Here is a 107,299-nt window from a genome sequence, read left to right as displayed (position 1 = left end):
ATCCGTGTGCTAAGAAAGTGTGTGTGGGGGGTGGGGGGAGAGACAGAGAAAGGGAGACACAGAGAACATAGGACAGAGAGACAGAGAGAGAAAGAAAAAGGAAGAGAGAGGGGTGGGTAATGTACAAATAAAGGACTGGATACAAGCCTGACAGCACATCAGTGAAGATGGTTTCCTTTGAAATACATAGATGAGTCACACTAAAAACAGTCAAGAAGCACTGCTTAATCGATACACTGCTGGACTAGATATAGGATAATTTGCGTTTCCTGACACCAATAGATAAGGTGTCCTGATCAATTAAAAATATACTCAGAAGGAAACGCTATAACCCAGAGGTTCCCAAACTTCCCAGGTTCAAGGGAATCTTTAGAGTGTGAGTAATTTTTTCTCGGGGCCTCCAAGCTGTAGTCCCTCTTATTAAGTAGTCAGGTCCAAACAACTTACGTATTTCTGTTCTCTGTATTTGTATTTTTGCTCTTTTTCAAATAACCTTGTAGTTGTTTGAAAAAATAATACACAAATTGAAAGGAAAATAGTATTTTTATTTCATTCTTGAATAACCACAATTACTTAATAATGAGGTGTATATGCCCGCCATGCACTGCACTGCTCAACTCTTAGAATCAGATCGCACATCGTCACTTCATTTCCTGTTCTACCTCAACCAATTTTTGTGCACTACTCGCTTTTTAACATTGAAATGGTCAAAAACCCAGCTTTGCAAACATGTAGCATCATCAAATAGAACACAGCCTTATCTGATATAAAAATTGTGAACTACGTCCAGTGAATGCTTTGTTTGGTGTTCAACAGACATGGAGTATTACTGTGCTTTCCTCAAATTTTTAAAATAACTCAGTTCCTCTACACACAATTTTGGGAATGACAGCCCTAGCCTCATGTTCTAACCCCCTGTATTATCCTAATAAACCAAAGTGGGCACTCAGTCTGACTTCAGTACAGTATATATTTGCATCTTACTTCTTTGAAGTAGAGGCAGCAATATAAAATGCCCAGGAAAAGAACAGTAGTTTGTAACCCCATGGTTAAAAATCGGTAACGTGATGCAACTGACAGTGATTTCTCAACTCATTTAGTAATTCTGTGTTGCTTAAGTTATTTTGCTTGATGTTTTTTATAAACTCACTTTCATCCAGTGACACTTTACCAATTTAGTCATAGTTTTTATTTTTATTACTTATTTCTTTCATATTTAGTCAGCTTTGAGGAGGCTTTCTTCATTGAAATAATGATGATGATGGTGATGATGATGATGTTACACTGCTTTTAAAACCTCCAACAAAGGAATGGCCAAATTTTTTTTGAATATTCACATAAGGAGCAATAGCATTTTTAATATTAGTTTTGCATCAGCATGTGAAATAGCACTCCAATAATCAGTGGCATTAGTGTACTTTTCACCCTAATAAAAGTTCCTACTATGTTTTCAATCACTCTGTCTGAAGTACAGCAGTCACTGACTGGAAATGATTTTTAGTTAAAGGAAATAATAAAAGCAGACAATACTTTTTCTAAAAAGCACTTATTAATTTTTTAATCATTTTGGTTTCATATAATTATCAATACTTGAATGAGTGATTGGAAGCATTAATTTTTATCAGCATTGAAGGCAGTATTTGAGTGTATATGTGCTCATGTATTCTAATGTTTGCTTTTCCAAACATGGGAACAATTCAAATGAGACTGTGGTGACACACAAAATAGATCTGAAGCAAAAACTTAAAGAAATAAAGAAAAAGTCCTTAAGCGTGACTTTGAAACGTATTTTTCTCCTTTTTTCTTTTTCTCTCTTTCCCTTTCACCATCATTCTTACATTTCCCTACTCATTTCCTTCACTTGCTAGAAGACAACCTTTAGCTATACATGTCTAGTTGCCCCGATGACTCTGAGTCCAAGTAAATAAACCCAAAATTGTCAAGGCAGATAGCCACAAAAATATCAGATTAAAGAAAAATCTCATGAAGATGTAAAAATAACATAGCAACATCTATTTGGAGATGAGAATGTCCCAAGCACTGCATTAAATGCTTTTTATACATTAGTTGATTCTTACAACAGGTTCTACTGCTAGCTTCATTTTAGAGAGAAGAAAACTGAGACACAGAAACAAATTACTTGTGTAACATCATACTTCTGGCAATTAGCCAACACTGAACTTCAAACTCAGGTCTCTGACTCGCAGCCACCCCACTGTCCCATGAAAAGCCTCAGGGATGTTTACTTCTCAGAGAAGGCTGGCTGCATCCGGCCCACACTGAGTAACAGTGGTGACCTGGGGAGAGAATTTCTATTTGTTGTACATTTGATAGAAAGTCATTTTGAGGAAGGACTCTCTGACCCAGGATATTAGCTCCCAGAAGATATTTGCTCAATTATCTTTTTAATTAAAAAGACATAAGGTGATTAATTAATTCATTTTACCTAACAGGAAATCGATCCTCTGCCAAATATTTATGCAAGTGCTAGTACAGTCCAAGCATGAAGCTAGGAGCTATGAGAAAATGAGAGACAAGTCAAAGAAAATGACCTATTGTGGGGAAACACGTAGGTCATACGATCCAGTGAATCAACACTGTAATGCAGTCCCCTCGTGTGGGGAACATGCTATTTTCTGTAGGAGGCAAAAGAATAGCAAGCCCTCTGTGGAGTAAAGCTGTCATGATGCCTCTACGGACCATCTCTGGCCCTTATAAGGGCCCTCTCAGTTTCCTCCCTTTCCAGTGCACTTCCACTGCTCCTCTGCCCACTGGAGTTCTTTACATCCTTCAAAACCTGGAGCAAAGGACTTCCCTGGTGGTGCAGTGGTTAAGAATCTGCCTGGCCAGAACACTCTATGACATAAATCACAGCAGGATCCTTTTTGACCCACCTCCTAGAGAAATGGAAATAAAAAAATAAACAAACAAATGGGACCTAATGAAACTTACAAGCTTTCACACAGCAAAGGAAACCATAAACAAGATGAAAGACAACCTCAGAATGGGAGAAAATATTTGCAAATGAAGCAACTGACAAAGGATTAATCTCCAAAATTTACAAGCAGCGCATGCAGCTCAATATCATAAAAACAAACAACCCAATCCAAAAATGGGCAGAAGACCTAAATAGACATTTCTCCAAAGAAGATATACAGATTGCCAACAAACACATGAAAGAATGCTCAACATCATTAATCATTAGAGAAATGCAAATCAAAACTACAATGAGGTATCACCTCACACCAGTCAGAATGGCCATCATCAAAAAATCTAGAAACAATAAATGCTAGAGAGGGTGTGGAGAAAAGGGAACCCTCTTGCACTGTTGGTGGGAATGTAAATTGATACAGCCACTATGGAGAACAGTATGGAGGTACCTTAAAAAACTAAAAATAGAACTACCATATGACCCAGCAATCCCACTACTGGGCATATACCCTGAGAAAACCATAATTCACAAAGAGTCATGTACCACAGTGTTCACTGCACCTCTATTTACAATACCCAGGACATGGAAGCAACCTAAGTGTCCATCGACAGACGAATGGATAAAGAAGATGTGGCACATGCATACAATGGAATATTACTCAGCCACAAAAAGGAGCAAAATTGAGTTATTTGTAGTGAGATGGATGGACCTAGAGTCTGTCATACAGAGTGAAGTAAGTCAGAAAGAGAAAAACAAATATCATATGCTAACACATATATATGGAATCTAAAAAAAAAACAAAAAATATAGTCATGAAGAACCTAGGGGCAAGACAGGAATAAAGATGCAGACCTACTAGAGAATGGACTTGAGGATATGGGGAGGGGGAAGGGTACGCTGTGACAAAGTGAGAGAGTGGCATGGACATACATACAATGCCAAACGTAAGGTAGATAGCTAGTGGGAAGCAGCCGCATAGCACAGGGAGATCAGCTCGGTGCTTTGTGACCACCTAGAGGGGTGGGATAGGGAGGGTGGGAGGGAGGGAGACGCAAGAGGGAAGAGATATGGGAACATATGTATAACTGATTCACTTTGTTATAAAGCAGAAACTAACACACCATTGTAAAGCAATTATACTCCAATAAAGATGTTTAAAAAAAAAAAAAAAGAGTAGGCACCTCTCGCCGCAACTAGAGAAAGCCCACACGCAGCAACAAAGACCCAATGCAGCCAAAAATAAAATAATTAATTAATTAATTTAAAATAAATAAATAAATAGTGATTTAAAAAAAAAAAAAACCTGGAGCAAATAGTATACCTCTGTGTTACATTCCTACCATCCCAATGTCAGAATTAGCACCTCTTTCTTCATGCTCTTACTACAAAGTGTACTTGAGACATATCTCTACGTTAGCACCTGACACAGAATATTGTTCCTATTTTCAAATCTTACTTCCCCACTCGAATGATAGCTACCATAAAGAAGGCATCATGCCTAATTCATCTTTTGTTCCCTTGATACCTTGCCTAGGGCTTAGCAACATAGAAGCCCCTCATTAGGTGTTTGAAGGCTAATTAACCAGAAGATGAATCATTGAATATGGCTTGATAAGACCCTATAGGGCATTTGATTCCCCTTTCTATATAACCTGTTAATTTCCTACTTACAAAATCTCCCAAAAAATCATTATACAGACTCTGCCTGTAAATATCAGAGCTTGAAATGCTGGAAAGTGCTTAAATTGACCTAAAATTTGCCTGAATATAACATCTTCGATTCCATGATTGGCCATAATTCTAATCTTTCTGTCCATGATGATTCTTCAAATGTTTAAAGGCAAATATATACGGTACTGCATCAGGCCTTTGCAGTAAGAGTCAGTACAGATATCCTCTTTTACAAAGGAGCCCAAGGCAATTCTACCAGGATCCAGAGCATGACTTCTCGCAAAGGGAGGCTACTAGCTTTTCCCTAGTAAGATCCAGTTGCCACAGGGAAGCACCTGACTCTGTAACACCTTTACATGACACCTGAAAAAAATGAACCTTTTCATTTCATTCAAGAAATATTTATGGGTGTTGAGCATCAGTTACATTATGTTCCAAGTGCAGCCCTAGACACTGGGGCCACAGCAGAGAACAAAGCAGATGAAGGCTCTATAGTCGAACTACTTCTCGTTTCCCAATCCTGAAAATCAAAAGATGTATATCAGTTTTGCGGAGACAGCTCATCTGTGAAACAAGAAAATGCAAATGTTCAGGAAAAAAATGTCTTTGGGGTAGCTTTTGCATCTACTCTGTGACCCATGTGGTTTAAAAACTTACTAACTTGGGGAGAGAAAATTTTTCACAAAAAAATATTTGAGAACACCACCTAAAATCACATGGTATAGTGTTAAAGGTGTACATGTTGACCTAAGTGCTACAGGAATTAAAAGATCAGAGGCTCATTGATGGGAAAGGCAGAAGAGGAAGCCAATTTGGGGAAATGTTTTTATAGTTAACAATAGCTTCTATTTATTGAGCATTTTCTAAGTGCCAGGAACACTGCTAAGCCAACTGCCATGTGTTGATTCACTTGATTCTCACAAAACACCGCACGGAAACTCCTACCATTTTCTCCATTTTTATAATGCACAGAGGAGTTAAATAACTTGCCCAAGATCACAGAGAGGTAACTGACAGGACTGAGCTTTAACCTAGGGAATCTGGTCCAGAGTCTGGTCACTTAACCAATACACTCTATTGCCTCTCAGCATTCTCACAAATTCATGTTAACTCATGGCCAGGAGCAGACAATCCTCCACGTGTGCCACTGATGACACAATGGCTTCCTAGAAATGAATCAGGATCCGATGGAGAGAGGAGGGATGATTCTCCATGCCTACGTTTCCACCACACACCCTCTCTTCCACTGGTGACCAAGCACTGGCAGCAGGTAGAAGGATGGACAGCACAGCCGGAGCCCTGGCAGGATGCCAGGGGCTGGGACTGGCCCGGGCAGTGCTGCAGCAGCACCTGTGGTGGTCGTGGTGTCTTCGTTCCTCATCCCAGCTCTGCTCCACCAGCTGCTGTGCGGCCTTGTGTCACAACACTACACCAATCTGAGCTTCAGCTTCATATGTTTATGAAACACCATGTTTGACAAGGTGATCATTTCCTGGTCTGCTGCTCTGTTCCACTCTACGGGGAGTGGAGGGAGGCTAGAGGTAGCAGCACAGTCCCGAATGCAAAACTCCATCCACTAAAGGATCCGATTTCAGCCACTCTGCCAAAAGCTAGTCTTGACAACAGTCGTACTATAATTTAGAACCAGCTCCGAGTGAGGGGGTGGGAACATACCAAGCACAGGGTTAAACCAGTGACCTGAACACTTCTCTTCTCACATTCACAACACCAGAAACCAGCTACAGAGGATTCGAATGGAGCAAATCTCTTAATCTTTCAAATTCTTTTTCCTGATTTGCTAGAGCAGCCAAGGATGGGGTGGGGCTTTCACTTGTGAATAAAAGGTTCTGCTTCATTGTCCCCACGCGGGAGAGCATGGCCAAGCGAGTTGCAACTGTGGGAGCTGGGGTCAGTGGCCTGGCCTCCATCAAGCGCTGTCCGGAGAAGGACTAGAGCCCACCTGCTTCGAGAGGAGCGACGACCTTGGGGGGCTGTGGAGATTCACCGTAAGTGGGGCTTTGACAGCTTTGTTGTGTGTCCGTTGGAAAAGGGCTGGACTGGCGCAAAAAGAGATTGAATTTCTTCCACAAGGGCTGGTGCCCATAGACGCCAGAAACATCTGCTGAACGGGGGGACAGAAAGGGCCATTGAAAATGATTTAAAAACAGAAGCAGGGAATAGCCTGAATTTGGGTGGGAGGTGCATCAGCCACCTTGCAAACTTCATATGGGGCCAAGAGGAATAAAGATGCCTACGAAGGGTAGAAGAGGATGGGGTGGCTGGGACAAGCCAGGAAAACTCAGGACAAGCAGGGCAGGAGCAGAACCTGGGGGTCAGAAGCAAGAGACTCGAGTGTTGGGCAATGGTATAAACACAGCACAGGAATTTCTGCCTCTGCCTGAAAGACTGAGCTGCTTATACATGCTTCTTTTTCCAGCTCTGCTCTATCTGAAGTAAAGCGACACAAGACTCAATGCAGGATGAGTCCTATGCTCAAGGTCTTGTTGTCCAGGCAATTCCAATCCATGTCAAGAACAATCAGAAGTGAAGGATGTGAGGAGTCTGGAGATATTTTTGTGGCCTGAGCAAAAAAAATAATAATATTCTCAGGACTACAGTATGCACTGGAGAGGGAAAAGGGGTGAGGTAGGAGGAAAGGCAACTATAAAGACCACCCTTGACTGGCCTGGGGTCCAGGGAAACCACAGGGGCCCTGCTGGAGGCCACTGAAACCCTGTGAGCTCCACGGCTCAGCCAGGGAGTCATTTGCATCAGATCTCCCCAAACCTCCTATTTTCCCTTCTTCTCAGGAGAGCAGGAACATATCCCGTGAGCTTTAAATGTGCTAAGGAGAAAGCAGGCAGGAAGAATGAAAAGGAGCAAGGTGTCAGATATCCTGGCCTCAGAGTCCTAAGAGACTGAGAGAAAGCAACACTTAGCATTCCCTTATTATAGAAGGGTAGAACTTGGAACAGGAATAAAGTAATTATTTTCTAATTCAGTGAGCAAAGCTCCAGAGAGGCCAAGGTTCCTAGTTTAGTCCCAGCATAGACCAGCTTGGCTCACATAAAGAAGAACTGCGTATCTTGAAATGTGTCCAACCACCAAATGTGACCGTCAATGCACAGAGACCTCCCCAAGGGGCCTAGGGAAAAGAGAACATCTGTTCCCATGATTCAAACCACATACATTCCGAAAGGGGAGCAGAAACCTGACACAAATGCCATAACTCTAGCCTCTCATGCCCATTGAAAACATTGCTAATCAAACACTATACCCTTCCCCTAATGAGCCTCAGACTCCTTCTTATCACAGTATTCCAGATAAGTACTACTACTCCATTGAGGTTGAGGGTTAGCTTCCAGGATAAAACTGCCAGAGTAGAGTTATTTGGTTAAAGTAATCTCAACCAAAGCAAAAAGTAAGCCCAGAGACCTTGGCATACCAGACAAAAATGCTCCTAATATAAATCACAGATACCCAATTATTAACACACACACACACACACACACACACACACACACACAAAACTATTAATGTAAGAATCAAGAGAAATGAGTTCTAGATACAGCTGTGCCCAACTGGCTGTGTGATTGGGCAGGTCAAACACCTATGCACAAAGTGCTGTGAGGGACACAAAAATAAGAAACAGTCATCCTGCCTCAGGGAGCTGTCAGTCTGATGGGAAAAGGGCAGGATCTTGTAAGTCAGAAACGGTGCTATGGGTATTTAAGTGAGGTCAGGATTACATTCACTTGAGGGAAGCCAAGAATGGCTTCATGGAGGAGATAGTGTGTGGTGGACTTCGAAGGATTTCAACAGGCAAATGAGATTGAGTGGGAGATGCCAGGTAGGAAACCGTAAAGAAAAAGTACTAGGCATGCTTGGAAAATAAAAAGAGCTTATTGGTGTGTGTGGTACTTGTAAGAGATATAATGAAAGGGGAGGACAGTGGCTGAATGTTTGGGCAATTTAGAAAGCAATGGATGATGAGCAGAGTTAAGATGTCTTGCTGTTGTTGTTGTGTTTGTTTTGTTTGCATGATAGGAAGACCCATATATGTTTACAGGTAAAGAGAAAATATCTGGATGATAGGAAATGATTGAATATGTAAGCCCAAATTGAGACAAGATCCTGGCAGAAAAAGGAAGAAGTGGAATTGCAGGCCCAAGAGGAAGGATTTGCCTCGGAAAAGTGGAGAGGCACACTTTTCTCAGAGACAGAAGGGGAAGGAAAAAGAAAAATAGAGGCCCTTGTGAGGCACGTGATAGGACATCAAAAGGATGAGAAAGGGTGACCCAGCAGTAGCCTAAGTAAAATGGTACCCAGTTAACAACTTGTTTCAGTCCCCATTACCTCATCTGTAAAGTAAGAATGCAGAGTCAGTTTAAAAATTAGATAAAAGCTAAATTACTAGGTCCTGGGAGGCAGGAAAAACCATCCCCACCTTCATTCAGCAGCGGCCCTCTCTTGACACAGCAGCCTCTTTAAGGCACCTCTGTACTACCTTGAGATTCCTCTAAAGCCTGATTGAAAATCTCTAAACTAAGTGACCTTAAAGGGGACTTCCAGCTCTAAAATGCTATGACTCTCCCGGGTCTTTCTAGAGACATCCCTTCCCCCTTCTACCCCAGCAGATACACACACACAAACACACACACATGCACGCATGCACACACACACCATGAAAGACTGTTAGAGGTGTCTTTGCAATCAAAGCAAGTGGCCCATTCAAAACCTGCAGAATTACAGAGTCTGCTCGGGCAAGGGCTGTGCTTACCAGAAAATGTACAAGGGGGATCCTTAGTGCCTGTTCTGGGTGAAAGGGGCCATAATACAAAAATAGACAGGCAAACTGCAGAAACCCAATAAAACACATACGGAGAAGGTTTCCATTTACAAATAGAGAGGTTCCCCCAACATTACAGAGATTATAAACTACTGCACTTAATTCGATACTCACACGGGCATAACTCTGGCCTCTTCCAGACCACAGTCTTAAAATGAGAGGAAGCAGACAAAGGTTGCAATGGAAAAGAAAGTCCATCCTTCATTGGGGCGGGGGAGGGGTTGGCATCGTTTAAAAAGAAAAGGGATACATTGATAAAGAACCCACCTGTGACCACCAACTCAAGTGGCAGCAGGAGGTTAAGTGTGGAACATCTGTTCCACAACCAACTCTCTCAGACTCTTGAGAGGAAAGGGAGGCTTAGAACAAACGTAATGATATTGGCTGATTATCTCGATTGTAGAGGAATACTTGAAGAAATAAAATGTCAGGAATTGTTCGGTCACTCATAACTAATATTACTCTCAGAGAATTTTAGTATAGGAAGGAGCCTTGAGAAATAGCCTTAATGTAGAACCACACTGACATCCTCTAGAAGAAATTATACTACGCTGATAGAAACACATTCTGCTTCACCCATCACACCTCTGTAACAATAATCCTCCCTGGAATGACGTGCTTCCTTACGCGCATCAAGGTCTTTTCTTCTGCACATGTAACCTTTCACTTATTCCACATTTATTGAGCACCTACTATGCGCCTCATACACCACATATTTTTAGATTCAGTGAGGGCAATGATGAAGTGTAATACTTCACCCCCTTAAATCACTAAGGAATTCTTCAGCTATTTCTTCTTTAGGCACGTTAAGCCTGATTCTTACAGGGGCTGAAATGATTTGTTAATTGGGTACCATTTTACTTCTTCTTAAAAGTCTTATTTCTAAAAGTTCAGTAATCTTAGTAGGTTTCTTTTTATTCATATATTAAACAAACATTTATTGAATTCATATTATCTTGGAGGGGATACACCTGACAGGTCCCTAACCTCTTGGGGGTTCCTCAAATCTCCTCTGAGGTTCCCACAGCTCCCCTGTGCTGTAGATCTGAAAACAGATCTACAGACTCTGGACAGATTGTAGACAGTCTGACTCTCCATAGGGAGAGGAAGTGACAAAGTAAAATGTGTTCCGGCTGTTCAAAGGAGAAGAAAAGAAGGAAGTAATTGTTCTTAAGAACAAGAGCTGAACTTCCCTGGTGGCACAGTGGTTAAGAATCCACCTGCCAATGCAGGGGACATGGGTTCGAGCCCTGGTCCAGGAAGATCCCACATGCCACGGAGCAACAAAGCCCATGCGCCACAACTACTAAGCCCTGCGTGCTGCAACTACTGAAGCCCACGTGCCTAGAGCCCGGGCTCCACAACAAGGGAAGCCACCACAACGAGAAGCCCGTGAACCACGATGAAAAGTAGCCCCCACTCGCCACAACTAGAGAAAGCCTGCACACAGCAACGAAGACCCAACACAGCCAAAAAAAAAAAGAACAAGAGCTGTGAATGTCGTGCATTGAGAGAATGTCTCTATGTATCTATATAGGAGTGACTTTTATTATCATTTTATATCTATTTTTTAAATGAGAAAGGAGAAACCTCTGACCTGACAAAGGTTTCTTCCCGTTGCCTATAATCCTCTCTAGAGGACACAAAGCTTGAGAAAGTAGATTTCCACAGTAATTTTAGAAGAAGAATATTACAAATAACAGTTAACATTTTTTGAGAGCTTACCAGGCACTATTCTAAATGCATTAGAACTATCATTTCATTTTATCCTAGGGGTTATGTAGTATTGTTATTCCTATTTATAGAAGAGGGAACTGAGACACAGAGAGGTTAAGAAAATTCCCAAGGTCACCCAGCTAAAAATGTAGAGCTTGAATATGAACCCAGGCTGTCTGACTCCGTGGTCTGTGCTGACAAGAACTATACTCCATGCATTTCCAGAGTCTGTGCCACAGCTCAGGAATAAGGGCAGGCAAATCCTGGACTGTCCATGGAATCCCATGAAGTATTCTAGTGAATATGACGTCTTTCCCATGGTATTGCAGGACCAAGTGGACCAGGAAGCCAGAAACCCCTCCATTCTTGCCTTTATTATTTTTCCCCTCTGTACAATCCATCTCCCTTCCCCTCTCATTCAGTTTTACCTTCAAGACAAAAATCCTTCCCCTAAGTGCCCCCATCAATTCTCAGGAAAAATGTGCTTCTACATGCAGAGTGCCACACAGAGGGTAACTGGCACACACACAGAGACAATGCCAACAGTGCCTGCAGCCGGGGGTCCCAGCAGGGCCTGAGAATCACTGGGGCAGTTTGTTCACTGAGGCAAACACTGGAGGGGAGGGCTTAGGACCTGCAAACCCCATTCAGAAGTGGCACAGACTCGTACTCTCTGTATATATCTGAAACACTCCAGACCTTGTATTTTACCAGGAGAAACAATCAGTGGGAGGAAAGAGAGACAGAGCAAAGTGGTGTTGGATTCCATCCTAAAGGCCAGGTTTCCATACTAAGCTACAGTTTCTCCTCAGCTGGCATCTGTGATACATTACTTCACATGCTTCAGTGTTTCCTGGAAGGTTTTCTTCTTCCTGCCTTTACAATTATTTTCCAAACTTTTGCGCAGCAGAGTTGTTGTTTTTTTTCTTTTCTATTTTTGTTTGTGGGTTCATTTGTTTTAAGGTCCCCATGGTTCCCTGACTTGTCCAATTCCAATGAGCCTCTACTACTCTTTGATTTTTAAACATGCCATTATAAAATGTTTTAAATGTTTTTGAACTACTTTTATGGAAATCTTTACAAAATTATATTATGCACATCTCTACCCCCCTTTTAACAGTATGTATTCCAAATTTAGCCTTTTATTGTTGTTAACTAGAAATTGGCGATTTTAACATAGTATTATTTACAATGTGAGGCTCTCAGATGCCAGAGAAAAGTGAGGGAGCTTTGGTCATACACAAACTGACCCCAGAATGTTTATAACTGATGTTTTTCTGCTTTTACTATAGTTTCTTCCCCTTCTGTTTGCTCTCAACTTCTCAATATTACAGCTCTTTAGAGCTATTCCCATTCTCTTTTTCCTATAACCCAGAGGAAACTTGATCGCTTTTAACTACACCAAACCAGCACTAAATTTAGTTCTAATACCTGGCTTCAAGTTTAAGGATGTTCTAAATCTGTGTTGTCCAATAAGGTAGCCACCAGCCACATGTAACTGTGGAATGCAGTTGATACGACTAAGGAACTGAATTTTTTATTTAATTTAGTTTTAATTCATTTTAATTTTAAAACCAATACTCAGTTCAGTTATTGGAGAATTTTTAAGTGTATTTGTTAACAATTTGGGTATGTAAATCCACTTTTTCAAGAGAAAATTTAGCATTTGGATTCAGATGTGTAAAGTATATACTAGATTCAGAAGACTTAATATGAGAAAAAAGTTTTAATACTTCATTAATAATTTTTATATTGATTACACATTGAAATTATAAAATTTTGGATATATTGAGTAAAATAAAATATACCATTAAAATTAATTCCATCTGTTCCTTTTTACCTTCTTTAACGTGGCTATTGGAAATTTTTAAAGAGCATGTGTGGCCTGCATCACATTCCTATTGGGCAAGACAGCTCTAAAGTCTTGTTATTCAAAGTGTGGTCCGTGACCCAGCAGCATCTGCATGGGTGCTTGTGAGAAATACAGAAACTCAGGCTCACCCAGACCTACTAAGTCAGCACCTACATGTTAATAAGATTCCCCGAGCAATTCTTAACAAGATTTAGAAGCACAAATCTAGAGAGCTGTGCTTCTCAAACTGTGGAGAAGAATCGGGTTTATTTTAATTTCCAAGAAATTATAGACAATCATATTTGTAAAATATAATAAAATGAACTATTAGAAAGGTGAAAATGAAACAGAAAAATTTCAAAACATAAATTCAAACTTCTTTGAAAGTGTGCACAAGGCAACTACTATAGAGAATCACTATTACACTTGTAACTTTTTGCTAAACAAAACCATATGTGTGAAATATCAGTTCTCCATATTAAACACCTGTAGGCACACTTTCACTACACATTGTACATATTAATACTTAAGGTTTATAATGTGATAATTAAGCTTGCTTCTTGTTTGGCATTTTACCTAATCTGGACTGGATGGATGAGAGCACTCCTCCCAAGAGATAACATATATCTAAACTGTTTCTAAATTTTGCTTAACAACACACATAGTAGAGAAATGAATATGAGAATATTCATATGAGTGAATATGAGAATGAACTGGAAGAAAAGATTTTAAAGAAACCTCAGCAAGCTCAGGATATTCATTTTTTTAACTGCTATCCAAAATGAAGCAAGTAGTGCTGTATTTTTAAAATTTAACTTCAGTCCTTTACCAATAGTCTGTTCTGATCATTTATTCTGTAAAATTATAAGTGAATATCAATTATCTTTCAATGAAATAAAATAATTATAGCTTTTATGCACTTTTGGAAAACAGTTTTCAAACTAACCTTAAAATGTTACACATTGGGGACTTCCCTGGTGGCGCAGTGGTTAAGAATCCACCTGCCAATGCAGGGGACACGGGTTCGAGCCCTGGTCCGGGAAGATCCCACATGCCACGGAGCAACTAAGCCCGTGCATCACAACTGCTGACCCTGTGCTCTAGAGCCCACGAGCCACAACTACTGAGCCCGTGTGCCACAACTACTGAAGCCCACGCACCTAGAGCCCATGCTCCGCAACAAGAGAAACCACCACAATGAGAAGCCCGCTTACCACAAATGGAGAAAGGCCACACACAGCAACGAAGACCCACACAGCCAAAAATAAATAAATAAATAAAATTTGTTTAATTAATTTTTTTAAAATGTCGTACACTGTAATGTAGTCTTATCCGCATTACTAGTACTCAGTTCAAATCCCACACAACTCATCACGTGACTTAGACAAAACCAAGACTGATCTACGTCCCGTTCATCATGAAGGAATCCACATGCCTGGATACTGAGCAATGTCAAATTATAGCTATAAAAGTTTCTAGATGCTTACTCTCACCTTCTGTATTTATATTGTCATAGACTGGTAGTAAAAAGATCATATTGGTCTGGCTCTGCTGACTACATCTTTGCTTCTTTTATTTTTTAATTTTTTTTTTTTAATTTGGTTGTGTCGGGTCTTAGTTGAGACATGCGAACTCTTAGTTGTAGTTGTGGCATGCATGTGGGATCTAGTTCCCTGACCAGGGATCAAACAGAGGCCCCCTGCATGGGGAGCTCAGAGTCTTAACCACTGTGCTACCAGGGAAGTCCCTACATCTTTGAGTAGCACTGCTTTAGATCTTCCTACAGAATGAAAGATCAGGATTTAAATAGTCATCTTTCTCAGAAGCCATTTAGATTCCAGTTTTCTAGATTTATTCTGGATAAATGGGACTGTCAGATGTGGAGTCACAAATAAGCAAGATAAGGTGAACTCATCAGTTGATGAGATCGGTATCAACTCAAACTACAAAGGTATGTTTATAATTTTATTTTCTGTTATCACTACATATTTCATGCAGATCTAGACTCAAACCTTCTGAGGGAACAAAGTAAGTCCTCTCCATATGTGAGGTTTAAGTTCACATTTCTACTTGTTCACATAAATAAAATAATTTTTGTTTCACAGGAAAAAAGAACTATACATATACAAGATGGTAAACAATATTAAAATACTAAGGACTTTCCCACTGAAATTAGAACAATTCTTTATGATACATCTAAAAGACAGAGGCAATGTACATACCTAAATGAATAATTAAAACTGCCCACTATTCAACCTTGTAGTAGTTGTCTGAGATGTTGCTACTTGCTAGTTACCCAAGTCAAAACTGGAGTGGGAAATTGTTTAGTGTTTTGCCATGCTCACAGTTGTCCAATCTGGAAACATTTGACCTGCTTCCTCTCCCAAACCTTAAATCCAAACAATTTCACAATCCTATGCATTCTACCTTTCTGCCACCTAACAAATCCCATCTCTCTCAGTTTCAACTGCCACTGCCTTTGCTCAGGCCCTCATTGGCAATCGCATGGATTTGTGTTTCAGGTTCTTAACTAGCCTCATTTCCTTCCTTTCCAGATCCCTCTAAGTTATCTCTTGTAGAACCAGAATTATCTTTTCAAAATTTAATATGAATCACTTCCATGAATTTCTATGAAATTCAAATTCCTTAACTTCAGATACAAAATCCTTCATAATCTGAACCCCCTTTCTCCATAATCCTTTCAACAATACCTCATGAAACCAAAGCAATCGTTCATCATCTAGATACTACTTCCTGACTCTGGTGTATTTCCATATTCTCCTGTATTTTGCAGTGATGCTGTGTGAACCTGGACAGGTGAGTTTATCCCAGGTTTGTTAGCATGTAATAAATGAAACTGTAATTCTGATTATGATATTCATAGTGGGGTCCAATATTCATCATCTTTCAAGTAAGGATAGCAAATTCCATTAGAAAGTAGCAGGTAGCATACGTAAATTGTATGGTTCAATGTCTAAAAATTAACATCCATTTCATGTGTGTGCATGCACATGCACACATGCATACACACTCATGTGCATGCACTGTTTGTACAGGAACATGTTGAAGAAGGCAGAGCCAGCCTCTACAAGTCTGTGGTTTCCAACAGCTGCAAGGAGATGTCTTGTTACCCAGACTTTCCATTCCCAGAAGATTATCCAAACTATGTGCCAAATTCTGTATTCCTGCGATATCTCAAAATGTATGCAAACCAGTTCAACCTTCTGAAATGCATTCAATTCAAGGTAAGAAAGGCACAAAACGTCAGTTAGTAGTCAGGAAGTGTTTGCTACCTATTTTCTATTATCTCTCTCTACCCTAGGTTCTGTAGATCAGATAATGAACTGGCAAGATTGCTGACACCAGGCTGGATTCCTTTTCCCCTTTTACTTACAATCACCCTAAGTAAATCTGGAGATACTTTGTCTAAGGATTCGTATGTATAAACTTTTAGTTTGCAATGCTTACAACCAAGTATCCAAATGGACCTTAAAATTGTCAAACCAGATTTTCAGTTTGGGCCAAATGCCTATACACAGGGACATTGAGAACTTCCTGTCAGCTCCTGGGTACTCTCTTTTTACTATCCCTTTATATGAATGGATGGGTGCACTGGCCTATACACAAGAGAATGTCACTATTTGAAGGAAATCTTTTCTAGGTATCTTAGGGAATAGAAAAATCTTTGATATTTTCTCATTGGCCATACCCACCTCCCTTCCCATTTCAGAGGACAGAGACAGGAGGTAGGTAGAAGGACAAAGGCAAAAAAATATATCCTCTTTCTCCTCTTTCTTTCTTCCTTTTTTCCTTCCTCTGCAAGAAACACATGGAAATCCATGTGTTTCCCTTCTACTACCCTCCCTATCAGAGATGGGGATAGTAAGGAATTCTTGGAGAATTACACAGAGAAAGTAACATGAATGGAAAGATTGACCAAAACAAGTACCATATAAGATTCACATTCACAACCTTAAAAGTACTCCTGATCAAAATGAAGTCACTATCTCGAAGAGATATCTGCACCTCCATGTTTATTACAGCATTATTTACAATGGCCAAGCCATGGAAACAACTGATGGATAAATGGATAAAGAAAATGTGACAGATGATGGATAGATAGATAGGATGATGGAATATTATTCAGCCATGGTAAATAAAGAAGAAAATCCTGTCTCTTGCAAACACATGGATGAACCTTGAGGGCATTATGCTAAGTGGAATAAGTCAGACAGAGAAAGACAAATTCTGTATGATCTCACTTATATGTAGAATCAAAAAAAACCAAACAAACAAACTCATAGAAACAGAGAACAGATTGATGGCTGCCCGAAGTAGATGGGGGATGGGGAAGGGAAATGGGTGAAGGTAGTCAAAAGTAATAGACTTCCAGTTATAAGATAAATGAATTCTGGGGATGTAATATACACTATAGTAACTATAGCTAACAGTACTGTATTGTATATTTGAAAGTTGCTAAGAGAGTAGATCTTAAACGTTCTTATCACAAAAAATAAAATGATAACTATGTGGGGTGATGAATGCTAACTAAACTTATTGTGGTAATCATTTACAATATACACATATGTCAAATCATTAGGTTGTACACTTTAAACGTATATGGTGTTATATGTCAGTTATATCTCAATAAAACTGGAGAAAAATAAAAGTACTCCAGTTGTCCAAAGAATATTTCACCCCACTTCCTTATTTTCCAAGGGACAGAATAAAAATAAAACACTACCATAGTCAATGGATATAGTCCACAAAAAATATATTTAATGCATCAGAATTTCTGAATCTGAAGCATTTCCTTTACTACCTGTTTCCCAAGCCTGTTTTAAAATAACTTTAAAAAACTAGATGTTCACCAAAGTCTTAAGAAAGTACACACAAGCAGCTGTCTGTAAGAGGTTTTGTTCTTCCTTCCTCTCTATACATTCCAAATTTTCAATGATGAACACATTATTTTCAAGATAAAAATAAATTTATTTTGAAAGTTTTTTTAATTAACTGAAAGTTTATATTTTAAAAAGACAATTGCTAATACAAATGTAGAAGCCAAGAAGCACTTCAAATATTATAAACCAGACAGTGAACCATTAGGAGGGACTTGAGAAGTCTGTCTTCTTCGAAAACTGAAGAGGAAAGCAAGGCAGCAAAGTCTCTTGGTCAGTGGCTCATTTATGCTTTTAAACTTGACTTGTAAATTTCTTTTATGTATTTTCTGAATCAGAATCTAGTACCCATGGATATACATGTACTCCATGAGAACAAAAATAGACCACAGTTGACCCTGGAGCAACATGGGGGTTTAGAGGCGCCAACTCTGTACAGTGGAAAATTCCCATTTCCTCCATTTCCCAGGTGCCTCTGTATCCACAGTTCCACATCCATAGATTCAACCAATTACAAATCCTGTTGTATTGTAATATTTACTATTTTTAAAAATCCACATATAAGTGGACCTCCGCAGTTCAAACCCATATTGTTCAAGAATCAACTGTATTTGAAATTTAGACAACTCCCAACAAATTCAGCCACAAAGTTAGCACTTTTCAGTAGTTGCCTAGATCTGGGAAAACTTCAACATCATAGTCTATAAGACCTTTCATAAACTAAGGTACTTGGGACCAAATTTATATTTTCAATTATATATTCAATATTATCCGTGTTTCTATTAAAGGAGCTGTTGTAAAGGAACTGTTGTGTATGAGAACTATACATAACAGAAAAATAATTTTTAAAACATAGAAAGACCTAAGTCATAATCTTGGTTCTATCACTCACTGTGAGAATTTGAGGAAATCACTTAAAAATTCTGGACCACACCACCTCTCTTAAATACCCCTCTACAACTCGAAGCTTAGAATACTTCCATCCGGGAAATTATGATCAATCTGATAGTCCAATTTGATTTCTAGGGTTATGCTTATTAATTATGTTTCATCTGTTCTCTAGAACACTCGAAATGTCAATTGGCACGTCAGCCAGCAGGCCCTTACTGGAAACTTGAAAACTATTAACCATGTCTATGATTCTTTTTTCAGACTAAAGTCTTCAGTGTAACAAAACGTCCAGATTTTTCTGTTACCGGCCAATGGGAGGTAGTCACTCTGCATGAAGGGAAGCAAGAGTCAGCCATCTTTGACGCTGTCATGGTCTGCACTAGTTTTCTTACTAACCCATATTTGCCACTGGACTCCTTTCCAGGTATAGACTTTTCTGCAACTGACCTTAGTTTGTCTCATGGGAGCCATCCTTACACTGGATTGGTCTGGAAATAAATTCCTATTGATTCCTCCATTAAACAGTTAAGCTGTGAGGTAAGAGGGTTTTTTCCCTAACCAGCACTATCTGGCCAGTTTTTGGCTTTCATCTGTTTCAAACAACTTATGAGTACCAAAGAGCAGAATGAATAACTACTAAGCAGTTTTATGCTTCACTAAAGTTCAATGTCCCTCCCTAAGTGACTGGCAGCACTCAGAAAGTCTTCTAAGACTTGGGAGGCCTAGACAAGTTGTGAGCCTCAGCAGTGGTGCACTGACAAAGATGAGTGTAGAGGCCGCAGAGATCAATCAGTGAATAAAGGAAAAAGTAACTTGATTTTTGTCTGTTTCTATGAGTCATAGCAATTACCTAGATCAGAGGTTTATGGCACTGGATTAATAGTCAGTAGGGGCATGAGCCTTAGAAGGCAAGTTAAGACATCTTTATGTCTCAGTTTCTTTATCTGGCTTTTGTAACATGATTCATGGTAATCTGTGTCAAATTTCAATTGGATTACAACTCAGAGGGAATAGAAAATTCAATGGTTTGGTTTATTTCATCTGCCGTAAAGGATTCAAAAAGTTAAAACTTTAGGAAATTTTTCTCTGAATCATCTAAATATGACTTGTAGTGACCCCAAGGCTTGGTTCACAGTTAACCCACATACCTCTGATGATCCTTTGTCTGCCCCCAGAGGTTACTCAAGTCAGGTCAAGTTAAGATAAAGCATGTCCTGAAAACTGCCATAGACTATAATCATTGAATTGGAATGTAGTTCAGTCTTCTTCCTGGTGCAGAAAACTCTTCACCGTCCCTGAGAAAGACTCAACAGCCTCGGCCTGAACACATTCAACAATGAACTCTTACCACCCGACCCTTTTCTTGCCTACAGAGAAAAATCCCTGAGCAGGCAAGGTACTCCAGACTCCCAGGAAGGAGTACCTGGTACAGGATCACTCCAAGAATCCGGAAAATTTCATGACATAGAGAGTACACTGCATTCATTCGGCACCTACGATATATTGCACAAGATGCTAAGAATACAGAGGTGGATAAGACAACACATAGCCTGCATGAAAAGAATGAAAAGAGTTTTATAGGAGTCCAGTGAAGGAATCACATCTACATATGACCTGGAGTGATAGCAATACTCATTTTACAACAAACTCATGTATCTCCAATGATCCTGGATCTGTCCCCCAGATGTTACTCAAGTCAGGTCAGATTAGGATAAAACATACCTTGAAAGCAATGAGGTCAATGTACTCAGTTTAAATAGGATGAGCTTGGGACCCTGGAGGTATACATTCTAGGCTATACAATTAACAAGCTATATAATCTTGGGCTTTCCACTTAACCTTTCTAAGCCTCGGTTTTCTTTCCTAGAAACTGAGGGGTTTGGACCACCTTACCCAATAGCATACATCACAAATCAAGCAAAAAGAACTCTACAGTACTTGCCGTCCTTCTCGATATCCATCTTACCAGCCACTACCAATTGCTCACTTAAAATCCGTGGCTAAATTATTGTTAAGGAGCCTTTGAGCACTAAAATTTCATGACTTTAGACTTGAAATGGAGTCCTCCAAATCTCACCATCTCCCTCTCTGCCCCACAGCAGACTTGCTTGGTCTGTACATACTCCCTAGGGTAGTTGTTAACCATTACAAAAATTAAATTCATTGAAGTTATTCAAAAGTACATGTCATGAGTTCTGGAGGCAATTCCATAAAAGGTGTTCCCAGATGTCTTAGTAAAAATAATAGGTATTACAGCTGGAATAAATATATAACTTCCCAAGGTAACTCATTTTATTAATTCAGATACCATAAACATTCAGCTGTGTTTACTAACACAACCACTTCACCTAATAAAAGTTCTTGCTCTCTTCTCCTGTAATATAAGTGGAGAAAGTATTAGCCTGGTAGAAGACTCAGCCACAGAGTCTCATTTTTGTCCATTTGTGGTCCAAAACAGCCTGATCCAGTGAGAATCTAAGATAATCTAACATTCAGGAATAATTCTATTATTCTCATTAAACTTGTCCGGCTCTCCCTTCCGGGCAGTTCTTGGATCCAGATTGGGTCCCTGTGCTGAGTTAATATTTAAACTTGGTTGCGTCATTGTTAAATTCTAAATGATCTAGATTGTGGTTGGGTTATAACTGAGATTCATGTTAGATTTCTAATGATTTAAGAGGAAGTAAAGAGCTACTGGGCCTTGGTAAGGCTATGTGCACAGCATCCATACTCATCCCCTGAGAATCTAGATGTCTTATCACGTTTTCTTAAAAAAAAAAAAAAAAAGTTTCTTTGTTCAAGACGTATTACTTTTGATTGTGTTACACAACCTTGAGTATTTTCCAAAACTCGCCAAACATCTGATGTTTCAAAGAGATTTGGCGTCAACTGTTTGAGATATCTAGCTGGAACAGCAGCTCTAATCCCAGTGTAACTAACAGAATCCCTTTTTCTCTGAGCCAACTCTGGCTGACTCAGCAAACCCAGCTTGAGTTACTGTCAGTCACCAAGATGAACCCACAAGGATCTTTTCGAATAGGGACCATATTTTTATTTATTTCCCATGTCATCTAGCACAGTGACAGGTATCCAAGAAAGCTTGCTGAATAGAGTGGAAGCACTGACTCACAGTTCCCTCTAACTTCTCTGCTCTTGTTCCTTGCTTGTGAAAAGTTCTATATAGATCAAATATTAGTAAATAGAATATTTCTGTCCCATTGATTTCTGTCAAACTTTGAAAGGTAATGACTTCTTACACTTTAGCTTAATAAGTCTTTATGCCATGATTTTTTTTTTTTTAATTAGAGAAAGGTTTATTGCAGGGCAAAGCAAGGATAATGGGTGGCTTATGCTCCAAAACCTTGAACTCCACAATGGTTTGGGGGGAAAATTTTCTATAGTGCCATGATATTTTAACTTAGTAATCATCTAGTAAGTAAAACTAGAGGCCTATCTAGTGAGATGGAGTAAGTACTTCCATTAAATAAATAATCACCCATTAATTTCTGTACCTTGTATAATTATGTATTCATGTTTCAGATTTTCTTAAAATTGAGTATGCTATGAAAACAACCTAACTCATCTGTCAAAAGGATGTTATTAACTGAATAACATGTATGTTTCATTCACTAGTCTTATAAATTTTCTATTTGACTTCTTTCTTTTCTATAGGTATAAATACTGTTAAAGGCCAGTATTTTCATAGCTGAGAGTATAAACATCCAGATATATTTAGAGACAAGAGAGTTCTTGTGATTGGAATGGGGAATTCTGGCACACACATTGCTATGGAGGCCAGCCACGTGGCAAAGAAGGTATCATTCTTGATGTTACCTAATGAGGAGCTTTATCTTAAGACACATGCCTCAGGCAAACAGTATTTGACACCATGATAACTGATGAAAGGAAAAAAAATTCCTAAAACACACACACATACACTGAACAGATTTTTTTAGGTATTTTTTTCTTGAATGTTCATAAATGTTATTGTGAATTCCAGGTGTCATTTTTCTTCCAAATCCAACTTCTCTGACTTCCTATTTTTGTCATTTTCCCAGTCAAAAAGAGCTACAGGGGACATCTGTTTCTTACTCAGTCCCATAGGTCAGAAAATTCTAGCAATTTTTCTTGCTAAGATCTCCCATTTGCTCCTTCCTTTCCTTATTGATTGCCACCACCCTCATCAGGTCCATACCACCTCCCACTGAGTCTATTGCGTTGTCCTCCTAATAATAATTATGGAAATAGTCAATATTTATTGGGCTTGCTTACTCTGTGCCAAAAATGGCACTAAATGCTTCACTGCATTACCTCAACCAATTATCAAAACAAGCCACAAAGTAGGTACTAGTATCCTTGACTACAGATGAAGAAACTGAGACTGAGAGAAGTTAAATAACCCGCCTAAAGGCATACCACCAGCAGGTGGTAGAGCCAGTCCTCAAATCCTAGTCTCTTCCATTCAAAGCCCCAGCTCCTAATTCTACCCTGAGTCCCCGCACTCCTACCCCAGTCCATCCCCCCACACATGACAATCCATCCAGACCCCCAAGCACCAACAAGCAAATCCTCTGAAAAGACTGCTCTCATTATGACACTCATGTTAAAAAAAACTAACTCCCCCTTACCTAAAAAAATAAAAATTACAGTTTGCAGATGTATCAGCCCTGCATTATAGGGGTCTCCATAATCTGGCCCAAATCTTCCATTTTAACTTTATCCCACACTATTTTCCCACATGATCATCAACTGCACGCTGACAGGTCTACTCTGTGCCCTTTCCAGTTCCCAAGTCTCTAATTTCCTCTTTGTTCACACCACACCCCTCCCTTCTGCAGTGCCCTTTTCTCTTTTATTACAATTTAATTTACATTCCCAGATACCTCAACCCAAGACAAAATGATCTCTCGCTAGTATGAATTTATGTAATAATTGTAATTTACACTCCTCGGTCGGCACTTTTAATTCTTAGTATTGCTAATTACCTTTTATGGTATGTATTTTCTTTCCAACTATGCTATAAACTCATTGAGAGCCATTCAGCCAACAAATCAATATTAGTTGTTGAATTCCACTATACCGAATGTTATGCCAGGCATGGGGGATACACTGGAAAACAGAACAATCAAACAAGATTCCCTCTATCACAGAGCATATACTCATGGGGAAAACAGATGTCAAATAAATAAATATAAATCATTAGATCAATAATTGCAAGAGTAGAAATAGCTCTGAAGAAAAAGAATTGGGAGTGTGTTCCCTTCTGGAATTTTCAAAAAGGAACTCGATTGATTGATTGACTAATTGATTGACTTGGAAAGACAGCAATTTGGTGGAGTTATCCTAAAGGAAGGGAAAGGAGGTTCTGAAGCAAAAATTAACACAGGCCTATCCATGATGACCACCACATGTGGGTAACATATTACTATTTCTATTTCTCTAACCACTGGAAATTTCTTCAATCTGAAAACATGCTTCGGCACACATCATTTCTATATCGACAAAGAAACTCCCCTTGCTTCAGGATATAATTCATATCTACCGAAATGCCATATCCGATTCTGCATCATGACAAAGAGAGGCAGGTGCAAATATGTCTAATGTCAGAATCACTGATGTGTTCATAGTTCTTGCCACCATACTGCTCCATCATGTTATAAGGTCAAACAGATGTATAATAAAAACACTAACAATGGGGCTTCCCTGGTGGCGCAGTGGTTGAGAATCCGCCTGCCGATGCAGGGGACACGGGTTCGTGCCCCGGTCCGGGAAGATCCCACATGCCTCGGAGCGGCTAGGCCTGTGAGCCACGGCCGCTGAGCCTGCGCGTCCGGAGCCTGTGCTCTGCAACGGGAGAAGCCACAACAGTGAGAGGCCCGCGTACCACAAAAAAAAAAAAAAAAAAAACCACTAACACTGCAGCTGTGGTCACCCCACAGCTGTGGATGCCCCAGTTTGTTGGGAGAAAACCCACGTATTAAATCAGTTGTTTTGTATCTGCAAAGCAACAGATTTTTGACTAATTTTTTTTTATTTTTAAACAGTTATACAGACAACTCCTTATTGTATAGGTACCAGAACAACTGTTAGCTTAGTGAACTAAGTCAGCAGGTAAACTCAAGTAGCCAGATAATCTGTCAAAAGAACAAAAACAAACAAACCCACCGAAACTAGTTGTATTACTGAATTTTACTGTAAGTTCTAACAATGGTTTGTGTCAAAACCCTTTGCAGACAACTTTCAATTGCATCCATGCCCTGTTCTCGTTTACAATTATTAGCATACAAAGTTGTTATCACCTGTTCACTTACTTCTCACATGAGATTCTAAGCTCACTACAGCCAGCCTCAATACATAATTCACCATGGTGTCTAGCACTGAGCCTGACAGATAAAAAGTGCTCAATAATATGTTCTAAGGCATTTGAATACTCTAGATATTCAAACCATTATCTCAAAAGAATAACTTTAAAGTGGGGGTTAGAGGAGCAAAAAGTGTCTTGTCAGGGATGTATTTTGAGGGTGGCCGACTTTTTGGTGCCTTTCAATTCACAAAACTTCTCGAATCTCTGACAGAGCCAGCCCTGTTCACTGTGTCAAACCGGGTGACCTGTTTGATTGCTTCCAGGTGTTCCTCAGCACCAGGGACCAGTCAGCCAGCCCTCCCTCCTCCTTCCCTTCTTTTCATTCTGGGACTCTCCCCTCCATTAGGCAGGAGGTGCCAGTCTTGGGAGAAGTTACCTCTGTGGGATCATGAATGACCAAGAAGGATGATGGGATATGCTTACCATTTACTAGAGTTACTGAACACCCCTGGGCGTGGGTCATCAGCCAGGTCTTTGACTCAGGCTACCCATGGGACATGGTGCTCGTGATGCGATTTCAGACCGTGTTCAGAAATTCTCTCCCAACTCCAGTTGTGAATTGGTTGATAGCAAGAAGGATGAACAGCTGGTTCAATCGTGAAAATTATGGCTTAATACCAGAAGACAGGTAAATATGGAGTGTCTGCTGAGAGCTATTAGGGAGAAAGGGGCCTCGATCTTTCCAGTGGCGTATCCAAACCAGGCAATAATGTGACAACATGACTGAAGGTGAAGGAAAATTTCATACAAATTACTTAATCATAATAGCTAACTGTTTTTCACTGCTTGGTAAGTGAAATTATGTAACACATAATTGTCAACAGCCCTTTAAAGTAAGTAGTATAATCTCCCTTTCATGGTGGGTGTGCTAAGGCTTAGGGAAGTTCAGTCACTTGCCGGAGCTCATCTAGTACTAAGTGGGCTCTGTGACCTTGGCAAGTTACATAAACCTCAGCGGCAGCAATCAAAAGGGAACAATTTGTCTATGACTCTTCTGACAAAAGCAACACACTTGCCCGTGTCACTGTGTTGGAAAAATTGAATCCTTCCCCATGTCTCTCTAAGGGCAGTGCCTTCTCCTTGTCAAGATGACCTTGGTTTCAGTCTTGTCCTTTCAGTTACAACCCATGACTTATCCCATTAACAAGAACCAACGGTTTTACTTTCTCATTCATTGCGTCTGTACAATGACATTCCATTACCAGAGTGGCACCACAGCCTGGAGATCCTATCTGATCTTCCTCCAGATTCCACTCTGCACCAGCAGGGATCAGGTGGTACCCAAGCCACAAGTGATATGCAGGCAGCCCCCTTCCTACTACATGTACTTCATTCCTCTGGTTCTCTTCATCCTTCTCTCGTATACCTTGCTCTCTCCCTGCATTTTTTCCTTCCTTTTTTATTCCTACCCTCTTCTATTTCTTAACTCCAGGCCTCTTAGGGGTTTAACTCTTTTCACCAGAGCTTTCTCTACCATAAGTTTTAGAATGACAGCCTGAATGGCAGCTATAAAGAATTTTATTTAATCCCATAAACCCCAGAATATATAAAAGGAGCCTGAGGAATTGTAATCTCTTCTCTCTCAGATTTAGCTAATCCTTTATCATTTCCAAAGTTCTTAAATATATACTATTTCATATGTTCTTCGTCCTACCCAATGAACTAAGGATGGCAAATGTTAGTGTCCCTATCTTACAGTTGCATAAAAGAAAGCCTACAGGGACCCAATGACTTTCCCAAGCTCTAAGTATAAACATTTGGACACAAGGCCACCCTTACTACCTCCTGCTCCAAAGCTCCTTCCATTTTATCATATTGTCTCTTTCTGTGCATTCACCATAAGCCAAAAATGGCTCACTTACTTAAAATCATCTTGCTAAGTGTTTGTTTTGTGATTCCAAAGGCATAGGCAGAAAAAGATAATCCTGCCCTTATTCCTTTTAAACACATGCATGTTTCCCTTGTATAGCTGCTTCCTATGGAGGAGAGAGTTTCCGGCAGTTCTCAGCAGATATAGAAGTCCCCAGTCTCCCTTGTGGTCCTTCAGCATTCAGCTCTCTCTAAAGTGACAGTGATAGCTTAATGCTGAAATTCAACAAGAGAAGCAGGAGCTAGAGAAAGCTCTGGTCGCTTTCTCCTCAGGCTTCTAAACTGTAGTAAATGGTAAGCATATCCCATCATCCTTCTTGGTCATTCATGATCCCACAGAGGTAACTTCTCCCAAGACTGGCACCTCCTGCCTAATGGGGGGGAGAGTCCCAGAATGAGAAGAAGGGAAGGAGGAGAGAGGGCTGGCTGACTGGTCCCTGGCAGGTCTCTTCCCCATCCGTGTTTATGTCTAGGACACAACTAAGAGAGCCTGTGCTAAGTAATGAGCTCCCAGGCCGTATCATCACTGGGAAAGTGCTCATCAAGCCAAGCGTAAAGGAGGTGAAGGAAAACTCTGTTGTATTTAACAACACCCCAAAGGAAGAGCCCATTGATATCACTGTCTTTGCCACTGGATACACCTTTGCTTTCCCCTTCCTCCATGAGACTGTGGTGAAAGTTGAAGATGGCCAAGCATCACTGTACAAGTACATCTTCCCTGCACATCTGCAAAAGCCAACCCTGGCTGTTACTGGCCTCATCAAACCCTTGGGTTCCATGATAACCACAGGGGAAATGCAAGCTCGATGGACTGTTCAGGTCCTGAAAGGCAAGTGCATGAGCAATAGCAGGATGTATACGTTCAGTTTGCCATATTATTTTGGATACTGGAAATTTCGAGGCCTTCCCCAGGTTCTATCTAAAACAACGCAAAGTCATCTATTGTTCACCAAATTACACTATCACAGTGAATTTGTGTCATGACCAGCACAAAAGATAAATCATGGATCAAAAAATATCAGCTGTGTCTACCTGTTATTTTGCCTGAATCAACTAGTTCAATTAAAACTTAAAAGTTCAATCAATTGAATGACAAAATCCAGTCAAGCCAGTTGTGAGGGTCCGTCACATCAAATGAGTAGTGAGATGTTCTGACACTTATCTCTTCAGCTGATGGCTTTATCACCACAGCCATCCACTTAGGCTGCTAGTATTTCTGCCAGAAGAACAGATGACTAGCTGGGTACTAAAAATAAAATATGATCCGTGGTAAAGTATCTTTACCTGCTAAGTAACCACTGAAACCTAAAGTTAAATTGCACTTTTTACTTGTTTTGCTTTACAGGTGTTAATAAATTACCACCATCGAGCGTCATGATAGAGGAAGTTAATGCAAGAAAAAAAACCAAGCCCAGTGGGTAAGTTAAGTACTATGCATTCTTTTTGAATCATAACTAAAACTGGTAAAGCAATAGCAAAGAAAGGTGAGAGTTACATTGGAGAAAAGAGAAGCACCTGAGATTTAGAGAAGAAAAAAAAAAAAAAAAAACTAGGCCTGTTTAAGGAGGGAGAAGAGAAAGGGAAATTGAGGTTTTAATGTCCCAGACTATCACTTTAGACCATAGTCATCTAGCAGCACATGGAGTTTAGATTCTAAACCAAAATATAATTAATCCTCATCTACCAGATACTATTCTATACCTTCATCCATAATCAGCAGGCAACCTGTTGTGTTTATCCGCTCTGACACCAGAAAGTTCTGCTCATTCATTCATTTCAAAAAATCTGTGTTCAGCTCTATTGTTTTTATTCAGATGACTACTCTAGTGCAGGAGTCAAAATAGGGCTATAGGCCAAATCTACCGACCATCTATTTTTCTCATTTACAATTTTAAATCATTGGAAAGAAGATTTTTTGATATGTGGAAATTATATGAAATTCAAATCACGGTGACATAAGTAAAGTATTATTAGAACACAGCCACACTCATTAATTTACAAATTGTCTAAGGCTGCTTTTGCATTACAACAGCAGAGTTGAATAGTTGAGGTAGAGACCCTAATATGGCCCTCAAAGCCTTAAGTATTTACCATCTAGAACCTTCTGCATAATAAGCTTGTTGACACCTTCTCTAGAGGAGAGGTCTCCACTTGTGCTCTGCTCTTTGGCTACCACCAAGGGCCAGGGATAATGGAAGGGAGATGGCCAGCGGAGAGGGAGACTTGCCCCTTCCAGACTCCTAATCCTAAAACATCTCTGGTTTTATCTGTTTTACCGTTTATCTGTTTCAGACTTTGATATAAATTTTCACTTAAAAAAAAAAGCGTCTCTGCGGCAGAATAAAAAAGTTTTAAAATCACTGCATTTAAGAAACATCACTTTTCTCATTCATAGGTATTTCCAAATTTCAGTGTTGTTCTACCCTTGTCAAAGTGCTAAATACCAAAAGCACTTTAGGGGTCTCTTCTTCATCCTCAACCTGGGATACGACCTGATATCCATTATGGAATTCCAGTATAACATAAATCATTAATTAGAACTATGTGATGTAAAAGCTTCTGTCACGTAGGTCAGTCAATGATATTAGGGATTAATACCAGCATTACAGGGAATTCCACCCTATGATTTTTGTGGGTTCTCACATTATACAAATCAAGCAATAATTGAGTTCTAGAAAGATTTAGGAATAGTAAAATCATATAAAATCTTTTTTTCTAGAAATTGCTAATCATTTGACAACAGAACTAAAGTAATATGAGATCCATTATCAGCATTTGGAGCACCATATGTACAGAGTATATTTTCAAGGAATCCACCTTGTATTTAAATAATACTGTAAGACCATTAGACAGCTATGGGCATGGAGGGAAGAATATAGAAGCCAGTCCAAATTTTGTACCATCATTGTTTACTTCTGGCACTTTTACTTGCTCTAAGGTTATCATTATTTAATCTTTTTGTCTTCCCCTTTATCCCAATCTTCCTTTTATAAAGGTTTGGCTTGTGTTACTGCAAAGCTTTACAATCCCATTATATCCCATGCATAGATGAACTCCTGACCTATATCGATGCAAAGCCCAACCTGTTCTCTCTGCTCCTGACAGATCCACGCCTGGCTTTGACCATCTTCTTCGGCCCATGCACACCATACCAGTCCCGTTTGACCGGCCCAGGGAAATGGGAAGGAGCCAGAAATGCTATCATGACCCTGTGGAACCAAACATTCAAGGTCACAAAAACTAGAGTTGTACAAGAATCCCCTTCTCTCTTTGCAAGCTTACTTAAACTCTTCAGCTTTCTAGCTTTGCTTGTGGCCATTTTCCTGATTTTCCTATAAATAAAAGATTACCTAAATGGATTGTCAAATGCACAGCGTAGATGGACAGTGCTTTGGTTCCCCCATTGCAACAGCATTGCCTTCACGGCTATAAACCATATCTGAGTAGTGAAGGCCACCCCCTGCCCTTCCCTGGCTGGCTGGAGGGCCACCGCTGGTATTCCTGAGTGTCTCCCAACTCCACCTGCTTCTAATGCTAGAGGAAGATAACCAAGGTTTCTGTGCATTTGAAGGCTGCTGGAAGGTTCAAGTTTCATTTTAGAAGACAGAGTTGTCCCAGACAGCACTCTGAGCATTTAGACCTCTTTTCTATTTTCACAGATCTCAACTAAAACTCCCTATTTCACAAAAGATTTGGTTGTACTAAAATGGTGCTCTTATGATATCAGCTGATTAAAAATAAAAAGAAAGAAACAGCCTAGAATTATTTCAAGTGGTCTTTTATTCTCTTTTTAAGAATTGGGGGAAAGAGAGAAGGGGATAAGGAGCCTATTAATAATGGCCATAAAAGGATGGGAGGGTTCGATGACTTCGTTGGAGTGTTTGTAAAGGAATGTACTTGCCTGGGAGTACTCATTCCGCTAGAATGCACTCTGCAACAAAACAGGGCCTCCAGCTGGCGTAATAACAACCACAATCAGATCTACTCCACAGAAAACACCCATCTCCACCTGCTCTTGGAGCCGGCCTCCAGCACCCAAAGGAAAAACACCTCCTGCTCACATACACCTTTACAGCTTTGCTTAAAGAGGCAAACAGCTGCCTCTTCTAAGAGTCAATGAAATCCAACTGGAATTCATTACAGAAAAGACACAGCTAAGAAGTCTTTAATAGAGCGATAATAAGAAAGAAAAGACAGAAAATGAAGAGCAAAAGCAAACATCATGTCAGAAGCAGTTTTTGACCAAACTACACCAACCCTGGATTCTCTCTCACAGTTGCATAAGTGAGGATGTGACTCAGCCAGAAAAGGTTTTGCCTTCACTTCACATCACTGCTGGGCTTTGATGGGAAACTTCACCTCACAGAGAGGTCCATGATTTGCATAATGGAGGGGATTCAAAAACTATGGAATCAGGAGAGAGTGAGCTCTATAGGTAAGTAGAGATGCAGGTAACGACTCATCCACTCAGGTCTGTTGAATCAATCACCAATGGCCAATGATTTAATCAATCATGTCTATGTAATGAAACTTCTGTAAAAACAGAAGGAAAGGATGGGGTTCAGAGAGCTTCCCAGTTGGTGAACACATAAAGGCTCAGGAAGAATGGTGCCCTTGGAAAGGACATGGAAACTCCACTCCCTTCCCACCTACCTTGCCCTGTGCATCTCTTCCATCTGGCTCTTCCTGAGTGATATCATCCTTTTATAATAAACTAGTAATCTAGTAAATAAAATGCTTCTCTGAGTTCTGTGAGCCAAATTAGTTCACAAAGCTACTGATTATTTTAGCAAATTAATTGAACCCAAGGAGGGGGAACATTGGAACTTCTGGTCTATAGCTGGTTCTCAGAAGCACAGGTGACAAACTGGGCTCACAATTGACAACTGAATTGAGAGGGAAGGCAGTCTTGTAGGACCGAGCCCTTAACTTGTGGAATCTGATGCCATCTCTGGGTAGTTAGTATCAGAATTGAGTTCAACTGTAGGACACCCTGCTGGTCTCCAAGAACTGCTCGACAGTGTGGGGGGAAAGCCCACACACACGCTGGAATTGGGAGAACACTTAACGTAGGCACTCATAAGGAAAAACTGCTCCACTGAATATAATCTGAATGACTTCTTGAAATGCTTTTCTCTCCCGTGAAGCAGAGTTGACACTTTAGCGTTCCTCATGAAGCTGGCTAGGGAGGTTCAGTGCCCAGGGTGAAACATGGCAAGGTAAACTACCCAGGCAGCCACAGGGGCAAACCACGAGGACTCAAGCTGGAGCCTGAACCTAATCTCAAGTACTGAATACATTGTGCCAAGAGACTAAATATACAGACTATGGCCAAACCATCTACAACAATAGAACTCTGACCCGTAACTTCTGCAGCAATCAGATTAGAACACTCAGGACCAGCACGTGGTCAATGAGTGCCAGCTTCTCTAACTGTGGTCCCCACTCCAACCCAGGACCAACAAAGAAAATCAAATATACTCCCCAAACCAGTCACATGTGATGACTTGCTTCTCGTTAGCCCGCCTCCACCTTCCCCACGCCAACAACCTCCAATAAGAGTGAATCATTCCCCTTTTTTCACTCTTAAAAAAAACTCCTCTGCCTGCCTTTAAATCTCTGCCAAATGCTAGTGATGGTAGCTGAGTTTCTTGCTATAGCATGCTGTGTCTTCATGGGGAAGGCTGTACTACAAATTTAACAAATAAGAAACAGGCAAGGAAACATCAATTGATTAGTCCAAGGTAAAAGAGCTCATAAGTGGCCGAGTCAGGACATAGATCTGCAGAACATACATCCAGGGCCCTTAACTTCACCATTTAAGCCTGTGGTTTCCAATGTTCAAATAAATGGCTTCAGAAGTCTTAACAGTGATATCGTGAAAGTCATATTGCAAGGATATTGCTCCATGAAAGCATCCGTGTGTCTCCCTTTCTCACCCTATGAGTGTGTATGGGCCTGCCTCTCTACCCACACACATCTTTCCTGCTTTGTCTGGGATTTTGAAACTCTTTTCCATCATGTAGACCACTAGTTTCTGAATCTCCACATGCATCTTTTTTCCGTGTTTATCCCTCCCTCTTCTCTGACCATGACTATTCCAGATGTACCCTGTGGCCATAGTGTAGAACAGATTCAATAGAAAAAAGGGGCTCTCATTCCTCACCTTGGAATTATTCCATAAATCATACTGGGAGACAGTTTTATCCCATTCATAAAGATAAATGAATTTAGTTATGTCCCAGAAACCTAGCAAAAGAGAAAACTTATTACACACTTTGGCCTCTTGCTCATCCTTTAAATCAGAAGGACTTCTAAGGCATTTCAACTTAAGAGTAATTTTACATTTTCAGAAATTCTTTTTAGTGTATACAAATAGTACCACCTACTGGGCCTAACTTTTTTTACAGTCCAACACTCCAGGTCTTTCAACATGCCCCCCTGGGGGGGTTGCATAGAGAACTGAAACCAGTGCAGAAGTTCTGCCACTTACTAGCTGTGTGAACTTCAGCAAGTTATGTACTTTTCCAAAGCTACAGTCTTCTTTTCTACTGCATAGAAATTATAACACATCCTACCTCGTAGGGTGTTATAAGGATTAAATAGTGTAATCCACATAAAGTACTTAGCGTAATTCCTAGTAAGTATTTAATAACTGACAGCTATTATTACTATTATTACCTAAGCAGGATGCACATTTTATTGCTTGCCTTATTTTTTCTGAGCCACAGACCTAGCGCCTCAATGGACATTTCAAACAGAATATGCCATGAGCTTCTCAAATGCAATATGTACAAAGTTAACCTCATTATCTTCCCCCAAAGCTCCCTTACTCCGTCCCTGATATCATCCTCCTTATCCTCTGCAGGGAAAAAATGTGTTTCAATAAGTAATTATGTAAAATTGCACAGTTTAAAAATAAATGGTACTTAATAAATATTTGTTTCCTTCTTTCACAGTCAAATAAATAAATAAACAAGCATTGTTGAGAGCACTCCTTTCGGGGTTATCTTATTTTGATTCTGAGAGCTATTTTGAACCTGTAAATTATAGACAATTAATAGCAATGCAAAATAATTCTTGTCTATAGACATGTAAATTATATCCAATAGAGGTTTAAGTGGCATTCCCCACTGTGAAAAACATTAGTTTTGCCTTCATTCGCATGTTCATTTTAATATTCCTGATCTGTAAATGTGAGCTTCTTTTGAACAAGTGGTAACATCTTACCAATTCCCTCTTTAACAGCAAGTTAAATAAAATCTTTAAACTGTGTTCACTTTATATTTGTATAAGAGGCATGATTTTGCCTCCTTTGAAAATTATCTTTTAATACCTCTCTCAAGGAATAACAATACTATTCATCCACAGTTTTCCACTGAAACACAAAAGTCACCTTGACGCTCTGACCCTCACACCCCACATCTAACAGTCAACAATTCGATCAAGTGTGTCTCTAGTTCAGAGAAGGGATCACGGGGAACTGCCTGTAAAGCATTTAGCCCAGTACCTAGTGTACAGTAAATACTCACCTAAAGGTAACTATTATTAAATCTCACAGACTTGTCTGTCTCTTACCCTCCCCCCTTCCTCACTGGCTAGTTCAGGCCCATTTCATTTCCTGTCTAGGTCACTGATTCCTGTTCCACTTGTCCCCCTGGCCCCATCTCCCCTCACTTCTCCATCCTCCCCCACAGAATAATGTGAGGGTCTTCCCATTCCCTGTAGTGGTCATTGTAAGAGGAGATAAGCTTAAGAGCTTCTATATTCTCCCAGTCCTAGGGCTCACTCCCAATCACTGCTTCCCAGTTTAGAAAGTTTCACATGTAAGCTGTAGACAACCGAGAAAAACAACACCCTTTACGGCTGTCCTGTCCTTGATAAGATACATTATTATTTTCAAACAGTCTCTAACTTCAGAACATTTTGATTTTTTTTAAGTCTCCACTTAGTTTGTTCTCTTAAGAAAAATTTGATTAGTGATTTTATAATAGACCTAAAAACTCTAAGCCAAAAGGAAAAATATAATGAGACAATTAGCTTGTATCAATAGGCTAAGACTATTGAGCACATTTTCCTACAGAGTAAAAGTTATACTATTTAACTATGCAACGTTTTTATTTCTGACATCTGTTTTCATGCAAGTGCCAGCAGCCTTTATAAAGAGTGTGACTGTGATTAGTTATGGCCAGGTTAGTAAACAGAGAAGGAGCAAGGGCAACATGTGGATGGAGAAAGAAACTAAGCCTCAACGTCAGCAGAGGAGAACACATGTCACCAACACGCTATTCTACAAAATCAAGACATAAAAGGAGTCAAAGGGAGACATTCCAGAACATTAGAGAAGGAGGGTGGTGATTGTAGAAGGAAAATGTTACTAAACGCAGATTGGGGCAATTTGGTGGTGTTCACCAAAATGTTAAATGCACATATCCTCTGGCACAGCAGGGATACATCTTAGACTCTATCCTATAGAAATAGTTATGTGTACAAAGTTGTTTATTGCACTGCTTACAACAACAACAAAGGGAAATAGTGTTAGTAGTGGAATGGTTAAATAATTTGTGAAACATCCTAACTTTAAGAAACAGAGACTCAACTAACTGGCGTAACAAGGAAACATTGTGGCTCATGTAATTGGGAGTCCAGTGGTAAGATGGGCTTCGGGGTTGCCTAATCCAGTGGCTTCAGTGCCATTTCTCCACAGTTCCCTTGGATTTGCCCTTCTGCTGGGACCAACATCATCCTCAGCTTGTGAAGAGAATAGTTGTTGCAATTCTAGGCTACAACCTGTAGACAAAGAATCACTTCCAGAATTCTTCCAGAAGCAGATTATGGCAGACAGCAACCTGTATTTAAAAAGTCTGTTTACCCCCTTCTTCCTGGTCACATGGCCACCTAGCTAGGGACAACCTTTCCCAGTCTTTCCTGCAGCTGGTGTGGCCACGTGATCACTTTCTTGCGAATGGAAAGTGAATGGAAATAATATGTGTAATTCCTCCTTCATTTACTTAAAAGGAAATTGCTTACTCTGGATTTCCTCACTTTCTCCTTTCTGCAAGTTGTATCGTGTTCATGGCAGCAACCCAGCTTCAACCATGCAAAGGACAAAGTCCTCAGAGATAACAGAGTAACAAGATAGAAGGAACAAGGTTCTATGAGTGACCCAGGCAAGAAAGCTTCCTTACCAGCCTAGAGTGGTCAAATTGTTGCACGACAGAGAAATAAAATTTTGTCTTATTTATTCCACTGTATTTAGGCGTCTCTGTCACATCAGCTTCCCTTTTACGCTAATAGAAATATCTTAAAATCTCCAGTGAATCTCCCCTCATGTCTCAAGTCCTCATATATAAATTGCATCAAAGCCTGCTTCTAAGGCAATCATGTGCTAGGGGGTTGGGATTCTCCTTTGACCAAAAGACCCACACATAGAGCTGGGGGTGGGGTCAGCTGTCTCTGAGAGGCTCAGAGCTGCATGGAGAAGGCATGAATCGACCTCTAACTCAATTTCTCTCTCTTCCCCATTACTCCTGTCATAATTCTCAGTGGTTTCTTTTTTTTTAAGATAGATTTTATTTACTTTTAAATTTTATTTATTTATTTTTGGCTGCATTGGGTCTTCGTCACTGCACACAGGCTTTCTCTAGTTGAGGCGAGCGGGGGCTACTCTTTGTTGCGGTGCACCGGCTTCTCATTGTGGTGGCTTCTCTTGTTGTGGAGCACAGGCTCTAGGTATGCAGGCTTCAGTAGTTGTGGCTCGCAGGCTCTCAGTAGTGGTGGCGCAGGGCTTAGTTGCTCCACAGCATGTGGGATCTTCCCGGACCAGGGCTCGAACCTGTGTCCGCTGCTTTGGCAGGCAGATTCTTAACCACTGCGTCACCAGGGCAGCCCAATTCTCAGTGATTTCAAAATCAACAATACAATCCTTCCATGCCATGTCCTCTCAGCTCCTTAGCCCTCTCTCTCTAACAATCTTATCCTCCACCTGTCTCATCCACCTACTACTACGTTCATATGCTAGACCAGTGCTGCCCCATAGAACCTTCTGCCATCATGGAAACATCCGATCTTCAGTCTCCAATGCAGTAGTCACTAGCCACGTGTGGCTGTCAAGCACTTGAAATGTGGCTAGTGCCAAAGAAGAAATGAATTTTTAACTTTATTTAACATTAAGTAATTTAAATCTAATTTTAAAAAGCTACATATGGCTAGTGGCTATTGCATTAGACAGTGCAGATCTTGACTGTGTTATTCTCAACAAGTGTAAGTCTCCACAATCTGAATTACAAACATCCTACTCTCCACCAACATCATCATATTCTTCCAGATAACTCTTCCAATGCAATATTCTCTTCAAACTCCTGGGACTTGCAATCCAAACACTCTATCATCTTTCACTGTCCCACCTTCCTTTATTTCTCATCTCCCTCATTGCCCAGCTTAGAGTTCATGATCTTATAACATCACATTTGCATACACTCTCAACTCCATTCATTCACACTTGGAAGGCAGGACTCCAACTCTAGCCAAAATCCAACTCTCCACCTACTTCAAACTCCACCTGAGCACTTAACCTTAAGTAGAGGAAAAATGCTCAGCACCCTAACTGATCACTCTTCAACTCATGCTTACCCTACTGCCCCCCAAATCCTGCTAGATTTTTCTACTTCCTTCACACCTCAATCTCATCTCCAAGATGACTATTCTATATCATCCCTTCTCACTACAAACCTCTACCATTTCCTTCTCACCTCTCTCTCAGATGAGAAAATAGTAGCAATTAGCAGATAACTTTGACAGATTTCCACCAACTTCTCTCCCAAATTGTTGAGTTTTCCCTTTCTACTGGGTCATTCTCCACAGTACATAAAAATGCCTTACTATTCCTGTTTTTTAAAAACCCTCCCAAACCACACATCTCTTTCAGCAAACGCTTTTATACATCAGAGTAACATGATCTGATTTATGATTTAGAAAGATAGTTCTGGAGAACGGATTATAGGGGAGCAAATGCAAGTAAGAAACCTAATTAAAAGGCTATTTCAGGACACTAGTTCCAGCAGTAGTAAACTCAATAATGTTGATCATTCTTAAAACAGGACCCTTTGGAGGCTGGAAAACTATCACAGAATAGGACAAACTAAAGAGACCTAACAGCTAAATGCAATTTATAAACTTTGATTGGCTATTTTTTAATGTTTATTTAGTTAGTTAGTTAGTTAGTTAGTTGCTCTGGGTCTTAGTTGCAGCAGGCGGGCTCCTAGGTTGAGGCTTGCGGGCTCCTTAGTTGTGGTTCACCAGCTCCTTAGTTGCAGCATGAGGGCTCCTTAGTTGTGACATGTGGGCTTCTTAGTTGTGGTCCACTGGCTCCTTAGTTGAGGCATGCGAACTTTTAGTTGCAGCATTCATGTGGGATCTAGTTCCCTGACCAGGGATCGAACTCAGACCCCCTGCATTGGAAGCGCAGAGTCTTAACCACTGCACCACCAGGGAAGTCCCTCAATTGGCTCTTTAATCAGGAGAAATACAACCATAAAAAGTGGCGTGTGGTTCAATGTATGCAAATCAATTAATGTGATACACCACACTAACAAAATAAAGGATAAAAATCACATGATCATCTCAATAGATGCAGAAAAATCATTTGACAAAATTCAACAGTTTCACGATTAAAACTCAACAAACTAGATGTAGATGGAATTTACTTCAACATAATAAAGGTTATATATGGCAAGCCCACAGCTAACATCATACTCAATTGTGAAAAACTGAAAGTTTTTCCTCTAAGATGAGGAACAAGACAAGAATGTTCACTCTTGCTACTTATATTCAATATAGTACTAAAAGTTCTAGCCAGAGTAATTAGGCTACCAAAAAAAATGAAAGTATTAAAATCAGAAAGGAAGGAGTAAAATTATCTGTTTGCAAATGACATGATTTACATATAGAAAACCTTAAAGATGCCACACACAAAACAAAGTTAGAACGAATAAACAGAGCTATGGTGTTCAGAACAGTATGGTACTGGCATAAAGACATAGAGACCAATGTAACAGAATAGACAGCCCAGAAATAAACCCACACATATACAGTCAGTTGATATTTGACAAAACTGCCAAGATCACACAAGAGGGTAAAGAGAGTCTCTTCAACAAATGGTGTTGGGAAAATCAGATATCCACATGCAAAGTAATAAAACTGGACCCTTCTCTTATACCATGCCAAAAAATCAACTCAAAATATATTAAAGTCTTAAATTTAAGAACTGCAACTATAAAACTCCCAAGAAATAACATATTGGAAAAGCTTTTTGACGTTGTTCTTTTTTTTTTTTCCCACCTGCTTTTAATGCTAACCTTGTTAAATTAGGGAAGAAAATAATGTTTAAAATGTCCTGTTAGGAGAATGCAACTTAAAATCGGTTCCTTAAAATCAGCTTAATTTTTTTAACATGTTTATTAGAGTATAATTGCTTTACAATGGTGTGTTAGTTTCTGCTTTATAACAAAGTGAATCACCTGTACATATACATATATCCCCATATCTCCTCCCTCTTGCATCTCCCTCCCTCCCACCCTCCCTATCCCACCCTTCTAGGTGGTCACAAAGCACCAAGCTGATCTCCCTGTGCTATGCGGCTGCTTCCCACTAGCTATCTATTTTACGTTTGGTAGTGTATATATATGTCCATGCCACTCTCTCACTTCGTCCCACCTTACCCTTCCCCCTCCCTGTGTGCTCAAGTCCATTCTCTATGTCTGTGTCTTTATTCCTGTCCTGCCCCTAGGTTCTTCAGAACCTTTTTTTTTTTTTTTAGATTCCATATATTTGTGTTAGCATAAGGTATTTGTTTTTCTCTTTCTGACTTACTTCTCTCTGTATGACAGACTCTAGGTTCATCCACCTCACTACAAATAACTCAATTTCATTTCTTTCTATGGCTGAGTAATATTCCATTGTATATATGTGCCACATCTTCTTTATCCATTCATCTGTCGAGGGACACTTAGGTTGCTTCCATGTTCTGGCTATTGTAAATAGAGCTGTAATGAATATTGTGGTACATGACTCTTTTTGAATTATGGTTTTCTCAGAGTATATGCCCAGTCGTGGGATTGCTGGCTCGTATGGTAGTTCTATTTTTAGTTTTTTAAGCAGCTCATGCAGCTCAATATCAAAAAACAAACAACCCAATCCAAAAATGGGCAGAAGACCTAAACAGACATTTCTCCAAAGAAGATATACAGATTGCCAACAAACACATGAAAGGATGCTCAACATCACTTATCATTAGAGAAATGCAAATCAAAACTACAATGAGATATCACCTCACACCAGTCTGAATGGTCATCATCAAAAAATCTACAAACAATAAATGCTGGAGAGGGTGTGGAGAAAAGGGAACCCTCTTGCACTGTTGGTGGGAATGTAAATTGATACAGCCACTATGGAGAACAGTATGGAGGTTCCTTGACATTGTTCTTAGCAATGATTTCTTGAATATGACACCAAAGGCACAGGCAACATGAACAAAAATAGACAAGTGGGATTTCATCAAACTAAAAGGCTTCTGCACAGCAAAGGAAACAACAGAATGAAAAGGCAACCTACAGAAAGGGAAAATGTTTGCAAACCATACATCTGATTAGGGGTTAACAACCAAAATACAAAAGGGACTCCTACAACTCAATAGCAAAAAACAAATAACCCAATTTAAAAATGGGCAAAGAACTTGAATGGACATTTCTCTAAAGAAGACATACAAATGGCCAACAGGTATACTAAAATGTACTCAGTTTCACTAATTATGAAGGAAATGTGAATCAAGACCACAATGAGATTATCACCTCACACCTGTTAGGATGGCTATTATCAAAAGCAAAATAAAAGTATTAGAGAGGATATGAAGAAATTCGAATCCTTCTACTCTGTTGGTGGGAATGTAAAATAGTACAGCTGCTGTGGAAAATAGTATGGAGGTTCCTCAAAAAATTAAAACTAATATGATATCGCTTATATGTGGAATCTAAAAAAAGGGTACAAATGAACTTATTTACAAAACAGAAGTAGAGTCACGGATGTAGAAAATAATCCTATGGTTACCAGGGGATGGGGGGGAGTGATAAATTGGGAGATTGGGACTGACATATACACACTACTATATATATAATAAAAACCTGCTGTATATAGCACAGAGAACTCTACTCAATACTCTGTAATGGCCTATATGGGAAAAGAAACTTCTAAAAAAAAGAGTGGATATATGTATATATATAACTGATTCACTTTGCTGTACACCTGAAACTAACACAACATTGTAAATCAACTATACTGCAAATAATTTTTTTTTTCAATTAAAACTAGAACTACCATATCATCCAGCAATCCTAATTCTGGGTATTTGTACAAAAGAATTGAATCAGGATCTCAAGAAGATATGTGCACTACCAGGTTCATCACAGCATTATTGACAATAGCCAAGATATGGAAACAACCTAAATGTCCATGATGAATGAATAAAGAAAATGTGTTATATACATACAATGAAATATCATTCAGCCTTAAAAAAAAAAAGGAAATCCTGCCATGGGTGACAACATTGATGAACCTAGAGACATTACTGTAAGTGAAATAAGACAGTCACAAAAATACACATCTGTATTACTCTATTTATATGAGGTATTCAAAATTGTTAAACTCATAGAAGCAGACAGTAGAATGGTGGTTGCCAGAGACTGGGGGGAGAGGGAAAGGGAGAGTCCTTGTTCAATGGATATAAAGTTTCAGTTATTCAAGATGAATAAATTCTAGAGATCTGCTGTTCAACGTAGTACCAGTAGTTAACAATATCTTTTGCATTTTAAAAATTTATTAAGTGGGTATATCTCATGTCAAGTATTCTTACCAAAAACAAAGGGGCATGAGGAAACTTTTGGAGGTAATGAATGTGTCTATTACCTTGAGGGGTGATGGTTTCACAGATGTATGAATATGTCCTAGCTCATTAGATTATATACATTAAATATATGCAGATTTTTTGTATATCAATTATACCTCAATAAAGCCATTGAACCTAAAATGACTGGTATACAGATAAATGTTTTAAAAATGGGTGGGGAGGGCTTCCCTGGTGGCACAGTGGTTGAGAGTCCGCCCGCCGATGCAGGGGACACGGGTTCGTGCTCCAGTCCGGGAAGATCCCACATGCTGCAGAGCGGCTGGGCCCGTGAGCCGTGGCCGCTGAGCCTGCGCGTCCAGAGCCTGTGCTCTGCAATGGGAGAGGCCACAACAGTGAGAGGCCCGCGTACCGCAAAAAAAAAAAAAGGCTGGGGGTGTGGGGAGATCAGATTTGTAGTGTTTGCCTGTTTCCATGATGTAAATACCCCCACCATGAACAATGTCAAGCTATTGTGTAGAGCATTACTGTGTGTAATGCCAAGCTATCACTGAACTTGGAAGAGATGCATACTCTCACTCTGCAAGCCAGCTCCAGTACACCACTAGATAAGAACATTTTGGGGACAATTGGAGAAATTTGGACTGTATGTTGGATGATGTTATTGAATTTATACTGACTTTCTTAGCATAGAAAGGGAGAATGCCCTTACTCTTGTGAAATATGTGCTGAAATATCCTGATGGCATCCTGATGTTTGAAGACTACTTTCAGATGTGTGTGTACAGGGGTGTGTGTGTGTGTGTGTGTGTGTGTGTGTGTGTGTGTGTTTCTGTACGTGTGGAGAAAGAAAGAGAGGGGGAAGACAATTTCAATGTGTCAAGTGGTTGCTAGTTGATGAAATGGGTGAAGGATACATCAGTGTGCATTAATAAAATTGTTCTTTCAACTTTTCTGTGGGCTTAATATTTTTCAAAAGAAAAATTAATTTGTTGCCAATAGAAGATTTTACATAAAAATCTGAATTTGCAGTTTCTATTGAAAGGAACCTAAAACCTTGCAATTTGGGGCTTATGCTCTCAAATTACACCATTTAGCTGAACCTAATAGGTGGGGGATGTGCTTTCCAGTCAGATCTTATCTCGGCCCTCTTCCCTCATTTGGGTTACCTTCATGACCCCTGTGGGCATCTGCATTTGATCCCCTGGTCTGGAAACTGTTTAATGAGCTTAAGATGGTACTTTATGCTTGTTTCCAAGCACTCAATGGAGAAGAAAAACAAAAAAAAGATGTTGCCTATTATTATTATTCCCAGTGCTTACTTCTGTAATTATTCCTCTTCTGAGATATTAGCCCTAGGCTAATACCTAAAACCAATTTTACGCTTTTTCAAACAGGTTTTCAAACAGGTTTTACTAGCTCCCTCTGCTAACCCTTCCCAAAAGGATGAAACAGCTTAAATTCCTTATAAGTTCTGAATTTTGAAATCACACTTCTGGGGTTAGGAACTCTAGACTTGGGAGAACTTGATGACGTGATAGTCACCTAATTGACTTTCTCCTATGGACAGTTCCTATGATGGTTCAAGGGACTAATTCAAGAGTCAGAATTTAGTACGTAGAACGTCTGTTTCACTGGGGATCGTGGTTTGGAGTGACTTGGCGCCCTCTAAAGGCTACAGTGAGAAGAGCAGTCGCTTACCACGTGCTCCCCTTTAAGTTTAGGGCTCCGTCGGAACTGTGACGTTTAGGAGGGTGGGGAAAGGGGCAGAAGTCGTTTGTGGCCTTCGAATCTGACGGCTTTATTCTAACTCGTCATTTAGCCCTCCTTCGAGAACACGGAAGTATCAAGCTTGTGCCCTACACAACTTTTTTTTCCTCGGTGAGTATACTTTCTGCTGTCACTAGCATGACAGGAAAAACGGATGGTTTTTGTTTTAAACCGAGAGTACTTTGATTAAAGTCAGCATTAGTTTATTTTTTATTTTTCTTTTAGAACAAGGAGTTTGTGTTTGGAATTTTTTTTTTTAAGACAAACACTATCTTTGGCTTTGGGCTGTGAGAAATAATTTGTCAAAATATCTGCTCTATGCCAACAAGGTAAGTGTCCTGGATTTTTTTTTTTTTTAATGGGGAAATGTTTCCAGAAGCTGCTTTCACAGAGGATGAATACTTTCCTTGGTGAGTACACTCCTTAAAAATGAATGTGATCTTCTCCTTCGAGAGCCTCTTGATTAGGGTTAAAGCAGCAGAATTAGAGAAAACCAGGAAGCAAAGGAACGTGCTAAGGAAACAAAGTTATGTTGTAGGGGAAAACCACCCTGAAGGAAGGTGTGGGTGAGAATAACAGAATCATGGGACTGTCTGTGATTCCAGGCTCACTTCTGATTTCATCTTTTGGATGAGATGGAATTGTGAGGCATTGGGAAACACAAAATACTCCACAAGTGTTATGTTAGGAAATACCGTAGCAAAGGAAGAGCACTGGTAGAGTGATAATAAGAAATATAAATAGATCCAAGTCCAAACTAATATAAATCATAATCAGCTACATAATTTGCTAATCATCCAAGTCTCTCCATGTCTCAAAAATGATTCCTGCATTTTCTGGTCTGTCAGGTATGGGATGGGGTTTTCATGTTGTTCAAAAGTCCAGTTCAGGGCTTCCCTGGTGGCGCAGTGGTTGAGAGTCTGCCTGCCGATGCAGGGGACACGGGTTCGTGCCCCGGTCGGGAGGATCCCACATGCCGCGGAGCGGCTGGGCCCGTGAGCCATGGCCGCTGAGCCTGTGCGTCTGGAGCCTGTGCTCCGCAACAGGAGAGGCCACAAGAGTGAGAGGCCCACGTAATGCAAAAAAAAAAAAAAAGTCCAGTTCAGTAGTTTAGAGCTTCTTTCGATTAAGGAACTAAATGTCAGCAACCTTTTGACCTACAATGGACCTTATGTTTATAGCCCACTTTACAGTTTACAAAGAGCTTAACACACCTTATGTCCTCCCGCCCCTTCAAGCCTGCAGTCTTCTCTCCTGCCTTTCAATTCACATCTACTTTGGACACCAATTATTTGGCACTTAAACAGTCTCTAAGTCAGTCTGTAAAGGACAAGGTTTTTTGCCCAGGAAAAATACAGCCTACTATGTGTCTCTAACTGGATCTCCAGGCATAGCTAAGCAGCCCAAGAGTGTCTGCAAGCATTTGTACCCAGAGCACACTGCTATTACAGGACGTACCACATGATATCATGTGTGTCAGCCTCTCTCCATATAGTGGCATCTTCCTGTGGACAGTCACTGGGTCTATATTTATTACTATTATTTAAGTCACTGGCTCTTAATCACCTTGGGGGTCCCCACGCTTGGCTCAGTACCTGCCCTTAGAGGTACACAGGGTGCATCTGTTGAGTGAATTAATTTGCTGCCAGTCTATTCACTGCAGCACATTTTGCATTTTAACCAGATCAATTAACAACTATTTCTTTCATATTATTATTGCAAAAACACAGCACAGAGGGATCTGCCAATTCCAGACCTCTACCTAGTGCCCTGGAAGTTTAAGTGTTCTTATTGGTGGAGGCCATTTATTTCTGATTAAAAGCCACCTAAACCTTTTACTCAATCCAAAGGAAGTCATAGGTATGTTTGCCTATATGTTTCCAAACTTGTTGATAAATTTTATCTGCATGAGCTGTCTTTTCCGGGAAGAGAGGAAAGGAGGGAGTCAGTTAGGGAGGTGGGAAATGAATGCTGAGTAAATATTTGGTGCTAGGCAGTTCTGTGTAATTATTATCACTGTTTAAGACCCAAACAATCCTTCAATATGGCTATTTTTCTTATTTGCAAACAGTAAATCTTAAGGTGTGTTAAGTGGGTTGTTTGGGGTCACATGCCTAGTCAGTGGCAGAGACAGAGTTCAAACCCAGTTCTGCTGCCTCCAAAGTCCATTCTTATTGCAGCCTGCCCAACTCTTCCAAATCAAAAGAGACTTCTAAATAAACAAAAAGTCTCAGGGGGAAAAGTGTAAATTTTGCTATAAATAATGAAGCCAGGCGTGAAGGTCTCAACCTTACAAAGGGGAGGGTGGCAGGTAAGATTTGCAAACAGGCAGCTCTGAGAAATCCCTCTGATCCTTGTTGCAAGTCCCTGCCTAGATCCTCCTCTGGAACCAGGTGAGTCCGAAGGGTCCAAGGGCTCAGCAGTCTTCTTCTGCCCTCTGTAAAGTCAGTAACTTCACTTTGGTTTTGTGCCTGGGGGTTCTGATCTGGCTAGGAGGCAAACTACAAAACCAAAAGGACAAAATCCCCCAAGCCCAACCAGAAGGTGTGGCAGCAAACCTGAGCTCAGGTGAGGGAAGAGGCTTAGTAGCAGGAATCACAGGACACTTCAGGCTCTCAGACCAATGAGATGTGCACATCCAGGCTCATACTCAGATACCCAAAGTCTCTCCAGACTCAACCTCTTATTAGCAGAGTGGCCTTAAGTCGTGTTCAGTGATGATGCTATATGTTTTCCCATTTACTGGTATTCAGGGCTCAATAAATATGTTCTCCCTAGGTTCCTCAAGGCAAACACCACTATGGTAAGTGTCATGGCACTACAAAAGTCACATAAGAGTTATACAGCAAGATCTCTCCTCAAAAAGTACCATGTCTTCATAGGCAAAGTCAAATCAGTTAAGTATATTTTATAAAGCAAATACTTTGAGGTCTCAACTACTCTTTGTGTGTTTCTCAGACTGGCCACGAGGGTTGAGGGAAAGGCAGCACTTGAGAGTGAGGACACCTGACACTTCAAAGTCTTCCGTGTGACATAAACCTGATTTGCTGAAATCAACTCGGTGGTTAGCCCATCTGATCAAAGCAAAAGCTATGTTGATGTTTGCAGAAGCCCAAAACATAAAATCAAGAAAAACTGGTTATAAATCCCCATGACACATTCACACTTCCTCCAATCTTTCCTGACAACATGGCATCCCCATTTCCATATGACCATATGACCACAGTTCTGTATTATGGTGAGTCAACCTTTCTCTGTGCAAAGTTAAGAACCTCCCCTAAATGCATGTAATATCTTTTTTGCTGGCAGGACATGGTCCATGACTAGCTATTCTTTAGAACTTTAGACGCTTTGAATAAAAAGTAACATTTTTGCTTGTTGCAATTCCTAGCATTTCAGAGGGACTAGGTGTTAGCAAAGAGTCCTTTTAATACTGAGAGGATCTAAAGTCTTAAGGGGATCAAGGTCCTGGCTCCACTAGCTAATAATAAGAGCAAAATTTAATTGAGCACTTACTATGTAGCAGACACACTTCTATCACCCTTCCAACATATCTCAGTCATTTAATTTCATAACAAATATTTTAAATTGGTATTATTATTTCCACTCCCATTGTGCTGATGAGAAAACTGAGGCACAGAGAGGATAAACAACTAGCCTAAGGTCATACTGTAAATAAATGAAGCGAGGATTCAAACCAAACCAGTATGATTTCAGAGTCCTCATCTTTAAACAAAATGTGATTCTGCCTCAGCTCAAAGATGAAAGGATCACTGTAAAAGATGACTTCTATGACAAGGGTTCCCTTCTAGCTTTGTCATATAAAAATGCTCTGCTCAACCTATCTCATACAGAACACACCATGGCCAAGCGAGTTGCAGTGATTGGAGCTGGTGTGAGTGGCCTGTCCTCCATCAAATGCTGCTTGGATGAAGACCTGGAGCCTACCTGCTTTGAAAGAAGTAATGACATCGGGGGACTGTGGAAGTTTACCGTGCGTAGTTCATACCCTCCCACTTCCACCAATCATAATCTGGCCGTTTGCTTTGTCCCTGCCGAGGCATGGTCGCTTTAGCCTACCTTGGTGATCATTACGGGAGCAGCTCACTGCAGCAGCACAAGTTTGTTATGGTGTTGTGCTGACCCCAGGCAGGATGCAGTCTGATAGGTGATGAACTTGGACAACTGGCAGGGTAGGGACAAGAGACAGTTGGAGGAGAGAGGAAGAAAGAGTTAAGTCTAATACACAAACATACTATTGGAAGTTACGATGATTTCTGGAGCAGGGACATTGTAAGACAAAGTAGCAGCGTGTCACATTGGGTGGCTGAATGGCATTGGTGAATATGGAGCAGATGACACTTTAGGAAGGACAGAAGTTGGCATCAGGGAGTGCAGCCCCAGCCCCCAGGCATTGTTCAGGTCTTTGGGAAGAGAATTGGCAAGGGTGAGGCAAGAATCCAGACCTTGAAAGGTCTAGGGGGTATTTTTCACATTATCAGAAGAAAAAGAACACAGGCACTAATCCACCCTTCTTAGGAGTGTAATATGCAGCCTAGTGGGGTATGCTCAAGGCTAGGCCAGCTATTAGGTGACTTGAGCATCAGGAAGTGGGGCTGGAAATGACTAAATACCCCCTGCCTCTGGCCAAAATTGGTCCTGGTTACTGGGAATAGCAGGGCCTTCAGAGGGAATAAAGGGCCCTGCCCCAGTGGTAGGGTATAAGGTGTTAGAAGATGGGAGGCCCAAGTACTAAATGCTTTGGTTGGGGAGAGAAGAGCAGCCTTTAGTGGGAGCTCAAGGTTGGGGAGGGTGCTTCAAACTGGTATGAATGAGGGAAGCCTTCTTGGAGTAGGCAGCATTTGCCAGTCTTTGATGGATGGTGAAGAAAACAGAATAAGCAAATACATGTAAATGATCACAACCCTAGGATTATAGCATACTGGGGAAAAATAATTTTTTTCTGGTGTACTATGGGCCTCTTCAAGCCACCAAATGTCAATGTGGAAGAAAGTATTAGGTCTGCTGTTTGACCCCATGGTTCGTTTGGTTTCCTTCTCCTATTGTAAAGTGATACAGATTAATTTTAGAAAACAGTACTGAGTTAAACAAAAGAAAAATGCAAATTAAATATAATATCAATTCTCATGAGTCAGCACTAACAAAATTTTGATGTAATTTTTTCCAGTCATACAAATACTTTTTTTTTTCAAAAATGCAATTGTAGTATTCATTTTCATCCATTCAACAAGTACTCGTGTTGTCCCTCTACCAGGACCTATGGGAAACAAGATGGACAAGGACCCAGCCCTCCTTACTGTCTTGTGGGGAACAGAAACAGTAAACAGATCACTACAATGCAGTGTGATTGGTTCTGTGCTCAAAGTACAGTGTGCTGGGGCAGGGCACAATAGCTGCCTTGTGAAGATCTGTTGGGTCATGGAAGGCTTCTTAGAGAACATGATGGTGAAGGAAGAGACTTGAAGAAGAAAACTTCGGCCACGAGAAGTTCACCAGTGCCTTTAATATAGATCTTTTTGTTTTGTTCTTTTGTTTTTGAGTGACAGAGATCGAGACAAGACAACAAGTTGAGGAGTCCAGGAGAAAACACAGGCTGCCAGTATGTGATGATTCTTTCATGACGACTGAGATAAGACAGAGAGAGACAAGGCTGGAAGGGAATACAGGTTGAAAGGGAGTTTTGTTTTGTTTTGAAAATTTGAGTCTTCAGTATTTTAAGTGTGGATGGGAAGGAGCCAATAAAAAGAGAGCGGTTGAAAATATCCATAGACAATAAATAGAAAAATTAGTGAGGAGTTCCTTAAACAAAGGCAAGAGGAAGAGGTGCAGAGCATGAGTGGATGGAATAATCATGGCAAGGGAAGAAGGAGAAGATAAGCAAGATAGACCGTGGGCCTGTGTTCATGGAATATTTTAAGGGCAGTGTCATTCTTGGAGAGCCCTATTAAATGTTGTTAGCTTCTTTATAGATTGAGAAAGATATCGTATTTAACAATTCCAACCCCACCAATGATTTCTGATAACTATAGCATGGGGACCCAATGCTAACTTTTCCAGGAACTCTTTGGAATTACAAGAGGAACGCTAACTGCTGATGGTCTCTGTTCTCTTCCTCCTATCCCCCCACCACCCCATCAAGCTAACTGTGCTTTCACCACAGGAAACTTCTGAAGATGGGATGACCAGGGTCTACAAGTCATTAGTGACAAACGTCTGCAAAGAAATGTCATGTTACAGCGACTTCCCCTTCCAAGAAGATTATCCCAATTTCATGAAGCAAGAAAAATTTTGGGACTACCTCCAAGAGTTTGCTGAGCACTTTGACCTTCTGAAATACATTCGGTTTAGAGTAAGATACCTTGGGTTATGGAAGGTTAATGAGTAGGGGCTGGCCCATTCACCAATCTGATGGAAATGGGATACTTAAGTAAACTTCTTCTTGACTTTCTCTCTATATGAATAAGGCAGATAATAATCCTGCTGGTCATGTTTTACTCAAATAAGTCACTAAAATACTGAATTTCCTGGTTCTTCCTCTAAATCCAGACTCTCATTCAGGATAAAATTTAGAATGTTTTTGAGAGGAAAGGAAAAATGGATTTTGTTCATGAAACCCATTGGGAAGAAATGACTAGAAGTCTGAACCACAGATATTATAATGGGTCAAAACTCATTTTCCTAAATTTTTTCAACATTCGGTGTTTTAATTCATCTCCTTCTCACCAGGAATGAAAACTGAATGTTTCTTCCTTGCAGTGAAGGCATTCAGATGTTTTGGGTCCTAATCTATATGACCACTTTTGAGACTTTGCACAAGTTATTTAACTTCTCTAGGGAAAAGATAAGCCAATGTTAACAGACCTCCTATCGTGGGACTGACTTGGCCCACTTGAAATAACAGACATGGTTACCATACGGTCATTGTATGAGGTCCCAAGATGACTGATGGAAAGCGAGTGTTTGTCTTTTGCTTTCAGACCACAGTGTGCAGCGTAACAAAGCGTCCTGACTTCTCCGAAACTGGTCAGTGGGATGTTGTCACAGAGACAGAGGGGGAGCTGGACAGAGCTATCTTTGATGCTGTCATGGTTTGCACTGGACACTTCCTGAATCCCCGTTTACCTTTGGAGTCATTTCCTGGTGAGTCATTTCTGCCTAAAACCATGCCTACTCTTCTGGGTTCTTCTAGAAGTTACTGATTTGTAATTGGAAACACTTCCTCGTGATTATAGACAACTTTATGTTTACCCTCAGAAATAATATGTACAAAATAACTTTGAAAGTTATAAAACACTATAGAGGTGTCAGATTTTATTATTTACTTATTAATATAAATGCTGATGTTATCATTTAAGTTTTATCATGCCTGTCTGATTCAAGCTCAGTGATCACAGAAGGCTCAAAACTATCAGATCGGTCATGAAAAAATATAGGCTTTGAATTTCGTTATTAAATTACAGGTCATTTGAATCAGGAGTGACCTGTAATTCAATAACTTAAAGGAAGTGAGAATACAAGGAAACTTGACAGGATTTTTTTTAAGAACTAGACCAGAAATTATACATACAAAGAAATATTGTCACTCTTCAAAATAGTCATCACAATAATAATCCATCCACCTCTTAAAGCAGGGCTATCCACACAAAGGAGTTTTAGAAATTCCCCTTTGGAAATGCTTTGGATCCAATGGCACATTCTTTTTAATATACTCACAATTGGCAAATCTCCATCTTTTGAAGTCAAGTGAGGATTACTAAAATGTAGTGAAGCTACCCTTCTTCCGTTACTCATAAGTGGCCCTAAAGGCAATTGAGTATGAAGTTTTGAAACTTCTTTTAGGAATTAAAAGAACCTTTAAGAAATGAAGATGTGAAGAAGAAAGTTTGCAAACCTTAGACAATAAAAAATGAAATATAAATCTTAAAACATAATCTCAAATTAACAAAATATTCTGTTTTCAAAATGTGTTAGGGACCAAGGGAGAATTCAGTACATAATTTTACAAAGAAGCAATATTGTAAATGGTGGGTCAGCTTCAGGCTTGCCGCTAGTCTATGGGCTAAATACATAATCACATAGTACCAAAGGAATATATAACTGCCTCTATAACAATGTTTCTATGAGGAAATGTGTCACAAGTGTCAAATAAGAGATGCTTTGGGAATTAAGTGTCTTGTCAGGTTTGAGGTGGCTAATCCTTTACTCCTAACTACCTTCAGTCCCACTGCGACTACAACTAAAGAACACTGCTGCAAAAGAGCAATCAGGGGCTGAGAGGTGATGATCTTTGTGGCAGCATGAAGTGTCCAGACTGGCAGAAGTGGGCCCAAGGAAAGAGACTGGCTAAACATAGGGTAGCAACATAGTTTTGGATCATCTTGAGAGCAGACATTTCTACATACTTTAATGACCTCAGGGAGGTGGGGGAGGAATAATTGTAGTAGAAATATTGAGGTGCCCCTTTCTTTTGCCCTAAAACCCAGATACTGGAGAAGGAAGAAACCCACACACGTAGATTTTAGAGGCTCCCCCTGAGGGGGTCTTGGTTTATGACCAGACTTTAGAAGAATCTGTTATGGGGGACAGCAGTACAGATAATCCCAATTTCCTCTGTGTTTCCAGAGTGAGGTATCTTGGTGCGTGGATACGATGTAAACTTTCCAGAAGTTCTGGTCTGCTACAGTTCCCTGCAGGCAATGGCCCTGGATAAGTAGCATTTAGCGTAATGGTTATGAACAAAGCTCTGGATCCAGACCCTGTGCTAGTTGCTTAATCTTGGATGAACATAACCTCTCTAAGCCTCAGCAAAGTGGAAATATAAGTTCCCATCTCAGAGTAGTGATGAGGATTAAATGAGATCATCCATGTAAAATACTTAGTATAGTACAGAGCACACAGTAAGCACTCTATAAACAATAGCTACTACTGTTATGAATCATGACCTTTTGTAAGCTATTATCCAACAGCTGAGAATTGCTTGGAAGAACCTGCTTCCTAAGAAGCAGATGCGTCCCCCAGACGAAGAAGTATTTCTCCCTCTTAGTTAAGTTATAACCCCAGTTATAAGCCTCAGCAGCCATTCCATCTCAGTGCTGGATCCTCCCAGAGCCCATACAGGAATCACGGGATGGGTGGCACAAAGTGCAGTTCTGCAGGTCACCCCTCTTGATTCTTCTCTCTCCCTCACCAAGAAGTTGTGTAAACGTGACTCTCTAAACACACATCAGTTGTAATCATTAGTTACAGATTAGTGGTCGCAAATGCCTAATTATATTTGATCAATTATTAACAAATGTTCTTAAACTCTGTGAGCGTTGTGCATGGACTTCAAGCTTCTGGTCTTCCTTCTCCTAAGGTAGTTGCTAAGCATTTTTCAACACATAACAGTAGGGGAATAAGTATAAGATGAAGAAACCACAATAGCAAACTATTCCAGAGATATTTGCTGACAAGGCAAACTAGGCCCTGTGCCTCCTAGCAGACCGTTTTTTTTTTCTGAATTAGTAGTTTTGATTTACCAAATAGATTCCTTTGGGGCAGGGGAGGGGGCAAGGCATTATTGACGTATCATTGATTCAGAACTACCTGTGCATTCCATACATTTTCCTTGGGTCCTCTGCTCAAATATGCAATTATGGAGAACCTATTATTTGAAAAGCATTGTGTTAGGTACATACAAAATCTATGAACCAAGGTTGAGCCCTCAGGAAGCTTCTCGCCAGCCAAACCTCAGTGAATAGGTTGAAGCCCCACTCTCTAATGCATTCGAGGCACGTGTTCTTCCCCCTTCTTGAAACCCTCTTAGGGCTTCGCTTTTCAAATTCCTAATCATCTTTCTAATGTCATTCTTTGAAAAAAAAAAAAATCACCTCCTCCAGGATGACTTCCCTGACTCAGTCTAGGCTGATGCCCCACTGAAGGCATTGTAACACCTCCTGTTCTGGGGGGCAGCATAGTATCATGCTTGACAGCTGAGCCCAGAGTCAGATGACCTGACTTCCCGTCCGGCTCTGCTACTTACTGTATGGCCTTGGGCAAGTTGCTTAATCTCTCTGTGCCTCCACTCTCAGCATTAGTAAAATTGCATCATAATATTGTTCACCCTATGGGGTTGTTGTGAGGTTTAAATTAATTAATATGTATAAAATCCTTAGAAGAATGTCTAGGACTTGCTAGTAAGGTCTGAATAAGCGTTAGTTAGCTCTTGTCTGTTTACCTATTTCTCACTCGAGGATGAACTCTTTAAGGGTAGAGACTGCCTTTTATTCTCACATCTCCTAAACCTAAAACCTGAAACAGTGCCTTGGGCTATACAATGTTGAAAGTACAGGTCATGTAATATAGAGTTATTAACCAACTGTACTTTTTCTTGTAATGTCCCTGCAGGCCTCATCTGTGGGGCTTATCCTCCTGCCCTTGGTTGCAATTTCAGGCCATTCCCACCGCTTTTCTGCTCACTCTCAAATAATGAAAAGTCCTCCTCTGTCATCTTTTTTTTTGGCCATGCCATGCAGCATGTAGGATCTTAGTTCCCTGACCAGGGATGGAACCCGTGCCCCCTGCAGTGGAAGCAGAGAGTCCTAACCACTGTCCGGACTGCCAGGGAAGTCCCCCAACTTCTCATTTTTATAGCTGAAATGTTCTGTCTCGTGTAATAGTAAAAACTGGCAATTACCTGTAATGATGAAGCTGCTCCCCTCCCCCAGCCAGCTCCTGCTTTGTGCTGACAGCAGCAGTGAGAAGAGATGGTGCGCTTGGCTGCTCTCTTCCTCTGCCAGTTCCTCCTCCAAACCTTTCACTCACCAGCTGCAGTCTCTGGCCCTTCCAGAATTGGAGTCAGGGCAAGGACAAGTAGAAGTAAGGGGGCAGGAAAAGTCTTTCTTCACTGGCACCAACCAGGTGCTAGTTCTCTCAGGCCTTGGGGGTGTTTAAGATCCATGCTTTGTGGGGTGCTTTCCTAGGCTCTGCTCCAGAGAGACGCCCCATGACTAGGGATCGTTCCGTGCAGCCCCTGTTGCTACAGACCAAGCACTCTCAGACTGGCCACTTTACAAGTCCCTAAACCCTAGCTCCTCCCCAGGTCATTTCCATAGACTATCTGTTAAGGTCTCATTGCCAGTCCAGATGGCTACCTTGTGCAAAGTCCCTTTAAATTGGCATCAGACAGGCTCTCTCCTACATGGCTTTCATCTGGTCCACATGAGACATGTATTCCACACTGTCAGCAGTAGTAGATGAAAAACTTGCTACTGGTGCAGCCACCCCTTGCAGGCAGTTCCAGTCACAGCCTTTCAAGCGTGGGTCACACACCAGTCTCTGTGCTCCATAGACTCCAAGGGTCGAGGTCTCGCAGGGGTCTCCCAGAAGCCCCTTGAATATTGCTTCGTGTCAAGGAGACAAAAAATGCAACAGCACTTTAAAATCTTTTCCTGAAAGTCTCCAATTTCCAACCTCTGGCCACTCTGACTTCAATCCCTGAAAGTGAGAGGCAAAGGATCACAAAACCGGTCTGCATACACCTTCTTTGCAAATTCTGCCTAGTGGGTTTAGCACCTCCCTAGGAATGTGGCAACTATTTGTTGCCATATTTAGTGCATTTAGTTTTCAGCTTTGGGGGCCTCAGCAGGCAAAGACTCCTATTAAAACATTGTGTTATATATAGTAGCTCTTCAATAAATGTTATTGAGTAAATGAATGAATCAGTGACTGTCTGGTAGGAGAATGATAGGTTCCAGGAGACAGTTTCATCTTTTCACATTAAAATTGCAAAAGTACTTGAAGTATTGGGGTGAGAGGCTGAGGAACCCTCTGAAGTGCAGCGCCTCCCTTTCCGATTCATTGTCAGTGCTTCATCTCACCGGTCACAGGGTCTGAAGGTGGCTGGCCCCATCGCTGTTTATTTCCTCTGCCACCTCCCACTGCTGAAGCTGTTACCACTGACCCTTTCGAGCTGGTCCCCAACAAGGGTCCTCCTGCCCGGTGCTGTTCGAGCCAAGAGGCCAAATTTGGTTCAGAAGCTGAGGAAAGCTTTATTCTTTGATCAGAGAGTGGACAGGTGCGAGACCTGGCTCTAGAGCAGGTGACCCCCAGGACGTGGTGGGGCTGCTTTGCAGGGTTCTGTCAGCAGGGAGGGGGCAGAGACAGGCACAGGCTCACACTCCAGATCGAAGTTTGGACCCAGAGACTCTGCACACAGCCCATCACCGCCACCACCTTCAACTGAGGGTCACGTACTGCACTTCTGCACACTCCCCTGAGCTGAGGCATCAGCGCAGCCGTTTCACACTAGGAACTCAGGTCTGAAGGGCCAGAAGCGAGGCCTCTGCACGCAGAACCCTGTGAGCAAGTGACACTAGACTAAGCACAAAGGAAAAGACAAAAAGGTTAAACTTTATCTTATTACCCAGACTAGGCTCTGCTGGTGACAAATCCCTCCTCTCTTTTGTCCTTCTCCTCATTCTTGAGGGGCGCTAGGGGGCGCAGGTCCATCTTTTGTACCCCCCGGAAGAGGACCAGACTTCTTCCCAGATGCCTTTTAGATGCGTTTGATGGTCACCAGGCCTCAACACTAACTGTTCGTATTGCTGAGCGACCATCATTTATAGAACCCTTTGGAGACAAAGGACACCAGATAATTTAAGATACATGGTCCAAATATTAGCAAGAGCAAGTTTTTCCTAAAAATGCAGGTATCTAGGTCTTTTGCCTGTAGGCAAACGTGCCCTGATATGGAGGCTCACTGCAGTGGCCTGAGTATCCCTGGTCACACTTTGTTGTTTTTTTGGAAGAAAAGCTTCAGGTCAGAGAGAGGTTCACATGAGTCAGGGGGGGTCCATGGCCCCAGGTTGTCTCTCCGGAGGTAGCGTTTAGGGTCCTCTTCACTCAAGGGTGATGTGCCCACAGAGCAATCCCTGCAACGTCAGGGCAGAGTAGGTGGTTAGGGTCACCAAGTGGGGTCCGTTCCTCTTAGGACTGAGCTGGTCTTGCAGGCTGCTGGTTTTCCAGGTTTTTAGGTGTCCCCAGTCTCCTGGCCAGAATGGGTGGAGGGCCAGGTTGGTGGGTGCAGGCAGCACCTGGTTACCATATTCCATGAAAGCTTTCATAGTTTCTCCTCCCTGGAGGGCACACTTGAGTTGTTCCATTTCAAGTTAAGGCGTCCCTTCTCTCGGGCTCGGGTAGTGGCTGTACCATAGATGAGTTCAAATGCACTTAACTTTCACTTATCCCTTGGGGCTAATCACATGCGGAGCAGGGCAACTGGAAGCAACTTCATCCAGTCTTCTTGAGTTTCCGGACATAGCTTGGCTAAGGCCCATTTCAAAGTCTGATTGGAGCTTTCTACTCTCCCCAACAACTGAGGTCTCTAGGCTGAGTGCAAATTCCACCCACAGTGCCCGTTATCCCCTTCATCACTTCAGACACAAATGCTGGACCATTATTACTTTGTAGGGACCCTGGAAGCCCAAACCTGGGAATTATTTCTTTTAGTAACGTTTCTATACACCCAGAAAAAGAGTCTACTTAGCACCAAGAGATACCTGAAATTGCCAGGTACTCTCGCCATGCCAGTGAAATCAGTCTGCTAATCTTCCCCAGGATATGTCCCTCTGGTCTGAATGGGCCTCACCTGGGGGCCTCTAGGGGGTCTGGTGTTGGAGTTGTTCATTGGGCAGATGGGGCATGTCTCAACTATCCGACTGATTATACTTTTCATGCCAGGAGTTACCATGACCTCAACTAGCCAATTATATACCTGTAGTGAGTTCCTTGATGAGCCTCCCTGATGGCTTGACAAGCTGCAGTTTGGGTGAAGAAGTATTGCCCGTGTTCACTAACTAGCCACCCATGGCCTCCTAGATCTCTGTCAAAGCCCCATTTTCAGGCTCTGTTTAATTCTTCCTCTGTGCAGATTGAGGAACAATTGGATGGATCTGGCCTTTGAGGTATGAGGGGTAGTTGCCAAGTTACTGGTTCTAGGGCTGCCCTTTCAGCAGTTGCATTGGCCTTGTCATTTCCCTTTATTACCTCTGCATCCTTCTCTTGGTGACCCCTACAATGAATCACTCACCTTTTTTGGAAGCTGTACTGCTTCTAAGAGCTTCAGTATTTTTAAGCCATGTTTCACCTGTTTATTCTCCACAGCAGGCATACTTCTTTCCTTCCAGATAGCCCTGTGTGTGAAGGATGGCATATCCTGGGAATCTGTGTAAACATCTGTGTAAAATCTTCCCTGTCTAAGACTCAGGTGAAGACTGTCAACTAGGCCTTTTGGACAGAAGTCCCTGGGGGTAGGCTTCTTGCTTCTATGACTTAGGTCTGGGAGGTCACTGCCTATCCTGCCAGCCTTTTTCCTTCTCTCATAAAACTGCTCCCATCTGTGAATCATTCCTCTTCGGTGTTTAGGAGAGGTCACTTCCTAGGTCAAGGCGACTGGAATAGATCGTGTCTATGGCTTCTATACAATCATGCTCCAAGGGCCCTATTTCTGTGGGTAGCAGGGTAGCAGGATTTAGCCTGTGACAGTTTTTTTATGGTAACAACTGGGTTGTCTAAAGGCATAGCCTGAACTTGAATCGACTTTCTGGGGGTTAGCCATTCTGTTCCCTTAGAACTTAACTGAAGCCTGAACCCGGTGTGGAGTCCGTATAGTGATTGGCTGACCAAATGTTAACTTTTCAGCCTCCTTTAGCAGGGTTGTAGTAACTGCTATTGCTGGTAGACAAGAAGGCCATCCCTTAGTAGTTTGATCTAATTGTTTGGAGAAATAAGCAACCACCTGAGTAAGGGGTCCCATTTTTTGAGCTAATACCCCAAGGGTGATTCCCTTTCTTTTATGAATGTAAAGGTCAAAGGGTTTAGCTAAATTTTGGAGGGCCAGGAGAGGAGTCTGAAGTAACTGCTTTTTCAGTTCTTCAAAGGCCCCTTCACATTCTGAATTCCATTCAAAAGGATCATTATCTTTTCTTTTCAACTTTTCATACAGAGTCCCAGCTATTAAACCATAGTTAGGGATCCAGATGTGGCAAAACCTGGCCATCCCCAGGAAACCCCTAAGCTGTCTTTTAGTTTCAGGAGGGGTGAGGCAGCAAATGACTTCTTTCCTTTCCTGGGGTATGCTTCTCTTGCCTTCTGTGAGAATGAAGCCTAGGTAGGTCACCCTAGTTTGTGGTGTTTGAACCTTTTTCTTGGATACCGTATATCCTTTATCTGCTAGGTTGTTCAGGGTGGTTATAGTATTTTTGTCAGAGGCCTCCTTAGTAAGGCTGGCAATCAGAATTTCGTCTACATACTTGAGGAGGGTTCCCTCCTCCAGATGTAGATCTTTTAGGTCTTTAGCTAAAGTTTCCCCAAAGATGGTGGGAGAATTTTTGCACCCTTGAGGCAGGACTGTCCAGCAGTATTGTTGTTTTTGTTGCATGTTTGGGTCCTGCCACGCAAAAGCAAAACTTTCTTGTGGCTCTGTGGTTAATGGAATACAGAGGAAGACATCTTTTAAATCTGAAACAGAGCCCCAGGTCCTGGGACGGTAGAGCGGCCAGCAGGGTGTAGGATTAGACACTACCGGGTGTATATCTTCAGTGGCTTCATTGACTGCCCTGAGGTCCTGTACCATCTGGTATTTCACATTGGGTTTCTTTACAGGGGGAATGAAGGTATTACAGGCTGACTGACATGGTCTAATAAGGCCCTGGTCAGTTAGGCCCTGTGACACGGGCAGTTCCCAACAAGACCTCCCAGCAGAGTGGGTACTGTTTTCTATTGGGCCATGTATGTACAGATTTTAGATGCACTATCATGGGACTGGCTCCTACAGCTCATCCCATCCATCCCTGGGCCCAGACCTCGGCATTTATTCCAGGGAGATCAACTTGCTCTGTCTGGGGAGGTTTGTCCTCAGCCATTAACATTATCATCTTGTGCCCTTTGTCTAAGGGGACACCAGTCTCCAATTTGTCTCCCATTAGGTGTATAGTAGCTCCCAAGATATCTCTTCCTAGCAGAGGTACGGGGCACTCGGGAACATGCAGGAAGGAATGGGTGAGCCTATGTTTGTCCAGTTTACATTCTGATGGTTCTATGAATGCTCGTTCTTGGACCTTCCCTGAGACCCCCATAATTTTACAACTCTTGTGACTGAGTTTACCTGATCTGGTGTTCAGAACTGAGTAAGTGGCATGAGTGTCAACTAAGAATTCAACAGGCTTTCCCCCCATGTCCAATATTAGCTGGGGCTCCTAGGGGTCAATTGGTGTGCCAGCTTAGCAGCCCCCTGGCCCCATCATTCTTCATCTATCTGGCACTCCCTCCCAATGACTCAGGGTGGGTGGTAGTATAGATTCAGAGGCATTTCCTGAATGCACTTCTGCACATGGTCTGCTGAGCTGAAGTGTCAGGCACAGCCATTTCACACTAGGAACTCTGGTCTGAAATGCTGGGTACAAGGCCTCTTCACATGGTATCCTATGAGCAGGTGAAACTAGACTAAGTACAAAGGAAAAGAAAAAGGTTAGACTTTATTACCCAGTTTCTACTTTTATTTCCAGGGAATTGTTAATGGACTTTGCCAGTGACACAGCCACCACTGTAAATAGCTCTGCCTCCACTGTTACTACCATTCCTAGTTTATATGAATCCATGGTTTATGTCTGTTATATATGCCAAGGAGATAATTACCAAAAAAAAAATCAAGAGGAGAAATATTTGGTAGCCCTTTTCATATATAGTATATCAATATCGTAATAGTGATACTTCCATTGACAGAGTGTTAGGAGCTTGAAAGATCAGTCAGAAATACAAATATAAATAACAAAAGAATAAAGTATAAATAAGCATACAGTATAATAAGACATTAAGCATATAATAAGACACAAAGTAAAATAAGCATGAAGTAACAAGCCTAAATCACAAGAATTATTACTTTATTTACATGAGAACATGCCACACAATTTCTTTTTGTAAAAGAGAAAATTTCTTAATTCAATTTGTAAACCTGTTATATACATAAATCACATTCTGATAGAATATATCTATTGGGTAAAATAACAAGCATCAACAGTCTACTTCTTGTCTAGGATGTTCAGGTCATGCATGAGATGTTTCTTATTATTGTCTGCAGTAAGCTTGATTTCCCTAAGTCATTGCTTTAAAACGGAACACGCATGAAATATAAGTTCTCCTATGTTTTTAACAAGGCATGTTATACTAAATCAGTATCTGAGCTTACAGCATCCAGTGGGACAGGGGATGATATACTGGTTCTACTGCCTGCAATTGGGAGCAAGAACAAAGGGCTGCCATATTTCTGGGACTTGCCTTTTCCCACAGACCCTATGCCTGCCAACGAAGGAGTTACAACTCTAGATATTTCTGATCCCTCTGTCCCTTCAGGAATCCATAAGTTTAAAGGCCAGATCCTGCACAGTCAAGAGTACAAGATCCCAACAGGCTTTCAGGACAAACGCGTCTTAGTGATCGGTCTTGGGAACACTGGAGGGGACATTGCAGTGGAGCTCAGTCGAATCGCAGCTCAGGTACACCATCTCTGAATCTGCACTCCCACCCCCAGCATCATTTCTGGTATCTGGAGAGTGGTATTCAAGATTATAAAACACACCGGCCAATCGCTAAATTATGTGGACACAGGGTAAGTGAAAAAAAAATCTTGAAAATCCCTAAAGCCTCTCATAACGCACGCTTTACAGAACTGAAAAGATGTCCAAGAGATGTCCAAGAAGGGTCTAAGAAAATTGTGTGGATGCCAGACCACTAAGTATTTTTCAGAGGTACCCCTGGAACAAGATCAAATGAGCAAATTGTTCTACCCATGCCAACTGTCTTTCTTTCACACTCTCTCTCTGTAATTCTGGAAAGAAAAACCATGTAAAAAGAGAAAGGGGAGGTTGTTTTCTGAACATCTCCAAGTTTTCAATTAGGAGTCAGATTTGTACTTCGTTTTGAGGTAAAAGCACCCGTTACTTTGCCCAAGAAGTATGCATGATGATTTTAGAAATTCCAAGCATAGATCCACAAATTAGAAATCTATTCCACTTTATCATAAATTATAGGACAATGATTAGATTTAGAAATAATAGATTCTTATTTAATTTAGTTAAAATTGCCTGCTCAAAACCTCACTTTAAATCCTATATTATTTACATGTAAAACATTGCCAGCTCAATAGCACATGTCTGCTAGTACTATAATTCTTTACTTTAAACATGATGAAAATACTTAACCGATACATAGGTCAGGTCAAAGTGATTTATGAAAATAATGACAGCAGGGGGAACACCTAGTCATTTGGAGATCTAGGTACAACTTCACCAGTCCTCTGTTGTTATAAGACCAGAATGTTATAAATCGTTTGAAACATATTGAAGAAAAATACTACAAAAATGATGCACATGTATTTATCCTTCTTGCCTTACTTTTTAGGTTCTTCTCAGTACTAGAACGGGTACCTGGGTCATCAGCCGCTCTTCAAATGGGGGCTACCCATTTAATATGAGGGATACAAGACGCCACAATTTTACTGCACAAGTTCTGCCTTCATGTGTACTAAAGTGGAGTCGAGAGAGGGGCTTGAATAAAAGATTTGATCATACGAATTATGGACTAAATATTACTAAGGGGTACTTATATTTTTATTTAATGGTAAAGTTATTTAATCAATATTTCTCATTCTATTTTATTCAGAACTCAAAATGTTCGATAATTGTGACATTGCCTTTGTTTATCCTGTTCTAAGCTTATTCTTTTAAGACAATGTCTATCAGTACCACAGAAGTTCTTGAAATAGGAGTACTCTCTGTCTGGTAGCAAAATAGTAATTGATGAGGCTAGAAGAAAATGAAGGATGGAAACTTTATTTCCAGTTTGAAAATTACGAAATTTAAATTGGCCTTGAGGGTTCACAGGATGGCTGCCATCCACAAATAGAATATTTGCAGCAACAGTGAGTGCAGATGACCAGCTCTCACTAACCTTTAATAAATGTCTACTCTGCCTGAACGATTAGAGGTATGAATTGCCAACAGGAATTCCTAGAGTTATATATTTTAATACACATCTATATAGAGCTACACATCGGCAAGGAAAAGGAAAACTGAAATGCATGTAAAGTCATTAAATGTGATTTTTATTATATGCATGACCCAAATATTTTTTCTTGGGTAAGATGGCTTTCAACTTACGAAGAAAATTAATAACAACGAATGATTCAATATGTAAATTTTATAGACATTATGTCTGCTGCAATTAGGTAGAATGATGTTCATAATGAAAATATTTATTATGAAAATCTATCAGTAGATTCAATTTTTTTAATCCAAAAATTTTTTTGTAATTTCCTCTTTGCCAAATGCCAATCCTTTGAGGCCTGGGTGATGTGGACCCAAAACTGACTATCAAATGGATTGTTGTGTACTTGATCCTGGCATTGCTCCAGAAATTAGACCCAAGAGATAGAGAATTTTAAACCCCACAGGAAAGAGTAGGTTTAGTCATTTTCTACATGCCTTCTACTGGGAGCAGGAAAACAAAAGACGTTATAGAAACAGTAAGTCAGATAGACAACTTTGAATTAGACATTGGTCAATTTACTCCCTTGACGTGGCAGATATTTTGAATTGACTAAATAAATCATTTGCTGAGTGTCTTATAACCACAGTGAATAATTTTCTCCTCTGTGTCAAAGGAAAAAACCAAAAACAATTGTGAATGATGAGCTGCCAACCTGTATCCTCTGTGGGACAGTCACTATGAAAACCAGCGTGAAGGAGTTTACAGAAACCTCTGCTCTCTTTGAAGATGGGACAGTGGAAGAAAACATCGATGTTGTGATCTTCACTACAGGATACACCTTTTCTTTTCCCTTTCTGGAAGAACCTCTCAAAAGCCTTTGTACAAAGAAGACATTCCTGTATAAGCTGGTCTTTCCCTCAAACCTAGAGAGGACAACACTGGCTATGATTGGCTTCATCAGCCTTACAGGATCCATCTTAGCAGGCACGGAGCTCCAAGCACGATGGGCCACAAGAGTATTCAAAGGTACCTGGACTCTATTTAAAGCCCTATGTGAACAAATGAGTCTTGAAACCAGTCCCCTGAGATTTAGCTAAAATCAAACAAATGTGAGTTAAAGTAACATAAAACATCCAAAAAAATTTTAGTGAAGAATTAATTTTATATATGTGTAATATTATGGTGGGTGTGCTTATGTCATTAATGTGACTGAGTGGAAAAAGAGGCTTTGACTCTGTGGATAGAATAAATTTGGACAACAAACTAAAATCACATTTCTCAGAGTAACTGAAAATATTAGAAACTTCAGGATCCTGTTTTATACTACCCTAGTCAAATCAAGTCTAGTTTAGTCCATTTACGCCTAAGTCTTTCTATTTATGACTATCAGTAGAGTTTTATATTGCTTCCTAAGAAAGACACTGAAATAATATACGCTGTGAATAAAGTTGGGGTCTAAGGAGATAGTGACTTTTAAGCAATGCCCATAAAAACACTGTAGACACTGGACACAGATTGCTATCAGTTATCACTGTAAGAACAGAGGTGATAGAGTCAGGGCTACTGGGGTCCAATCCCAACTCATTAGCTTTGCAAGGACCTCTTTAAATCTCAGTCCTTTTTTCTGTAAAATGAGAATAAAACCTGTTTCACAAAGGTTTTGTAAAATGAATAACGTCTACAAAGCAATTAGCACAGTTCTTGGCACAGAGTAAATGCTCATTAACTTATAGCTGTTGTTCTTACTATTGCTATTATTATCATACCTCTGTAAAGTAGGGCAAGTTTTAGATTCATAAGCATTTTAAAGAATTCCATTTGTAACTGTATTATTGCATTTGTAAAAATATAAACAGCAATCACAGCTGAGCCAACCAGCTGTCCTTTAGCAGAATTATACCCTTAATGAATAGAAACAATCACCAATAATTAATAAATAGCATATAACACAAAATATTAGGTAATATTGATTTCTGTCACACTGTAAAAATGTATTAGATATCAACCATACTTTAAAATGTTCTCCTAAATTGACAAACATGATATTTTAACTGGGAGGGTGAGGAGTGGAGGGGAGGAGAAGGTGATTAGGAAATCTCATTTATTTGTATTACAGAAAAAATTCCATGGCATTTGTGATTAAATTATTACAAATGTTTACTTAAGGCTAATTAAAGTGCTTTCACAGCATTTTCCAATTATATTAAAACAATAGCAAAGATCAATAAAACTAAAAGCTGGTTCTTTGAGAAGATAAACAAAATTGATAAACTATTAGCCAGGCTCATCAAGAAAAAGAGGGAGAGGACTCAAATCAATAAAATTAGAAGTGAAAAAGGAAAAGTTACAACGGACACCGCAGAAATACAAAGCGTCATAAGAGATTACTACAAGCAACACTATACCAATAAAATGGACAACCTGGAAGAAATGGACAAATTCTTAGAAAGGTATAAACTTCCAAGACTGAACCAGGAAGAAATAGAAAATATGAACAGACCAATCCCAAGTAATGAAATTGAAACTGTGATTAAAAATCTTCCAACAAACAAAAGTCCAGGACCCGATGGCTACACAGGTGAATTCTATCAAACATTTAGAGAAGAGTTAACACCCATCCTTCTCAAACTCTTCCCAAAAATTGCAGAGGAAGGAGCACCCCCAAACTCACTCTGCGAGGCCACCATCACCCTGATACCAAAATCAGACAAAGATACTACAAAAAAAGAAAATTACAGGCCAATATCAATGATGAATATAGATGCAAAAATCCTCAACAAAATACTAGCAAACAGAATCCAACAACACATTACAAGGATCATACACCATGATCAAGTGGGATTAATCCCAGGGATGCAAGGATTCTTCAATATACGCCAATCAATCAATGTGATACACCATATTAAAAAATTGAAGAATAAAAACAACATGATCATCTCAATAGATGCAGAAAAAGCTTTTGACAAAATTCAACACCCATTTATGATAAAAACTCTCCAGAAAGTGGGCATAGAGGGAACCTACCTCAACATAATAAAGGCCATGTATGACAAACCCACAGCAAACATCATTCTCAATGGTGAAAAGCTGAAAACATTTCCTCTAAGATCAGGAACAAGACAAGGATGTCCACTCTCACCACTCTTATTCAACATAGTTTTGGAAGTCCTAGCCATGGCAATCAGAGAAGAAAAAGAAATAAATGGAATACAAATTGGAAAAGAAGAAGTAAAACTGTCACTGTTTGCAGATGACATGATACTATACATAGAGAATCCTAAAGATGCCACCAGAAAACTACTAGAGCTAATCAATGAATTTGGTAAAGTTGCAGGATACAAAATTAATGCACAGAAATCTCTTGCATTCCTATACACTAACAACGAAATACCAGAAATAGAAATTAAGGAAACAATCCCATTCACCATTGCAACAAAAAGAATGAACTACCTATGAAAAAACCTACCTAAGGACGTAAAAGCCCTGTACTCAGAAAACTATAAGACACTGATTAAAGAAATCAAAGATGACACAAACAGATGGAGAGATATACCACATTCTTGGATTGGAAGAATCAATATTTTGAAAATGGCTACACTACTCAATGCAATCTACAGATTCAATGCAATCCCTATTAAATTACCAGTGGCATTTTTTAGAGAACTAGAACAAAAAATCTTAAAATTTGTACGGTGACACAAAGGACCCCGAATAGCCAAAGCAGTCTTGAGGGAAAAAAACGGAGCTGGAGGAATCAGACTCCCTGACTTCAGACTGTACTACAAAGCTACAGTAATCAAGACAAAATGGTAGTTGCACAAAAACAGAAATGTAGATCAATGGAACAGGATAGAAAGCCCAGAGATAAAGCCATGCACCTGTGGTCAACTAATCTATGACAAAGGAGGCAAGGATACACAATGGAGAAAAGACAGTCTCTTCAATAAGTGGTGCTGGGAAAACTGGACAGCTGCATGTAAAAGAATGAAATTAGAACACTCCCTAACACCATACACAAAAACAAACTCAAAATGGATTAGAGACCTAAATGTAAGACCAGACACTATACAAATCTTAGAGGAAAACAGGAAGAACACTCTGTGACATAAATCACAGCAAGATCTTTTCTGACCCACCTCCTAGAGTAATGGAAATAAAACCAAAAATAAACAAATGGGACCTAATGAAACTTAAAACTTTTTGCACAGCAAAGGAAACTACAAACAAGATGAAAAGACAACCCTCAGAATGGGAGAAAATATTTGCAAACAAATCAACAAAGGATTAATCTCCAAGATATATAAACAGCTCATGCACCTCAATATTAAAAAAACAAACAACCCAATCAAAAAACGGGCAGAAGACCTAAATAGACATGTCTCCAAAGAAGACATACAGATGGCCAAGAGGTACATGAAAAGCTGCTCAACATCACTAATTATTAGAGAAATGCAAATCAAAATTACAATGAGGTATATCACCTCACACCAGTCAGAATGGGCATCATCAGAAAATCTACAAACAACAAATGCTAGAGAGGGTGTGGAGAAAAGGGAACCCTCTTGCACTGTTGGTGGGAATGTAAATTGATACAGCCTCCATGGAGAACAGTATGGAGGTTCCTTAAAAAACTAAAAATAGAATTACCATATGACCCAGTAATCCCACTACTGGGCATATACCCAGAGAAAACCATATTTCAAAAAGACACATGCACCCCAATGTTCATTGCAGCACTATTTACAATAGCCAGGTCATGGAAGCAACCTAAATACCTGGCGACAGAAGAATAGATAAAGAAGATGTGGTACATATATACAATGGAATATTAGTCATAAAACGGAACGAAATTGGATCATTTGTAGAGACGTGGATGAATCTAGAGACTGTCATACAGAGTGAAGTAAGTCAGAAAGAGAAAAACAAATATTGTATATTAACGCATATATGTGAAACCTAGAAAAATGGTACAGATGAACCAGTTTGCAAGGCAGAAATTGAGACACAGATGTAGAGAACAAACTTATGGACACCAAGGGGAGAAAATGGGGGCAGGGGGTAGGATGAATTGGGAGACTGAGATTGACATATATACATTAATATGTATGAAATAGGTAACTAATTTTTTTAAAAAGCCACAATGAAATATCGCCTCATACCTATAAGAATGGCTATTATCAAAAAAACAAAAGATAACCTGTGTTGACAAGAATGTGGAAAAATTGGAACCCTTCTACACTATTTGTGGGAATGCAATAGTGCAGCCACTATGGAAAATAGTACGGAGGTGGCTAAGAAATTAAAATTAGAAGTACCATATGAACCAGCCGTCTCACTCCTGGGTATATATCCAAAAGAATTGAAGTCAGCATCGCAAGGAGATATCTGCACTGCCATATTCATGGAAGCATTGTTCCCAATAGTCAAGATATGGAAACAACTTAACTGTCCATCAGTGAATAAATGGGTAAAGAATATACAGACAATGAAATATTACTCAACCTTAAAAAAAAAATCCTGCCATCTGTGACAACATAGATGAATCTGGAGAACATTATGCTAAATGAAATAAGTCACAGAAGGACAAATGCTGCATGATCCCACTTATATGAGGAATCTGAAATAGTCAAGCTCATAGAAGCAGAGAGTAGAATGGTGGTTAGCAGGGACTGCGGGAAGGGGAATAGGGAGTTGTTTGATGAGTATAAAGTTTTAGTTATGCTAGATGAATATGCTCTACAGATCTGCTGTACAGCACAGTGACTATACTTAACAATACTGTATTACACACCAGAAATTTTGTTAAGACGGCAGATCTCATGTTATGTTCAATAAAAAAATAAGACAATCCCAAAACAAAAACACAGAAGACTCTTAAGTACCTGGATTTTTTAGGTATTTTATAATGAGCTCAAAAATCCTTATCAGAATGACAGAGCTCAGCCCTGCCCCCTCCCCCGTTCAGAAAAAAAAAAAAAAAGAATGACAGAGCTGAGAAAACAAAACTTGACTAGATCACACCATAGCAGTGATTGCAAGCCTCTCCAGAGAGCCTCCAAGAGGCAGTCTGGGAACCACCAAGTGAAGTCTTTCCAGCTTTATACAGGATAAAATGATCCTAGTGGCAAGTATACTACAGAGCTAAGTCAGACCTTTCTCATGTAGGTTAGTAACCCCACACCCTGGGGTCAGCAACTTGGCAACTGACAAGGGCAGGACTGGCCAGAAAAGAGGGACTGTTCATGTCTAGGTGGATTATTGAGAACAAGCACATCCTCACAACAGCTCAAGCAGACAGAGCCTTTGTGAGATTGAGAGACTGCCTGGCCCCTTCCATGCCTGAGCCTCCCCATGTAACAAAATGAAGACATACCAAAGCAGCGTTATAAGAATGGGGTCATTTTAAGTGTTCACAGTTAACCAGCTAATAGTTTTAATGCACACACACAAATATAATGTGGAGGTATATATACAATATAATATAAATAATATTATATGTCAATATATGTAAAGTGCTAGCAGATGAAGAGGGGCAGGTCCTGATGACCAGTGCAGTGCAGGCTCAGCCACGGGGCATCTGTCCTCACAATTCCAGCAGTACAGTACCCTGCTTAAGTGAATTCAGAGGGGGAATTTACCTCCAAAAAATTACCCTCTGCACTCTAATTCCATTCTAAGCTTTGATGACCACATGTTTTGAGGTTGGAGCAGTGGGGGGCCAGAAATCAGGGGGAGGAGAACTCAACGGAAGAGGCACATGTGACTTTACTGTTGTTTCTGACTTTTCTTACAGGACTCTGTAAGATACCTCCATCTCAAAAACTGATGGCTGAGGCTACGAAAAAGGAGCAGCTCATAGAAAGGTATGAAATATAGCCTGCTACCAATATATTCCATTACAAAAAAAAAAAAAAAGATTTTCAATATAAAAGCCATTCCTAGAGAAGCAATGTGGTAGGATGGAAATAATTGCATTATGAGTCAGAAGAATATGTTTTCAGTCCCTAGTTTTCCACCAACTAGATTTGTGGCCTTAGATGTGTCCAGTGGAGGGACCAGGTCACTCCACTGAGTCTGGCCCAGGACAGATGGCAATCCTTTGTTCACTTGCCCCCAAAGCCCTGTTCTCTTTGTTCTCCTCCTACTTCTCAGGCTGCTCTTTCTAGGCATTTACAGGTGTCTCCTCTTCCTCCCTCCTGAAAAATGGTGAACCCCAGCCCTAATCCTCAGACCTCTTCTCACTTCTATTAACACTCACTCCTAGGTGGCCTCACCAGGCCTGTGGCTTTAAATGCCATCATACACTCATGGCTCCCAAACTTGGATCTCTAGCCCAAATCTCTCCTCGGAACTCCAACTCTTAATCCAACTCCCTCTAGATAGCTCCACTTAGATATGTAATAGGTGTTTGAAATTTAATATGTCTAAAAACTAACCCTCGACCTCCACCTGCACATGGGCTGCTCTGAGACTCTCCCCTTCTCAGTCAATGGCTACTTATTCCAGTTGAACAGTCAAAAACTTTGGAATGACCTTTTTTTCCTCTTTTTCTCTCACATCCTCAGCAAATACTGTCAACTCTTACCTTCAAATAAATTCAGAATCCAGACCCTTCTCACGACCCTGGCTGCTACCACCCCAGAACAGGCCACTATCATCTCTCACCAGGACACTTGCTGTCACCTCTTATCTGGTCTCTGTACCTCCCGTCTGCTATTCTACAGTCTAACCTTGACGTTGCACAAGAGTGACCAATGCTAACATTGCTCTTCTGTTGAAAACCCTCTGACTGCTTCCCATTTCACTCCCAGAAACTTCCCTGCAGCTCTGCACCCCTATAGGCAACCAGCTACCTCTATGCCCTCATTGCCTCCTGTTCTCCCACCTCACCCATACTGCTCCAGTCACTCCAGACAGCTCCCTGCTCTTCCAACATGCCAAGCATAGCCCCCTCAGAACCTTTGCACTTACTGTTCCCTCTGCCTGGAATGTTCTGCCCCCACCCCGTACCTGTAGGTTCACTCTGCTCAAATATCACCTCATAAGAGAGAAGCCTTCTCTGAGAACACTGTATAAAATGGCAAACCACTCAGTCTCATCATTGCCTCTTCCCCTTTACCCTCCTTTATATTTCTTCATAATTCCTATTACCACTTGATATATTCTATATCTATTTGGCTGGGGTTTTTTTTCTACAGCCTGATGATTTTCCCTGTTAGAATGTAAGTTCCTTGATAGCAAGGACTTTTTTTACTCACTGTTGAACTCCCAGCACCTAGGATGGTGCCTGTCATGTGATACACACTTAAGACTGATTGATTAATTGAAGGAAAGAATGAATAATTGAAAGAATGACATTGGCACATCATGAAGGTTTACTAACAACAGAAATAAGTGGGAACAGAGCCTTCATATACACTATACAATTGACCCTTGAACAACACAGGTTTGAACTGCGTGGGTCCACTTACGCGTAGAATTTTTTCAATATATTGGAAAAATTGGGGGAGGTTTGTGACAATTTGAAAAAACTCACAGATGAATCACAAAGCCTAGAAATACTGAAAAAATTAAGAAAATTTAGGTATGTTATGAATGCGCAAAATATATGTAGATACTAGTCTATTTTATTATTTACTACCATCAAATATACAAAAATCTATTTTAAAATTTATCAAAACTTGCACACATAAACACAGACCATGCATGGCACCATTCACAATCAAGAGAAATGTAAATAAATGTAAAGATGCAGTATTAAATCATAACAGCAGAAACTTAACTGTAGTATATACTGTACTACTGCAATAACTTCATAGCCACCTCCTGTTGCTATTGTGATCAGCTCAGGTGTTTGAACTATCAGCTTAATATGTCATGTGATGCTAATCATCTCTGCAAGAGCAGTTCATCTCTCCAGTAAATTTCGTGTTTCAGTAAAAAGTGATCTCTTGCAGTTATCACGTATTTTCCGTCGTGTTTAGTAAACCTTGAATAATACCACAGGACCCATACAAATGTGTCACTAGTGATGCTAGAAATGCTCCCAAGGAGGAGAAAAAAGTCATGACATTACAAGAAAAAGTTGATATGTACAATAGATTGAGGTTTGCTAGCTGCAGTTGCCTGTCTTTTCAAGATAAATGAATCCAGCATAAGGACTGTTATTTTAAAAAAGAAAATTTGTGAAGCCATCGCTGTAGCTATGCCAGCAGGCATGAAAACCTTGCACTTTTCGTTAAATACCTTTTTATCTTGTATTGAAAATGCAGCTTTTATATGTGTGCAGAATTACTATAAGAAAGGCATAGTTATGGACTAACATGACTTGAGAAAAAGTGAAGTCATTACACAACAACTTAAAGCAAAAGAAAAGTGACGAAGATTGTAATGCCAGAGAAGGATGGTTTGATAACTTTAGAAAGAGATTTGTCTTTTAAAATGTCAAGATAGGGACTCCTCTCATGGCGCAGTGGTTAAGAATACACCTGCCAATGCAGGGGACACGGGTTCAAGCCCTGGAAGATCCCACATGCCACGGAGCTACTAAGCCCACGCGCCACAACTACTGAGCCTGTGCTCTAGAGTCCGCGAGCCACAACTACTGAGCCCACGTGCCACAACTACTGAAGCCTGCGCGCCTAGGGCCTGTGCTCTGCAACAAGAGAAACCACTGCAATAAGAAGCCCGCACAGCACAACGAAGAGTAGCCCCCACTCACCGTTAACTAGAGAAAGCCCGTGCGCAGCAACGAAGACCCAATGGAGCCAAAAATTAATTAATTGATTAATTTTTTTTTAAATGTCAAGATAATGGGAGGAGCAGCTTCTGCTGACCAAGAGGCAGCAGACAAAGTTCCAAGACACCATTAAGAGAAGGATACCTGCTTGAACAGGTGTTTAATGCAAACAAAAGTGCCCTATTCTAGAGGGGAAAAAAAGGCCACAAAGGACATTTATTAGTAAAGAAGAGAACTAAGCACCAGAATTTAAGGCAGGAAGGCGTAGGCTAACTCTACTGTTGTGTGTAAATGCAGTCAGGTTTATGATTAGGACTGCCTTATCTATAAAGCTGCTAACCTCAAGCCTTGAAGGGAAAAGATAAATACCAGCTGCCAGTCTTTTGGGTGTACAACAAGAAGGCCTGGACAATGAGAACCCTTTTTCTGGATTGGTTCCTTCCATGCCTTGTCCCTAAAATCAGGAAGTTCCTTGCCAGTAAGGGACTGTCTTTTAAAGTTCTTTTGATATTGGATAATGCCCCTGGCCACCCAGAACCCATGATTTCAACACAAAGCACTGAAGTGCTCTATGGAAGGAATTGTCAGTGCTATGGAAGAAAACAGAATATCGGGAAAGTCTGGAAGGATTACACCATTGAAGATGCCATTGTTGTTATAGGAAAAGCCGTGAAAGCCATCAAGCCTGAAACAATAAATTCCTGCTGGAGAAGACTATGTCCAGATCTTGCGCGTGACTTCACAGGATTTATGACACAGCCAATTAAGAAAATCATGAAAGAGATTGTAGATATGGCAAAAAAAATAAAAAGCAGGGGTGAAGGGTTTCAAGATAAAGATCTTGGAGAAATTCAGGAGCTAAGAGAGAGGGCTTCCCTGGTGGCACAGTGGTTAAGAATCCACCACCAATGCAGGGGACACTGGTTCGAGCCCTGGTCCAGGAAGGTCCCACATGCTGCAGAGCAACTAAACCCGTCTGCTAGAACTACTGAGCCTCCGCTCTAGAGCTCACGAGCCACAACTACTGAGCCCACGTGCCACAACTACTGAAGCCCGCATACCTAGAGCCCGTGCTCCACAACAAGAGAAGCCACCGTAATGAGAAGCCTACACACCGCAATGAAGAGTAGCCCCCGCTTGCCGCAACTAGAGGAAGACCCAACACAGGCAAAAAAAAAAAAAAAAAAAGCTTAACATAGGGAATTCCCTGGCCATCCAATGGTTAGGACTCTGTGCTTCCACTGCAGAGGGCAAGGGTTCGATCCCTGGTCTGGGAACTAAGACCCTGCATGTCACGCACAGCGCGGCCACACACACACACACACACACACACACACACACACACACACACACACACAAAAGAGCTAATAGAAACCACACCAGAGGAATTAACAGAAGACAACTTGATGGAGATGAGTGCTTCTGAACCAGTGCAAGATGATGAGGAAGAAGACATAGAAGAAGCAGTGCCAGAAAACAAAGTGACATCAGACAATCTGGCAGAAGGGCTCCAATTATTTAAGACTGATTTTGACTTATTTTATAACATGGACCCTTCTATGATACAGGCACTGAAACCAAAGCAAATGATGGAAGAAGAATTGGTACCTTATAGAAACATTTTTAGAGAAATGAAAAAGCAAAAAAGTCAGACAGAAATTACAGTGTGTTTCCATAAAGTCACACTACATGTACCTGCCTCTTCAGCCTCCCCTTCATCTCCTCCACCTCTTCTGCCTCTGCCACCCCCAAGACAACAGGACCAAGCTTCCTCTTCCTCTGCCTCCTCAGCCCACTCAATGTGGAGATGACGATGAAGACCTTTATGATGACCCACTTCCCCTTAATGAATAGTAAATAATCATCATGCCCTACTGTCAATAGATTTATCTGTTGTGTTTGTGCGTCTGTCTTCATGTGAAAATCTAAAAACTGCACAGCAAGAACTGTATGAGAAGTTTTTGTGTCATCATCGTCATCGTTGCTTAAGTATCTGTCATGTAGAACATCGTGTGTAAGACTTGTACTGAAAGTGGATAGCCCATCCTTACATAGGTATAAAGTGAGTGATATTTACAGTAATATAAAATTAATAATGTGTTAGTTTTCTTACTATTTTCTAACTTTGCTTTCAAAGAATTACATTACTGTACAGTATGCCTCTTTCTCTCATATTTGGAGAAACTGTCTATCAGCCTATCATCACAGGTAAGTGGGTTTTTTTAATGTAACAATGTTTCCAATACTGTACTATGAATATGACTGTAATGCTGTATACCATAAAAATTTTATAATGATTCATTCATTAGTATATAGGCTAGGGTTCCATGAAATAATCACATTGCTGCTTCTTTTTCATTATCAATGTATGATTCATTATACTTGTAAATAAATATGAATTTCTTTTTCACATTATCTTTTCATTTTTGATGTCTAGTGTTTGGGATACAAACAACATCTACAGTATTTTGTATCATATAAGATAATATTGATATAGTTACCAATAGACAATTCATCTTATAAACAGATGACATAAACTCATGGTATTGACGAGTACAGTACAGTACTGTAAATATATTTTCTCTTCCTTATGATTTTCTTAATAACATTTTCTTTTCTCTAGCTTACTCACTCTTTTATAAGAATACAGTGTAGAATCATACAACATACAAAATATGTGTTAATCTACTGTTTATGCTGTCAGTATGGCCTCCAGGTAACTACTAATAATTTATTAGTAGTTAAGTTTGAGGGGAATCAAAAGTTTCATGTGGATTTTCAACTACATGGTGGGTTGGTGCCCCTAACTCTCTCATTGTTCAAGGGTCAACTGTACTTATATCTGTATCATGTTCAGTACTGCTACGCCAATTACGGTCCTCTCAACTCACAATTAACATCAATAAAAATAATTTAGGTAGCTATATATGTGATGCTTTCTTATCATGTTTATTTACTCAACAAATAAGATATTTGAACTGATCTGATTTTATCCTCCTATCAAATTCAAGAACCTAAAACATTATTTAAATCTCCTTCCAATTGCCTCCTTCTACCATCTCCTTTAACAAAATTAATTATGCTCACAAATACCCTATGCAAATAAGCTCCTCTTATTTTTTTCTCTTCAACACAGAAAAACATTCCTGACATGGTTTGACTCCAATAGAAAGAAACAAAATGGTGGGAGGTGGGGTAACTCATAACTTGAAAATCAAAAGTGATCCATCTTCTTTCCTATCAGGGGTTTGATGAAAGATACCAGTGGAGACAAACTTGACTACATTTCCTACATGGATGAACTTGCTGCCTGCATAGGCACGAAGCCCAATGTCCCACTTCTGTTCCTCAAGGATCCCAGACTAGCTTGGGAAGTTTTCTTTGGACCATGTACTCCTTACCAGTATCGCCTAATGGGCCCTGGAAAATGGGATGGAGCCAGAAATGCCATCCTGACCCAGTGGGACAGGACACTGAAACCCTTAAAAACTCGAATAGTTCCCGATTCCTCCAAGCCTGCCTCCATGTCACGTTATTTGAAAGCTTGGGGGGCACCTATCCTGCTCGCCTCCCTTCTACTGATCTGTAAATCTTCACTTTTTTTTGAAATTGGTGCCAGAAAAACTATGGGACAGAATTTCTCCTTACTTAATAAGTATTTGGCGAGGATAAATCTGCTTGGTTATGAGGGTTGTACCAAGTCATATTAATTCTATTCCCAAATATCTTGTGTTTTTCACTTCTCTTCTCCATCATAACTGTTATCATCCAAGGTTAGGTCTAATCATCTCTTATCTGAATTATTGTACTATCTTTCTCTCTAGTCTCAGTATCCCCTTTTTTTTTGCCTCCTTTACCTAAGCAATTATTCTAAAATAAAAAATATTGTCATTGTTTCTATGAAGATCCTGGCAGGAATAAGATAGAACTCAAATTAGGTAATTTAATATAAAGATTATGTCAAGTGGTTTGGGCAGAGTGTAGGGAAATCATAAGTAGAATGAAATTCTGCCAGACTAGTAACAACGAGGTGCTTCTACCATCCGTAGGCCTAATGAGGAAAGGGGAGAAAACAATTATGAATGAGAGAGAGGGAGAGAGAGAGAGAGATTATGTACAGAGGGCCACCTCTCAAGAACTATGACCTCCAGCTGACCAATGAAGGCAGTCCATGGTGACCCCAAAAGTACTAGGGAAATTAATTGCCGAATCTTAGGCTCTTCCATCCCGCTGCCCGTGCTCCCCAGTGGCCTAACCCAACCCAAATTTAGAGGGCAAGGTTACTGACTATTGTGGATTTAATTGCACCCCCCCACACACCAAAAGATATATTCAAGTCATAACCCGTGGTACCTGTGAATGTGACCTTACTTGGAAGTAGGATCTTTGCAAATGTATATAAGTTAAGATGAGATCATACTGAAGTAGGGTGAGCTAGATCCAATATAAAAAGAGGATCCTTATAAAAAGAGGATAAGACACACAGAAACACAGTCACAGTGGAGAATGCCACGTGAAGACAGGCAGAGATTGGAGTGATGCACCTAAGGATCGCCAAGCAAGCAAACACTGGAAGGTAAGAGAGAGGCACAGATCAGATTCTCCCTCAAAAGCTCCAGAGGGAGCAACCCTGCCAACAATTCCGGACTCCTAGCCTCCAGAACTGTGAAAGAATACGCAACCCACTCTGTGGTACTTTGCTCTGGCAATCCTAGGTTACCAATACACCAACTGATGTGTTAGGAGGTGAGCCTCCTAAGCCACAGAGCAAAGCAAAGATGATGGGGAGTGTATAAGAAAGGGCAACCAGAAAGGATCCAGAGCAGACACGTTGCTTTCCAAGGTAAAAATCCTTCAAAGTTTGTCCCTTGATTAGAGATAATAAATTCCTTAGCCTGGAAGAGGAGACTCTTCATGACCTGAGTCCCTTTGCCTAGGTCACCAGAATCCTGTCCTGCAGCTACCCCTCCACTTCAAACCCTGCCGTCTAGTACTACCAGACTACGGACTGTGCTGTACCTCCTCACTTTGGCACAAGCTGTTGCCTCTTCCAGCCCCTCGAATCCATACCTGACTGTCTTTCTAGAGAGAGCTTGATCTTCACCCTCTGTGAAGCCTTCCCTGATTCCCCAAAGCAGAGTTGACTGCCCCTTCGTAATGATTGTGCCTCATGTACTACTCTGTCATTGTTCTGTTCTTGCTATAGTATAATTTTCTTTTTCTGTCTGTCTCCTAATGAATGGTGAGTTCTTGAGAGGAACCATGTTCAGCTAAAACACTGCCTGATAAAAAGACTGCAAAATAAATATTTGATGACTGAACAGTGACCTCACTGGCTGACGTTCCTTGTCTCTCCTCTTCTACCCACATTCTTTTCTTCTGCCAACTTGATAAATTACCTCAGGTTACCTCAGCTCTGCAAATGAACAATGACAGTCCACCAACACCTATTTCACAGACAGTCTTTGTGGCAATCAGAATAAATACAACTAACTAATCCATAACTGGGAGCACTGGTTCAAAGTGCTAACTCTAGTATTCAACCTGGATTATAATCCCAGCTCTTCCATTAGCTGTAAGGCCTTGGCCAAATTACTTAGCCTCTCTGAGCCTCAAGTGTCCTCAGCTGGAAAATGAGGAGAAAGGAATAGTATCACCTACCTCAAAAGTAAACATTAAGTTTACTTAACAATATAGTGTGTTACTTACACAGTAAATTACCTATTAACAGCTGAGGAGTCTGAGGACATTTTTAATTCTCTGAATTAAAGGATTTGAAAATGATTGCCTGTTGCCTAATCAGAGAGTATGACCTTTGCTCTCTGTGGATTGTCTGGTAGCACTTTCCAACTACGATTACTCTTTTGTCCTTGTGCCCCACCCCCACCCAAACCTTGAGGTGTGCTGCCACCACCATCGCTGCCACTATCACTGCACCACCCTCATGCTTCTCAGATGGACCTTCCAGGATGCAGTAAGCAAATAATAGCAAAGGAAGAATTATTCTCAATCATCAAGAGTGGACCTCCTGTCAGAAGAACCTAGGGGCAAGACAGGAATAAAGACACAGACCTACTAAAGCATGGACTTGAGGACATGGGGAGGGGGAAGGGTAAACTGTGACAAAGTGAGAGAGTGGCATGGACATATATACACTACCAAACATAAAATACCTAGCTAGTGGGGAGCAGCCTCATAGCACAGGGAGATCAGCTCGGTGCTTTGTGACCACCTAGAGGGGCGGGATAGGGAGGGTGGGAGGGAGGGAGACGCAAGAGGGAGGAGATATGGGGATATATGTATATGTATAACTGATTCACTTTGTTAATACAGCAGAAACTGACACACCACTGTAAAGCAAGTATACTCTAATGAAGATGTTAAAAAATAATAATAATAATAAAAAGAGTGGACCTCCTGGTATAACTTGTTGATGTGTATCTAGGTTTTTATTGGCAACAACCCCCAGTCAGAGAAGCACCTAATTCCAAATCTTCAAAACGAGCTAAAGCTGTCCAACAGGAGCAGTGTTGCTGGAGGATGGAGGAAACAGTGCCCACCAAAGTGAGAAGGCATCTTGAGACTGAAAAATACGGCAGGTGGTTCCGTATAATCAATGGATCAGTTTATTATGGGGTAACTTACTCACAGGGTGGGATCTGAATCAGGCAGACAACGATCTGGAAGCATTCACAGCTGCACTCCATACCACCAAGGGGCCTTTGGAACAATTTTATAGTTTACCTAGGGTTTGGGGGGGTACGTGCTTAGATAAGGGACATGCATTCCTAAGCTAAGATTTAGGAACAGGCTAACTAGTCTCATGAGCACCAGAATATGTCAGGGAAGGTTTTCATTATTGTTTGGGGACTAACGGAGCACAGAGGCCACCTGGTCCTAGTGATTATTAAACAATATCTATTAACTACAAAGCCCTTGACAACGGAGAAGTGATTCACTGCACAGTCCAGTCCTGGGTAGGGTCAGTGAAAGGGCAGTAGAAATTGTAAGGGCCCAAGATGACACCAGTTCTGGCTAACAGCCATCCACGTATCATATTTAAGCTCTCTGTACCCAAGTTCTTGAAGGAGAAAACAAAACTTAGATGTCTTTATTACTTCATTATTTTTAGTGTTGCTATCTTTTTCCATGTAGTGATCTTTAGATGAGAAATCAAAGACTCACAGAAGTTAAGTAATTTGCCCTGATTCACACAGCAAGTAGAGGCAGAACAGGGATTTGAACCCACACAGAGGTAACACTAAAGCCCAGGCTGCCTCGCTACTTGCCTTGGGAAGCAACTCCTCTATTTGCCTCTTGCCACCTCAGTTTGCTTGTCGACGAAGCCCAAAGCTGGACACCACCTCCTTCAGGAAGCCTTTGTCTTCCTGCTGTTTTCCTTCCTCTACACCTTGAATATACTTCTAAACATTGTCCCAGTTCTCAAAGAACAAGTGATACCAGGAAAAGGCTACTGCGTAGGAATCATTTTAACTGGGAATCACATTTTCATGGTAAATAGTTGGGGAAATATCAGGTTTTATCAAGATATCAACTTGAGGAGCTTCCCTGGTGGCACAGTGGTTGGGAATCGCCTCCCAATGCAGGGGACACAGGTTCGATCCCTGGTCCGGGAACATCCCACATACCGCAGAGCAACTTAACCTGTGTGCCACAACTACTGAGCCTGCGCTCTAGAGTCCATGAGCCACAACTACTGAGTCCGTGTGCCACAACTACTGAAGCCCGCGTGCCTACAGCCCATGCTCCACAACAAGAGAAGCCACCGCAATGAGAAGCCCGCGCACCGCAACGAAGAGTAGCCCGCTCTTGCCGCAACTAGAGAAAGCCTGCGCGCAGCAACGAAGACCCGACGTAGCCAAAAATAAATAAATAAATTTATAAAAAAGAAAAATATGTTAACTTGAGAAATGAAACAGATTATGAAAGTGTTTGCTTTGTCTCTTATTGAACCAAATTTTAATTATAATTGCAACTCTGTACGAATGGGAATTACCTCATTATCTGAAAATTCACATAACAGCAAATAAAACATCCTCCACCTCATACATTCTCACAACAGTGTACATGGAATTTAATTTCAGGAATCCTCAAATCCTGACAGTGGAGATACTGGGATCTGCTTTAAGAAACTCAGCCCAGCTCTAGTCTGACCATTCCCGATCAAGTATTTCTGATCAGATCTCACACACAGGGAAGGAACGACCAATCAAGTGACTGACCTGTTGTGCTGCAGTTCAATGGGAGAGGTTGGAAAATCCAGCTAGGACTCTGACTTGGGCCTTTAAAATGGTCATGGTTGCAGCTGATGCTGAAACAGTCTCCCTCAGAAGGGGCGGCGAGGAGTCTCTCCTCGGTTGAGAGTGAAACACAGGTCCCAAGGATGATTCATACTCCTATAACATTTAGAAATATTATTATTGGGCTTCCGGGAAGATGGCGGAAGAGGGCTTCCGGGAAGATGGCGGAAGGGTAAGACGCGGAGATCATCTTCATCCCCACAGATACACCAGAAATACATCTACACGTGGAACAACTCCTACAGAACACCTACTGAACGCTGGCAGAAGACCTCAGACCTCCCAAAAGGCAAGAACCACCCCCCCCCCCCACATACCTGGGTAGGGCAAAAGAAAAAAGAAACAACAGAGACAAAAGAATTGGGACGGGACGTGCACCAGTGGGAGGGAGCTGTGAAGGAGGAAAGGTTTACACGCACTAGGAAGCCCCTTCGCGGGCGGAGACTGCGGGTGGCGAAGGGGGAAAGCTTCAGAGCCGTGGAGGAGAGCGCAGCAACAGGGGTGCGGAGGGAAAAGCGGAGAGATTCCCGCACAGAGGATCGGTGCCGACCAGCACTCACCAGTCCGAGAGGCTTGTCTGCTCACCCGCCAGGGCGGGCGGGGCCTGGAGTTGAGGCTCGGGCTTCAGTCGGAGCGCCGGGAGAGGACTGGGCTTGGCAGCGTGAACAGAGCCTGCAGGGGGTTAGTGCGCCACGGCTAGCCGGGAGGGAGTCCGGGAAAAGGTCTGGAGCTGCCGAAGAGGCAAGAGACTTTTTCTTCCCTCTTTGTTTCCTGCTGCGCGAGGAGACGGGATTAAGAGCGCCGCTTAAAGGAGCTCCAGAGACGGGCACGAGCCGCGGCTAAAAGCGCGGACCCCAGAGACGGGCATGAGACGCTAAGGCTGCTGCTGCCGCCACCAAGAAGCCTGTGTGCGAGCACAGGTCACTATCCACACCCCCCTTCCGGGGAGCCTGTGCAGCCCGCCACTGCCAGGGTCCTGTGATCCACGGACAACTCCCCAGGGAGAACGCACGGTGCGCCTCAGGCTGGTGCAACGTCACGCCGGCGCAGGCCCGCCCCGCACTCCGTACCCCTGCCTCCCCGTGGACTGAGTGAGCCAGAGCCCCCGAATCAGTGGCTTCTTTAACCCCGTCCTGTCTGAGCGAAGAACAGACGCCCTCCGGCGACCTACACGCAGAGGCGGGGCCAAATCCAAAGCTGAGCCCCTGGGAGCTGTGAGAACAAAGAAGAGAAAGGGAAATCTCTCCCAGCAGCCTCAGAAGCAGCGGATTAAAGCTCCACAATCAACTTGATGTACACTGCATATGTGGAATACATGAATAGACAAAAAATCATCCCAAATTGAGGTGGTGGACTTTGAGAGCAAGATATATGATTTTTTTCCCCTTTTCCTCTTTTTGTGAGTGTGTATGTGTATGCTTCTGTATGAGATTTTGTCTGTATAGCTTTGCTTCCACCATTTGTCCTAGGGTTCTATCCGTCCATTTTTGTTGTTGTTTTTTTGTTTTCTGTTTTTTTAATTTTTTTCTTTTCTCTTAATAATTATTTTTTTATTTTAATAACTTTATTATATTTTATCTTACTTTATTTTATTTTACTTTATCTTCTTTCTTTCTTTTTTCATTCCTTCCCTCCTTCCTTCCTTCCTTCCTCCCTCCCTCCCTGTTTCCCTTCCTCCCTCCCTCCTTTCTTTCTTTCTTTCTTTCTTTCTTTCTTTCTACTTCTAATAATTCTTTCTTTCTACTTTTTCTCCCTTTTATTCTGAGCCGTGTGCATGAAAGGCTCTTGGTGCTGCAGCCAGGAGTCAGTGCTGTGCCTCTGAGGTGGGAGAGCCAACTTCAGGACACTGGTCCACAAGACACCTCCCAGCTCCACATAATATCAAATGGCGAAAATCTCCCAGAGATCTCCATCTCAACGCCAGCACCCAGCTTCACTCAACAACCAGCAAGCTACAGTGCTGGACACCCTATGCCAAACAACTAGCAAGACAGGAACACAACCCCACCCATTAGCAGAGAGGCTGCCTAAAATCATAATAAGGCCACAGACACACCAAAACACACCACCAGATGTGGACCTGCCCACCGGAAAGACAAGATCCAGCCTCATCCACCAGAACACAGGCACTAGTCCCCTCCACCAGGAAGCCTACACAACCCACTGAACCAACCTTAGCCACTGGGGACAGACACCAAAAACAACGGGAACTACGAACCTGCAGCCTGCAAAAAGCAGACCCCAAACACAGTAAGATAAGCAAAATGAGAAGACAGAAAAACACACAGCAGATGAAGGAGCAAGATAAAAACCCACCAGACCTAACAAATGAAGAGGAAATAGGCAGTCTACCTGAAGTAGAATTCAGAATAATGATGGTAAAGATGATCCAAAATCTTGGAAATAGAGAAACTGCAAGGAACATTTAACAAGGACCTAGAAGAACTAAAGATGAAACAAACAATGATGAACAACACAATAAATGAAATTAAAAATACTCTAGATGGCATCAATAGCAGAATAACTGAGGCAGAAGAACAGATAAGTGACCTGGAAGATAAAATAGTGGAAATAACTACTGCAGTGCAGAATAAAGAAAAAAGAATGAAAAGAACTGAGGACAGTCTCAGAGACCTCTGGGACAACATTAAATGCACCGACATTCGAATTATAGGGGTTCGAGAAAAAGAAAGGGACTGAGAAAATATTTGAAGAGATTATAGTTGAAAACTTCCCTAATATGGGAAAGGAAATAGTTAATCAAGTCCAGGAAGCACAGAGAGTCCCATACAGGATAAATCCAAGGAGAAATACGCCAAGACACATATTAATCAAACTGTCAAAAATTAAATACAAAGAAAACATATTAAAAGCAGCAAAGGAAAAACAACAAATAACACACAAGGGAATCCCCATAACGTTAACAGCTGATCTTTCAGCAGAAACTCTGCAAGGCAGAAGGGACTGGCAGGACATATTTAAAGTGATGAAGGAGAAAAACCTGCCACCAAGATTACTCTACCCAGCAAGGATTTCATTCAGATTTGATGGAGAAATTAAAACCTTTACAGACAAGCAAAAGCTGAGAGAGTTCAGCACCACCAAACCAGCTTTAAAACAAATGCTAAAGGAACTTCTCTAGGCAGGAAACACAAGAGAAGGAAAAGACCTACAATAACTAACCCAAAACAATTAAGAAAATGGGAATAGGAACATACATATCGATAATTACCTTAAATGTAAATGGACTAAATGCTCCCACCAAAAGACACAGATTGGCTGAATGGATACAAAAACAAGACCCATATATTTGCTGTCTACAAGAGACCCACTTCAGAGCTACAGACACATACAGACTGAAAGTAAGGGGGTGGAAAAAGATATTTCATGCAAATGAAAACCAAAAGAAAGCTGGAGTAGCAATTCTCATATCAGACAACATAGACTTTAAAATAAAGACTAATAGAAGAGACAAAGAAGGACACTACATAATGATCAAGGGATCGATCCAAGAAGAAGATATAAAATTGTAAATAATTATGCACCCAACATAGGAGCACCTCAATACATAAGGCAAATACTAACAGCCATAAAAGGGGAAATCGACAGTAACACATTCATAGTAGGGGACTTTAACACCCCACGTTCACCGATGGACAGATCATCCAAAATGAAAATAAATAAGGAAACACAAGCTTTAAATGATACATTAAACAAGATGGACTTAATTGATATTTATAGGACATTCCATCCAAAAACAACAGAATACACATTTTTCTCAAGTGCTCATGGAACAATCTCGAGGATAGATCATATCTTGGGTCACAAATCAAGCCTTGGTAAATTTAAGAAAATTGAAATTGTATCAGGTATCTTTTCTGACCACAACGCTATGAGACTAGATATCAATTACAGGAAAAAATCTGTAAAAAATACAAACACATGGAGGCTAAACAATACGCTACTTAATAACGAAGTGATCACTGAAGAAATCAAAGAGGAAATTTAAAAATACCTAGAAACAAATGACAGTGGAGACAGGACGACCCAAAACCTATGGTATGCAGCAAAAGCAGTTCTAAGAGGGAAGTTTATAGCAATACAATCCTACCTTAAGAAACAGGAAACATCTCGAATAAACAACCTAACCTCTCACCTAAAGCAATTAGAGAAAGAAGAACAAGAAAACCCCAAAGTTAGCAGAAGGAAAGAAATCATAAAAATCAGATCAGAAATAAATGAAAAAGAAATGAATAAAATAATAAAATATCTAGGAATAAAGCTACCTAAGCTATATTCCTAGATAGATAGATATATAGATATATATATATAGATATATAGATATATATATAGTGTCTGAGTCCTAGTAGGTGATTAGTGCATACATTACCTTCCCCTTCTCCCAAGGGGATGCTGGCAAATGTCTAAAGAAAGTGTAGTGTTTGTAGATTCTCACAGTATAAACACCCCCACCATGGTGATTTCAACCCATCAACCTGGACACAGAATTGGAAATATACATCCACTTGCCCCTCATATCCCTGTTCTCCACCTCTATAATTCCTCCTCCTCTTTCATAGCTCAACTGAAACACCTGTTCATCAGGGGAGATGCCCTGTTCCCCAGGTTAGGTCAAGTCTCCTATTATTTTTTCTTATAGTATTGTGTGCCTTTGCTTCAGAACCCTTCTCACAATTTGTAATTACACATTTATAACCATTAGTTAGTTAACCTTTATCACATCCATTAGAGTGTAAGTGCCAGAAAGACAGAGACCATATCTGTTTTGGCCTCCATTATTTCCCCAGCACCTAGCTCAAATCTGGTACAAAATAAGGGTTCAATAAATACATGTTGAATTAATCAAGCAACCAAACAACTGAAGATGGATAGGAGGATGGGTGGATAGATGGATGGATGGAACTGAATTTTTGTCCCTCATCCAAACTGTACATAGTTACTTCCCCTCTAATTGGTGCTCAGCCCTCCTCTGAATGCTTTTGCACAAAGTTGCTCAAATCAGTCCTCTCCAGAAGTAAAGCATTTTCTGATGGTTAGAGAGCCGCAGTACGGTGGCAAACTTCCTGAATGGTAGTCGTCTGACTACCTGACACCTCTGTAATTGAGACAGTTCTCCAGAGTCCACTTTGGAACTTGAGTCCACATCCAATTTCCTTCTCTTCTGCATATGTTTCTGTAAAAAGAAAAAATTAATAGATAGAAACCTCAATTAAGTAGAGTTGGGAAACCAGGAAGGGGAGCTCTCTTGTCCTTAGCAGAGCCCAACAGGAAGAAGAAAGACTCCTCTTCTTTCCTGGTAAGGACTCAGTCAATGAAAAGCCATGGACTCTTTTTTTACTATCACCCTCCCAGCTTCCTTTTCCCCACTATAAAAGTGTTCTCCTTCCCTTGCCATGTGGGAACTTTCATATGGCTCGCCATGGTTGCAGACCCGGAATTGCCATTTTCTGCTGACCCCAATAAACTCATCTTTCCTGGAGAAATATCTAGCAGTCTATTTGCTTTAGGTCAACATTTCTTACCACTACTCATACGTAATGCCTTCTATCCAAGTTCCAGATTAAGATCAACATTTACTCAGCTTGACTCTTCCAGAGAAATAATTTTCATTCATAACTAGAAGTATTTTTCCATATTCAGAATTATCTTCTCCACTATTCAAAGGCAGCTTGGTTAAACTAAGTAGACTATCACTCAAGAAAAGAAATATGCATTCTGAAGTATCTTCTAGTATGTTGTATAAAAAATAAGTCTTATTAAGACTTCTGGTTAAACATAGCAGATAGAACATGTGATTATTTTTATTTCATCTCTTTAAAACAACAGTAAAGGGGGAAAAAAGACAACAACAGATGGGCAATGTCATCACATTTTCAATAGATAAAAAGCATATGGAAGGCAAGTAACTGGCTAACAGTAGAGAAAGTTTACAGCCTAAATTAACATAGACATAAATGTCATAAAAGGCCTCAGAACCTTAGGAAAGCTCAGGATCTAGAGGCATCCAGCATGGCAAAGGGCAGGGATGGGGCAAGTAGATAAAACCAGGAGAGTTAAAGTCTCCATTCTGAAGGATGAGCCCCAGATCCCTTCTCCCTGCCCTGCATCCAGGCATAAGAGTGGCACTTCTCTGGAAAATCTGAATGGCTCTAGAGAAAAATTTCTGGATTCTAACTTTTAGGGGACCCCAGCAAAAAAAGTGGAGAGCCTAAAATCCCAGCCTGATTATATCATGATCAATCCCACTGGCAGAAAAGTCCTGCACAAGCACACAAAGTCACAAATCAACAGTTTGGTACTGTGCTCTGAAATGTGAACAAAAAGACAAGGGTCAACATATGTTTCAGGAAATCGTCTCATACAGAAGGCAGGGACCAAAACAAACACAGAAGAAAAGAAGTTGGAGGAATAAAAATAATGCGTGAATTAACATCCAAAGAATTATAATTCAGGAAATTCAGGGAATTAACGTCAAAAGAATTATAATCCAATGGTTAGGACTTGGTGCTCTCACTGCTGTGGGCGTGGGTTCAATCCCTGGTCAGGGAACTAATATCCCGCAAGCTGCATGGCACAGCCCAAAACAAACAAACAAACAAAAAAAGAATTATAATTCATGTCCTCTGAGAGAAAAAAGATAGTGTTGGGCCCATAAAACAAGAACAGAATATTATTGTAAGAGGAGCAATAGAACAAGAAGGAGCTTGTAGAAATCAAAAAAAAAAAAAAATGAATAGAAGATAAAGTTCAGGAATTCTCACAGAAAATGGAACCAAAAAATAAAATGATGGACAATACCAAAGCAAAGAAAATTTAAGGACCCATCTAGGAAATTTAACATCTGAATAACAGGACTTTCAGAAGAAGAGATTAAGCATGATAAAATTATTGTAGGGAAGCAAAATTTGCCACCCCAAAATGTATCTCTTTGGCATGAGGATTATTTTTAAGAAAGCAGAAGTCTCAGGAAGTCTTTCTTTTTACCTCCCCCTTAGTTGCATAAAGAATAGATAAAGGGTCTGTTCCTGGAATAGTGCTATTACCAGAGATGTCTACAAAAAATATGGGCTAGGTGTGCTGGGGGAGACTTGGCAGGACCTAGAGATCAGAGGTCACTCTGTGTCCCATTGTCTCTGTATGGCCCAGCAAACACCTGTTTTCCAAACATTTTCTTTTCCATCTCCATGTGAACTGCCTTCCTCCCCTTTAAAGTCCCAAACTACTACCCCAACATCCTGTTTGGTCTTCAGCTGAAGATGGTATTTAATGTGAGGGCTTCGGCCATTTTGGTGAGTTACTCAGTTTTCCTGGGTCTCTCCCATGTATATGTTATTAAATTTTTGTTTGATTTTCTTCTGTTAATCTGTCTTATGTCAGTTTAATACTCAGAGCAGCCACGAGAACCTAAAGGAGTAGAGGAAATCCGCGCCCCCCTCCGCCAACTGAAGAGTCAGTGGAAATGCCCACTGAGCATGCAGCACAATGAATGAAAAAAGCCTCAAAGTGAGGCATGGTGGAGTTGTTTTAGACACATGAGGTTTGAGCAGCTGTTACAAATACCAGTGAAAATATCACATAAATAGTTCGATACAGGAGTCCACAGCTCAGGGGAGAAATCAGGGTTGTGATGAAAATTGGAATGCATTAGCTTGTAAAAAGTATTTGAAGCCAAAACATTGAATAAAATAACCTACGGAGAGTTAAATAGAAGAGGAGAGAAGGGGGACTTCCCTGGTGGCACAGTGGTTGAGAATCCGCCGGCCAGTGCAGGGGACACGGGTTCAATCTCTGGTCCGGGAAGATCCCACATGCCGTGGAGCAACTAAGCCCTTGAGCCACAACTACTGAGCCTGCGCTCTAGAGCCCACATCCCACAACTACTGAAGCCCGCGTGTGAACACGTGCTCTACAACAAGAGAAGCCACCGCAATGAGAAGCCCGCGCACCGCACCCAAGAGTAGCCTCCCGCTCACCGCAACTAGAGAAAGCCCGCGTGCAGCCAAAAGTTAATTAATTAATTTATTTATTAATTTTTAAAAAGAGAAAAAGGAGAGAGGGGAAAAGGAGAAACAGAAAAGAGAGAAGGGAAGAGACTAGGGCTCAGAGCAGAGTCCAGCAGAGGAGATAAATGCTATGTCTGAGGGAACCGGAGAAAAGAGTACATCAGAAGGTGAGCAAGATCAACTGTATCAAAGGCAACCAGGATGGAGGAAAATAGGAGTATGTAGGAGATTTGATTGTTGGATTTACTGAGTTGGAGAGCACAAGTGACCTTAGTTAGAACTGCACACATTTTAGAAGCATTAATTTTTTCAGGAGTATAGTGGGATAGAGAAAAATATGGGATATTAGTAATTTAAGTGCCAAATAATGTAAAACACTGTTTTAGTATTAAAATAAATGTGGACAATTTATGGAACAGAATACAGTATTTGCATTATTTTTTGAGATAAATCAGGGGACTTCAAAGAAATTGGGCCATGTGAGGGCTTTGCTGCCATATGTTCCTTCTCTCCCAAACCTCACAGAAGTATTTTGCTCAGTGCCCAGGGCTGCCCAGATAAAGTATTAATATTATACTTCGGTGGGAAACTTTGAGAAGTCCCACCCAAAACATGAATACATTAACAAAGAGCTCCCCCTTGTGACTCAATTTTTAGAGAAGCCTTCAAAAGCCACACTACTATATTTAAAATAGATAACCAACAAGGACCTACTGTATAGCACAGGGAATGCTGCTCAATATTCTGCAATAACCTAAATGGGAAAAGAATTTGAGAATGAATAGATACATATATATTTATAACTGAATCACTTGCCGTACACCTGAAACTAACACAACATTGTTAATCAACTATGCTCCAATATAAAATAAAAATTCAAAAAAAAAGAAAAGAAAGGAATATTTGGGGTGAAATATTAAAAAGTCACATCTTTGGGAAAAAAAAAAAAAAGCCACCCTTTGGGAGACAAGATGATAAACAAGCCAGAGCACATTTGGTGAATCCTCATGCAGCATTGACGGATCCAACTCACATACTGCTAATCTTGGGCAGCCTCCTGTCACTGTAGACTGTATTAATGTCTGCTAAGTATTTGAGGAAATTTTCCCGTAGAGCTTTCTGAGAAGTCATTTACTATGTTTACATTCAATTAAATGAATCGTATGCCTGTTTTTCAGTGGGAGTCACAACAATGAAGGGATTGGACTAGATCAGTGGTTTTTAACTTCGCTGTTATCTACTTCAGGGGATCAAAGATAATTGAGTGGGAGGAAAAAACTAAAGCATGGCTTCTCAACCCAACCCACACTGCTGCTTTTTATCATTATTTTTTTAACATCTTTATTGGACTATAATTGCCTTACAATGGTGTGTTAGTTTCTGCTGTATAACAAAGTGAATCAGTTATACATATACATATGTTCCCATAACTCTTCCCTATTGCGTCTCCCTCCCTCCCACCCTCTCTATCCCACCCCTCTAGGTGGTCACAAAGCCCTGAGCTGATCTCCCTGTGCTATGCGGCTGCTTCCCACTACCTATCTATTTTACGTTTGGTAGTGTATATATGTCCATGCCACTCTCTCACTTTGTCACAGCGTACCCTTCCCCCTCCCCATATCCTCAAGTCCATTCTCTAGTAGGTCTGTGTCTTTATTTCTGTCTTACCCTAGGTTCTTCATGACATTTTTTCCCCCTTAGATTCCATATATATGTGTTAGCATACAGTATTTGTCTTTCTCTTTCTGACTTACTACACTCTATATGACAGACTCTATGTCAATCCACCTCACTACAAATAACTCAATTTCATTTCTTTCTATGTCTGAGTAATATTCCATTCTGTATATGTGCCACATCTTCTTTATTCATTCATCCGATGATGGACACTTAGGTTGCTTCCATCTCCTGGCTATTGTAAATAGAGCTGCAATGAATATTTTGGTACATGACTCTTTTTGAATTATGGTTTTCTCAGGGTATATGCACAGTAGTGGGATTGCTGGGTCATATGGTAGTTCTATTTGTAGTTTTTTAAGGAACCTCCATACTCTTCTCCATAGTGGCTGAACCAATTCACATTCCCACCAGCAGTGCAAGAGTGTTCCCTTTTCTCCACACCCTCTCCAGCATTTATTGTTTCTAGATTTTTTGATGATGGCCATTCTGACTGGTGTGGGATGATATCTCATTGTAGTTTTGATATGCATTTCTCTAATGATGAATGATGTTGAGCATTCTTTCATGTGTTTGTTGGCAGTCTGTATATCTTCTTTGGAGAAATGTCTATTTAGGTCTTCTGCCCATTTTTGGATTGGGTTGTTTCTTTTTTTGTTATTGAGCTGCATGAGCTGCCTATAAATTTTGGAGATTAATCCTTTGTCAGTTGCTTCATTTGCAAATATTTTCTACCATTCTGAGGGTTGTCTTTTGGTCTTGTTTATGGTTTCCTTTGCTGTGCAAAAGCTTTGAAGTTTCATTAGGTCCCATTTGTTTATTTTTGTTTTTATTTCCATTTCTCTACGAGGTGTGTCAAAAAGGATCTTGCTGTGATTTATGTCATAGAGTGTTCTGCCTATGTTTTCCTCTAAGAGTTTTATAGTGTCTTACATTTAGGTCTTTACAGACCTTACATTTAGGTCTTTAATCCATTTTGAGCTTATTTTTGTGTATGGTGTTAGGGAGTGTTCTAATCTCATACTTTTATATGTACCTGTCCAGTTTTCCCAGCACGACTTATTGAAGAGGCTGTCCTTTCTGCACTGTACATTCCTGCCTCCTTTATCAAAGATAAGGTGACCATATGTGCATGGGTTTATCTCTGGGTTTTCTATCCTGTTCTGTTGATCTATATTTCTGTGTTTGTACCAGTACCATACTGTATTGATTACTGTAGCTTTGTAGTATAGTCTGAAGTCAGGGAGTCTGATTCCTGCAGCTCCATTTTTCATTCTCAAGATTGCTTTGGCTATTCGGGGTCTTTTGTGTTTCCATACAAATTGCAAAATTTTTTGTTCTAGTTCTGTGAAAAATGCCAGTGGTAGTTTGATAGGGATTGCATTAAATCTGTAGATTGCTTTGGGTAGTAGAGTCATTTTCACAATGTTGATTCTTCCAATCCAAGAACATGGTATATCTCTCCATCTATTTGTATCATCTTTAATTTCTTTCATCAGTGCCTTATAATTATCTGCATACAGGTCTTTTGTCTCCTTAGGTAGGTTTATTCCTAGATATTTTATTCTTTTTGTTGCAGTGGTAAATGGGAGTGTTTTCTTGATTTCACTTTCAGATTTTTCATCATTAGTGTATAGGAATGCCAGAGATTTCTGTGCATTAATTTTGTATCCTGCAAGTTTACCAAATTCATTGATTACCTCTAGTAGTTTTCTGATAGCATCTTTAGGTTTCTCTATGTATAGTATCATGTCATCTGAAAACAGTGACAGCTTTACTTCTTCTTTTCCGATTTGGATTCCTTTTATTTCCTTTTCTTCTCTGAATTCTGTGGCTAAAACTTCCAAAATTATGTTGAATAAGAATGGTGAGAGTGGGCAACCTTGTCTTGCTCCTGATCTTAGTAGAAATGGTTTCAGTTTTTCACCATTGAGGACAATGTTGGCTGTGGGTTTGTCATATATAGCCTTTATTATGTTGAGGAAAGTTCCCTCTATGTGTACTTTCTGCAGGGTTTTTATCATAAATGGGTGTTGAATTTTGTCAAAAGCTTTCTCTGCATCTATTGAGATGATCATAACGTTTTTCTCCTTCAGTTTGTTAATATGGTGTATCACGTTGATTGATTTGCATATATTGAAGAATCCTTGCATTCCTGGAATAAACCCCACTTGATCATGGTGTATGATCCTTTTAATATGCTGTTGGATTCTGTTTGCTAGTATTTTGTTGAGGATTTTTGCCTCTATGTTCATCAGTGATATTGGCCTGTAGTTTTTTTTCTTTGTGACATCTTTGTCTGGTTTTGGTTTCAGGGTGATGGTGGCCTCATAGAATGAGTTTGGGAGTGTTCCTCCCTCTGCTATATTTTGGAAGAGTTTGAGAAGGATAGGTGTTAGCTCTTCTCTAAATGTTTGATAGAATTCGCCTGTGAAGCCATCTGGTCCTGGGCTTTTGTTTGCTGGAAGATTTTTAATCACAATCTCAATTTCAGTGCTTGTGACTGGTCTGTTTATACTTTCTATTTCTTGCTGAAAGTCTCGAAAGGTCATGCTTTTCCAAGAATTTGTCCATTTCTTCCAGGTTGTCCATTTTACTGGCCTATAGTTGCTTGTAGTAATCTCTCATTATCCTTTGTATTTCTGCAGTGTCACTTTTTTCTTCTCCTTTTTCATTTCTAATTCTGTTGATATGAGTCTTTTCCCTTTTTTTACTGATGAGTCTGGCTAATGGTTTATCAATTTTGTTTATCTTCTCAAAGAACCAGCTTTTAGTTTTATTGATCTTTGCTATCATTTCCTTTATTTCTTTTTCATTTATTTCTGATCTGATCTTTATGATTTCTTTCCTTCTGCTAACTTTGGGGTTTTTTTGTTCTTCTTTCTCTAATTGCTTTAGTTGTTACGTTAGGTTGTTTATTGGAGGTGTTTCTTGTTTCTTGATATAGGATTGTATTGCTATAAACTTCCCTCTTAGAACTGCTTTTGATGCATCCCATAGGATGTGGGTTATCATGTTTTCATTGTCATTTGTTTGTAGGTATTTTTTTATTTCCTCTTTGATTTCTTCAGTGATCTCTTGATTATTTAGTAGTGTATTGTTTAGCCTCCATGTGTCTGTATTTTTTACAGATTTTTTTCCTGTAATTGATATCTAGTCTCATAGCGTTGTGGTCAGAAAAGATACTTGATACAATTTCAATTATCTTAAATTTACCAAGGCTATATTTGTGACCCAAGATATGTTCTGTGCTGGAGAATGTTCCATGAGCACTTGAGAAGAAAGTGTATTCTGTTGTTTTTAGATGAAATGTCCTATAAATATCAATTAAGTCCATCTTGTTTAATGTGTCATTTAAAGCTTGTGTTTCCTTACTTATTTTCATTTTGGATGATCTGTCCATTGGTGAATGTGGGGCATTAAAGCCCCCTACTATAATTGTGTTACTGTCGATTTCCCCTACTATGGCTGTTAGCATTTGCCTTATGTATTGAGGTGCTCCTATGTTCGGTGCATAAATATTTACAATTGTTATATCTTCTTCTTGGATTGACCCCTTGATCATTATGTAGTGTCCTTCTTTGTCTCTTATAATAGTGTTTATTTTAAAGTCTATGTTGTCTGATATGAGAATTGCTACTCCAGCTTTCTTTTAATTTACATTTGCAGGGAATGTCTTTTCCATCCCCTCACTTTCAGTCTCTATATATCCCTAGGTTTGAAGTGGGTCTCTTGTAGACAGCATATACATGGGTCTTGTTTTTGTATCCATTCAGCCAGTCTGTGTCTTTGGTTGGAGTACTTAATCCATTTACATTTAAGGTAGTTATTGATATGTATGTTCCTATTACCATTTTCTTAATCGTTTGGGGTTTGTTATTGTATGTCTTTTCCTTCTCTTGTGTTTCCTGCCTAGATAGTTCCTTTAGCATTTGTTGTAAAGCTGGTTTGGTGGTGCTGAATTCTCTGAGCTTTCGCTTGTCTGTAAAGGTTTTAATTTCTCCGTCGAATCTGAATGAGATCCTTGCTGGGTAGAGTAATCTTGGTGGTAGGCTTTTCCCTTTCATCACTTTAAAGATGTCCTGCCACTCCCTTCTAGCCTGCAAAGTTTCTGCTGAAAGATCAGCTGTTAACGTTATGGGGATTCCCTTGTGTGTTATTTGTTGTTTTTCCCTTGCTGCTTTTAATATGTTTTCTTTGTATTTAATTTTTGACAGTTTGATTAATACGTGTCTTGCCGTATTTCTCCTTGGATTTATCCTGTATGGGACTCTCTGCACTTCCTGGACTTGACTGATTATTTCCTTTCCCATATTAGGGAAATTTTCAACTATAATTTCTTCAAATATTTTCTCAGTCCCTTTCTTTCTCTCTTCTTCTTCTGGGACCCCTATAATTCGAATGTTGGTGTGTTTAATGTTATCCCAGAGGTCTCTGAGACTGTCCTCAGTTCTTTTCATTTTTTTTTTCTTTATTCTGCTCTGCAGTAGTTATTTCCACTATTTTATCTTCCAGGTCACTTATCCACTCTTCTGCCTCTGTTATTCTGCTATTGATCCCTTCTAGAGTATTTTTAATTTCATTTATTGTGTTGTTCATCATTGTTTGTTTCCTCTTTAGTTCTTCTAGGTCCTTGTTAAATGTTTCTTGCATTTTGTCTATTCTATTTCCAAGATTTTGGATCATCTTTACCATCATTATTCTGAATTCTTTTTCAGGTAGACTGCCTATTTCCTCTTCATTTGTTAGGTGTGGTGGGTTTTTATCTTGCTCCTTCATCTGCTGTGTGTTTTTCTGTCTTCTCATTTTGCTTATCTTACTGTGTTTGGGGTCTCCTTTTTGCAGGCTGCACGTTCTTAGTTCCTGTTGTTTTTGGTGTCTGCCCCCAGTGGCTAAGGCTGGTTCAGTGGGTTGTGTAGACTTCCTGGTGGAGGGGACTAGTGCCTGTGTTCTGGTGGATGAGGCTGGATCTTGTCTTTCCGGTGGGCAGGTCCACGTCTGGTGGTGTGTTTTGGTGTGTCTGTGGCCTTATTATGATTTTAGGCAGCCTCTCTGCTAATGGGTGGGGTTGTGTTCCTGTCTTGCTAGTTGTTTGGCATAGGGTGTCCAGCACTGTAGCTTGCTGGTTGTTGAGTGAAACTGGGTGTTGGTGTTGAGATGGAGATCTCTAGGAGATTTTCGCCGTTTGATATTATGTGGAGCTGGGAGGTCTCTTGTGGAGCAGTGTCCTGAAGTTGGCTCTCCCACCTCAGAGTCACAGCACTGACTCCTGGCTGCAGCACCAAGAGCCTTTCTTCCACACGGCTCCAATACAGGAACTCGGCAGGGTGGAGACTCGGGCTCTCCTTTCCGAGGGTGGGAGAGACGAAAACCCGGGACCCGTTTTCTCTGAACGGTTCCAAAAGAAAGGTGCACACCCCCTCTCCACACTGCTGCTTTTTTATCTGTTTTACATATTGGAGTACCCACTAATATTTTATTGCGGGAAAATTATACCCTGCTAAAAATTTAAAGGCCTGTCATTCCTAGTAACTCTAATAGAAGAGGATTCTGTGTGTAAACGTTATGCTCAGTCATTTCACTCTCATCCCTGGTTCTGCATCCAAGTGGAGATGCCCAGGAGGTAGCTGGATATTCAGGTCTGAAGCACCATGAAAGACAGTGGGTTCTCATAAAAAAAAAAACAAGGGCTGGATAATATAGAACACTGCATTTCTGTGATAAAGTCAGGAGGAGCATTTCTTATAATGTTGCTCTGTGTATTAAATGATGTTATAAGTCACTAAAAGCAATTTTAGGAGGGACCAAAATAGCCAAGTACGAGTAAGCAGGTATCTGATAATCTGGAAGGACTACATATCCTTTAGAAATCTTCCCTGAATATTATTCCTCTCAAATGAGCTTTTGGCAATGGTTCAGCTCCCTACAGATACATGGCCAATTAAGGGAGTATCTTTGCCAAAGTATATAGAAACATTTGCACAACTATGAGGACTCAAACCTCTATACCACAGAGCTTGCCTGCAATAACTTTAGCCTGAAAAAAATCCTATGCTCCAATTTAAAATGAAAATGTTACCAATTGCAATTGGTAAAAAGAAAAATCAATAAAATATTTTAATTTTAGCAGTGCACTTTGCAGTGAACCCTTCAAGATATTATAGTGGAAATATGTAATCCTGGGTAATTAAATAAATTAATCTGCCTGTTTATTTTATTTTTAAAGAACTGGCTTTTTAATTATTTTTTATTTTATTCATTTGTTTTAGGCCATGTTGGATCTTCGTTGCTGCGCGCGAGCTTTCTCTAGTTGCCGCGAGCGGGGGCTACTCTTCATTGCGGTGCATGTGCTTCTCATTGTGGTGGCTTCTCTTGTTGTGGAGCACGGCCTCCAGGCGCTTCGGTAGTTGTGGCACACAGGCTTAGCTGCTCCACGGCATGCGGGATCTTCCCGGACCAGGGCTCGAACCTGTGTCCCCTGCATCGACAGGTGGATTCTTAACCACTGCGCCCCCATGGAAGTCCCTGCTTGTTTATTTTATATGAATCAATTTAACGTTAGAGCATACTTCCTGAAAATGATATGTAAAATAGGTATCGTACCTGCCCTTTTAGAGCTTACATTCAAGTGGAAAGATAGCAATTAAATCATCACAAGTAAATACGTGATTACAGACTGAAAAATGCTTTGAAGGAGCAGTCTAGTAAGAGAAAATGACAGACCTAATTTAAACTGTGAAGGGATTTTATCAGGGAATCTCTCTGAGGAAGTGACATTTAAACTAAGATGTAGAAGATTAGTAATAGCTCTCCAGCTAGAGTGGAAGGTTAAAGGTATCTCAGGCAGAGGACAGCAGTAGGAAGTCCTTGAGGCAGAAGATAGTACAGCGCTGCTGGAAATCAGTGAGCAAGGTAATTGGGCAGGGAGGCAAAACGAAACAAGCCAAATAAAGCAAGACCTTATAGGTCATGGGAAGGGCGTCTGCTTTTACCAAGATCATTGTTGTAAGCAAAAAGTACCACAAAGGTTTTTTTAACAGCCTTATTAAGATATAATTGACCTACCATACAATTAATCCATTGTAAGCCTAGAGTTTGATGAGTTTTATTACATTTATACAGTTGTGCAGTGATCATTACAATCACCCAGAAAGTTCATTTGTGCCCATTTGCACCTATTTGTTCCCATCCCTACATGAGACAACTAATCTGATGTTGTTATTGAACCTAAATTTTGCACAGCAAAGCCAATCTACTGACGCAGGATTGTGGTGAAGGAAAGCACAACGTTATTGCAGGGGACCAAGCAAGGAGGGGCTTTTGTACCCAGGAGGGTCCCAAAGGGTCCTGCTCAGTTTCGATATCTGTCTCCACAGTTTTCTCTTTTTTAGAAATTTCATAAAAATAGAATCATATACTATATAGACTTTTGTGTCTGGCTTGTTTCAGTTAGCACAATGTTTTTGAGATTCATCAATGTCATTGTAGTTTTGAAACAGGAAGGAAGGGGCAGGGGACAACCTTTAAAAGAATGACATAGCCCGAGAACACAACATAAACTGATTAGAACCAAATAGGTCCAAGATGGCAGATGAGTCAACTTCCACTAGACCTTGAGCCTCAGTACACACTCATTGTAACACATCAGCAAGCTAAATGACTCACCCACAGGTGCCATGACAGTTCCAAGGCCAAACACAAAGGTCAAAAAGTGAGCCCAATTCCTGGAAATCCCCGTCCCTTCCCCAAAATAGCTGGAACATTCCTCCCACTCATTAGCCTATGAAATGACCTACCCCTATAAAAACTGACAACCCCATACCCTGGTTTCACTCTCACCTTCTGAGATGGCTAACACTCTGTGGAGTGTGTTTCTCGCTAAATAAATCCACTTCTTTTTTTTTCATATTTTTCTTATTTATTTATTTTTAGCTGTGTTGGGTCTTCTTTGCTGGGCACAGGCTCTCTCTAGTTGCAGCAAGCAGGGGCTACTCTTCGTTGTTGTGCACGGGCTTCTCATTGCAGTAGCTTCTCTTGTTGCAGAGCACGGACTCTAGGCACAAGGGCTTCAGTAGTTGTGGCTCACAGGCTCTAGAGCGCAGGTTCAGTAGTTGTGGTGCACAGGCTTAGTTGCTCCACGGCATGTGGGATCTTCCCAGACCAGGACTCGAACCCGTGTCCCTTGCATTGGAAGGCAGACTCTTAACAACTGCACCACCACAGAAGTCCAATAAATCCACTTCTTACCTATAACTTTGTCTCTCACTGAATTCATTCTGCAATGAGACATCAAGAACCTGAGCTTCATTAAGTCCTGAGACCAGGTGTGTGATCTCAGTTAAAAGATCACAGTTTTGGAAGTCCTAGCTAAGGCAATCAGAGAAGAAAAAGAAATAAAAGGAATACAAATTGGAAAAGAAGAAGTAAAACTGTCACTGTTTGCAGATGACATGATACTACTCTGAACTCTGTAACATTGAAGGAGCAGGTGTTTTTGTTTTGTTTTTTCATATTTATTTATTTATTTGGCTGTGCCAGGTCTTAGTTGTGGCATGCGGGTGGGATCTATTTCCTGACCAGAGATCAAACCTGGGTGCTCTGTATTCGAAGCATGGAGTCTTAACCACTGGACCACCAGGGAAGTCCTGGAGCAGGTGTTTTAATTCTGATTTTCTGGCATGAAAATAGATTCAATAGAGACACCGTTTTCTGATACAAAGCAGATACGATAAAAATCAGATTTGAGAATGGGAAATTAGGGGTTCAATTTAAGTACTTTTGAGATGTTTGTGAATAAAAATACCTAGAGACAAATGACAATGAAAAAACAACAATCCAAAACCTATGGGATGCAGTAAAAGCAGTTCTAAGAGGGAAGTTTATAGCTATACAAGCCTACCTCAAGAAACAAGAAAAATCTCAAATAAACAATCTAATCTTACACCTAAACTAACTAGAGAAAGAAAAACAAATAAAACCCAAAGTTAGTAGAAGGAAAGAAATCTTAAAGATCAGAGCAGAAATAAAGGAAATAGAAACAAAGAAAACAATAGCAAAGATCAATAAAACTAAAAGCTGGTTCTTTGAGAAGATAAACAAAACTGATAAACCATTAGCCAGGCTCATCAAGAAAAAGAGGGAGAGGATTCAAATCAATAAAACTAGAAATGAAAAAGGAGAAGTTACAACGGACACTGCAGAAATACAAAACATCGTAAGAGACTACTACAAGCAGCACTGTGCCAATAAAATGGACAACCTGGAAGAAATGGACAAATTCTTAGAAAGGTATAACCTTCCAAGACTGAACCAGGAAGAAATAGAAAACATGAACAGACCAATCCCAAGTAATGAAATTGAAACTGTGATTAAAAATCTTCCAATAAACAAAAGTCCAGGCCCAGATGGATTCACAGGTGAATTCTATCAAACATTTAGAGAAGAGCTAACTCTTTGAAAAAGTTGCAGAGGAAGGAACACTTCCAAACTCATTCTACAAGGCCACCATCACCCTGATACCAAAGCCAGACAAAGATAATACAAAAAAAAAAAAATTACAGAATATCACTTGTGAATATAGATGGAAAAATCCTCAACAAAATATTAGCATACAGAATCCAACAACACATTAAAAGATCATATACCATGATCAAGTGGGATTTGTCCCAGGGATGCAAGGATTCTTCACTATATGCAAATCAATCAATGTGATACACCATATTAACAAATTGAAGGAGAAAAACAATATGATCATCTCCATAGATGCAGAAAAAGCTTTTGACAAAATTCAACACCTATTTATGATAAAAACTCTCCAGAAAGTGGGCATAGAGGGAACCTACCTCAACATAATAAAGGTCATATATGACAAACCCACAGCAAACATCATTCTCAATGATGAAAAACTGAAAGCATTTCCTCTAAGATCAGGAACAAGACAAGGATGTCCACTCTCACTACTACTATTCAACACAGTTTTGGAAGTCCTAGCTAAGGCAATCAGAGAAGAAAAAGAAATAAAAGGAATACAAATTGGAAAAGAAGAAGTAAAACTGTCACTGTTTGCAGATGACATGATACTATACATAGAGAATCCTAAAGATGCCACCAGAAAACTCCTAGAGCTAATCAATGAATTTGGTAAAGTTGCAGGATACAAAATTAATACACAGAAATGTCTTGCATTCCTATACACTAATGATGAAAAATCTGCAAGAGAAATTAAGGAAACACTCCCATTTACCACTGCAACAAAAAGAATAAAATACCTAGGAATAAACCTACATAGGGAGACAAAAGACCTGTATGCAGAAAACTATAAGACACTGATGAAAGAAATTAAAGATGATACAAACAGATGGAGAGATATACCATGTTCTTGGATTGGAAGAATCAATATTGTGAAAATGACTATACTACCCAAAGCAATCTACAGATTCAATGCAATCCCTATCAAACTACCACTGGCATTTTTCACAGAACTAGAACAAAAAAAACCTTAAAATTTTTATGGAGACACAAAAGACCCCAAAGAGCCAAAGCAGTCTTGAGGAAGAAAAACGGAGCTGGAGGAATCAGAGTCCCTGCCTTCAGACTATACTACAAAGCTACAGTAATCAAGACAATATGGTACTGGCACAAAAACAGAAATATAGATCAAAGGAACAGGATAGAAAGCCCAGAGATAAAGCCACACACCTATGGTCAACTTATCTATGACAAAGGAGGCAAGGATATACAGTGGACAAAAGACAGTCTCTTCAATAAATCGTGCTGGGAAAACTGGACAGCTACATGTAAAAGAATGAAATTAGAACACTCCCTAACACCATACACAAAAATAAACTCAAAATTGATTAGAGACCTAAATGTAAGACCAGACACTTATAAAACTTTTAGAGGAAAACATAGGAAGAACACTCTGTGACATAAATCACAGCAAGATCTTTTCTGACCCACCTCCTAGAGTAATGGAAATAAAAACAAAAATAAACAAATGGGACCTAATGAAACTTAAAAGCTTTTGCAAAACAAAGGAAACTAAAAGCAAGATGAAAAGATAGCCCTCAGATTGGGAGAAAATATTCGCAAACGAATCAACGGACAAAGGATTAAGCTCCATAATATATAAACTGCTCATGCAGCTCAATATTAAAAAACAAACAACCCAGTGCAAAAATGGGCAGAAGACCTGAATAGACATGTCTCCAAAGAAGACATACAGATGGTCAAGAAGCACATGAAAAGCTGCTCTACATCGCTAATTATTAGAGAAATGCAACTCAGAACTACAATGAGGTATCACCTCACACCAGTTAGAATGGGCATCATCAGAAAATCTACAAACAACAAATGCTGGAGAGGGTGTGGAGAAAAGGGAACCCTCTTGCTCTGTTGGTGGGAATGCAAATTGATACAGCCACTATGGAGAACAGTATGGAGGTTCCTTAAAAAACTAAAAATAGAGTTACCATATCACCCAGCAATCCCACCACTGGGCATATACCCAGAGAAAATCATAATTCAAAAATACCCATGGAAAAAAAAAATACACATGCACCCCAATGTTCATTGCAGCACTATTCACAATAGCCAGGACATGGAAGTAACCTAAATGCCCATTGACAGACGAATGGATAAAGAAGATGTGGTACATATATACAATGGAATATTACTCAGCCATAAAAAGGAACGAAATTGGGTCATTTGTAGAGACGTGGATGAATCTAGAGACTGTCATACAGAGTGAAGTAAGTCAGAAAGAGAAAAACAAATATATTAACGCATATATGTGGAACCTAGAATAATGGTACAGATGAACCGGTTTGCAGGGCAGAAATAGAGACACAGATGTAGAGAACAAACCTATGGACACCAATGGGGGAAAGCGGCTAGGGGGGTGGTGGTGGTGGTGTGATGAATTGGGAGATTGGGATTGACATGTATACACTTATATGTATAAAATGGATAACTAATAAGAACCTACTGTATAATAAAATATATAAAATAAAATTCAAAAATTCACACACACAAAAAAAAACCCTTCAATGCCTTCCCATTTCACATAATGCCCTTGACCAGTATTTTGGAATGTGTACATGGGGGAGGGAATCTGACATTATGAAGGTAGAGGGTCCCTAAAGATAAATGAGTTTATGGGAACACTGTGGGGAGGACAAATCACACCCTCACAAGTTACAACCTGGGATTTTCTCATTTCCTCTCAAAACCCTCACATTTCCTCCTCCCTTCCCATTTTCCATGCCCAAGGGAACTTGAACTTCTCAGGGCAAAGCTAGCCAGAACTGTTGAGTCAGTCCCAGTTCTTCTTCTTTCCCACCTCAATGAAAACCTGTGTCCCAGGCCAGAGTGCCTTCTATGAAAGCTCACCTGAGGCAGGATGTGTACAGAAGGATCCCTTTACTATACAAGCACTAAGGAAGCAATAGAGCCCAGTGGTTAGGAGCACAGTCTTCAGAGACCCATAGGTCAGACCTGGAGTCTTGACTTAACCACTTCCAAGCTGTTAATATATTTCTGAACCTCAGTTTCTCATCTGTAAAAGGATACAGGAGTACCTACTTGAGTTGCTATGATATTTTTTTTTTCCACACTGCAGGTCATGTGGGATCTTAGTTTCCTGACCAGGGATCGAACCTGTGCCCACTGCAGTGGAAGCGTGGAGTCCTAACCACTGGACCACCAGGGAATTCCCAGAGTTGCTGTGATAATTAAATGTGGCATCTGACAATAGTGATGGCTCAATATTAGTATTAAAACCTTAATTCTAGAAGCTAGAAGTAAACCTCCTTCCTCCCCTCTCCCATACAAGGGAGTGAGCACAAACCTCATATTATTCTATTAGCCATGAAAAAATTCTAGATACAAATTAGATATAAATATAACAATAACCATAATTCCCTACTGTTCTAGTTTGTGACTTTGTAACAGTGTACTTTCTGCTGGGCCACAACAACCTGTGGAAACAGTGGGGAGGACAGGGTTTCTGCTGTCTCTACCACTCCTACCCCCACTCTTTTCTTTTTTTTTCTTCTGTGCTCTGCCTTTTGTTTAACAAGGCCACTCTTTATTGGAGTATAACTGCTTTACAATGGTGTGTTAGTTTCTGCTGTATAACAAAGTGAATCAGCTATACATATACATATATCCCCATATCCCCTCCCTCTTGTGTCTCCCTCCCACCCTCCCTATCCCACCCCTCTAGGTGGTCACAAAACACCGAGCTGATCTCCCTGTGCTATGCGGCTGCTTCCCACTAGCTATCTATTTTATATTTGGTAGTGTATATATGTCCATGCCACTCTCTCACTTCGTCCCAGCTTACCCTTCCCCCTCCCCATGTCCTCAAGTCCATTCTTCATGTCTGTGTCTTTATTCCTGTCCTGCCCCTAGGTTCTTCAGAACTTTTTTGTTTTTTTAGATTCCATATGTATGGGTTAGCATACAGTATCTGTTTTTCTCTTTCTACTTACTTCACTCTGTGTGACAGACTCTAGGTCCATCCACCTCTCTACAAATAACTCAATTTCATTCCTTTTTATGGCTGTATATATGTGCAACATCTTCTTTGTCCATTCATCTGTTGATGGACACTAAGTTTGCTTCCATGTCCTGGCTATTGTAAATAGAGCTGCAATGAACACTGTGGTACACGACTCTTTTTGAATTATGGTTTTCTCAGGGTATATGCCCAGTAGTTACCCCCCACTCTTCATTCAGTCCCTGAACTCTTCCTTCCACACTGGGAATGTCCAGCCTAGTCCAAGCCCCTTGCTCTCTCTTGGAATCTTTAGGGGATGGTGGTAGCTCCCACCTTGTGTCCTCCCAAGACAGTCGTGCAGTTTCCCAGTCACTAAAATGGCTTCAACCTCCTGACTCCTGTGCATACACTTGGCTCCCTCCCCCATGGATCACCCGCTCCCCCCAGACACTGCTTCACAGGAACCTGACACCCCTACCCAAGTAGATTTTCTGCTTCCTTCCCTTCTGTCCCCCTCATGTCACTAGTCATTTTCATCACTGCTGGTGTCTGGCAGGGTGCTGGCCTTGCCTCCATTTTTCAGGCAGAGTCTAAGCCATTTCTCAGAGTTCTTCTCAGGAGTCTCAGCCTGGACCAGCTGCAGAGAATCCACTTCCTTCCCTCTTCCTGAGGTCCCGGGAGACCCACAAGTCACTTTGGCCCTTCAAACAAAATGAATGACCTCATCACATTCTAAGTGCCTGATGCACAAAAGCATAGACACCACCCATCTGGGCTTTCCAAAGCAGTGTTAAGCAATAGTGTATAACCAAGTGTAACTTATTCTTCACAGACTTTTTATATACATAAGTTCAAAATTAAAGAAAAATATTTTTGGTCAAAGTATCTATTTTGATTTTGGGTTCCATATCTAGAAGAAACTATGTTGATTTCTGAGTGTGGGGCATGAATCGGGAACTGGAGAAGAGGGAAACAAGGATAAATATGAAAGATTGTTGTCTATAACAGAGTATATTGGCATTCACACACTTACTGAGAACCTATTAGGTTCAAGAACATGCTAAGAGATGGTTGTGGATATTGTACTTTTGAATATGAGGCTCCCTGGCATCTGAGAACTCATAAAATAATAAAGAAGACAGGTTACACAAATATCTGTAGTATACAGCTGGCCATGAGAAGTGCTACAATTATGCCAATTTTTGTGAGTGATTAGAGAGGAAAGGGTTCCAATTCATTCTCCACACCGCCATTAAAATGAACTTTTTAAAATGGAAATTTCATCATGTCGTTTTCTGGCTTTAAAGATCTCCAGTGACTCACCAAAACCCTCACAAAAAAGAACAGATTTGGCTTACAGTGTGTCTGTCTCATCTCCAAACTCTTTTAGCCGTCAGCCATATCAAACCCATCGTTCTCAACTACTTACAAACATGCCAATTCTTTGAAGCCTCTAGGCCTTTGCACTTTCATTTTGCTCACGGTCTCCATTTCCTCTTCTTCCTCAACTACCAGCATCTGCACTCTACCCAGCTTGGCCTAAATACAAATCATCCCTTGAGTCCAAATGAAGACCTGGTCAAGAAGTGTTCCTTGATCTTCTCAAACAGGGTTAAGTGCCCTTCCCGTGCACTCCCGCACGCACGCTCCACTAGATGTTCACTTATAATACTCTTACACTAAACTTTTTACGTACACAAAGACCATGATCCTGTCTTATTCATCTCTATGTCCTAAGTATCTTACCTTGCCTAGAACATAGTTATTCAATAATCATCTGTCAGAAAGCTGAGTATGGAAATTCTTCATGATGAAATTCACTTAGCAGGCTTCAGCCTGCATCAGCCTAAAATTTCTAAGAAGTGAGGCGCACAACTGACCATCTCAGGCCTTTAAATGCACAGGCTCAGCATCCAGACCTCACCTCTGAACTTGAGACTCAGGGACTATGTAACTCAGAGTTGCATGGAGCGACTCTACAGTTGTTCAATCATACTAGGCGTCAAACAGTTGGCTAAATTGGCTGGTTACCAAAATAGAGTCCCCCCAATATCCTCATTCCCATATAGCTCCACTGCTTCTTTCGCTACCATACCTGTAGCCTCGCTGTACCCTAACTCATAGAATGCTTCCTCAATCCCTTAGTCATAATTAAGACCTGACTCTGGTCCAAGACCACCAATTTCCTGCTGCCTAGCTGAGGTGGTTGACCATTTTCCCACCCTACGTACCTAAAGGTGGGTAAGTGAGGTTAATGTCTTCCTTACTCCCAATCACACTTTCAGGCCTTCACTGTCCTTGAAGTATCACTGGTCCTGTGACAGTTGTTCTGTCTCTGACATCTACTTACTTTACATGCTCACATTCTTGAAATGCCTGGTACATTGGCACCATCTTGGAAGGCCTACATGTCCATTTGGATAATCCTTCTAATATTCTAGTTTTGTAGCATCTTGATACCTCAATAATGACTGTTTTTACTTCATTCAGGTTTCCATCCTTGTGATCATACCTGGACCTTGTTACCACCTGGAATTGTTCCATTGATTAGATTTTTAGCTGTAATAATACACTCTCTGACTGTGGACTCCCATCTTTTAAGCACCATTATTTCTGACTCTCACTAGACAGCCCTACCTTTTGACCTTTCATTTCTCTCAATCAGCCTTTCCCCCTTCTGAACCCAGGATACTCATGTAATTGATCATATGCACAATTCTTTCATGAAATCATCAATTCCAAGGCACACCTATCTTTACATTCTGGATTATCTTCTATGCCTATGATTATCTTCTTTGCTACAACATTGGGAAAATAGGCAAAACTGGATAGAATTATACACATTATACAGATGGAACCACTGTAAAAATTAATGATTTTCAGCCTCAACTGGGCCTTTTGTGTTCTCTTATTTCCCCTTAAATATTATTCTAAACCTTAGCAAACTTTATCAATTCTCCTTTCCCCTCACTTCCAGCAAGTGATGTTTATCAGATTCCAACCAATTGACACATCTACAATTTTACCTAGATTCATTCTAATCCTCACTAACTTCCTTCCAATTTCAGAAGATGAGATATCCTTTCTTAACTGCATTGCCTCTTGCCTCAGGCAGAATGCTACCTCTTTCCTATATTACCAACCTCTTTATCACAGCTGACTCCTGGCCAGGGCAGAGGACAACAAACTTTTTCTGTAAAGGACTAGGTAGTAAATATTCTAGGTTTTGCAGGCCATATGGTCTCTGTCACAACTACTCAACTCTGCTCTTGTAGCATGAAAGCAA

At 40.5% G+C, this 107,299-nt stretch overlaps 2 protein-coding genes across 2 annotated transcripts; both read left to right on the top strand.

The window, feature by feature from the left end:
* Positions 1-6,469: 6,469 nt before the first annotated feature.
* Positions 6,470-30,380, top strand: FMO1 (flavin containing dimethylaniline monoxygenase 1; the record flags this gene model as incomplete). Its single annotated transcript, XM_082833061.1, is given in 10 exon segments — positions 6,470-6,539; positions 6,542-6,609; positions 16,077-16,265; positions 19,071-19,233; positions 22,482-22,516; positions 22,520-22,638; positions 25,607-25,801; positions 27,516-27,871; positions 28,388-28,460; positions 30,038-30,380. Coding segments are annotated over 10 exon segments (1,602 nt in total). The 5' UTR covers positions 6,470-6,478.
* Positions 30,381-43,696: 13,316 nt separating this feature from the next.
* Positions 43,697-77,803, top strand: FMO4 (flavin containing dimethylaniline monoxygenase 4). The gene is given in 11 exon segments (XM_082834577.1): positions 43,697-44,036; positions 46,666-46,945; positions 47,562-47,701; positions 49,889-50,077; positions 50,706-50,868; positions 61,117-61,259; positions 62,164-62,360; positions 63,425-63,777; positions 69,545-69,614; positions 75,735-76,089; positions 76,091-77,803. Coding segments are annotated over 10 exon segments (1,731 nt in total). The 5' UTR covers positions 43,697-44,036; positions 46,666-46,896; the 3' UTR covers positions 76,163-77,803.
* The last annotated feature ends 29,496 nt before the right edge of the window (positions 77,804-107,299 follow it).

Source organism: Leucopleurus acutus, assembly GCF_964270905.1.
Source record: "Leucopleurus acutus genome assembly, chromosome: 2".
In the NCBI taxonomy this organism is placed as follows: Eukaryota; Metazoa; Chordata; class Mammalia; order Artiodactyla; family Delphinidae; genus Leucopleurus; species Leucopleurus acutus.
This window is presented reverse-complemented; position numbering and strand designations above follow the sequence as displayed.